The sequence below is a fragment of the Carcharodon carcharias genome, chromosome 13 (genome assembly GCF_017639515.1).
Source record: "Carcharodon carcharias isolate sCarCar2 chromosome 13, sCarCar2.pri, whole genome shotgun sequence".
NCBI classification, from domain to species: domain Eukaryota; kingdom Metazoa; phylum Chordata; class Chondrichthyes; order Lamniformes; family Lamnidae; genus Carcharodon; species Carcharodon carcharias.
Genome location: NC_054479.1, coordinates 67340041 through 67484219, shown reverse-complemented (window position 1 = coordinate 67484219; position 144179 = coordinate 67340041). Strand labels below are relative to the sequence as shown.

The 144179-nt window shown below is 45.9% G+C and overlaps 1 pseudogene; it reads left to right on the top strand.

The window, feature by feature from the left end:
• Nucleotides 1–53112: 53112 nt before the first annotated feature.
• On the top strand, nt 53113–136718 carry LOC121286189 (annotated as a pseudogene).
• Nucleotides 136719–144179: the final 7461 nt, after the last annotated feature.

Genomic DNA, 144179 nt, shown 5'->3' with positions numbered 1-144179 from the left:
TCACAGGACTGCTCTCCATTATTACCAATCGCAGGACTGTTCCCCAGTGTCGACAATCACAGGATGGTTCTCCAGTGTTGCCAATCACAGGACTGTTCTCCAGTGTTACCAATCACAAGACTGTTCTCCAGTGTTACCAGTCACAGCACGGTTCCCCAGTGTTACCAATCACAGGACTGCTCTCCAGCGTTACCAATCACAGGACTGTTCTCCAGTGTTACCAAGGACAGGACGGTTCCCAGGTGTTACCAATCGCAGGACTGCTCTCCAGTGTTACCAATCGCAGGACGGTTCTCCAGTGTTACCAATCACAAGACTGTTCTCCAGTGTTACTAATCACAGGACTGCTCTGCAGTGTTTCCGATCACAGGAATTTTCCCCAGTGTTAACAATCACTGGACTGCTCTCCATTATTACCAATCGCAGGACGGTTCCCCAGTGTCAACAATCACAGGATGGTTCTCCAGTGTTGCCAATCACAGGACTGTTCTCCAGTGTTACCAATCACAAGACTGTTCTCCAGTTTTATCAGTCACAGCACGGTTCCCCAGTGTTACCAATCACAGGACTGCTCTCCAGCGTTACCAATCACAGGACTGTTCTCCAGTGTTACCAAGGACAGGACGGTTCCCAGGTGTTACCAATCGCAGGACTGCTCTCCAGTGTTACCAATCGCAGGACGGTTCTCCAGTGTTACCAATCACAAGACTGTTCTCCAGTGTTACTAATCACAGGACTGCTCTGCAGTGTTTCCGATCACAGGAATTTTCCCCAGTGTTAACAATCACCGGACTGCTCTCCAGTGTTACCAATCACAGGACTGTTTTCCAGTGTTGCCAATCACAGGACTGTTCTCCAGTGTTAACAATCACAGGATGGTTCTTCAGTGTTACCAATCACAGGACTGTTCTCCAATGTTCCCTTTCACAGGACGTGACTCCAGTGTTACCAATCACTGGACTGTTCTCCTGTGTTACCAATCACAGTACTGTTCCCTGTTGTTACCAAGGACAGGACTGCTCTCCAGCATTACCAATCACAGGACTGTTCTCCAGTGTTACCAATCACAGGACTGTTCTCCAGCGTTACCACGGGCAGGACTGTTCCCCAGTGTTACCAATCTCAGGACTGGTCTCCAGTGTTACCAATCACAGGACTGTTCTCCAGTGTTACCAGACACAGGACTGTTCTCCAGTGTTACCAATCACAGGACGGTTCTCCAGTGTTATCAATCACAGCGCGCTTTCCCTGTGTTAACAAGGACTGGACTGTTCTCAAGTGTTAACAATCACAGGACTGTTCTCCAGTGTTACCAAGGGCAGGACTGTACCCCAGTGTTACCAATCACAGGACGGTTTCCCAGTGTTACCATTCACAGGACTGTACTCCATTGTTACCAGGGGCAGGACTGTTCCCCAGTGTTACCAATCAGAGGACTGTTCTCCACTGTTACCAATCACAGGACTGTTCTCCACTGTTACCAAGGGCAGGACTATTCCCCAGTGTTACCAATCACAGGACTATTCTCCAGTGTTACCAGTCACAGGACTGTTCTCCAGTGTTACCAAGGGCAGGACTTTTCGCCAGTGTTACCAATCACAGGACTGTTCTCCTGTGTTACCAATCATAGGACTGTTCTCCAGAGTTACCAATCTCAGGACTGTTCCCGGGTGTTACCAATCACAGGACTGTACTCCTTTGTTACCAATCACAGGACTGTTCTCCAGTGTTACCAATCACAGGACGGTTCCCCAGTGTTACCAAGGACTGTACTGTTCAACAGCGTTAACAATCACCGAACTGTTCTCCAGTGTTACCAATCACAGGACGGTTTCCCAGTGATACCAGGGACTGGACTGTTCTCCAGTGTTACCAATCGGAGGTCTGTCCTCCAGTGTTACCAAGGATAGGACTCTTCTCTAGTGTTACCAATCACAGGACTGTTCTCCATTGTTTCCATGGACAGAACTGTTCGCCAGTGTTAACAGTCACAGGAATGTTCTCCAGTGTTACCAATCACAGGACTGTTCTCCTTTGTTAACAAGGACCGGACTGTTCGCCAGAGTTACCAAGGAAAGGACTGTTCTCCAGCATTACCAAACACAGGACTGTTCTCCAGTGTTACCAATCACAGGATGTGCTCCAGTGTTACCAATCACAGGACTGTTCTCCAGTGTTACCAAGGATAGGACTGTTCCCCAGTGTTACCAATCACAGGACTGTTCTCCAGTGTTACCAATCACAGGACAGTCCTCCAGTGTTACCAATCACAGGACTGCTCTCCATTATTACCAATCGCAGGACTGTTCCCCAGTGTCGACAATCACAGGATGGTTCTCCAGTGTTGCCAATCACAGGACTGTTCTCCAGTGTTACCAATCACAAGACTGTTCTCCAGTGTTACCAGTCACAGCACGGTTCCCCAGTGTTACCAATCACAGGACTGCTCTCCAGCGTTACCAATCACAGGACTGTTCTCCAGTGTTACCAAGGACAGGACGGTTCCCAGGTGTTACCAATCGCAGGACTGCTCTCCAGTGTTACCAATCGCAGGACGGTTCTCCAGTGTTACCAATCACAAGACTGTTCTCCAGTGTTACTAATCACAGGACTGCTCTGCAGTGTTTCCGATCACAGGAATTTTCCCCAGTGTTAACAATCACTGGACTGCTCTCCATTATTACCAATCGCAGGACGGTTCCCCAGTGTCAACAATCACAGGATGGTTCTCCAGTGTTGCCAATCACAGGACTGTTCTCCAGTGTTACCAATCACAAGACTGTTCTCCAGTTTTATCAGTCACAGCACGGTTCCCCAGTGTTACCAATCACAGGACTGCTCTCCAGCGTTACCAATCACAGGACTGTTCTCCAGTGTTACCAAGGACAGGACGGTTCCCAGGTGTTACCAATCGCAGGACTGCTCTCCAGTGTTACCAATCGCAGGACGGTTCTCCAGTGTTACCAATCACAAGACTGTTCTCCAGTGTTACTAATCACAGGACTGCTCTGCAGTGTTTCCGATCACAGGAATTTTCCCCAGTGTTAACAATCACCGGACTGCTCTCCAGTGTTACCAATCACAGGACTGTTTTCCAGTGTTGCCAATCACAGGACTGTTCTCCAGTGTTAACAATCACAGGATGGTTCTTCAGTGTTACCAATCACAGGACTGTTCTCCAATGTTCCCTTTCACAGGACGTGACTCCAGTGTTACCAATCACTGGACTGTTCTCCTGTGTTACCAATCACAGTACTGTTCCCTGTTGTTACCAAGGACAGGACTGCTCTCCAGCATTACCAATCACAGGACTGTTCTCCAGTGTTACCAATCACAGGACTGTTCTCCAGCGTTACCACGGGCAGGACTGTTCCCCAGTGTTACCAATCTCAGGACTGGTCTCCAGTGTTACCAATCACAGGACTGTTCTCCAGTGTTACCAATCACAGGACTGTTCTCCAGTGTTACCAATCACAGGACGGTTCTCCAGTGTTACCAATCACAGAACTGTTCCCAAGTGTTACCAATCACAGGACGGTTCTCCAGTGTTACCAATCACAGAACTGTTCCCAAGTGTTACCAATCACAGGTCGGTTCTCCAGTGTTACCAATCAGAGGAATGTTCTCCAGTGTTACCAAGGACAGGACTGTTCTCCAGTGTTACCAATCACAGGACTGTTCTCCATTGTTTCCAAGGACAGAACTGTTCACCAGTGTTAACAGTCACAGGAATGTTCTCCAGTGTTACCAATCACAGGAATGTTCTCCTTTGTTAACAAGGACCGGACTGTTCGCCAGAGTTACCAAGGAAAGGACTGTTCTCCAGCATTACCAAACACAGGACTGTTCTCCAGCGTTACCAATCACAGGATGTGCTCCAGTGTTACCAATCACAGGACTGTTCTCCAGTGTTACCAAGGATAGGACTGTTCCCCAGTGTTACCAATCACAGGACTGTTCTCCAGTGTTACCAATCACAGGACGGTTCTCCAGTGTTACCAATCACAGGACAGTCCTCCAGTGTTACCAATCACAGGACTGCTCTCCATTATTACCAATCGCAGGACGGTTCCCCAGTGTCAACAATCACAGGATGGTTCTCCAGTGTTGCCAATCACAGGACTGTTCTCCAGTGTTACCAATCACAAGACTGTTCTCCAGTGTTACCAGTCACAGCACGGTTCCCCAGTGTTACCAATCACAGGACTGCTCTCCAGCGTTACCAATCACAGGACTGTTCTCCAGTGTTACCAAGGACAGGACGGTTCGCGGGTGTTACCAATCGCAGGACTGCTCTCCAGTGTTACCAATCGCAGGACGGTTCTCCAGTGTTACCAATCACAAGACTGTTCTCCAGTGTTACTAATCACAGGACTGCTCTGCAGTGTTTCCGATCACAGGAATTTTCCCCAGTGTTAACAATCACTGGACTGCTCTCCATTATTACCAATCGCAGGACGGTTCCCCAGTGTCAACAATCACAGGATGGTTCTCCAGTGTTGCCAATCACAGGACTGTTCTCCAGTGTTACCAATCACAGGACTGTTCCCCAGTGTTACCAAGGAGAGGACTGTTCTCCAGTGTTACCAATCACAGGACTGTTCTCCAGTGTTACCAATCACAGGACTGTTCTCCAGTGTTACCAAGGACAGGACGGTTTTCCAGTGTTAAAACTCACAGAACGGTTCTCCAGTTTTACCAGTGATAGGACGGTTCTCCAGTGTTAACAATCACAGGATGGTTCTTCAGTGTTACCAATCACAGGACAGTTCTCCAGTGTACCAATCACAGCACTGTTCTCCAGTGTTACCAATCACAGGACGGTTTCCCTGTGTTACCCAGGACTGGACTGTTCTCCAGTATTACCAATCACAGGACTGTTCTCCCCTGTTACCAAGGGCAGGACTGTTCCCCATTGTTACCAATCACAGGACGGTATCCCAGTGTTACCAATCACAGGACGGTTCTCCAAGGTTTCCAATCACAGGACTGTTCTCCAGTGTTACCAATCACAGGACTGTTCTCCAGTGTTACTAAGGACAGGACAGTTCTCCAGTGGTCCCAAGGGCAGGACTGTTCCCCAGTGTTACCAATAACAGGATTTTCTCCATTGTTACCAAGGACAGGATGGTTCTCCAGTGTTACCAATCACAGGACTGTTCTCCAGTGTTAACAATCACAGCATGGTTCCCCATTGTTACCAATCAAATTACTGTTCCCCAGTGTTACCAATCACTGGACTGTTCTCCTGTGTTACCAATCACAGGACTGTTCCCCATTGTTAACAAGGACTGGATTGTTCTCCAGCATTACCAATCACAGGACTGTTCTCCAGTGTTATCAATCACAGGGCGCTTTCCCTGTGTTACCAAGGACTGGACTGTTCTCAAGTGTTAACAATCACAGGACTGTTCTCCAGTGTTACCAAGGGCAGGACTGTACCCCAGTGTTACCAATCACAGGACGGTTTCCCAGTGTTACCATTCACAGGACTGTACTCCATTGTTACCAGGGGCAGGACTGTTCCCCAGTGTTACCAATCAGAGGACTGTTCTCCACTGTTACCAATCACAGGACTGTTCTCCACTGTTACCAAGGGCAGGACTATTCCCCAGTGTTACCAATCACAGGACTATTCTCCAGTGTTACCAGTCACAGGACTGTTCTCCAGTGTTACCAAGGGCAGGACTTTTCGCCAGTGTTACCAATCACAGGACTGTTCTCCTGTGTTACCAATCATAGGACTGTTCTCCAGAGTTACCAATCTCAGGACTGTTCCCGGGTGTTACCAATCACAGGACTGTACTCCTTTGTTACCAATCACAGGACTGTTCTCCAGTGTTACCAATCACAGGACGGTTCCCCAGTGTTACCAAGGACTGTACTGTTCAACAGCGTTAACAATCACCGAACTGTTCTCCAGTGTTACCAATCACAGGACGGTTTCCCAGTGATACCAGGGACTGGACTGTTCTCCAGTGTTACCAATCGGAGGTCTGTCCTCCAGTGTTACCAAGGATAGGACTCTTCTCTAGTGTTACCAATCACAGGACTGTTCTCCATTGTTTCCATGGACAGAACTGTTCGCCAGTGTTAACAGTCACAGGAATGTTCTCCAGTGTTACCAATCACAGGACTGTTCTCCTTTGTTAACAAGGACCGGACTGTTCGCCAGAGTTACCAAGGAAAGGACTGTTCTCCAGCATTACCAAACACAGGACTGTTCTCCAGTGTTACCAATCACAGGATGTGCTCCAGTGTTACCAATCACAGGACTGTTCTCCAGTGTTACCAAGGATAGGACTGTTCCCCAGTGTTACCAATCACAGGACTGTTCTCCAGTGTTACCAATCACAGGACAGTCCTCCAGTGTTACCAATCACAGGACTGCTCTCCATTATTACCAATCGCAGGACTGTTCCCCAGTGTCGACAATCACAGGATGGTTCTCCAGTGTTGCCAATCACAGGACTGTTCTCCAGTGTTACCAATCACAAGACTGTTCTCCAGTGTTACCAGTCACAGCACGGTTCCCCAGTGTTACCAATCACAGGACTGCTCTCCAGCGTTACCAATCACAGGACTGTTCTCCAGTGTTACCAAGGACAGGACGGTTCCCAGGTGTTACCAATCGCAGGACTGCTCTCCAGTGTTACCAATCGCAGGACGGTTCTCCAGTGTTACCAATCACAAGACTGTTCTCCAGTGTTACTAATCACAGGACTGCTCTGCAGTGTTTCCGATCACAGGAATTTTCCCCAGTGTTAACAATCACTGGACTGCTCTCCATTATTACCAATCGCAGGACGGTTCCCCAGTGTCAACAATCACAGGATGGTTCTCCAGTGTTGCCAATCACAGGACTGTTCTCCAGTGTTACCAATCACAAGACTGTTCTCCAGTTTTATCAGTCACAGCACGGTTCCCCAGTGTTACCAATCACAGGACTGCTCTCCAGCGTTACCAATCACAGGACTGTTCTCCAGTGTTACCAAGGACAGGACGGTTCCCAGGTGTTACCAATCGCAGGACTGCTCTCCAGTGTTACCAATCGCAGGACGGTTCTCCAGTGTTACCAATCACAAGACTGTTCTCCAGTGTTACTAATCACAGGACTGCTCTGCAGTGTTTCCGATCACAGGAATTTTCCCCAGTGTTAACAATCACCGGACTGCTCTCCAGTGTTACCAATCACAGGACTGTTTTCCAGTGTTGCCAATCACAGGACTGTTCTCCAGTGTTAACAATCACAGGAAGGTTCTTCAGTGTTACCAATCACAGGACTGTTCTCCAATGTTCCCTTTCACAGGACGTGACTCCAGTGTTACCAATCACTGGACTGTTCTCCTGTGTTACCAATCACAGTACTGTTCCCTGTTGTTACCAAGGACAGGACTGCTCTCCAGCATTACCAATCACAGGACTGTTCTCCAGTGTTACCAATCACAGGACTGTTCTCCAGCGTTACCACGGGCAGGACTGTTCCCCAGTGTTACCAATCTCAGGACTGGTCTCCAGTGTTACCAATCACAGGACTGTTCTCCAGTGTTACCAGTCACAGGACTGTTCTCCAGTGTTACCAATCACAGGACGGTTCTCCAGTGTTACCAATCACAGAACTGTTCCCAAGTGTTACCAATCACAGGTCGGTTCTCCAGTGTTACCAATCAGAAGAATGTTCTCCAGTGTTACCAAGGACAGGACTGTTCTCCAGTGTTACCAATCACAGGACTGTTCTCCATTGTTTCCAAGGACAGAACTGTTCACCAGTGTTAACAGTCACAGGAATGTTCTCCAGTGTTACCAATCACAGGACTGTTCTCCTTTGTTAACAAGGACCGGACTGTTCGCCAGAGTTACCAAGGAAAGGACTGTTCTCCAGCATTACCAAACACAGGACTGTTCTCCAGCGTTACCAATCACAGGATGTGCTCCAGTGTTACCAATCACAGGACTGTTCTCCAGTGTTACCAAGGATAGGACTGTTCCCCAGTGTTACCAATCACAGGACTGTTCTCCAGTGTTACCAATCACAGGACGGTTCTCCAGTGTTACCAATCACAGGACAGTCCTCCAGTGTTACCAATCACAGGACTGCTCTCCATTATTACCAATCGCAGGACGGTTCCCCAGTGTCAACAATCACAGGATGGTTCTCCAGTGTTGCCAATCACAGGACTGTTCTCCAGTGTTACCAATCACAAGACTGTTCTCCAGTGTTACCAGTCACAGCACGGTTCCCCAGTGTTACCAATCACAGGACTGCTCTCCAGCGTTACCAATCACAGGACTGTTCTCCAGTGTTACCAAGGACAGGACGGTTCCCGGGAGTTACCAATCGCAGGAATGCTCTCCAGTGTTACCAATCGCAGGACGGTTCTCCAGTGTTACCAATCACAAGACTGTTCTCCAGTGTTACTAATCACAGGACTGCTCTGCAGTGTTTCCGATCACAGGAATTTTCCCCAGTGTTAACAATCACTGGACTGCTCTCCATTATTACCAATCGCAGGACGGTTCCCCAGTGTCAACAATCACAGGATGGTTCTCCAGTGTTGCCAATCACAGGACTGTTCTCCAGTGTTACCAATCACAGGACTGTTCCCCAGTGTTACCAAGGAGAGGACTGTTCTCCAGTGTTACCAATCACAGGACTGTTCTCCAGTGTTACCAATCACAGGACTGTTCTCCAGTGTTACCAAGGACAGGACGGTTTTCCAGTGTTAAAACTCACAGAACGGTTCTCCAGTTTTAAGAGTGATAGGACGGTTCTCCAGTGTTAACAATCACAGGATGGTTCTTCAGTGTTACCAATCACAGGACAGTTCTCCAGTGTACCAATCACAGCACTGTTCTCCAGTGTTACCAATCACAGGACGGTTTCCCTGTGTTACCCAGGACTGGACTGTTCTCCAGTATTACCAATCACAGGACTGTTCTCCCCTGTTACCAAGGGCAGGACTGTTCCCCATTGTTACCAATCACAGGACGGTATCCCAGTGTTACCAATCACAGGACGGTTCTCCAAGGTTTCCAATCACAGGACTGTTCTCCAGTGTTACCAATCACAGGACTGTTCTCCAGTGTTACCAAGGACAGGACAGTTCTCCAGTGGTCCCAAGGGCAGGACTGTTCCCCAGTGTTACCAATAACAGGATTTTCTCCATTGTTACCAAGGACAGGACGGTTCTCCAGTGTTACCAATCACAGGACTGTTCTCCAGTGTTAACAATCACAGCATGGTTCCCCATTGTTACCAATCAAATTACTGTTCTCCAGTGTTACCAATCACTGGACTGTTCTCCTGTGTTACCAATCACAGGACTGTTCCCCATTGTTAACAAGGACTGGATTGTTCTCCAGCATTACCAATCACAGGACTGTTCTCCAGTGTTATCAATCACAGGGCGCTTTCCCTGTGTTACCAAGGACTGGACTGTTCTCAAGTGTTAACAATCACAGGACTGTTCTCCAGTGTTACCAAGGGCAGGACTGTACCCCAGTGTTACCAATCACAGGACGGTTTCCCAGTGTTACCATTCACAGGACTGTACTCCATTGTTACCAAGGGCAGGACTGTTCCCCAGTGTTACCAATCAGAGGACTGTTCTCCACTGTTACCAATCACAGGACTGTTCTCCACTGTTACCAAGGGCAGGACTATTCCCCAGTGTTACCAATCACAGGACTATTCTCCAGTGTTACCAGTCACAGGGCTGTTCTCCAGTGTTACCAAGGGCAGGACCTTTCGCCAGTGTTACCAATCACAGGACTGTTCTCCTGTGTTACCAATCATAGGACTGTTCTCCAGAGTTACCAATCTCAGGACTGTTCCCGGGTGTTACCAATCACAGGACTGTACTCCTTTGTTACCAATCACAGGACTGTTCTCCAGTGTTACCAATCACAGGACGGTTCCCCAGTGTTACCAAGGACTGTACTGTTCAACAGCGTTAACAATCACCGAACTGTTCTCCAGTGTTACCAATCACAGGACGGTTTCCCAGTGATACCAGGGACTGGACTGTTCTCCAGTGTTACCAATCGGAGGTCTGTCCTCCAGTGTTACCAAGGATAGGACTCTTCTCTAGTGTTACCAATCACAGGACTGTTCTCCATTGTTTCCATGGACAGAACTGTTCGCCAGTGTTAACAGTCACAGGAATGTTCTCCAGTGTTACCAATCACAGGACTGTTCTCCTTTGTTAACAAGGACCGGACTGTTCGCCAGAGTTACCAAGGAAAGGACTGTTCTCCAGCATTACCAAACACAGGACTGTTCTCCAGTGTTACCAATCACAGGATGTGCTCCAGTGTTACCAATCACAGGACTGTTCTCCAGTGTTACCAAGGATAGGACTGTTCCCCAGTGTTACCAATCACAGGACTGTTCTCCAGTGTTACCAATCACAGGACAGTCCTCCAGTGTTACCAATCACAGGACTGCTCTCCATTATTACCAATCGCAGGACTGTTCCCCAGTGTCGACAATCACAGGATGGTTCTCCAGTGTTGCCAATCACAGGACTGTTCTCCAGTGTTACCAATCACAAGACTGTTCTCCAGTGTTACCAGTCACAGCACGGTTCCCCAGTGTTACCAATCACAGGACTGCTCTCCAGCGTTACCAATCACAGGACTGTTCCCAGGTGTTACCAATCGCAGGACTGCTCTCCAGTGTTACCAATCGCAGGACGGTTCTCCAGTGTTACCAATCACAAGACTGTTCTCCAGTGTTACTAATCACAGGACTGCTCTGCAGTGTTTCCGATCACAGGAATTTTCCCCAGTGTTAACAATCACTGGACTGCTCTCCATTATTACCAATCGCAGGACGGTTCCCCAGTGTCAACAATCACAGGATGGTTCTCCAGTGTTGCCAATCACAGGACTGTTCTCCAGTGTTACCAATCACAAGACTGTTCTCCAGTTTTATCAGTCACAGCACGGTTCCCCAGTGTTACCAATCACAGGACTGCTCTCCAGCGTTACCAATCACAGGACTGTTCTCCAGTGTTACCAAGGACAGGACGGTTCCCAGGTGTTACCAATCGCAGGACTGCTCTCCAGTGTTACCAATCGCAGGACGGTTCTCCAGTGTTACCAATCACAAGACTGTTCTCCAGTGTTACTAATCACAGGACTGCTCTGCAGTGTTTCCGATCACAGGAATTTTCCCCAGTGTTAACAATCACCGGACTGCTCTCCAGTGTTACCAATCACAGGACTGTTTTCCAGTGTTGCCAATCACAGGACTGTTCTCCAGTGTTAACAATCACAGGATGGTTCTTCAGTGTTACCAATCACAGGACTGTTCTCCAATGTTCCCTTTCACAGGACGTGACTCCAGTGTTACCAATCACTGGACTGTTCTCCTGTGTTACCAATCACAGTACTGTTCCCTGTTGTTACCAAGGACAGGACTGCTCTCCAGCATTACCAATCACAGGACTGTTCTCCAGTGTTACCAATCACAGGACTGTTCTCCAGCGTTACCACGGGCAGGACTGTTCCCCAGTGTTACCAATCTCAGGACTGGTCTCCAGTGTTACCAATCACAGGACTGTTCTCCAGTGTTACCAATCACAGGACTGTTCTCCAGTGTTACCAATCACAGGACGGTTCTCCAGTGTTACCAATCACAGAACTGTTCCCAAGTGTTACCAATCACAGGTCGGTTCTCCAGTGTTACCAATCAGAGGAATGTTCTCCAGTGTTACCAAGGACAGGACTGTTCTCCAGTGTTACCAATCACAGGACTGTTCTCCATTGTTTCCAAGGACAGAACTGTTCACCAGTGTTAACAGTCACAGGAATGTTCTCCAGTGTTACCAATCACAGGACTGTTCTCCTTTGTTAACAAGGACCGGACTGTTCGCCAGAGTTACCAAGGAAAGGACTGTTCTCCAGCATTACCAAACACAGGACTGTTCTCCAGCGTTACCAATCACAGGATGTGCTCCAGTGTTACCAATCACAGGACTGTTCTCCAGTGTTACCAAGGATAGGACTGTTCCCCAGTGTTACCAATCACAGGACTGTTCTCCAGTGTTACCAATCACAGGACGGTTCTCCAGTGTTACCAATCACAGGACAGTCCTCCAGTGTTACCAATCACAGGACTGCTCTCCATTATTACCAATCGCAGGACGGTTCCCCAGTGTCAACAATCACAGGATGGTTCTCCAGTGTTGCCAATCACAGGACTGTTCTCCAGTGTTACCAATCACAAGACTGTTCTCCAGTGTTACCAGTCACAGCATGGTTCCCCAGTGTTACCAATCACAGGACTGCTCTCCAGCGTTACCAATCACAGGACTGTTCTCCAGTGTTACCAAGGACAGGACGGTTCCCGGGTGTTACCAATCGCAGGACTGCTCTCCAGTGTTACCAATCGCAGGACGGTTCTCCAGTGTTACCAATCACAAGACTGTTCTCCAGTGTTACTAATCACAGGACTGCTCTGCAGTGTTTCCGATCACAGGAATTTTCCCCAGTGTTAACAATCACTGGACTGCTCTCCATTATTACCAATCGCAGGACGGTTCCCCAGTGTCAACAATCACAGGATGGTTCTCCAGTGTTGCCAATCACAGGACTGTTCTCCAGTGTTACCAATCACAAGACTGTTCTCCAGTTTTATCAGTCACAGCACGGTTCCCCAGTGTTACCAATCACAGGACTGCTCTCCAGCGTTACCAATCACAGGACTGTTCTCCAGTGTTACCAAGGACAGGACGGTTCCCAGGTGTTACCAATCGCAGGACTGCTCTCCAGTGTTATCAATCGCAGGACGGTTCTCCAGTGTTACCAATCACAAGACTGTTCTCCAGTGTTACTAATCACAGGACTGCTCTGCAGTGTTTCCGATCACAGGAATTTTCCCCAGTGTTAACAATCACCGGACTGCTCTCCAGAGTTACCAATCACAGGACTGTTTTCCAGTGTTGCCAATCACAGGACTGTTCTCCAGTGTTAACAATCACAGGATGGTTCTTCAGTGTTACCAATCACAGGACTGTTCTCCAATGTTCCCTTTCACAGGACGTGACTCCAGTGTTACCAATCACTGGACTGTTCTCCTGTGTTACCAATCACAGTACTGTTCCCTGCTGTTACCAAGGACAGGACTGCTCTCCAGCATTACCAATCACAGGACTGTTCTCCAGTGTTACCAATCACAGGACTGTTCTCCAGCGTTACCACGGGCAGGACTGTTCCCCAGTGTTACCAATCTCAGGACTGGTCTCCAGTGTTACCAATCACAGGACTGTTCTCCAGTGTTACCAATCACAGGACTGTTCTCCAGTGTTACCAATCACAGGACGGTTCTCCAGTGTTACCAATCACAGAACTGTTCCCAAGTGTTACCAATCACAGGTCGGTTCTCCAGTGTTACCAATCAGAGGAATGTTCTCCAGTGTTACCAAGGACAGGACTGTTCTCCAGTGTTACCAATCACAGGACTGTTCTCCATTGTTTCCAAGGACAGAACTGTTCACCAGTGTTAACAGTCACAGGAATGTTCTCCAGTGTTACCAATCACAGGAATGTTCTCCTTTGTTAACAAGGACCGGACTGTTCGCCAGAGTTACCAAGGAAAGGACTGTTCTCCAGCATTACCAAACACAGGACTGTTCTCCAGCGTTACCAATCACAGGATGTGCTCCAGTGTTACCAATCACAGGACTGTTCTCCAGTGTTACCAAGGATAGGACTGTTCCCCAGTGTTACCAATCACAGGACTGTTCTCCAGTGTTACCAATCACAGGACGGTTCTCCAGTGTTACCAATCACAGGACAGTCCTCCAGTGTTACCAATCACAGGACTGCTCTCCATTATTACCAATCGCAGGACGGTTCCCCAGTGTCAACAATCACAGGATGGTTTTCCAGTGTTACCAATCACAGGACTGTTCTCCAGTGTTACCAATCACAGCACGGTTCCCCAGTGTTACCAATCACAGGACTGCTCTCCAGCGTTACCAATCACAGGACTGTTCTCCAGTGTTACCAAGGACAGGACGGTTCCCAGGTGTTACCAATCGCAGGACTGCTCTCCAGTGTTACCAATCGCAGGACGGTTCTCCAGTGTCACCAATCACAGGACTGTTCTCCAGTGTTACTAATCACAGGACTGCTCTCCAGTGTTACCAATCACAGGACTGTTTTCCAGTGTTACCAATCACAGGACGGTTCTCCATTGTTACCAATCACAGGACTATTCTCCAGTGTTACCAATCACAGGACGGTTCTCCAGTGTTACCAATCACAGGACTGTTCTCCAGTGTTACCAATCACAGGACGGTTCTCCAGGGTTACCAATCACAGGACTGTTCTCCAGTGTTACCAATCACAGGACGGTTCTCCAGGGTTACCAATCACAGGACTGTTCTCCAGTGTTAGCAAACACAGGACTGTTCTCCAGTGTTACCAAGGACAGGACAGTTCTCCAGTGTTCCCAAGGGCAGGACTGTTCCCCAGTGTTACCAATCACAGGATTTTCTCCATTGTTACCAAGGACAGGACGGTTCTCCAGTGTCACCAATCACCGAACTGTTCTCCAGTGTTAACAATCATAGGACAGTTCACTAGTGTTGCCAATCACAGGACTGTTCTCCAGTGTTAACAATCACAGGATGGTTCTTCAGTGTTACCAATCACAGGACTGTTCTCCAGTGTTACCTTTCACAGGACGTGTCTCCAGTGTTACCAATCACTGGACTGTTCTCCTGTGTTACCAATCACAGTACTGTTCCCTGTTGTTACCAAGGACAGGACTGTTCTCCAGCATTACCAATCACAGGACTGTTCTCCAGTGTTACCAATCACAGGACTGTTCTCCAGCATTACCACGGGCAGGACTGTTCCCCAGTGTTACCAATCACAGGACTGTTCTCCAGTGTTACCAATAACAGGACGGTTCTCCAGTGTCACCAAGGACAGGACTGTTCTCCAGTGTTACCAATCACAGGACTGTTCTCCAGTGTTACCAATCACAGGACGGTTCTCCAGTGTTACCAATCACAGAACTGTTCCCAAGCATTACCAATCACAGGTCAGTTCTCCAGTGTTACCAATCTGAGGAATGTTCTCCAGTGTTACCAAGGACAGGACTGTTCTCCAGTGTTACCAATCACAGGACTGTTCTCCATTGTTTCCAAGGACAGCACTGTTCGCCAGTGTTAACAGTCACAGGAATGTTCTCCAGTGTTACCAATCACAGGACTGTTCTACTCTGTTAACAAGGACCGGACTGTTCGCCAGAGTTACCAAGGAAAGGACTGTTCTCCAGCATTACCAAACACAGGACTGTTCTCCAGCGTTACCAATCACAGGAAATGCTCCAGTGTTACGAATCACAGGACTGTTCTCCAGTTTTACCAAGGATAGGACTGTTCCCCAGTGTAACCAATCACAGGACTGTTCTCCAGTGTTGCCAATCACAGGACGGTTCTCCAGTGTTACCAATCACAGGACAGTCCTCCAGTGTTACCAATCACAGGACTGCTCTCCACTAATACCAATCGCAGGACGGTTCCCCAGTGTCAACAATCACAGGATGGTTTTCCAGTGTTGCCAATCACAGGACTGTTCTCCAGTGTTACCAATCACAAGACTGTTCTCCAGTGTTACCAATCACAGCACGGTTCCCCAGTGTTACCAATCACAGGACTGCTCTCCAGCATTACCAATCACAGGACTGTTCTCCAGTGTTACCAAGGACAGGACGGTTCCCAGGTGTTACCAATCGCAGGAGTGCTCTCCAGTGTTACCAATCGCAAGACGGTTCTCCAGTGTTACCAATCACTGGTCTGCTCTCCAGTGTTACCAATCATAGGACTGTTTTCCAGTGTTACCAATCACAGGACGGTTCTCCATTGTTACCAATCACAGGACTATTCTCCAGTGTTACCAATCACAGGACGGTTCTCCAGTGTTACCAATCACAGGACAGTTCTCCAGGGTTACCAATCACAGGATTGTTCTCCAGTGTTAGCAAACACAGCACGGTTCCCCAGTGTTACCAATCACAGGACTGCTCTCCAGCATTACCAATCACAGGACTGTTCTCCAGTGTTACCAAGGACAGGACGGTTCCCAGGTGTTACCAATCGCAGGACTGCTCTCCAGTGTTACCAATCGCAGGACGGTTCTCCAGTGTTACCAATCACTGGTCTGCTCTCCAGTGTTACCAATCATAGGACTGTTTTCCAGTGTTACCAATCACAGGACGGTTCTCCATTGTTACCAATCACAGGACTATTCTCCAGTGTTACCAATCACAGGACGGTTCTCCAGTGTTACCAATCACAGGACAGTTCTCCAGGGTTACCAATCACAGGACTGTTCTCCAGTGTTAGCAAACACAGGACGGTTCTCCAGTGTTACCAAGGACAGGACAGTTCTCCAGTGTTCCCAATGGCAGGACTGTTCCCCAGTGTTACCAATCACAGGATTTTCTCCATTGTTACGAAGGACAGGACGGTTCCCCAGTGTCAACAATCACAGGATGGTTTTCCAGTGTTGCCAATCACAGGACTGTTCTCCAGTGTTACCAATCACAAGACTGTTCTCCAGTGTTACCAATCACAGCACGGTTCCCCAGTGTTACCAATCACAGGACTGCTCTCCAGCATTACCAATCACAGGACTGTTCTCCAGTGTTACCAAGGACAGGACGGTTCCCAGGTGTTACCAATCGCAGGACTGCTCTCCAGTGTTACCAATCGCAGGACGGTTCTCCAGTGTTACCAATCACTGGTCTGCTCTCCAGTGTTACCAATCATAGGACTGTTTTCCAGTGTTACCAATCACAGGACGGTTCTCCATTGTTACCAATCACAGGACTATTCTCCAGTGTTACCAATCACAGGACGGTTCTCCAGTGTTACCAATCACAGGACAGTTCTCCAGGGTTACCAATCACAGGATTGTTCTCCAGTGTTAGCAAACACAGCACGGTTCCCCAGTGTTACCAATCACAGGACTGCTCTCCAGCATTACCAATCACAGGACTGTTCTCCAGTGTTACCAAGGACAGGACGGTTCCCAGGTGTTACCAATCGCAGGACTGCTCTCCAGTGTTACCAATCGCAGGACGGTTCTCCAGTGTTACCAATCACTGGTCTGCTCTCCAGTGTTACCAATCATAGGACTGTTTTCCAGTGTTACCAATCACAGGACGGTTCTCCATTGTTACCAATCACAGGACTATTCTCCAGTGTTACCAATCACAGGACGGTTCTCCAGTGTTACCAATCACAGGACAGTTCTCCAGGGTTACCAATCACAAGACTGTTCTCCAGTGTTAGCAAACACAGGACGGTTCTCCAGTGTTACCAAGGACAGGACAGTTCTCCAGTGTTCCCAATGGCAGGACTGTTCCCCAGTGTTACCAATCACAGGATTTTCTCCATTGTTACCAAGGACAGGACGGTTCTCCAGTGTTACCAATCACCGAACTGTTCTCCAGTGTTAACAATCATAGGACGGTTCACCAATGTTGCCAATCACAGGAATGTTCTCCAGTGTTAACAATCACAGGATGGTTCTTAGTGTTACCAATCACAGGACTGTTCTCCAGTGTTACCTTTCACAGGACGTGTCTCCAGTGTTACCAATCACTGGACTGTTCTCCTGTGTTACCAATCACAGTACTGTTCCCTATTGTTACCAAGGACAGGACTGTTCTCCAGCATTACCAATCACAGGACTGTTCTCCAGTGTTACCAATCACAGGACTGTTCTCCAGAGTTACCACGGGCAGGACTGTTCCCCAGTGTTACCAATCACAGGACTGTTCTCCAGTGTTACCAATCACAGGACTGTTCTCCAGTGTTACCAATCACTGGACTGTTCTCCTGTGTTACCAAACACAGGACTGTTCTCCAGCGTTACCAATCACAGGACTGTACTCCATTGTTACCACGGGCAGGACTGTTCCCCAGTGTTACCAATCACAGGACTGTTCTCCAGTGTTACCAATCACAGGACTGTTCTCCAGTGTTACCAATCACAGGACAGTTCTCCACTGTCACCAAGGACAGGACTGTTCTCCAGTGTTACCAATCACAGGACTTTTCACCAGTGTTACCAATCACAGGACGGTTCTCCAGTGTTACCAATCACAGAACTGTTCCCAAGCGTTACCAATCACAGGTCGGTTCTCCAGTGTTACCAATCACAGGAATGTTCTCCAGTGTTACCAATGACAGGACTGTTCTCCAGTGTTACCAATCACAGGTCGGTTCTCCAGTTTTACCAATCACAGGATGGTTCTCCAGTGTTACCAAGGACAAGACTGTTCCCCACTGTTACCAAGGACAGGACTGTTCCCCAGTGTTACCAAGGAGAGGACTGTTCTCCAGTGTTACCAATCACAGGACTGTTCTCCAGTGTTACCAATCACAGGACTGTTCTCCAGTGTTACCAAGGACAGGACGGTTTTCCAGTGTTAAGACTCACAGAACGGTTGTCCAGTTTTACCAATGATAGGACGGTTCTCCAGTGTAACCAATCACAGGACTGTTCTCCAGTGTTACCAATCACAGGATGGTTCTCCAGTGTTACCAATCACAGGACGGTTCTCCAGTGTTACCAATCACAGCACTGTTCTCCAGTGTTACCAATCACAGGACGGTTTCCCTGTGTTACCCAGGACTGGACTGTTCTCCAGTGTTACCAATCACAGGACTATTCTCCCCTGTTACCAAGGGCAGGACTGTTCCCCATTGTTACCAATCACAGGACGGTATCCCAGTGTTACCAATCACAGGACTGATCTCCATTGTTACCAAGGGCAGGACTGTTCCCCAGTGTTACAAATTAGAGGACTGTGCCCCAGTGTTACCAATCACAGGACTGTTCTCCAGTGTCACCAGTCACAGGACTGTTCTCCAGTGTTACCAAGGGCAGGAATTTGCTGCAGTGTTACCAATCACAGTACTGTTCTCCAGTGTTACCAATCACAGGACTGTTCTCCTGTGTTACCAATCACAGGAATGTTCTCCAGTGTTACCAATCACAGGAGTGTTCTCCAGTGTTACCAATCACAGGATATTTCTCCAGTGTTACCAAGGACAGGACTGTTCTCCAGTGTTACCAATCACAAGACTGTTCTCCAGTGTTACCCATCACAGGACGGTTCTCCAGTGTTACCAATCACAGGACTGTTCCCCAGTGTTACCAATCACAGGACTATTCTGCAGTGTTAGCTGTCACAGGACTGTTCTCCAGTGTTACCCAGGACAGGACTGTTCTCCAGTGTTACCAATCACAGGACTGTTCTCCAATGTTACCAAGGACAGGACTGTTCCCCAGTGTTACCAAGGGCAGGACTGTTCCCCAGTGTTACCAAGGACAGGACTGTTCTCCAGTGTTACCAATCACAGGACTGTTCTCCAGTGTTTCCAATCACAGGACTGTTCTCCAGTGTTACCAATCACAGGACTGTTCTCCAGTGTTACCAAGGACAGGACTGTTCCCCAGAGTTACCAAGGACAGGACTGTTCCCCAGTGTTACCAAGAACAGGACTGTTCTCCAGTGTTACCAATCACAGGACTGCTTTCCAGTGTGACCATTGACAGGACTGTTCTCCAGTGTTACCAATCACAGGACTGTTCCCCAGTTTTACCAAGGACAGGACTCTTCCCCAGTGTTACCAAGGACAGGACTGTTACCCAGTGTTACCAATCACAGCACGGTTCCCCAGTGTTACCAATCACAGGACTGCTCTCCAGCATTACCAATCACAGGACTGTTCTCCAGTGTTACCAAGGACAGGACGGTTCCCAGGTGTTACCAATCGCAGGACTGCTCTCCAGTGTTACCAATCGCAGGACGGTTCTCCAGTGTTACCAATCACTGGACTGCTCTCCAGTGTTACCAATCATAGGACTGTTTTCCAGTGTTACCAATCACAGGACGGTTCTCCATTGTTACCAATCACAGGACTATTCTCCAGTGTTACCAATCACAGGACGGTTCTCCAGTGTTACCAATCACAGGACTATTCTCCAGTGTTACCAATCACAGGACGGTTCTCCAGTGTTACCAATCACAGGACTGTTCTCCAGTGTTACCAATCACAGGACGGTTCTCCAGGGTTATCAATCACAGGACTGTTCTCCAGTGTTACCAATCACAGGACGGTTCTCCAGGGTTACCAATCACAGGACTGTTCTCCAGTGTTAGCAAACACAGGACGGTTCTCCAGTGTTACCAAGGACAGGACAGTTCTCCAGTGTTCCCAAGGGCAGGACTGTTCCCCAGTGTTACCAATCACAGGATTTTCTCCATTGTTACCAAGGACAGGACGGTTCTCCAGTGTCACCAATCACCGAACTGTTCTCCAGTGTTAACAATCATAGGACAGTTCACTAGTGTTGCCAATCACAGGACTGTTCTCCAGTGTTAACAATCACAGGATGGTTCTTCAGTGTTACCAATCACAGGACTGTTCTCCAGTGTTACCTTTCACAGGACGTGTCTCCAGTGTTACCAATCACTGGACTGTTCTCCTGTGTTACCAATCACAGTACTGTTCCCTGTTGTTACCAAGGACAGGACTGTTCTCCAGCATTACCAATCACAGGACTGTTCTCCAGTGTTACCAATCACAGGACTGTTCTCCAGCATTACCACGGGCAGGACAGTTCCCCAGTGTTACCAATCACAGGACTGTTCTCCAGTGTTACCAATAACAGGATGGTTCTCCAGTGTCACCAAGGACAGGACTGTTCTCCAGTGTTACCAATCACAGGACTGTTCTCCAGTGTTACCAATCACAGGACGGTTCTCCAGTGTTACCAATCACAGAACTGTTCCCAAGCATTACCAATCACAGGTCAGTTCTCCAGTGTTACCAATCTGAGGAATGTTCTCCAGTGTTACCAAGGACAGGACTGTTCTCCAGTGTTACCAATCACAGGACTGTTCTCCATTGTTTCCAAGGACAGCACTGTTCGCCAGTGTTAACAGTCACAGGAATGTTCTCCAGTGTTACCAATCACAGGACTGTTCTACTCTGTTAACAAGGACCGGACTGTTCGCCAGAGTTACCAAGGAAAGGACTGTTCTCCAGCATTACCAAACACAGGACTGTTCTCCAGCGTTACCAATCACAGGAAATGCTCCAGTGTTACGAATCACAGGACTGTTCTCCAGTGTTACCAAGGATAGGACTGTTCCCCAGTGTTACCAATCACAGGACTGTTCTCCAGTGTTGCCAATCACAGGACGGTTCTCCAGTGTTACCAATCACAGGACAGTCCTCCAGTGTTACCAATCACAGGACTGCTCTCCATTAATACCAATCGCAGGACGGTTCCCCAGTGTCAACAATCACAGGATGGTTTTCCAGTGTTGCCAATCACAGGACTGTTCTCCAGTGTTACCAATCACAAGACTGTTCTCCAGTGTTACCAATCACAGCACGGTTCCCCAGTGTTACCAATCACAGGACTGCTCTCCAGCATTACCAATCACAGGACTGTTCTCCAGTGTTACCAAGGACAGGACGGTTCCCAGGTGTTACCAATCGCAGGACTGCTCTCCAGTGTTACCAATCGCAGGACGGTTCTCCAGTGTTACCAATCACTGGTCTGCTCTCCAGTGTTACCAATCATAGGACTGTTTTCCAGTGTTACCAATCACAGGACGGTTCTCCATTGTTACCAATCACAGGACTATTCTCCAGTGTTACCAATCACAGGACTATTCTCCAGTGTTACCAATCACAGGACGGTTCTCCAGTGTTACCAATCACAGGACAGTTCTCCAGGGTTACCAATCACAGGACTGTTCTCCAGTGTTAGCAAACACAGGACGGTTCTCCAGTGTTACCAAGGACAGGACAGTTCTCCAGTGTTCCCAATGGCAGGACTGTTCCCCAGTGTTACCAATCACAGGATTTTCTCCATTGTTACCAAGGACAGGACGGTTCTCCAGTGTTACCAATCACCGAACTGTTCTCCAGTGTTAACAATCATAGGACGGTTCACCAGTGTTGCCAATCACAGGAATGTTCTCCAGTGTTAAAAATCACAGGATGGTTCTTAGTGTTACCAATCACAGGACTGTTCTCCAGTGTTACCTTTCACAGGACGTGTCTCCAGTGTTACCAATCACTGGACTGTTCTCCTGTGTTACCAATCACAGTACTGTTCCCTATTGTTACCAAGGACAGGACTGTTCTCCAGCATTACCAATCACAGGACTGTTCTCCAGTGTTACCAATCACAGGACTGTTCTCCAGCGTTACCACGGGCAGGACTGTTCCCCAGTGTTACCAATCACAGGACTGTTCTCCAGTGTTACCAATCACAGGACTGTTCTCCAGTGTTACCAATCACTGGACTGTTCTCCTGTGTTACCAAACACAGGACTGTTCTCCAGCGTTACCAATCACAGGACTGTACTCCATTGTTACCAAGGGCAGGACTGTTCCCCAGTGTTACCAATCAGAGGACTGTTCTCCACTGTTACCAATCACAGGACTGTTCTCCACTGTTACCAAGGGCAGGACTATTCCCCAGTGTTACCAATCACAGGACTATTCTCCAGTGTTACCAGTCACAGGACTGTTCTCCAGTGTTACCAAGGGCAGGACTTTTCGCCAGTGTTACCAATCACAGGACTGTTCTCCTGTGTTACCAATCATAGGACTGTTCTCCAGAGTTACCAATCTCAGGACTGTTCCCGGGTGTTACCAATCACAGGACTGTACTCCTTTGTTACCAATCACAGGACTGTTCTCCAGTGTTACCAATCACAGGACGGTTCCCCAGTGTTACCAAGGACTGTACTGTTCAACAGCGTTAACAATCACCGAACTGTTCTCCAGTGTTACCAATCACAGGACGGTTTCCCAGTGATACCAGGGACTGGACTGTTCTCCAGTGTTACCAATCGGAGGTCTGTCCTCCAGTGTTACCAAGGATAGGACTCTTCTCTAGTGTTACCAATCACAGGACTGTTCTCCATTGTTTCCATGGACAGAACTGTTCGCCAGTGTTAACAGTCACAGGAATGTTCTCCAGTGTTACCAATCACAGGACTGTTCTCCTTTGTTAACAAGGACCGGACTGTTCGCCAGAGTTACCAAGGAAAGGACTGTTCTCCAGCATTACCAAACACAGGACTGTTCTCCAGTGTTACCAATCACAGGATGTGCTCCAGTGTTACCAATCACAGGACTGTTCTCCAGTGTTACCAAGGATAGGACTGTTCCCCAGTGTTACCAATCACAGGACAGTCCTCCAGTGTTACCAATCACAGGACTGCTCTCCATTATTACCAATCGCAGGACTATTCTCCAGTGTTACCAATCACAGGACGGTTCTCCAGTGTTGCCAATCACAGGACTGTTCTCCAGTGTTACCAATCACAAGACTGTTCTCCAGTGTTACCAGTCACAGCACGGTTCCCCAGTGTTACCAATCACAGGACTGCTCTCCAGCGTTACCAATCACAGGACTGTTCTCCAGTGTTACCAAGGACAGGACGGTTCCCAGGTGTTACCAATCGCAGGACTGCTCTCCAGTGTTACCAATCGCAGGACGGTTCTCCAGTGTTACCAATCACAAGACTGTTCTCCAGTGTTACTAATCACAGGACTGCTCTGCAGTGTTTCCGATCACAGGAATTTTCCCCAGTGTTAACAATCACTGGACTGCTCTCCATTATTACCAATCGCAGGACGGTTCCCCAGTGTCAACAATCACAGGATGGTTCTCCAGTGTTGCCAATCACAGGACTGTTCTCCAGTGTTACCAATCACAAGACTGTTCTCCAGTTTTATCAGTCACAGCACGGTTCCCCAGTGTTACCAATCACAGGACTGCTCTCCAGCGTTACCAATCACAGGACTGTTCTCCAGTGTTACCAAGGACAGGACGGTTCCCAGGTGTTACCAATCGCAGGACTGCTCTCCAGTGTTACCAATCGCAGGACGGTTCTCCAGTGTTACCAATCACAAGACTGTTCTCCAGTGTTACTAATCACAGGACTGCTCTGCAGTGTTTCCGATCACAGGAATTTTCCCCAGTGTTAACAATCACCGGACTGCTCTCCAGTGTTACCAATCACAGGACTGTTTTCCAGTGTTGCCAATCACAGGACTGTTCTCCAGTGTTAACAATCACAGGATGGTTCTTCAGTGTTACCAATCACAGGACTGTTCTCCAATGTTCCCTTTCACAGGACGTGACTCCAGTGTTACCAATCACTGGACTGTTCTCCTGTGTTACCAATCACAGTACTGTTCCCTGTTGTTACCAAGGACAGGACTGCTCTCCAGCATTACCAATCACAGGACTGTTCTCCAGTGTTACCAATCACAGGACTGTTCTCCAGCGTTACCACGGGCAGGACTGTTCCCCAGTGTTACCAATCTCAGGACTGTTCTCCAGTGTTACCAATCACAGGACTGTTCTCCAGTGTTACCAATCACAGGACTGTTCTCCAGTGTTACCAATCACAGGACGGTTCTCCAGTGTTACCAATCACAGAACTGTTCCCAAGTGTTACCAATCACAGGTCGGTTCTCCAGTGTTACCAATCAGAGGAATGTTCTCCAGTGTTACCAAGGACAGGACTGTTCTCCAGTGTTACCAATCACAGGACTGTTCTCCATTGTTTCCAAGGACAGAACTGTTCACCAGTGTTAACAGTCACAGGAATGTTCTCCAGTGTTACCAATCACAGGACTGTTCTCCTTTGTTAACAAGGACCGGACTGTTCGCCAGAGTTACCAAGGAAAGGACTGTTCTCCAGCATTACCAAACACAGGACTGTTCTCCAGCGTTACCAATCACAGGATGTGCTCCAGTGTTACCAATCACAGGACTGTTCTCCAGTGTTACCAAGGATAGGACTGTTCCCCAGTGTTACCAATCACAGGACTGTTCTCCAGTGTTACCAATCACAGGACGGTTCTCCAGTGTTACCAATCACAGGACAGTCCTCCAGTGTTACCAATCACAGGACTGCTCTCCATTATTACCAATCGCAGGACGGTTCCCCAGTGTCAACAATCACAGGATGGTTTTCCAGTGTTACCAATCACAGGACTGTTCTCCAGTGTTACCAATCACAGCACGGTTCCCCAGTGTTACCAATCACAGGACTGCTCTCCAGCGTTACCAATCACAGGACTGTTCTCCAGTGTTACCAAGGACAGGACGGTTCCCAGGTGTTACCAATCGCAGGACTGCTCTCCAGTGTTACCAATCGCAGGACGGTTCTCCAGTGTCACCAATCACAGGACTGTTCTCCAGTGTTACTAATCACAGGACTGCTCTCCAGTGTTACCAATCACAGGACTGTTTTCCAGTGTTACCAATCACAGGACGGTTCTCCATTGTTACCAATCACAGGACGGTTCTCCAGTGTTACCAATCACAGGACTGTTCTCCAGTGTTACCAATCACAGGACGGTTCTCCAGGGTTACCAATCACAGGACTGTTCTCCAGTGTTACCAATCACAGGACGGTTCTCCAGGGTTACCAATCACAGGACTGTTCTCCAGTGTTAGCAAACACAGGACGGTTCTCCAGTGTTACCAAGGACAGGACAGTTCTCCAGTGTTCCCAAGGGCAGGACTGTTCCCCAGTGTTACCAATCACAGGATTTTCTCCATTGTTACCAAGGACAGGACGGTTCTCCAGTGTCACCAATCACCGAACTGTTCTCCAGTGTTAACAATCATAGGACAGTTCACTAGTGTTGCCAATCACAGGACTGTTCTCCAGTGTTAACAATCACAGGATGGTTCTTCAGTGTTACCAATCACAGGACTGTTCTCCAGTGTTACCTTTCACAGGACGTGTCTCCAGTGTTACCAATCACTGGACTGTTCTCCTGTGTTACCAATCACAGTACTGTTCCCTGTTGTTACCAAGGACAGGACTGTTCTCCAGCATTACCAATCACAGGACTGTTCTCCAGTGTTACCAATCACAGGACTGTTCTCCAGCGTTACCACGGGCAGGACTGTTCCCCAGTGTTACCAATCACAGGACTGTTCTCCAGTGTTACCAATAACAGGACGGTTCTCCAGTGTTACCAATCACAGAACTGTTCCCAAGCATTACCAATCACAGGTCAGTTCTCCAGTGTTACCAATCTGAGGAATGTTCTCCAGTGTTACCAATCACAGGACTGTTCTCCAGTGTTACCAATCACAGGACTGTTCTCCATTGTTTCCAAGGACAGCACTGTTCTCCAGTGTTACCAATCACAGGACTGTTCTACTCTGTTAACAAGGACCGGACTGTTCGCCAGAGTTACCAAGGAAAGTACTGTTCTCCAGCATTACCAAACACAGGACTGTTCTCCAGCGTTACCAATCACAGGAAATGCTCCAGTGTTACGAATCACAGGACTGTTCTCCAGTTTTACCAAGGATAGGACTGTTCCCCAGTGTTACCAATCACAGGGCTGTTCTCCAGTGTTGCCAATCACAGGACGGTTCTCCAGTGTTACCAATCACAGGACAGTCCTCCAGTGTTACCAATCACAGGACTGCTCTCCATTAATACCAATCTCAGGACGGTTCCCCAGTGTCAACAATCACAGGATGGTTTTCCAGTGTTGCCAATCACAGGACTGTTCTCCAGTGTTACCAATCACAAGACTGTTCTCCAGTGTTACCAATCACAGCACGGTTCCCCAGTGTTACCAATCACAGGACTGCTCTCCAGCATTACCAATCACAGGACTGTTCTCCAGTGTTACCAAGGACAGGACGGTTCCCAGGTGTTACCAATCGCAGGACTGCTCTCCAGTGTTACCAATCGCAGGACGGTTCTCCAGTGTTACCAATCACTGGTCTGCTCTCCAGTGTTACCAATCATAGGACTGTTTTCCAGTGTTACCAATCACAGGACGGTTCTCCATTGTTACCAATCACAGGACTATTCTCCAGTGTTACCAATCACAGGACGGTTCTCCAGTGTTACCAATCACAGGACAGTTCTCCAGGGTTACCAATCACAGGATTGTTCTCCAGTGTTAGCAAACACAGCACGGTTCCCCAGTGTTACCAATCACAGGACTGCTCTCCAGCATTACCAATCACAGGACTGTTCTCCAGTGTTACCAAGGACAGGACGGTTCCCAGGTGTTACCAATCGCAGGACTGCTCTCCAGTGTTACCAATCGCAGGACGGTTCTCCAGTGTTACCAATCACTGGTCTGCTCTCCAGTGTTACCAATCATAGGACTGTTTTCCAGTGTTACCAATCACAGGACGGTTCTCCATTGTTACCAATCACAGGACTATTCTCCAGTGTTACCAATCACAGGACGGTTCTCCAGTGTTACCAATCACAGGACAGTTCTCCAGGGTTACCAATCACAGGACTGTTCTCCAGTGTTAGCAAACACAGGACGGTTCTCCAGTGTTACCAAGGACTGGACAGTTCTCCAGTGTTCCCAATGGCAGGACTGTTCCCCAGTGTTACCAATCACAGGATTTTCTCCATTGTTACCAAGGACAGGACGGTTCTCCAGTGTTACCAATCACCGAACTGTTCTCCAGTGTTAACAATCATAGGACGGTTCACCAGTGTTGCCAATCACAGGAATGTTCTCCAGTGTTAACAATCACAGGATGGTTCTTAGTGTTACCAATCACAGGACTGTTCTCCAGTGTTACCAATCACAGGACTGTTCTCCAGCGTTACCACGGGCAGGACAGTTCCCCAGTGTTACCAATCACAGGACTGTTCTCCAGTGTTACCAATAACAGGACGGTTCTCCAGTGTCACCAAGGACAGGACTGTTCTCCAGTGTTACCAATCACAGGACTGTTCTCCAGTGTTACCAATCACAGGACGGTTCTCCAGTGTTACCAATCACAGAACTGTTCCCAAGCATTACCAATCACAGGTCAGTTCTCCAGTGTTACCAATCTGAGGAATGTTCTCCAGTGTTACCAAGGACAGGACTGTTCTCCAGTGTTACCAATCACAGGACTGTTCTCCATTGTTTCCAAGGACAGCACTGTTCGCCAGTGTTAACAGTCACAGGAATGTTCTCCAGTGTTACCAATCACAGGACTGTTCTACTCTGTTAACAAGGACCGGACTGTTCGCCAGAGTTACCAAGGAAAGGACTGTTCTCCAGCATTACCAAACACAGGACTGTTCTCCAGCGTTACCAATCACAGGAAATGCTCCAGTGTTACGAATCACAGGACTGTTCTCCAGTGTTACCAAGGATAGGACTGTTCCCCAGTGTTACCAATCACAGGACTGTTCTCCAGTGTTGCCAATCACAGGACGGTTCTCCAGTGTTACCAATCACAGGACAGTCCTCCAGTGTTACCAATCACAGGACTGCTCTCCATTAATACCAATCGCAGGACGGTTCCCCAGTGTCAACAATCACAGGATGGTTTTCCAGTGTTGCCAATCACAGGACTGTTCTCCAGTGTTACCAATCACAAGACTGTTCTCCAGTGTTACCAATCACAGCACGGTTCCCCAGTGTTACCAATCACAGGACTGCTCTCCAGCATTACCAATCACAGGACTGTTCTCCAGTGTTACCAAGGACAGGACGGTTCCCAGGTGTTACCAATCGCAGGACTGCTCTCCAGTGTTACCAATCGCAGGACGGTTCTCCAGTGTTACCAATCACTGGTCTGCTCTCCAGTGTTACCAATCATAGGACTGTTTTCCAGTGTTACCAATCACAGGACGGTTCTCCATTGTTACCAATCACAGGACTATTCTCCAGTGTTACCAATCACAGGACTATTCTCCAGTGTTACCAATCACAGGACGGTTCTCCAGTGTTACCAATCACAGGACAGTTCTCCAGGGTTACCAATCACAGGACTGTTCTCCAGTGTTAGCAAACACAGGACGGTTCTCCAGTGTTACCAAGGACAGGACAGTTCTCCAGTGTTCCCAATGGCAGGACTGTTCCCCAGTGTTACCAATCACAGGATTTTCTCCATTGTTACCAAGGACAGGACGGTTCTCCAGTGTTACCAATCACCGAACTGTTCTCCAGTGTTAACAATCATAGGACGGTTCACCAGTGTTGCCAATCACAGGAATGTTCTCCAGTGTTAAAAATCACAGGATGGTTCTTAGTGTTACCAATCACAGGACTGTTCTCCAGTGTTACCTTTCACAGGACGTGTCTCCAGTGTTACCAATCACTGGACTGTTCTCCTGTGTTACCAATCACAGTACTGTTCCCTATTGTTACCAAGGACAGGACTGTTCTCCAGCATTACCAATCACAGGACTGTTCTCCAGTGTTACCAATCACAGGACTGTTCTCCAGCGTTACCACGGGCAGGACTGTTCCCCAGTGTTACCAATCACAGGACTGTTCTCCAGTGTTACCAATCACAGGACTGTTCTCCAGTGTTACCAATCACTGGACTGTTCTCCTGTGTTACCAAACACAGGACTGTTCTCCAGCGTTACCAATCACAGGACTGTACTCCATTGTTACCAAGGGCAGGACTGTTCCCCAGTGTTACCAATCAGAGGACTGTTCTCCACTGTTACCAATCACAGGACTGTTCTCCACTGTTACCAAGGGCAGGACTATTCCCCAGTGTTACCAATCACAGGACTATTCTCCAGTGTTACCAGTCACAGGACTGTTCTCCAGTGTTACCAAGGGCAGGACTTTTCGCCAGTGTTACCAATCACAGGACTGTTCTCCTGTGTTACCAATCATAGGACTGTTCTCCAGAGTTACCAATCTCAGGACTGTTCCCGGGTGTTACCAATCACAGGACTGTACTCCTTTGTTACCAATCACAGGACTGTTCTCCAGTGTTACCAATCACAGGACGGTTCCCCAGTGTTACCAAGGACTGTACTGTTCAACAGCGTTAACAATCACCGAACTGTTCTCCAGTGTTACCAATCACAGGACGGTTTCCCAGTGATACCAGGGACTGGACTGTTCTCCAGTGTTACCAATCGGAGGTCTGTCCTCCAGTGTTACCAAGGATAGGACTCTTCTCTAGTGTTACCAATCACAGGACTGTTCTCCATTGTTTCCATGGACAGAACTGTTCGCCAGTGTTAACAGTCACAGGAATGTTCTCCAGTGTTACCAATCACAGGACTGTTCTCCTTTGTTAACAAGGACCGGACTGTTCGCCAGAGTTACCAAGGAAAGGACTGTTCTCCAGCATTACCAAACACAGGACTGTTCTCCAGTGTTACCAATCACAGGATGTGCTCCAGTGTTACCAATCACAGGACTGTTCTCCAGTGTTACCAAGGATAGGACTGTTCCCCAGTGTTACCAATCACAGGACAGTCCTCCAGTGTTACCAATCACAGGACTGCTCTCCATTATTACCAATCGCAGGACTATTCTCCAGTGTTACCAATCACAGGACGGTTCTCCAGTGTTGCCAATCACAGGACTGTTCTCCAGTGTTACCAATCACAAGACTGTTCTCCAGTGTTACCAGTCACAGCACGGTTCCCCAGTGTTACCAATCACAGGACTGCTCTCCAGCGTTACCAATCACAGGACTGTTCTCCAGTGTTACCAAGGACAGGACGGTTCCCAGGTGTTACCAATCGCAGGACTGCTCTCCAGTGTTACCAATCGCAGGACGGTTCTCCAGTGTTACCAATCACAAGACTGTTCTCCAGTGTTACTAATCACAGGACTGCTCTGCAGTGTTTCCGATCACAGGAATTTTCCCCAGTGTTAACAATCACTGGACTGCTCTCCATTATTACCAATCGCAGGACGGTTCCCCAGTGTCAACAATCACAGGATGGTTCTCCAGTGTTGCCAATCACAGGACTGTTCTCCAGTGTTACCAATCACAAGACTGTTCTCCAGTTTTATCAGTCACAGCACGGTTCCCCAGTGTTACCAATCACAGGACTGCTCTCCAGCGTTACCAATCACAGGACTGTTCTCCAGTGTTACCAAGGACAGGACGGTTCCCAGGTGTTACCAATCGCAGGACTGCTCTCCAGTGTTACCAATCGCAGGACGGTTCTCCAGTGTTACCAATCACAAGACTGTTCTCCAGTGTTACTAATCACAGGACTGCTCTGCAGTGTTTCCGATCACAGGAATTTTCCCCAGTGTTAACAATCACCGGACTGCTCTCCAGTGTTACCAATCACAGGACTGTTTTCCAGTGTTGCCAATCACAGGACTGTTCTCCAGTGTTAACAATCACAGGATGGTTCTTCAGTGTTACCAATCACAGGACTGTTCTCCAATGTTCCCTTTCACAGGACGTGACTCCAGTGTTACCAATCACTGGACTGTTCTCCTGTGTTACCAATCACAGTACTGTTCCCTGTTGTTACCAAGGACAGGACTGCTCTCCAGCATTACCAATCACAGGACTGTTCTCCAGTGTTACCAATCACAGGACTGTTCTCCAGCGTTACCACGGGCAGGACTGTTCCCCAGTGTTACCAATCTCAGGACTGTTCTCCAGTGTTACCAATCACAGGACTGTTCTCCAGTGTTACCAATCACAGGACTGTTCTCCAGTGTTACCAATCACAGGACGGTTCTCCAGTGTTACCAATCACAGAACTGTTCCCAAGTGTTACCAATCACAGGTCGGTTCTCCAGTGTTACCAATCAGAGGAATGTTCTCCAGTGTTACCAAGGACAGGACTGTTCTCCAGTGTTACCAATCACAGGACTGTTCTCCATTGTTTCCAAGGACAGAACTGTTCACCAGTGTTAACAGTCACAGGAATGTTCTCCAGTGTTACCAATCACAGGACTGTTCTCCTTTGTTAACAAGGACCGGACTGTTCGCCAGAGTTACCAAGGAAAGGACTGTTCTCCAGCATTACCAAACACAGGACTGTTCTCCAGCGTTACCAATCACAGGATGTGCTCCAGTGTTACCAATCACAGGACTGTTCTCCAGTGTTACCAAGGATAGGACTGTTCCCCAGTGTTACCAATCACAGGACTGTTCTCCAGTGTTACCAATCACAGGACGGTTCTCCAGTGTTACCAATCACAGGACAGTCCTCCAGTGTTACCAATCACAGGACTGCTCTCCATTATTACCAATCGCAGGACGGTTCCCCAGTGTCAACAATCACAGGATGGTTTTCCAGTGTTACCAATCACAGGACTGTTCTCCAGTGTTACCAATCACAGCACGGTTCCCCAGTGTTACCAATCACAGGACTGCTCTCCAGCGTTACCAATCACAGGACTGTTCTCCAGTGTTACCAAGGACAGGACGGTTCCCAGGTGTTACCAATCGCAGGACTGCTCTCCAGTGTTACCAATCGCAGGACGGTTCTCCAGTGTCACCAATCACAGGACTGTTCTCCAGTGTTACTAATCACAGGACTGCTCTCCAGTGTTACCAATCACAGGACTGTTTTCCAGTGTTACCAATCACAGGACGGTTCTCCATTGTTACCAATCACAGGACGGTTCTCCAGTGTTACCAATCACAGGACTGTTCTCCAGTGTTACCAATCACAGGACGGTTCTCCAGGGTTACCAATCACAGGACTGTTCTCCAGTGTTACCAATCACAGGACGGTTCTCCAGGGTTACCAATCACAGGACTGTTCTCCAGTGTTAGCAAACACAGGACGGTTCTCCAGTGTTACCAAGGACAGGACAGTTCTCCAGTGTTCCCAAGGGCAGGACTGTTCCCCAGTGTTACCAATCACAGGATTTTCTCCATTGTTACCAAGGACAGGACGGTTCTCCAGTGTCACCAATCACCGAACTGTTCTCCAGTGTTAACAATCATAGGACAGTTCACTAGTGTTGCCAATCACAGGACTGTTCTCCAGTGTTAACAATCACAGGATGGTTCTTCAGTGTTACCAATCACAGGACTGTTCTCCAGTGTTACCTTTCACAGGACGTGTCTCCAGTGTTACCAATCACTGGACTGTTCTCCTGTGTTACCAATCACAGTACTGTTCCCTGTTGTTACCAAGGACAGGACTGTTCTCCAGCATTACCAATCACAGGACTGTTCTCCAGTGTTACCAATCACAGGACTGTTCTCCAGCGTTACCACGGGCAGGACTGTTCCCCAGTGTTACCAATCACAGGACTGTTCTCCAGTGTTACCAATAACAGGACGGTTCTCCAGTGTTACCAATCACAGAACTGTTCCCAAGCATTACCAATCACAGGTCAGTTCTCCAGTGTTACCAATCTGAGGAATGTTCTCCAGTGTTACCAATCACAGGACTGTTCTCCAGTGTTACCAATCACAGGACTGTTCTCCATTGTTTCCAAGGACAGCACTGTTCTCCAGTGTTACCAATCACAGGACTGTTCTACTCTGTTAACAAGGACCGGACTGTTCGCCAGAGTTACCAAGGAAAGTACTGTTCTCCAGCATTACCAAACACAGGACTGTTCTCCAGCGTTACCAATCACAGGAAATGCTCCAGTGTTACGAATCACAGGACTGTTCTCCAGTTTTACCAAGGATAGGACTGTTCCCCAGTGTTACCAATCACAGGGCTGTTCTCCAGTGTTGCCAATCACAGGACGGTTCTCCAGTGTTACCAATCACAGGACAGTCCTCCAGTGTTACCAATCACAGGACTGCTCTCCATTAATACCAATCTCAGGACGGTTCCCCAGTGTCAACAATCACAGGATGGTTTTCCAGTGTTGCCAATCACAGGACTGTTCTCCAGTGTTACCAATCACAAGACTGTTCTCCAGTGTTACCAATCACAGCACGGTTCCCCAGTGTTACCAATCACAGGACTGCTCTCCAGCATTACCAATCACAGGACTGTTCTCCAGTGTTACCAAGGACAGGACGGTTCCCAGGTGTTACCAATCGCAGGACTGCTCTCCAGTGTTACCAATCGCAGGACGGTTCTCCAGTGTTACCAATCACTGGTCTGCTCTCCAGTGTTACCAATCATAGGACTGTTTTCCAGTGTTACCAATCACAGGACGGTTCTCCATTGTTACCAATCACAGGACTATTCTCCAGTGTTACCAATCACAGGACGGTTCTCCAGTGTTACCAATCACAGGACAGTTCTCCAGGGTTACCAATCACAGGATTGTTCTCCAGTGTTAGCAAACACAGCACGGTTCCCCAGTGTTACCAATCACAGGACTGCTCTCCAGCATTACCAATCACAGGACTGTTCTCCAGTGTTACCAAGGACAGGACGGTTCCCAGGTGTTACCAATCGCAGGACTGCTCTCCAGTGTTACCAATCGCAGGACGGTTCTCCAGTGTTACCAATCACTGGTCTGCTCTCCAGTGTTACCAATCATAGGACTGTTTTCCAGTGTTACCAATCACAGGACGGTTCTCCATTGTTACCAATCACAGGACTATTCTCCAGTGTTACCAATCACAGGACGGTTCTCCAGTGTTACCAATCACAGGACAGTTCTCCAGGGTTACCAATCACAGGACTGTTCTCCAGTGTTAGCAAACACAGGACGGTTCTCCAGTGTTACCAAGGACTGGACAGTTCTCCAGTGTTCCCAATGGCAGGACTGTTCCCCAGTGTTACCAATCACAGGATTTTCTCCATTGTTACCAAGGACAGGACGGTTCTCCAGTGTTACCAATCACCGAACTGTTCTCCAGTGTTAACAATCATAGGACGGTTCACCAGTGTTGCCAATCACAGGAATGTTCTCCAGTGTTAACAATCACAGGATGGTTCTTAGTGTTACCAATCACAGGACTGTTCTCCAGTGTTACCAATCACAGGACTGTTCTCCAGCGTTACCACGGGCAGGACAGTTCCCCAGTGTTACCAATCACAGGACTGTTCTCCAGTGTTACCAATAACAGGACGGTTCTCCAGTGTCACCAAGGACAGGACTGTTCTCCAGTGTTACCAATCACAGGACTGTTCTCCAGTGTTACCAATCACAGGACGGTTCTCCAGTGTTACCAATCACAGAACTGTTCCCAAGCATTACCAATCACAGGTCAGTTCTCCAGTGTTACCAATCTGAGGAATGTTCTCCAGTGTTACCAAGGACAGGACTGTTCTCCAGTGTTACCAATCACAGGACTGTTCTCCATTGTTTCCAAGGACAGCACTGTTCGCCAGTGTTAACAGTCACAGGAATGTTCTCCAGTGTTACCAATCACAGGACTGTTCTACTCTGTTAACAAGGACCGGACTGTTCGCCAGAGTTACCAAGGAACGGACTGTTCTCCAGCATTACCAAACACAGGACTGTTCTCCAGTGTTACCAATCAGAGGAAATGCTCCAGTGTTACGAATCACAGGACTGTTCTCCAGTGTTACCAAGGATAGGACTGTTCCCCAGTGTTACCAATCACAGGACTGTTCTCCAGTGTTGCCAATCACAGGACGGTTCTCCAGTGTTACCAATCACAGGACAGTCCTCCAGTGTTACCAATCACAGGACTGCTCTCCATTAATACCAATCGCAGGACGGTTCCCCAGTGTCAACAATCACAGGATGGTTTTCCAGTGTTGCCAATCACAGGACTGTTCTCCAGTGTTACCAATCACAAGACTGTTCTCCAGTGTTACCAATCACAGCACGGTTCCCCAGTGTTACCAATCACAGGACTGCTCTCCAGCATTACCAATCACAGGACTGTTCTCCAGTGTTACCAAGGACAGGACGGTTCCCAGGTGTTACCAATCGCAGGACTGCTCTCCAGTGTTACCAATCGCAGGACGGTTCTCCAGTGTTACCAATCACTGGTCTGCTCTCCAGTGTTACCAATCATAGGACTGTTTTCCAGTGTTACCAATCACAGGACGGTTCTCCATTGTTACCAATCACAGGACTATTCTCCAGCGTTACCAATCACAGGACGGTTCTCCAGTGTTACCAATCACAGGACTATTCTCCAGTGTTACCAATCACAGGACAGTTCTCCAGGGTTACCAATCACAGGACTGTTCTCCAGTGTTAGCAAACACAGGACGGTTCTCCAGTGTTACCAAGGACAGGACAGTTCTCCAGTGTTCCCAATGGCAGGACTGTTACCCAGTGTTACCAATCACAGGATTTTCTCCATTGTTACCAAGGACAGGACGGTTCTCCAGTGTTACCAATCACCGAACTGTTCTCCAGTGTTAACAATCATAGGACGGTTCACCAGTGTTGCCAATCACAGGAATGTTCTCCAGTGTTAACAATCACAGGATGGTTCTTAGTGTTACCAATCACAGGACTGTTCTCCAGTGTTACCTTTCACAGGACGTGTCTCCAGTGTTACCAATCACTGGACTGTTCTCCTGTGTTACCAATCACAGTACTGTTCGCTATTGTTACCAAGGACAGGACTGTTCTCCAGCATTACCAATCACAGGACTGTTCTCCAGTGTTACCAATCACAGGACTGTTCTCCAGCGTTACCACGGGCAGGACTGTTCCCCAGTGTTACCAATCACAGGACTGTTCTCCAGTGTTACCAATCACAGGACTGTTCTCCAGTGTTACCAATCACTGGACTGTTCTCCTGTGTTACCAATCACAGTACTGTTCCCTATTGTTACCAAGGACAGGACTGTTCTCCAGCATTACCAATCACAGGACTGTTCTCCAGTGTTACCAATCACAGGACTGTTCTCCAGCGTTACCACGGGCAGGACTGTTCCCCAGTGTTACCAATCACAGGACTGTTCTCCAGTGTTACCAATCACAGGACTGTTCTCCAGTGTTACCAATCACAGGACAGTTCTCCAGTGTCACCAAGGACAGGACTGTTCTCCAGTGTTACCAATCACAGGACTTTTCACCAGTGTTACCAATCACAGGACGGTTCTCCAGCGTTACCAATCACAGAACTGTTCCCAAGCGTTACCAATCACAGGTCGGTTCTCCAGTGTTACCAATCACAGGAATGTTCTCCAGTGTTACCAATGACAGGACTGTTCTCCAGTGTTACCAATCACAGGTCGGTTCTCCAGTTTTACCAATCACAGGATGGTTCTCCAGTGTTACCAAGGACAAGACTGTTCCCCACTGTTACCAAGGACAGGACTGTTCCCCAGTGTTACCAAGGAGAGGACTGTTCTCCAGTGTTACCAATCACAGGACTGTTCTCCAGTGTTACCAATCACAGGACTGTTCTCCAGTGTTACCAAGGACAGGACGGTTTTCCAGTGTTAAGACTCACAGAACGGTTGTCCAGTTTTACCAATGATAGGACGGTTCTCCAGTGTAACCAATCACAGGACTGTTCTCCAGTGTTACCAATCACAGGATGGTTCTCCAGTGTTACCAATCACAGGACGGTTCTCCAGTGTTACCAATCACAGCACTGTTCTCCAGTGTTACCAATCACAGGACGGTTTCCCTGTGTTACCCAGGACTGGACTGTTCTCCAGTGTTACCAATCACAGGACTATTCTCCCCTGTTACCAAGGGCAGGACTGTTCCCCATTGTTACCAATCACAGGACGGTATCCCAGTGTTACCAATCACAGGACTGATCTCCATTGTTACCAAGGGCAGGACTGTTCCCCAGTGTTACAAATTAGAGGACTGTGCCCCAGTGTTACCAATCACAGGACTGTTCTCCAGTGTCACCAGTCACAGGACTGTTCTCCAGTGTTACCAAGGGCAGGAATTTGCTGCAGTGTTACCAATCACAGTACTGTTCTCCAGTGTTACCAATCACAGGACTGTTCTCCTGTGTTACCAATCACAGGAATGTTCTCCAGTGTTACCAAGGGCAAGACTGTTCTCCAGTGTTACCAATCACAGGAGTGTTCTCCAGTGTTACCAATCACAGGACATTTCTCCAGTGTTAGCAAGGACAGGACTGTTCTCCAGTGTTACCAATCACAAGACTGTTCTCCAGTGTTACCCATCACAGGACGGTTCTCCAGTGTTACCAATCACTGGACTGTTCTCCTGTGTTACCAATCACAGTACTGTTCCCTATTGTTACCAAGGACAGGACTGTTCTCCAGCATTACCAATCACAGGACTGTTCTCCAGTGTTACCAATCACAGGACTGTTCTCCAGCGTTACCACGGGCAGGACTGTTCCCCAGTGTTACCAATCACAGGACTGTTCTCCAGTGTTACCAATCACAGGACTGTTCTCCAGTGTTACCAATCACTGGACTGTTCTCCTGTGTTACCAATCACAGTACTGTTCCCTATTGTTACCAAGGACAGGACTGTTCTCCAGCATTACCAATCACAGGACTGTTCTCCAGTGTTACCAATCACAGGACTGTTCTCCAGCGTTACCACGGGCAGGACTGTTCCCCAGTGTTACCAATCACAGGACTGTTCTCCAGTGTTACCAATCACAGGACTGTTCTCCAGTGTTACCAATCACAGGACAGTTCTCCAGTGTCACCAAGGACAGGACTGTTCTCCAGTGTTACCAATCACAGGACTTTTCACCAGTGTTACCAATCACAGGACGGTTCTCCAGTGTTACCAATCACAGAACTGTTCCCAAGCGTTACCAATCACAGGTCGGTTCTCCAGTGTTACCAATCACAGGAATGTTCTCCAGTGTTACCAATGACAGGACTGTTCTCCAGTGTTACCAATCACAGGTCGGTTCTCCAGTTTTACCAATCACAGGATGGTTCTCCAGTGTTACCAAGGACAAGACTGTTCCCCACTGTTACCAAGGACAGGACTGTTCCCCAGTGTTACCAAGGAGAGGACTGTTCTCCAGTGTTACCAATCATAGGACTGTTCTCCAGTGTTACCAATCACAGGACTGTTCTCCAGTGTTACCAAGGACAGGACGGTTTTCCAGTGTTAAGACTCACAGAACGGTTGTCCAGTTTTACCAATGATAGGACGGTTCTCCAGTGTAACCAATCACAGGACTGTTCTCCAGTGTTACCAATCACAGGATGGTTCTCCAGTGTTACCAATCACAGGACGGTTCTCCAGTGTTACCAATCACAGCACTGTTCTCCAGTGTTACCAATCACAGGACGGTTTCCCTGTGTTACCCAGGACTGGACTGTTCTCCAGTGTTACCAATCACAGGACTATTCTCCCCTGTTACCAAGGGCAGGACTGTTCCCCATTGTTACCAATCACAGGACGGTATCCCAGTGTTACCAATCACAGGACTGATCTCCATTGATACCAAGGGCAGGACTGTTCCCCAGTGTTACAAATTAGAGGACTGTGCCCCAGTGTTACCAATCACAGGACTGTTCTCCAGTGTCACCAGTCACAGGACTGTTCTCCAGTGTTACCAAGGGCAGGAATTTGCTGCAGTGTTACCAATCATAGTACTGTTCTCCAGTGTTACCAATCACAGGACTGTTCTCCTGTGTTACCAATCACAGGAATGTTCTCCAGTGTTACCAAGGGCAAGACTGTTCTCCAGTGTTACCAATCACAGGAGTGTTCTCCAGTGTTACCAATCACAGGACATTTCTCCAGTGTTACCAAGGACAGGACTGTTCTCCAGTGTTACCAATCACAAGACTGTTCTCCAGTGTTACCCATCACAGGACGGTTCTCCAGTGTTACCAATCACAGGACTGTTCCCCAGTGTTACCAATCACAGGACTATTCTGCAGTGTTAGCTGACACAGGACTGTTCTCCAGTGTTACCCAGGACAGGACTGTTCTCCAGTGTTACCAATCACAGGACTGTTCTCCAATGTTACCAAGGACAGGACTGTTCCCCAGTGTTACCAAGGGCAGGACTGTTCCCCAGTGTTACCAAGGACAGGACTGTTCTCCAGTGTTACCAATCACAGGACTGTTCTCCAGTGTTTCCAATCACAGGACTGTTCTCCAGTGTTACCAATCACAGGACTGTTCTCCAGTGTTATCAAGGACAGGACTGTTCCCCAGTGTTATCAAGAACAGGACTGTTCTCCAGTGTTACCAATCACAGGACTGCTTTCCAGTGTGACCATTGACAGGACTGTTCTCCAGTGTTACCAATCACAGGACTGTTCTCCAGTGTTATCAAGGACAGGACTGTTCCCCAGTGTTACCAAGAACAGGACTGTTCTCCAGTGTTACCAATCACAGGACTGCTTTCCAGTGTGACCATTGACAGGACTGTTCTCCAGTGTTACCAATCACAGGACTGTTCCCCAGTGTTACCAAGGACAGGACTCTTCCCCAGTGTTACCAAGGACAGGACTGTTCCCCAGTGAAACCAATCACAGCACGGTTCCCCAGTGTTACCAATCACAGGACTGCTCTCCAGCATTACCAATCACAGGACTGTTCTCCAGTGTTACCAAGGACAGGACGGTTCCCAGGTGTTACCAATCGCAGGACTGCTCTCCAGTGTTACCAATCGCAGGACGGTTCTCCAGTGTTACCAATCACTGGACTGCTCTCCAGTGTTACCAATCATAGGACTGTTTTCCAGTGTTACCAATCACAGGACGGTTCTCCATTGTTACCAATCACAGGACTATTCTCCAGTGTTACCAATCACAGGACGGTTCTCCAGTGTTACCAATCACAGGACTATTCTCCAGTGTTACCAATCACAGGACGGTTCTCCAGGGTTACCAATCACAGGACTGTTCTGCAGTGTTAGCAAACACAGGACGGTTCTCCAGTGTTACCAAGGACAGGACAGTTCTCCAGTGTTCCCAATGGCAGGACTGTTCCCCAGTGTTACCAATCACAGGATTTTCTCCATTGTTACCAAGGACAGGACGGTTCTCCAGTGTTACCAATCACCGAACTGTTCTCCAGTGTTAACAATCATAGGACGGTTCACCAGTGTTGCCAATCACAGGAATGTTCTCCAGTGTTAACAATCACAGGATGGTTCTTCAGTGTTACCAATCACAGGACTGTTCTCCAGTGTTACCTTTCACAGGACGTGTCTCCAGTGTTACCAATCACTGGACTGTTCTCCTGTGTTACCAATCACAGTACTGTTCCCTATTGTTACCAAGGACAGGACTGTTCTCCAGCATTACCAATCACAGGACTGTTCTCCAGTGTTACCAATCACAGGACTGTTCTCCAGCGTTACCACGGGCAGGACTGTTCCCCAGTGTTACCAATCACAGGACTGTTCTCCAGTGTTACCAATCACAGGACTGTTCTCCAGTGTTACCAATCACTGGACTGTTCTCCTGTGTTACCAATCACAGTACTGTTCCCTATTGTTACCAAGGACAGGACTGTTCTCCAGCATTACCAATCACAGGACTGTTCTCCAGTGTTACCAATCACAGGACTGTTCTCCAGCGTTACCACGGGCAGGACTGTTCCCCAGTGTTACCAATCACAGGACTGTTCTCCAGTGTTACCAATCACAGGACTGTTCTCCAGTGTTACCAATCACAGGACAGTTCTCCAGTGTCACCAAGGACAGGACTGTTCTCCAGTGTTACCAATCACAGGACTTTTCTCCAGTGTTACCAATCACAGGACGGTTCTCCAGTGTTACCAATCACAGAACTGTTCCCAAGCGTTACCAATCACAGGTCGGTTCTCCAGTGTTACCAATCACAGGAATGTTCTCCAGTGTTACCAATGACAGGACTGTTCTCCAGTGTTACCAATCACAGGTCGGTTCTCCAGTTTTACCAATCACAGGATGGTTCTCCAGTGTTACCAAGGACAAGACTGTTCCCCACTGTTACCAAGGACAGGACTGTTCCCCAGTGTTACCAAGGAGAGGACTGTTCTCCAGTGTTACCAATCACAGGACTGTTCTCCAGTGTTACCAATCACAGGACTGTTCTCCAGTGTTACCAAGGACAGGACGGTTTTCCAGTGTTAAGACTCACAGAACGGTTGTCCAGTTTTACCAATGATAGGACGGTTCTCCAGTGTAACCAATCACAGGACTGTTCTCCAGTGTTACCAATCACAGGATGGTTCTCCAGTGTTACCAATCACAGGACTGTTCTCCAGTGTTACCAATCACAGCACTGTTCTCCAGTGTTACCAATCACAGGACGGTTTCCCTGTGTTACCCAGGACTGGACTGTTCTCCAGTGTTACCAATCACAGGACTGTTCTCCATTGTTACCAAGGGCAGGACTGTTCCCCAGTGTTACCAAGGGCAGGAATGTGCTGCAGTGTTACCAATTACAGTACTGTTCTCCAGTGTTACCAATCACAGGACTGTTCTCCTGTGTTACCAATCACAGGAATGTTCTCCAGTGTTACCAAGGGCAAGACTGTTCTCCAGTGTTACCAATCACAGGAGTGTTCTCCAGTGTTACCAATCACAGGACATTTCTCCAGTGTTACCAAGGACAGGACTGTTCTCCAGTGTTACCAATCACAAGACTGTTCTCCAGTGTTACCCATCACAGGACGGTTCTCCAGTGTTACCAATCACAGGACTGTTCCCCAGTGTTACCAATCACAGGACTATTCTGCAGTGTTAGCTGTCACAGGACTGTTCTCCAGTGTTACCCAGGACAGGACTGTTCTCCAGTGTTACCAATCACAGGACTGTTCTCCAATGTTACCAAGGACAGGACTGTTCTCCAGTGTTACCAATCACAGGACTGTTCTCCAGTGTTACCAATCACAGGACATTTCTCCAGTGTTACCAAGGACAGGACTGTTCTCCAGTGTTACCAATCACAAGACTGTTCTCCAGTGTTACCCATCACAGGACGGTTCTCCAGTGTTACCAATCACAGGACTGTTCCCCAGTGTTACCAATCACAGGACTATTCTGCAGTGTTAGCTGTCACAGGACTGTTCTCCAGTGTTACCCAGGACAGGACTGTTCTCCAGTGTTACCAATCACAGGACTGTTCTCCAATGTTACCAAGGACAGGACTGTTCCCCAGTGTTACCAAGGGCAGGACTGTTCCCCAGTGTTACCAAGGACAGGACTGTTCTCCAGTGTTACCAATCACAGGACTGTTCTCCAGTGTTTCCAATCACAGGACTGTTCTCCAGTGTTACCAATCACAGGACTGTTCTCCAGTGTTATCAAGGACAGGACTGTTCCCCAGTGTTACCAAGAACAGGACTGTTCTCCAGTGTTACCAATCACAGGACTGCTTTCCAGTGTGACCATTGACAGGACTGTTCTCCAGTGTTACCAATCACAGGACGGTTCTCCAGTGTTACCAATCACTGGACTGCTCTCCAGTGTTACCAATCATAGGACTGTTTTCCAGTGTTACCAATCACAGGACGGTTCTCCATTGTTACCAATCACAGGACTATTCTCCAGTGTTACCAATCACAGGACGGTTCTCCAGTGTTACCAATCACAGGACTATTCTCCAGTGTTACCAATCACAGGACGGTTCTCCAGGGTTACCAATCACAGGACTGTTCTCCAGTGTTAGCAAACACAGGACGGTTCTCCAGTGTTACCAAGGACAGGACAGTTCTCCAGTGTTCCCAATGGCAGGACTGTTACCCAGTGTTACCAATCACAGGATTTTCTCCATTGTTACCAAGGACAGGACGGTTCTCCAGTGTTACCAATCACCGAACTGTTCTACAGTGTTAACAATCATAGGACGGTCCACCAGTGTTGCCAATCACAGGAATGTTCTCCAGTGTTAACAATCACAGGATGGTTCTTCAGTGTTACCAATCACAGGACTGTTCTCCAGTGTTACCTGTCACAGGACGTGTCTCCAGTGTTACCAATCACTGGACTGTTCTCCTGTGTTACCAATCACAGTACTGTTCCCTATTGTTACCAAGGACAGGACTGTTCTCCAGCATTACCAATCACAGGACTGTTCTCCAGTGTTACCAATCACAGGACTGTTCTCCAGCGTTACCACGGGCAGGACTGTTCCCCAGTGTTACCAATCACAGGACTGTTCTCCAGTGTTACCAATCACAGGACTGTTCTCCAGTGTTACCAATCACTGGACTGTTCTCCTGTGTTACCAATCACAGTACTGTTCCCTATTGTTACCAAGGACAGGACTGTTCTCCAGCATTACCAATCACAGGACTGTTCTCCAGTGTTACCAATCACAGGACTGTTCTCCAGCGTTACCACGGGCAGGACTGTTCCCCAGTGTTACCAATCACAGGACTGTTCTCCAGTGTTACCAATCACAGGACTGTTCTCCAGTGTTACCAATCACAGGACAGTTCTCCAGTGTCACCAAGGACAGGACTGTTCTCCAGTGTTACCAATCACAGGACTTTTCTCCAGTGTTACCAATCACAGGACGGTTCTCCAGTGTTACCAATCACAGAACTGTTCCCAAGCGTTACCAATCACAGGTCGGTTCTCCAGTGTTACCAATCACAGGAATGTTCTCCAGTGTTACCAATGACAGGACTGTTCTCCAGTGTTACCAATCACAGGTCGGTTCTCCAGTTTTACCAATCACAGGATGGTTCTCCAGTGTTACCAAGGACAAGACTGTTCCCCACTGTTACCAAGGACAGGACTGTTCCCCAGTGTTACCAAGGAGAGGACTGTTCTCCAGTGTTACCAATCACAGGACTGTTCTCCAGTGTTACCAATCACAGGACTGTTCTCCAGTGTTACCAAGGACAGGACGGTTTTCCAGTGTTAAGACTCACAGAACGGTTGTCCAGTTTTACCAATGATAGGACGGTTCTCCAGTGTAACCAATCACAGGACTGTTCTCCAGTGTTACCAATCACAGGATGGTTCTCCAGTGTTACCAATCACAGGACGGTTCTCCAGTGTTACCAATCACAGCACTGTTCTCCAGTGTTACCAATCACAGGACGGTTTCCCTGTGTTACCCAGGACTGGACTGTTCTCCAGTGTTACCAATCACAGGACTGTTCTCCATTGTTACCAAGGGCAGGACTGTTCCCCAGTGTTACCAAGGGCAGGACTTTGCTGCAGTGTTACCAATTACAGTACTGTTCTCCAGTGTTACCAATCACAGGACTGTTCTCCTGTGTTACCAATCACAGGAATGTTCTCCAGTGTTACCAAGGGCAAGACTGTTCTCCAGTGTTACCAATCACAGGAGTGTTCTCCAGTGTTACCAATCACAGGACATTTCTCCAGTGTTACCAAGGACAGGACTGTTCTCCAGTGTTACCAATCACAAGACTGTTCTCCAGTGTTACCCATCACAGGACGGTTCTCCAGTGTTACCAATCACAGGACTGTTCCCCAGTGTTACCAATCACAGGACTATTCTGCAGTGTTAGCTGTCACAGGACTGTTCTCCAGTGTTACCCAGGACAGGACTGTTCTCCAGTGTTACCAATCACAGGACTGTTCTCCAAAGTTACCAAGGACAGGACTGTTCTCCAGTGTTACCAATCACAGGACTGTTCTCCAGTGTTACCAAGGACAGGACTGTTCCCCAGTGTTACCAAGGACAGGACTGTTCCCCAGTGTTACCAAGAACAGGACTGTTCTCCAGTGTTACCAATCACAGGACTGCTTTCCAGTGTGACCATTGACAGGACTGTTCTCCAGTGTTACCAATCACAGGACTGTTCCCCAGTGTTACCAAGGACAGGACTCTTCCCCAGTGTTACCAAGGACAGGACTGTTCCCCAGTGTTACCAAGGACAGGACTGTTCTCCAGTGTTACCAATCACAGGACCGTTCTCCAGCGTTACCAATCACATGACTATTCTCCAGCGTTACCAAGGACAGGACTGTTCTCCAGTGTTACCAATCACAGGACTGTTCTCCAGTGTTACCAATCACAGGACGGTTCTCCAGTGTCACCAAGGTCAGGACTGCTCCACAGTGTCACCAATCACAGGACTATTCTCCAGTGTTACCAATCACAGGACTGTTCTCCAGTGTTACCATTCACAGGACTGTTCTCCAGTGTTACCATGGACAGGACTGTTCCCCACTGTTACCAAGGACAGAACTGTTTTGCAGTGTTACCAAGGACAGGACTGTTCTCCAGTGTTACCAAGGACAGGACTGTTCCCAGGTGTTACCATGGACAGGACTGTTCCCCAGTGTTACCCATCACAGGACTGTTGTCCAGTGTTACCAATCACAGGACTATTCTCCAGTGTTACCAGTCACAGGACTGTTCTCCAGTGTTACCAAGGCCAGGAATTTTCCCCAGTGTTACCAATCACAGTACTGTTCTCCAGTGTTACCAATCACAGGACTGTTCTCCAGTGTTACCAATCACAGGACTGTTCTCCAGTGTTACCAAGGTCAGGACTGTTCTCCAGTGTTACCAATCACAGGAGTGTTCTCCAGTGTTACCAATCACTGGACGGTTCTCCAGTGTTACCAATCACAAGACGGTTCTCCTGTGTTACCAAGGACAGGACTGTTCTCCAGTGTTACCAATCACAGGACGGTTCTCCAGTGTTACCCATCACAGGACGGTTCTCCAGGGTTACCAATCACAGTACTGTTCCCCAGTGTTACCAATCACAGGACTATTCTGCAGTGTTAGCAATCACAGGACTGTTCTCCAGTGTTACCCAGGACAGGACTGTTCTCCAGTGTTACCAATCACAGGACTGTTCTCCAGTTTTACCAATCACAGGACTGTTCTCCAATGTTACCAAGGACAGGACTGTTCCCCAGTGTTACCAAGGGCAGGACTGTTCCCCAGTGTTACCAAGGACAGGACTGTTCTCCAGTGTTACCAATCACAGGACTGTTCTCCAGTGTTTCCAATCACAGGACTATTCTCCAGTGTTACCAATCACAGGACTGTTCTCCAGTGTTACCAAGGACAGGACTGTTCCCCAGTGTTACCAAGGACAGGACTGTTCCCCAGTGTTACCAAGAACAGGACTGTTCTCCAGTGTTACCAATCACAGGACTGCTTTCCAGTGTGACCATTGACAGGACTGTTCTCCAGTGTTACCAAGGACAGGACTCTTCCCCAGTGTTAGCAAGGACAGGACTGTTCCCCAGTGTTACCAAGGACAGGACTGTTCTCCAGTGTTACCAATCACAGGACGGTTCTCCAGTGTTACCAATCACATGACTATTCTCCAGCGTTACCAAGGACAGGACTGTTCTCCAGTGTTACCAATCACAGGACTGTTCTCCAGTGTTACCTAGGACAGGACTGTTCCCCACTGTTACCAAGGACAGGACTGTTCCCCAGTGTTACCAATCACCGGACTGTTCTCCATTGTTACCAAGGGCAGGACTGTTCCCCTGTGTTACCAATCACAGGACTGTTGTCCAGTGTTACCAATCACAGGACTGTTCTCCAGTGTTACCAAGGGCAGGACTGTTCCCCAGTGTTACCAATCACAGGACTCTTCTCCTGTTTTACCAGTCACAGGACTGTTCTCCAGTGTTAACAAGGGCACGACTTTTCCCCAGTGTTACCAATCACAGGACTGTTCTCCAGTGTTACCAGTCACAGGACTGTTCTCCAGTGTTACCAAGGGCAGGACTTTTCCCCAGTGTTACCAATCACAGGACTGTTCTCCAGTGTTACCAATCACAGGACTGTTCTCCTTTGTTACCAATCACAGGACTGTTCTCCAGTGTTACCAATCACAGGACGGTTCTCCAATGTTATCAAGGTCAGCACTGTTCTCCAGTGTTACCAATCACAGGAGTGTTCTCCAGTGTTACCAATCACAGGACGGTTCTCCAGTGTTACCAATCACAGGACGGTTCTCCAGTGTTACCAAGGACAGGACTGTTCTCCAGTGTTACCAATCACAGGACTGTTCTCCAGTGTTACCCATCACAGGATGGTTCTCCAGTGTTACCAATCACAGGACTGTTCCCAAGTTTTACCAATCACAGAACGATTCTCCAGTGTTAGCAATCACAGGACTGTTCTCCAGTGTTACCCAGGACAGGACTGTTCTCCAGTGTTACCAATCACAGGACTGTTCTCCAGTTTTACCATTCACAGGACTGTTCTCCTGTGTTACCAAGGACAGGACTGTTCCCAGGTGTTACCAAGGACAGGACTGTTCCCCAGTGTTACCAATCACAGGACTGTTGTCCAGTGTTACCAATCACAGGACTATTCTCCAGTGTTACCAGTCACAGGACTGTTCTCCAGTGTTACCAAGGCCAGGAATTTTCCCCAGTGTTACCAATCACAGTACTGTTCTCCAGTGTTACCAATCACAGGACTGTTCTCCAGTGTTACCAATCACAGGACTGTTCTCCAGTGTTACCAAGGTCAGGACTGTTCTCCAGTGTTACCAATCACAGGAGTGTTCTCCAGTGTTACCAATCACTGGACGGTTCTCCAGTGTTACCAATCACAAGACGGTTCTCCTGTGTTACCAAGGACAGGACTGTTCTCCAGTGTTACCAATCACAGGACGGTTCTCCAGTGTTACCCATCACAGGACGGTTCTCCAGTGTTACCAATCACAGGACTGTTCCCCAGTGTTACCAATCACAGGACTATTCTGCAGTGTTAGCAATCACAGGACTGTTCTCCAGTGTTACCCAGGACAGGACTGTTCTCCAGTGTTACCAATCACAGGACTGTTCTCCAGTTTTACCAATCACAGGACTGTTCTCCAATGTTACCAAGGACAGGACTGTTCCCCAGTGTTACCAAGGGCAGGACTGTTCCCCAGTGTTACCAAGGACAGGACTGTTCTCCAGTGTTACCAATCACAGGACTGTTCTCCAGTGTTTCCAATCACAGGACTATTCTCCAGTGTTACCAATCACAGGACTGTTCTCCAGTGTTACCAAGGACAGGACTGTTCCCCAGTGTTACCAAGGACAGGACTGTTCCCCAGTGTTACCAAGAACAGGACTGTTCTCCAGTGTTACAATCACAGGACTGCTTTCCAGTGTGACCATTGACAGGACTGTTCTCCAGTGTTACCAATCACAGGACTGTTCCCCAGTGTTACCAAGGACAGGACTCTTCCCCAGTGTTACCAAGGACAGGACTGTTCCCCAGTGTTACCAAGGACAGGACTGTTCTCCAGTGTTACCAATCACAGGACGGTTCTCCAGTGTTACCAATCACATGACTATTCTCCAGCGTTACCAAGGACAGGACTGTTCTCCAGTGTTACCAATCACAGGACTGTTCTCCAGTGTTACCTAGGACAGGACTGTTCCCCACTGTTACCAAGGACAGGACTGTTCCCCAGTGTTACCAATCACCGGACTGTTCTCCATTGTTACCAAGGGCAGGACTGTTCCCCTGTGTTACCAATCACAGGACTGTTGTCCAGTGTTACCAATCACAGGACTGTTCTCCAGTGTTACCAAGGGCAGGACTGTTCCCCAGTGTTACCAATCACAGGACTCTTCTCCTGTTTTACCAGTCACAGGACTGTTCTCCAGTGTTAACAAGGGCACGACTTTTCCCCAGTGTTACCAATCACAGGACTGTTCCCAAGTTTTACCAATCACAGAACGATTCTCCAGTGTTAGCAATCACAGGACTGTTCTCCAGTGTTACCCAGGACAGGACTGTTCTCCAGTGTTACCAATCACAGGACTGTTCTCCAGTTTTACCATTCACAGGACTGTTCTCCAGTGTTACCAAGGACAGGACTGTTCCCCACTGTTACCAAGGGCAGGACTGTTCCCCAGTGTTACCAAGGACCGGACTGTTCTCCAGTGTTACCAATCACAGGACTGTTCTCCAGTGTTTCCAATCACAGGACTGTTCTCCAGTGTTACCAATCACAGGACTCTTCCCCAGTGTTACCAAGGACAGGACTGTTCCCCAGTGTTACCAAGGACAGGTCTGTTCCCCAGTGTTACCAAGAACAGAACTGTTCTCCAGTGTTACCAATCACAGGACTGTTTTCCATTGTTACCATTGTCAGGACTGTTCTCCAGTGTTACCAATCACAGGACTGTTCCCCAGTGTTACCAAGGACAGGACTGTTCCCCAATGTTACCAAGGACAGGACTGTTCCCCAGTGTTACCCTTCACATGACTGTTCTCCAGTGTTAGCAATCAAAGGACGGTTCTCCAGTGTTACCAATCACAGGACTATTCTCCAGTGTTACCAAGGACAGGACTCATCTCCAGTGTTACCAATCACAGGACTGTTCTCCAGTGTTACCAATCACAGGATGGTTCTCCAGTGTTACCAATCACAGGACTGTTCTCCATTGTTACCAATCACAGGACTATTCTCAGTGTTACCAATCACAGGACTGTTCTCCAGTGTTACCAAGAACAGGACTGTTCTGCAGTGTTACCAATCACAGGACTGTTCTCCAGTGTTACCAAGGACAGGACTGTTCCCCACTGTTACCAAGGACAGGACTGTTCCCCAGTGTTACCAAGGACAGGACTGTTCTCCAGTGTTACCAATCACAGGACGGTTCTCCAGTGTTACCAAGGACAGGACTGTTCCCCAGTGTTACCAAGGACAGGACTGTTCCCCAGTGTTACCAATCACAGGACTGTTCTCCACTGTTACCAATCACAGGACTGTTCTCCAGTGTTACCATTGACAGGACTGTTCCCCAGTGTTACCAATCACAGGACTGTTCCCTAGTTTTACCAAGGACAAGACTGTTCCCCTGTGTTACCAATCACAGGACGGTTTCCCAGTGTTACCAAGGACAGTACTGTTCCCCTATGTTCAAAGGGCTTTTCAGCAACTCACAGCAGCCCAGTAGTCTGTCCTCCAACTTATTCCTGGGATTGCTGAGCCACCACCCTGGGGCAGTGCTCGTGGACAATCCTGTTGTCCCCTCTCAGAATGATAGCATTCATGTTCTCACCACTCACACTCCCAATGTCCTTGCTGTTGCCTGTCAGCTAGCCAGACCAGCCCGGGCCAAGTTGGTACAGCCTGAAGCCGGGCTTTATAAGGCTAGAGGTGCTTGAGGCCATCCTGCCAGGCCATCTGCAGTTTCCCCAGTGAAAGTCAGCAGCCTCTGGGTAGCACTGAGACAAGCAAAGGCACCCGAAAGGCAGCCCTTAAAGGAATGCATGTGCTTAGCTAGTTGAGTTTGCATGGAATATTGGACTTTTTTTATAAAGTTGTTAAGAAATCATTGTTTTGTGCTGCCTTTATTTCGGGAATGTAGCCAACTGGACACAGTGAGAGTCTGTAACTGAGGGATGGTAAGGTGTGGGATTTTTGTACAATGTAGATTTGGGGTTGTATTCACAGGAACCAAACTTGATTGAGGAGCTCACGGTTATCCACACAGAATATGAATGTACCAGCTGCCTCTTCCCTTCCTCCTCCTCAGCTTCTCCTATGGTGAATGCCGAATCTGATAAGGATTGTGCCCTCACAATGGTTGTGGATGATGTAGCAGACCACCGCGAATTGGGACACCCACTCCGACAGGTACTGCAGGGATCCTCCAGAATGACTGCGGCAGTGGAACCATTGTTTCAGCATCCCAATCATTTGTTGATGATGTTTCACATACCAGCCTGACTCTCAGTATACACATGCTGGCCACACGTGGGTCGCTTATGCAGAGAACAAGTGTAGAGTAGATAGCACATGTAGCACAGCAGTTTCCCGCTGGTTTGGCATGATGTGCTGAGCCTGGTCACACTCCAACTGCCCATTCAGTCAGTAGTAATCTTTACAGTTGCATTACATCTCAGCATTGAGATATGGTGCCTTATAAAGCAATAGGTGTGCATTTGATGGGAGCCTGCAAAGCCGCATGCCCAATCCACCTGTTACTCTGTGTTCAGAGGTGACACAATGAAGTCCTCGCTCCTGGTATGAAGAGTCTCTGTCACCCCTCTGAAGTAGCATTGTGGATGGTGAGCTGGGAGATGTTAGATATGTCATCTTATCCAGCCTGGAAGAATCCTAATGCAAATAAATTCAGGGTCAGGGCCACCGACACAGCTACTGGCAGTGCCATCAAGTGTTGGTTTCAAAAGTTGCTAGAGTTCTGTGAGTGTCTCCTTCGTGAATCACAGGTGATGAGCACACTGTTCCTGGCTTCAGTGTCCCAGAAGACTCGAGATGGATATGGCCTTCAGCTGAGAGCTCTTCTCCCCCTCCTTCACTTCCCTCTGTGAGCAATTTGTCTTCTTATTTGCTGCCTTTGCACTATCTCCTTCTAATGCTGCAGCCCAAGGGTGGCTGCAAATATAGCACCCATCATTGGAAGTGGGTGGTGTTCCCAGAGCCCTTGATATCACAAGAAATGAATTTCCTTGATGCAGCAGCACTCCCTATAGACTTCACCATTTATAACCAACTCCTCAAGACACTTCTCCAAAATCAGAGAGCCGGTACAGATTAATCAGCAACTAACCTGCAAGTTGACGAAGACCCCTTTAAAAACGGGGTCCTTCATACTGCGGAATGCATTCTCAGCTTTACATGTTTAAGAGAGGACAATAATGAGGGTGACAAGGCTCAAGGGGACAGGGCTTGCATCAAATCAGTATTAGACGCTGACTGACGTCACAACTTGCTATCCTGTAAAGTGCCAGCACACATTTGTAACGCTGGTGCTAACACCCATGCGACGGTGTTGTTGAGTGCGAGCTACTCCTGAAGTGAGCGGAATCAACATTGCGCTGTTTTGGCACTAAAACAACTTGCACAGTGGAACTAAATTTTGCAATCTATACCTGCTTATGTTGAGTCCAATTCTGGAGTAATATTAACACTAAAAACTCGCCATGCTGATTTCTATTACTCAGTTTAGAGGCATTCCACTTTCAGTAACTAGCCACAAGGACAGTGTGTGCAGCACTGAGTGACTCATCAGTTTCATTTTGTTGCAAATTTTCCCAGGTTGGGAAGTGCCAATGCCTACTCAATACATTGCTATAATGGCAGAGCCAAAAGCTATGGGTTAAAATCTGTTTTCCTACTGGACCAGTGTGCTCCACATCTTACCTACTGATTTAATAATACTTACTGGCTTCTAAACCAGAGGGTCATCACTGCTTTGTGTTGCAGGTCAGCTCATCACCCAAACTAGTTTGGCACCAAAAGGGTCAAACAAAATGCCATAATCAAATAAACTTCTTTAAAGCTTACAGAAGAAATTGAGAACAAAATATTAAACTTGCTAATTATCTGACTAATGTTTTTAAGCAGCTTTACTATGGGCAATAAATGTTGGCCTAGCTAGCGAAGCCCAATCCCCTAAATTAATATATTAAAAAATTACAAATGTGGGGCTTAGTAACAGAACCATAGTGGATTTTTATCTATCAAGTGTTCTAATCTAATTTGAAGGCTGCCTATGATAGCCATTTCTGATATCCTCTTGGAGCTCACATCCAGACCTGAACCTCATCTTTTCTTTCCTTTTAGAAAAATGGGTAATAGATCAAAAGGACTCATTGCTTTTGTAGTTATGATAATGGAGACCCTCATCTTCTTCTTAAGCCTGTACTTTGGGCTGAAGTCCAAAGAAGTGCCAGCTTATTCCTTTGAGAGAGCTGTTGTTGCAGCAGATGCAGAGAGATGTTCAGAGATTGGCAGGTGAGTGTCTGTTTAAGGGCCTTGGTCCACAATGTCTGTCAGAGGAATAACGCAAACATTTTGAGGGAATTACAAGGATACAGCTGTTCATCCCAACCAGCCCATATTGATGTTTAACCTTCAGGTGATCTGTATTCCTAATCCCATGTGTAAACTTGGTCCTGTATCCCTTTTCTCTTTTTTCTTCAATCAAACTATCTAACCTGTTCTTAAATAATGACATATGATCTCAGTTTTAGTTAATAACTGATAATCCATTCCACAGCCTCACAACCTATTGTGTAAAAAGATTTCTCCTGATCTCTTTCTTAAATTTCTCAAATTTATTCCTATATGTATGTCCCTTCATCATAGACTCTTCAATCACTGTTTATATCTATTCTGACACATCTCTTTGTAATTTTAAACATCTATCTACGAACCTTCAAAAGGGAACTAAATATATACCTGAAGGGGGAATATTGTAGTTTCTATGGAGAAGATCAGAGGAACTGAACTAACTGGACAACTTGTTCAAAGAGCCAGCACAGGCACAATGGCTGAATGGTTTCTTTGTGTGCTCTGTGATTTTCTCAAATCACCCAGTAAACTCCTGTATGCTAAAGAAACTAGCTCAATTTTTTCATATTCCATTCATTGAACGTTAAAACCAATTGCCCATTCTCTTGATATTTGTTGGATGTTAAGTCGGTGGTTTGGTTTGAAGGGTCTGGCATTGAGCAGCCTGAGTGAGCAGGCTGGTGAGTGGGGGAATGGATGGGAGACACAGTTGAGTCATGGAGCTCTGTTGACTTGAGATAAGGAAGAAGCCATTGAGAAAGGATCCTCCTAGTTTCAGGATTCGGCTATTGCTGTCCAGGAGACTCCTAACTGTATACAAATAGGTAGATGACCAGTTTACGATATGAAATAAAGGACCTTCACTTTGTGCACAAACACTGCAGTCTGAGTAAACATGGGGAAATTCATTATTTAAAAATAAAATGATTTGGAAAACAAGTTATAAGACCATAAGACCAGAAGACCATAGATTCACCACTCTCTGGCTAAAGAAGTTTCTTCTCATCTCTGTTCTAAAAGGTCTTCCCTTTACTCTGAGGCTGTGTCCTCGGGTCCAAGTCTCTCCTACTAATGAAAACATCTTCCCCACACACACTCTATCCAGGCCTTTCAGTATTCTGTAAGTTTCAATCAGATCCCCCCCTCATCCTTCTAAACTCCATCGACTATAGACCCAGAGTCCTCAAACATTCCTCATATGTTAAGCCTTTCATTCCTGGGATCATTCTCGTGCATCTCCTCTGGACCGTCTCCAGGGCCAGAACATCCTTCCTGAGAAACGGGGCTAAAAATTGCTCACAATATTCTAAATGTGGTCTGACCAGAGCCTTATGAAGCCTCAGCAGCACATCCCTGCTTTTATATTCTAGTCCTCTCGAAATAAATGCCAACATTGCATTTGCCTTCCTAACTACCGACTCAACCTGCAAGTTAACCTTAAGAGAATCCTGGACTAGGACTCCCAAGTGCCTTTGCACTCCAAATTTCTGAATTCTCTCCCCATTTAGAAAATAGTCCATGCCTCTATTTTTCCTACCAAAGTGCATGACCTCACACTTCCCCACGTTGTATTCCATCTACCACTTCTTTGCCCATTCTTCTAACCTGTCCAAATCCTTCTGTAGCCTCCCCGCCTCCTCAATACTACCTGTCCCTCCACCTACCTTTGTATCATCTGCAAACTTAGCCAGGATGCCCTCAGTTCCTTCATCTAGATCATTAATGTTTAAAGTGAAAAGTTGTGGTCCCAACACTGACCCCTGCGGAACTCCACTAGTCACCGGCTGCCATCCTGAGAAGGACCCCCTTATCCCCACTCTCCTGCCAGACAGCCAATCTTCTATATATGCCAGTACCTTGCCTCTAACACCATGGGCTCTTATCTTACTGAGCAGCCTCCTATGCGGCACCTTGTCAAAGGCCTTCTGGAAGTCCAAGTAGATAATATCCATTGGCTCTCCTTTGTCTAACCTACTCGTTACCTCCTCAAAGAATTCTAACAGATTTGTCAGGCATGACCTCCCCTTGATGAAACCATGTTGACTTTGCCCTATTTTACCATGCACTTCCAAGAATTCTGAAATTTCATCCTGAATAATGGACTCTAAAATCTTACCAATGACCGAGGTCAGGCTAATCGGCCTGTAATTTCCTGTCTTTTGCCTCACTCCTTTCTTAAACAGGGGGGTTACATTAGCGATTTTCCAGTCCTCTGGGACCTTCCCTGACACTAATGATTCCTGAAAGATCACCACTAACGCCTCCACTATCTCTTTAGCTATCACCTTCAGAACTCTGGGGTGTAATCCATCTGGTCCACCTTCAGACCTTTCAGTTTTCCTAACACCTTCTCCTTGGTAATGGCCAGCATACTCACCTCTGCCCTCTTGAACTTTGGGGATGTTACTCGTGTCATCCACCGTGAAGACTGACTCAAAGTACCTATTCAGTTCCTCCGCCATTTCTTTCTTCCCCACTACTTCTCCAGCGTCATTTTCCAGCGGCCCAATGTCCACTTTTTCCTCTCTCTTACTCTTTATATATCTAAAAAAAACTCTTGCAATCTTCTTTTATATTACTGGCTAGTTTACCCTCATATTTAATCTTCTCCCTCCTTATTTCCTTTTCAGTTGTCCTCTGTTGGTCTTTGTAGGCTTCCCAATCCCCTGGTTTCCCACTGCTCTTCGCCACATTGTATGCTTTCTCTTCAGCTTTTATGCTGTCCCTGCCTTCCCTTGTCAGCCATGGTTGCCTCGTCCTCCCTTTAGTATTCTTCTTCTTCCTAGGGATGAATTTTTGCTGTGTCTCCCAAGTTACTCCCAGAAACTCCTGCCATTGCTGTTCCACTGTCTTTCCTGCTAGGCTCATCTCCCAGTCAATTCTGGCCAGCTCCTCCCTCATGCCTCTGTAGTTGCCTTTATTCAACTGTAATACCGTTACTTCTGATTCCAGCTTTTTCCTCTCAAATTGCAGGGTAAATTCGATCATATTATGGTCACTTCCTCCAAAGGGTTCCTTCACCTTAAGCTCCCTTATCAAATCTGCCTCATTACACATCACTAAATCTAGAATTGCCTGTTCCCTAGTGGGCTCCACCACAAGCTGCTCCAAAAAGCCATCTCGTAGACATTCCACAAATTCCTTTTCTTGGGATCCACTACCAACCTGATTTTCCCAGTCTACCTGTATATTGAAATCCCCCATGATCACTGTAACCTTGCCTTTCTTACACGCCTTTTCTATCTCCTGGTGTATCTTGTGCCCCACATCCTGACTACTGTTCGAAGGCCTGTACATAACTCCCGTTACGGTCTTTTGACCTATGCGGTTCCTCAACTACCCACACAGATTCTACATTATCTGACCCTATGCCATTTCTTGCTATCGATTTAATTACATTTCTTACTAACAAAGCAACCCCAACCCCTTTGCCAACCTGCCTATCTTTTCGATAGGATGTATAACCTCGGATATTTACTCCCAGTCCTGATCCCCTTGCGTCTATGTCTCCGTGATGCCCACCACATCATACCTGCCAATTTCAATCTGCGCCACAAGCTCATTTACCTTATTTCATATACTGAGTGCATTCAGATACAACACCTTCAGCCCTGTATTTCCCATCCCCTTTCTCATTGTCGTCCCTTTATCTGATGTGCTTGTAGTTAGATTCCTAGCCCTTTCCAAACACTCTGTCCTATTTTGTGTTCTGGAGACTTTAAAAGCCTCTCCTGGGCTCTCCTTTCTTTTCTGTTTTAAGTTGAAGGACCAAGGCCTTCAAGTCACAATAAGTCTAAAAAACAGCTAAAGGAAGGATCAGGTAAATCAGTAAATTCTGATTGGGTGACATTGAGTGTTATAGCCAAGCGCTGAGCAAGTACCAAACTATAGGGAAAGGCAGATGGTGGGAATGTGTCCCTGGGATCTCCTGCATTGCACCAGTGACTGGGTAGAGGCCACTTCAAGTCCCCTAGAGGTGGACATGTGAAGCCCAGGTTGCTTTGAAGTCTTTTTATTTTCACTGATAACCACTGACCCTGAGTTCCTCTGATTCTGTCCTTGATGGAGCCAGAGTTCCTCAATTTCTTTTTCTTTGGTTTTCTGTCTGAAGGAAGGTCCTTGGTGATTGTTCACTGAAACATGACAAGGGGCTGTGATTTTTTTTACCCCAGATAAAGCCAAGAGGTAAGCCCCAAGTCTAGATCAGTTGGAACAGGGATCAAGGCCTGTGCTGTTGGCGTTAACCTGGTCCACATGCTAGCTGTCTAGCCAACTGAGCTAACGATGCTCCCGCCTCCCCAACCCCCCACCACACCACACCTCCCCAACCCCCCACCACACCACACCTCCCCAACCCCCCACCACACCACACCTCCCCAACACCCCACCACACCACACCTCCCCAACACACCCACCACCCCCGTACCTCCCCAACAACCCCACCACTCCCCCACCTCCCCAACACCCCCACCACACCACACCTCCCCAACCCCCCACCACACCAAACCTCCCCAACCCCCCACCACACCACACCTCCCCAACACCCCCAACACCCCCGTACCTCCCCAACAACCTCACCACTCCCCCACCTCCCCAACACCCCCACCACCGCCCCCCTACCTCTCCAACACCCCCACCACCCCCCTACCTCGTCAACCTCCCCCTCCACTCCCCCACCTCAATTTATCAGAAGATTATCAAGAAGGAATCCTCCAGAAGTGAGTAAATCAGCTATGAGAAATGTATCTTTATCAGACTGGATGAGCTGGGCTCTCTGTTTCCGTTCTCCATGTGTGAGAATAAGTGTTGGCAGCTGTTGGGCTGGGGAGGCATTTTCCAGCCAGGATCAGTGAATATCCAAGAGAAGCAGGAACCCAAAATGATTTCTCACGTCCCCAATACAGGGGACTGAATCCCCAACCAGGGTCCCAGTTGAAATCAACTAGGTACAGTTTGGAGATCAAACCTAATGGGACTTGTTGGTCTATATAGTTTAGTATTATACTTGCCCAAAGATCCTGTTATTGAAGGAGTGATTTATTTAGACCAATAAAGAACAGGAAACAACTTGTTAACCGATGGCTCTGTCAACAAATCAAACAGATTCTAATCTCACACTGATTTCATCACAGGGATAGTCTGAGGCAGAACTCCTCAGCTGCAGATGAAGCTATGATCAATCATGATCTTGTTAAATGGAGGAACAGACTCGAGGGTCTAAAGGTCTCCTCCTGTTCCTATATTCCTAAATCTCTCACTGATTTCATTGCAGGGATATTCTGAGGCAGAATGCCTCTGCTGTAGATGCTGCCATTGCTTCCTTGCTCTGTAATGGACTCATGAATGCACACAGCATGGGGATTGGAGGAGGCTTCTTCATGACTATTTACAATGCACACACAGGTCGGTACCTCGTTGCTCCATCTGTATCCTTGCTGTCATTCCACAAATTTGCTTGTTAGGTTGAGAGCAGAAAGCTTCAGCTATAGATGACACCATTGCTACCTTATTCTGAGGTGGACTCATGACTGCACACAGCATGGGGATCGGAATAAACAGGCTCATTTATTAAGCGGTTAAGGAATTGGTGGCAGCATCACAAAGTAGGAGAGCTTGTTCACACATCTAATCTGGTTGCTCCCTCACAGCAGACTGAAGTTGAATCTGAGTCACATGATGCATTACATCATTTCCCCTCCAAGGTATACAGAAAACATAAACACACTCACTTAAATGTGTAGCACAACACAGTTCACACCTACATAGTTTCCCAGTCAGCAATACCTTGAGTTTAAAATTCTCATGCTTATTTTCAAATCCCTCCATACTCCTGTAATATCCTTCAGACCTACAAGCCTCCAAAAACTCCACACTCCTTCAAATCTCAACTCTTGCATATCTCTGATTTCTTTCACTCTAGCACTGACAGCTGCTTTCAGCTGCCTAGTCCCCTTGAATTATCTTCTTAAACCACTCTGCCACACTTCCTTTAAGACTTCCATTAAAACCTATTTGATCAAATTTCTTGTAGTGTTTATAAGTAAAACCTTTCATACTGTTTTGGGGATCATGTGACTGTACGGACGAATTAGCCCTAAGCACGACTAATCTTAGGGGCGGAGCATTCTAGTTGTGGACCGTATTCAAGCAGGTAGCTCCATCAGGTGCTTTAACAAGAAACCTGGCCAGTACACCAAGTTTATTACAACTGGCTGTAAGCATAAATAGCTCTGATGCTGTACCTCACTTCGCGAATGTGAGTATTTCACTTTTTAAGGGAGGAAATAAAAGTATATTCACCAATCATGCCACTCTTTGGCAGAATCAACCTGTACAACTCGCCCATGGAAGACTGCAGGCAGTATATAGAGCGCCTAGGTTTCTACTTTGTGGCAAGCGAAATGACAGCAAAGGAAAAGCAGAAAGCAATTCTTCTAGGTGTCTGTGGGAAAAAGACATAAACCTCATCCATAATCTGATGGCCCCTAACGCGCCTAATTCCAGATCTGTTAATGAGCTAGTGGACCTCGTGAAGGCACATTTCCAGCCTAAGCCATCGGTGATCATGCAAGGATTCAAGCTCAACTCTAGAATAAGGGCCCGGGTGAATCGATCGCAACGTATATTGTGAACTCAAGGCTTTGCTGACTGAGCACTGCGACTTCGGAGGTACTCTCAATGACATGTTGCGAGATCGCTTGGTTTGCGACATTCACGATGCCATTCAGCACCGATTACTTGTAGAAGTTAATATTGACCTGAAGTGCGCCATGGAAATAGCGCTAGCTATGGAGAGTGCTGAGCCGGACTTGCAGGCATTTCAAAGTGTGCAAAATGGCGCCGTTCTTCAGTAGTGGTGGGAACCTACCACTGAGCATGGCACAAAAACCAGGGAGACAGCCACGAAATGGGGAACAGTCTCTACTGCTCGAAAAACTTAAAGGAATACTGGAAGCATATCACCAGCAATTCAGAAATTAAATTGTTACTGATGTGGGGGTAACAATGTACTGGAAACCTGCAGATTTAAAGAGGCAGAATGCCACTACTGTCACAAAAAAGAGCATGTTATAAAGCAATACAGGGAAATATCAAGACAGCCAATCAGACAGCAGACCAAGAGGACTGAAGCGCACAGTATAACTGAACCAGAAGCTGCTGATACTGATATTTATTCTGTAAACAATGTCAAAGCAGTAAAAACTGAACCAATCACCGTCACCCTTCAAGTGAATGGGAAGCCTCTAGTCATGGAGGTTGTTATGGGAGCATTGACCACACTGGTGGGAGAACACACATTTAAATACCTAAGTGAAGGTACCCAGCCACTGAATCTGGAGAAAACCACATCTCAGCTGAAGACATACACTGGAGAGTTAATATAGGTACAAGGCATCGCCACAGTACCTGTGTCCTATAGGCAACAAACAGCCCAGCTTCCTGTGATCATTGTAACAGGTGAAGGACCTAGTCTTCTGGGCCGCGATTAGTTAAAAGAAATTAAGCTCAACACGTCAGAAATTTTTGAAGCCAGGACAGGGCCATTCCTGAGATATTAAAAAAGTATGACAGCGGATTCCGAGATGAGTTGCGAAAGATCAAAGGCCCACAAGCAAAAATATACATAGGTTCGGAGGCAACACCCCAGTACTTTAAGGTCAGACCTGTGCCTTAAACCCGAAAGGAAAAGGTGGATGTAGAATTGTGCCGCTTAGAGAAGCTGGGCATCATCCAGCCAGACCAGCTTTCAGAATGGGCAGCGCCCATAGACCCTGTGATGAAACCTGATCAAACTATTCACATTTGTGGGGACTACAAATTAACCATGAACAGGGCTGCTAAATTAGACAAATATCCAATCCCAAGGATTGAAGATCTGTACGCTAAGCTTGCATAGTGATATTGTCACTGGACTAGTGTTCCATAGACCCAGGGTAATGCACTGGGGACCGGGTTCAAATCCCTCCATGGCAGATGGTAAAATTTGAATTCAATGAAAATCTGGAATTAAAAGTCTGATGATGACCATGAGACCATTGCCAATTGTCGTGAAAACCCATCTGGTTCACTAATGCCCGTTAGGGAAGGAAATCTGCTGTCCTTACCTGGTCTAGCCTCCATGTGACTCCAGGCCCAATAAAAAGGAGGAAGATCCTGCACCAAGCTGGACTTGAGTGAAGCATACCAACAACTAGAGCTAGACAGCACATTTAGTGGGTATGTAACCATCAACACGCGCAAGGGCCTGTATCAATATACATGCCTACCTTTTGGTGCCTTTACAATTTTTCAAAGAACTATACAAAGTCTACTACAAGGACTTCCCCCAGGTGTAGTGTACCTACCTGGATGATCACAGAATTGACAGAATCCAAACAGATGGCCAACCGAGCAGAGATTTTAAGGAGTTTTTTAGAGGTTGGTGTATGTTTGAAAAAAGAGAATTGTATTTTCCAAGCTGAAGTCATATATTTGGGTCATTGAGTGGATGCTCAAGTCTTTTTTGGGCATGATAAATAATTACAGTCACTTCTTGCCAAATTTGTCTATAGCATTAGCTCTTTACACTTATTATTGAAGAAGAACCACAGGTGGTCATGGGAGGCACAACAAGCAGCCTTCATAAAAGTCAAGAATCTTTTACACTCATCATGTCTACTAGTACCTTATGACCCGTCAAAGGAATTAATATTAACCTGTGATGCATCTCCTTGTGGTTTGGGAGCGGTGTTGTCACACAGGATGGAAGATGGTTCCAAAGGGCCAATAGGATATATCTCCAGAACCCTCTCTGCACCCGAGAAGAGTAACTCGCAACTTGAAAAGGAAGGTTTATCTGTAATATTTGGAGTAAAGAAATTCCATCAATATTTGCATGGTTGACATTTCACCATAGTATCAGATCATAAGCCACTGTTGGGTTTATTTAGTGAAGATAAAGCAATTCCACTGAAAGCCTCTGCCAGAATTCAACAATGGGCTTTGATTTTGTCGGCATATGAGTAGACCTTTATGCACCGTCTGGTATGCATATAGCAAATGCAGATGCCTTCATTTGTCTTCCTTTGCCAGATAGTGTTATACATGCCCCAGTGCCACAAGAAGTTGTACTTGTGTTGAATTTCCTGGATGCCTTGCTGGTCTGTGCGAAGCAGATAAAACATTGGACAAACCGAGATCTAATTTTATCAAGAGTCTGAGAAAGGGTATTGCAAGGATGGTCAAATCTCTGAAGAGTTAAAACCATTCTATGCTCATAAAACTGAATTAAGTTGTCAAGATGGAATCCTGCAGTGGGGATCAAGAGTCATCATCCCTTCACAAGGAAGAGAACCACATTTGACAGAGCTCCAAGTGTGCATCCAGCCATTTCGAAAATGAAGATGCTTGCGTGAAGCTATATAAGTGTGGGCAGTGATATAGAAAAAATGATTAAACACTGTCTCCAGTGTCAGCAACAGCAGATGTTGCCCATTTCAGCTCCACTGCTGTGGGAGTGGCCTGGTCAACCCTGGGTTAAACTACATATTGGTTATGTTGGTCCATTTTTAGGTACCATGTTTTTAGTGATCATTGACGCTCAAAGTGGATGGGTGTGTATGAAATTAGACACCGACATCATGTGCAACTATTGAAAAGCTGTGCCAATGTTCTTGCATACATGGTCTATCAGAAGTCATTGTGCAGCATTTTCCCCCCGTTGGGGAGGGTTGTGCGGGAGCGGGCCTGAGCATGCGGGTTCCTGATCGGCAGCCATTTTACGTGGGCAGACCAATTAAGGCCCGCCCAGCGTGTCATGCACCAGGGAGTGCTATGCGCTCCCTGAGCGGGTGGGGGGGGATTCCCTGGGCCAGGAGTGTGCTCTTTTGCGCATGCGCACGATAGAGTGCACAGATCTCCCTGAGGCAAAGTGCTGCCTCAGGGAGATCAGCTCAAGAGTCAAAAATTCATCAAGGACAGAAACAAATATTCCTCACATGTCCCCTGACACGGTCACACAAGCTTAAGGTTGGACAGGCAGGTCCATTAATCATTTTAAAAACTTTCTTAATGTCCTTAATCAGCCGTTGAGCGGTTGGTTGGCACACAGCCAACTCAGCTCCGTGCCCACAAAACTGAGAATCTAAATGATGTGGGGTGACATCGGGATGCACGCCCAATGTCACCGCGTGTCATTTTACGTGTCAGCGAGCGGGCCCCGACCCCTGCTCATCAACCAGAGGATGCAGCCCATTGTCTCGGAAAATGGCACTGACTTCACTGGTATGGAATTCCAGGGATTCAGGAACCTAAATGGGATTAAGCATATTGGGAAGAAATTTCGGGTCAGCGAGCGGGGGCACGCACAGATCCCCTTTTGCATTCCACATTGATCCCACTCCTCCTCTCGTTAGCCTTTTACTATTTATATGCCTGTAGAAGACTTTTGGATTTAATTTTATGTTAGCTGCTAGTCTCTTATCCTACTCTCCCTAAATGATCTCCCGCTGACACTTGATCCACTTAGACCACCTCATTCTAAGAATCAGATCGAGCAATGATTCTTTCTTCATTGGACTGGAAACATACTGCGTTAGGAAATTCTCATGAACACACTTTAGAAACTTTATCCCCACCCTGCCCTTTACACTAGTACTATCCCAGTATATATTTGGATAAAGTTCCCCATTTGCCCCTCTCTATAATTTCTCTTCAAATTTTCTCCTCTATATCTTTCTTCACTATTTGGTGGTGTGTAGAATACACCCGTTAGTGTAATGGTATCTCTCATGGTTCTGATCTCTAACCAAATAGACTTTGTCCGTGACCCCTGTGGTGGGCACTTTTGGGAATGTAACAGTACAGACCAGTGACCCTGGAGCAGACCCAGAGTCCAGATGAGTGGGGTTGGAGGCCTTGAGGGTCCATCAGGCAAGCCCTGGTGAGGGGGGGAGGCCATCCTGTAGGGGCAACCCATGTAGCAGGTGGGAGGGGAGGGGCCTCCATGGAGTACAAGGTACCCAAACAAGAGGGATCCCACTCCCTGAGCCCACAGGCAGGACTCCAGGGTATAAGTGTCAACCTCAGCATATGGCATGGGCTACACCTACCACCGATAGAATATTAGCAGTGGTAGGAAGAGTCCCTTAAGTGGCTAGTAATTGGCCACTTAAAGGCCTCCATTGGTCTAAGAGAGGGTACGCTGGCCACCACATCCCATGTCTCTGATGAAATACAATGGTAGCAGGAAGGTAAGGGGCACAGCAACACCTGCCATCCCACCCGATTTTATGCTCCCGCCATCTGCCAACTTGTTTCCAGAATGAACAAAAAGATCCTGGCCTTTGTGTCTCTCCTCCTTTTGCCTTCTGATTGAAGTCCTCCAGTATAGCGTCAGAGAGCCTGGAAGACCTCTCTCTGGCTGGTTTCAGCTCAACTGGCAATCTTCTTCCTTCCATCAAAGCCTTTCTGACACAGGTCAGGTCAACAAGCTGCTGCAGGTTGATGCAGTTCCCCTTTAAGAAAGACAAGCTGCCATTGCAAGCACAGGCTAGCGAGAAGTAATTCTAGATATGAACACATCTGGGCCCCCTGCTGAATATGCAGACAGTCAACAGCATGTTCCTCGATGGGTTGCATGCCACAGTCATGTTGGTAAGCAAGGCAGCATGAAGTTTGCTTGCTGCCTACCTCACTATGCCTGAAATGGGACTTAAACAAATGTTTGCTGCTTTATCTTCCCATGCTGCACTCCAACTCTTGCTGTGAATGTTTGATACAGAACTCCCACTCTGTGATCCTAATTGTTTGGAACAATACCTTTTTTTCTTATTTTTCAGGAAAAGTAGAAACTATTCATTCCAGAGAAGTGGCCCCTGACAATGCATCAAAGGATATGTTTGTCAATAAGACAGATGATATGTCTCGTAAAGGTAAACACTAGGATTGTAATCAATACATTATTGCTTGGCCTAAATAGCCAAGTGTTTATGGTCCTGGGTTTTTAACCCCAAGATCAAGAGTTCATTCTCACAATGGCAAACTATGAAATAATGTCACTTCATCTGAATAGGAACAGATGGAAACGTGTTTGTACTCGAAAGAGTTACTCCAATTGCATTCAGCTTGTGTGTGGCCACATGTTAAGGATGCTACAGGTGAAAAAATGCTTCCTCAGCAGCCATGATGCATTAACCCTACAGTAATGCCCACAATGCTTGTATCATTTCTGGGGCTTGGCCTAAATAGCCAAGTGGTTATGGTACTGGGCTTGTAATCCCAAGATCAAGAGTTCAAATCGCACAATGCAAACTATGAAACAATGTCACTTCATCTGAATAGGAACAGATGGAAACGTGTTTGTACTCAAAAGAGTTACATTATTGTTGATCCCTGGCCCACCCACCCCCACATAGTGAAGTTTGAATTCAAAAGCACAAGCTTCTGACTAAAATGCTTTGGGATTCCAAAAACTGACCGAATATATACTGCTTTCTCCCTGTTTCCCATTTCTCATTAAACCTTTGATTACTTTCTCCAGTTCAGCCCCACAGATACCTTCTGATAACTTGGCAAAGAGGGGCATTATTGGTGTGTTAGCCTTGACAATGCATGTCAGCATCTTATTTAACTATGAGGGATTGCTGGATGACAATCAATAGTGGGTACCCTGGATGTGTATCTTTTCCAAACCCAGGGTACTTAGGCCAATTACAGCAATGCTATTACTGCATCAGCTGAGATTTGACTCGCCCTGTGCAGACCATGGATCAAAGCTGAGAGCTTCTGGTTGATTTGATTCAGCTCTCAATAGATAAACTTTCTACTTCACCGTGGGAGCCTCCAGGTTTCTGAAAATAAGCTGTAATTCTGTGGAGCGGTGGACTCTATACAGCTTGGTGAGTGTAAATGGGTTTAGTGAGTCTGATATCAATGCTGTTCACAGGTGGTGTATGTCCATCACTGCCGTATTTTTGGCCTTTTCCTGGTCCCTCATACAGAATCATAGAATGGTTACAGCTAATTGGCCCGTCATGTCTGTGCTGGCTCTCTGCAAGAACAATTTATCAAATCCTACCTCCCCACCTTCTCCCTGTAATCCTGAAAATTGTTTCTCTTTAGGTAATTACCCAATTCTTTTTTCAGGGCCTTGACCCTGCCTCCGCCACACTGTCAGACAGTGCATTCCGGATACTAATCACTCCCTGTCAAAGTCGGCTTTTCATGTCGCCGTTGCTTCTTTTACTAATCACCTTAAACCTGTGCCCTCTGGTCCTGAAACCTTCCACCAATGGAACAGTTTCTCCCTATCTACTCCATCCAGACCCCTCATGGTTTTGAACACCTCTATCAAATCTTCTCTTAACCTTCTCTTCTCTAAGAACAGCCTCAGCTTCTCCAATCTATCCATGTAACTGAAGACCCTCATTACTGGAGCCATTCCAGTAAATCTTTTCTGCACCCTCTCTAATGCTTTCACATCCTTCTTAAACTGTGTTACTCAAGGCTGGGCAGATGGTATTTAATGGACCAATGGGGCTCACCTGTTGGCTGGAGGCCAATAAGAGCTCTGCGTTTCTCAGTTTTGGGAAACCTTACTGAATTAAGTGTCAATCAGGCACTTAACTGGGCAATGGTGGGCCTTCCTGGGGTTCCAGGGCTCTATGGGGGGAGGATGGGGGTGGGGGGCAACCCTGCTCACCAAGAGCTATTGGCCAGTCAGAATCTGGAAGCTCTTCATTGCTCATCAGTGCCACTGGGAAGGGCTGCTGTTATGATAATAGCTGATTGTGGTTGTGGACTCCAGTATTAGGTACTATACAATACTCTGTACTATATATGGGGTCACCTGACCTGGGGGTTGAAGGTTAAATAGCACATTTTGGAGCCTGTCTTGATAGAGTTCAGATACTGCAGATATGAGTTTATGTTAGGAAAATGTGTTATCAATAAAGTTAGCTCAGCTACAATGGCCTGTGTGCATCATTGAAACAAAAAACAAGACAGCTGGTACTGTATCCACCTGAGGTTCGGATTGCCAATGGACCCAGGCACAGGTGAGTGATAGCTGCAGAGGGATCGTGGGGTAGGGATCATAGGCAAGGGGGAAGGGGGTTGGCAGCAAGGGCAGGGTGTGGCTCTCAGCTCCCTCTACCAGATGCTAGGTTCCTTGATCAGCTACTGGGTGCCTTTGAATTCTACCCGACCCCACCAATCCACCTGGAAGCCCACAAGCAACCTTAACAGGGTTTACTTTTTGGGCTTCCCGCATAGCGATTTCCCCGCCTGCCATTGGGTTAGTACCAGCGGTGAGGGGTTAAGGCCTTTAAGGGATATTCATTGTGAGGCAGTAAGGTTGTCCACAGGCCTTACTGCCACAGGCCTTGTAGTAACTGAAGGTATAGCCTGTCCTGCTGTCTTATCAGAGGTCACGTGATGTTCTTGGAGGCTCCGACAAATGAGCCCTAAGTGCGGGCAGTTAGGGGGTGGGGTTTCCTGACGAGAGTCCTGATCAAGCATGTAGCACCTGAAAAGCTCTCTGTAATAAAGTTTATTTGTTTCTTGTTAAAACCTGTCCAGACTGTCAAGTCATTACAGACTTAATCAGGGCTGAGGTGGGAAGGCAGTGGATTCCCCATCCACCGTCTCCCACTTGACTAAATGCTCCTGCCACCAAACTTGTCCTGGGGGAGCAATTAAATTCCATTCAGTACTCCAGTTGAGGCTGAACCAGTGTTTTGTACAGGTTTATCATAGCTTCCTTGCTTTTGTGCTCTATACCCTTGTTTATAAAGCCCAGGATGCCATACACTTTATTAACTCCTCTCTCAATCTGTCCTCCCACCTTCAATGATTTATGTACATATACACCCAAGTCTCTCTACTCCTGCACCCAGTTTAGAAACGTATCTTTTATTTTAAATTGTCTCTCCACATTCTTCCTAACTCACATTTCTCTGCATTAAATTTCATCTACTACCTGTCCACCCATTCTACTAACTTGTCCATGTCCTTTTGAAGTTCTACATTATCCTACTCACAGCTCACAATAATTCCAAGCTTTAAAGCTTTGAATCATCCACAGATTTTGAAACTGTGCCCTGTAAACCAAGGTCTAGGTCATTATTGTAGATTGAGAAAAGCAGGGTTCCAAAGACAAACCCCTGGGGAACCCCACTATACACCTCCCTCCAGTCTGAAAAACAACTGTCCATCATTACTCTCTGTTTCTTGTCAGTCAAGCAATTTTGTATCCATGCTGCTACTGACCCTTTTATTCCATGCGGTCTTTCAGAGAACCAGCATGAACATAATGGGATGAATGGCCTCCTTCTGTGTTGTAACCATCCTATGATTCTATGGCCTGAATTTTTAGGATGGTGGGGGTTCAAATACATCCCCACCAACTCCAACAGCTCCACTGCCATTTTACACTCCTACCAGCATTGATTGGCATAAGGTGGGACTTCTCCCCCTCCTTCATTCAGGAGGAAGTTCAGCCTTCAAGAGCTGCTAACCAATCAGATTGATCAGTAACTCTCCAGTCCCTCCAGCAACAGTGCTGCAGTTGCTGGAAGAGGCACTGCACGGAGCTCCTGAGACTACGTCCCGGGAACTGGAGAGAAAGGTAAGTGTCCACCAGTTCCCACCATAACTAGGGGGCACTGTTATAAAATGAGGGGTCGCCCTTTTAGGACAGAGTTGAGGAGAATTTTTCTCTCTGAGGGCTGTGCGACTTTGGAACTCTCTGCCTCAGAAGATGGTGGAGGCGGGGTCATTGAGTATTTTTAAGACAGAGGTAGATAGATTCGTGTTAGGCAGGGGAATCAAAGGTTATCAGGGAATGTGGAATTAGTAACACAGACAGGTCAGCCATGATCTTATTGATCATCAACTGATCACAGTCCACGGTCTCAACAGCTCAGATAAATATGCAAAAGTTCATGACAAATGGTAAAGGGAGAAAACTGTAAGGAAGATCATCTCAGTGCACATTGTTTGGCAGAAGCAGCAAGAGTTGATGTCAGGGTGGAAATTGTGATTCATTTGAGGCATCTTAGCTATGTATAATAAGCAAGTTCTTCCTTCAGTCTAATCATTACTTAGTGAGGTAAACAGGACCAGATAACTCTTGTAAACGAGCGCACTGAAAAGGAAGGGTTTTAATTTTCGAAACTAGTTTGTTACTTATTTTTGTATCTACCCACAGGAGGATTGTCCATAGTAGTTCCTGGTGAAATCCGAGGATACCAACTGGCACATCAACGGCATGGACGGTTACCATGGAAACGGTTGTTTGAGCCAAGCATCAAACTTGCCAAAGAGGGATTCCCCATTAGCCAGGCCCTTGCAGATGCTGTAAAGAAATATAAGGAAGACATTGAGAAAGACCAATCTTTATGGTAAGATAGAGAAACGTGGCTCTCAGCTGAGAATAACACCCCTTGCTTACTGGCACTTGACATGAATTGTAAAACTGGACTTTTCACTCTTGAGATTGTCTGCTGAATATTTTTAGGCAAAACTGTATTTCATAACCCATGAGATTCTTTTACATTGAATTCATATAATATACAGGCCATTCAGCCCAACCAGTCCAATCAAATATTATGTTCCACTAATGCCTCCTCCCATCCTTCCTTGTCTAACTATCAGCATCATTCTCTATTCCCTTCTCCAGTATATGCTTGTCTAGCCTCCCCCTAGATGCTATAATTTTTGCCTCAACCACTCCAAAGATGCAAACCAAAGATGCAGAGAGCCAGCTCTCCTGCTCCCTGATGTTTGTAGCTTCCAGCTGAATGGAAGCTGAAAGCAGTTCTGTAAAACTTGAGTTTTTTTTTGTGGAGCCAGGGAGTCTGGAGAGAGGGACATAACATCCATTAGAAATATAAATTATTCATAAGGGTTACAGAGCGGAAGACTTGAATTGAAGGTAAAATAATTAATTTACATTTCTGTTTGAAGACATCCCAAAGCATGCTGCATTGTCATAGAGATGGGCTGTGGGGGGTAGAAGATTATTTTGTTTAATTTAGCTGGGTGCTTTCTCACAGAAGCCAATTGCACTTTTTATTTGCCGTAGATTGTGGATCACTAAGTTGAGGGAGGTCCTAAGGCGATGATTGTTAGTCAGGCCTGCAGTTAAGCAAGGAAAATAATAACTTTATCATTCACCTCGTGGAATGTGAGTGCAGCTCAAGCTCAGTTTGGATTTCATGAGGGGAAAGCAACTAGAAGATTGTCCCAGCTTTCAGCTAGGGGAAGAAATCTACAGTGGTCCTCACTCAATCTTGTGGCTGAAAGCAGTCAGCAAAGTTAATTGGAAGGTTGTGAGAAGGCAGTTGGGTATCTGTTGGCAACCAGAACATGGAACCAAGGCATATTTAGTTGTGAGGTATTTAAAGGAAAGCTAGAGGTTTGTTTAGGAAGGATTCCCATAAAATCTTAGACCTCGGAGAATAGCTGGAATTCTGAGGAGAATTAAAGTGAATTCTGGAGGGCTGTGATGAAACTTTGGGTGGGTCTGTGAAGAAATGAATGAACTTTCAAGACTCTTGTAATGTATGGGGGGAAGTGAAAAGTGGAACTGAGTTCATAGCATAAGTAATTATAAACTACAGTGTCAATAGTTCTTGCTTTGTTTAATTTGTTTTATGTAGAATTAATTTTGTTTTCATTTAAAAATATGAAATCTTATGGCGTAGGTCTACCGGTTAATCACTGAGTGTTCAGATTTACCTTTAAATCATAACGGTCCCTAACAGGATTGTAACACCCACAATTTGTTATGATCCTCATAGAGACTGATAGCTTTTTAAAAGAGACGACTTTCTCAGAGAATGCTGGAAATTATGAAAAGATAAGATTTCATGTCTTAAGACCATTACTCCATCAAAAAAATCAAAATCAACATAGATTAAACATTAATTAACAAGCAAACAATACATGCAACTAAAGAAAGAGTATTTGTATTAACTAACTAACTAATGCAACTAAAATATGCCTTAGGAAACCCCATCACAGTGCACTGCACTATTGGTAGGTACATATCCTCACAGGAACAGTTCCATAGTAGCTCATAGATCTCCAGCAGGATCACTTCTCCCTGCCAAGCTAGATCAAAATTTCCAGTGTCTTTTGAAAATTGTTCCATTCAACCCAGGTTTTCAGGATCTAATTTTCACCAGTGAGGTCACCTTGTTGACATCCCATTCCTTAAATCTCTAACATCCCCATCTGCTATGAGATAGTGTGTAAAGGTCTTAAAACTGTCACCCCATTTCAAAGGGTTTCTGTTTGAATTTCTCTCCACTTGGAAACCAGATCACATGGGCATATCTCCAAGTTGGGTTGCTTCTGGAATTGACTGCCCTATCTTAAGTTAAAAGGGACATTTTAAAACCAAGCAGTCTTGTAAAGCCTAGCATTTGTAACACTATGATGTGACAATGAACATATTTGGAAGTACTGTTACAAATAGAGCTACTGAACATCTTGTATTTCTCTCAACAGTGAAATACTCTGTAATTCTGATGGTAAAATACTCCAGGAAAATGAAATCATCAGATTTCCAAAATTAGCTGCAACCTATCAGGTTCTGGCAGATGAAGGACTTGATGCATTTTATAATGGATCTCTCTCCCAACAGATAGTGAACGATATCAAGAATGCAGGTAAGGGAAGGACTTTTTATCATCATTTATCAATGTGGGCATTGCTTGCATTTACCGTCCATCCCTAATTGCACTTGAGAGGAAGTATGAAAAAACTTGCAAGGGATATCAAAATCAATACAGAAACATTTTACAATTCGACTAGGAAAAAGAGGACAGGAGTGATGTGGGCCCTTGAAGATTGACAACAGTGACACTATCAGTAAAAATAAGAAAATAGCAGGCATGCTAAATAATTACTTTGCATCAGTATCTACAGAAGAGCAATGGTTATCAAATGAGTCCATAGAGACCTTCAATGTGCTCTGTGAAATAATCTCTAGTGGGCAAGAGAGAGGGAGAAAAGCACAAGGGAAAAATGAAGGAAAAAGGGAAGCTGCCCACTTTGGATAAGTTAACAGTTCTTTGTATTAACCCTGCACACGTAGCTGAAAAGGTTTTTTTAAAATTCATTTATGGGACACCAGCATCATTGGAAAGACCAGCATTTGTTGCCTATTCCTTAATGCCCTTGAGAAGGTGGTGGTGAGCTGCCTTCCTGAACTGCTACTGTCCATGTGGTGTAGGTATACCCACAGTGCTGTTAGGGAGGGAGTTCCAGGATTTTAACCCAGCAACAACAAAGGAACAACAGTAATAAAACTGAAATACAGTGGATAGGAGATCTGAAATAAAAACAGAAAGTGCTTTTGCACTTCCATGTTCATCAATCCGCTATACACTGTACAGAACCAATGAACCCTATGGTGATAATAATACCCATAAAAAACTTCTTAAAGTCATTCACTCTTTCCCTCCACAATGTGAAGAAGTCCTTTCACTACAGCCCAATAAGCGTATCAATCATCCAGAGACTTTAAAGTATCAATAGCAGAAATTGTAAGCACTTGTAACCTCTTTATCTTGTGTAAATAAACATTGTGAAAATTACATATGAGATTAGACAGAGCTGTCAGCCAAGCAATATTTTCCCTGGGGCTCAAGTGTTTCAACAGGCTAATGAATTTCTGGGCTCTCAGTCAAGCCTCTATGTATTCTTGGGTGAGATCCCAGGCATCCATTACTCTGATGAAACACCTGAACCCCAGGGAAAACATTCTCTGGTCCGACTCAATGAAAATTGTGGAGAAGTAGAATATGCCTATCTCCTCAATGGAGCTGGCCGGTTCAGGAGTTCCAGCTGTGGGTTTTTGATCGGAACCAGCTGGCAGTCCTGAAAATCGCACAGCCTGGGAATGGGGTTGGGAATCCTGGAATCGGGACCTGCCTGCCATTTTAAAGGGTTCCTGAGTAATCCCAACTTGGTGAAAATCCGGGCTTGTGCCTTTATTTCTAGAGCCCAGAATCTCATGGTCAGGATTTTTAGGATGGTGAGGTTTCCTCCCCTGCCATCTGAAGAGTTGATGGGGAACATACCCTTCCATTAGTGTCCGCTCTGCAGTGATTTCATGCCCCAATGAGTGTTAATTGACTGCAGCCCCTCATTAGGGAGGAAATCCTGCCTAAGACAGCTATTGGCCAATCTGAATGGCTGGCAATTCTCTATTCCCTGCAGTGCCAGAAGCTGTAGTGAACAGAACTGGGACTGCATTCAGTCCTTGGAGCCCAAGTTCCAGGATTCCAGGAAGAGGTAGGTTTTGGGGGTCTCAGGGCGGGGAGGGTAGGGGAGGGCTGGGGGGATGGACCGTGGGGGTTGGAGTGGGGGAGGAGAGGCTGGGGGACGGGGGCCAAGTGGTGAAAAAGGTCCTGAGCTTACCAGACCTTTAGGGTGGCCTGGGGTGGGCAGTGGGTCCCCTATATTAAAAGGGTGCTTTTGATGCAGGTCCCCATCCCCCCTTCCCGCCCGGGGCCTGAATCAGGTTAATTTCAGACTTCCCCCATATCTGGGAACTCCTCCCACCAACCTACAAATTGAGGCTGGGTGGGAAATGGCCCTTAAGCAGTCAGTAATTGGCCACTTGAGGGCTTCAACTGGGGCAGGGCAGACAATCCATCCGAGGACTCACCTGCTCCAATGCAAAATTGCAGAGAGATCGGGGTGAAGAGGAACCCAGCAGGAAGCCTGTCCAAGGAGCCTCTGCTCACCCCACACCTACAAACCCGCCTGTAGGGGAGCGGAAAATTCATGTCTATATACATTTTTAATCATTTCCTCAATCTGCCATATCCAGTTAAAGAAATTGTGCACATTTACCCCATTCCTCCCTGTTCCCATAACCCCTTTAGAATTGTACCCTTTACTTTATATTACTCTCCTATTTTTCCTAATAAAATATATCACTTCCCATTTCTCTGCTAGGTGTCTGCCCATTCCACCAGCCAGCCTGTCTATGCTATTTTGAAGACTATTTTCACAGTTCACAATATTTCAAAATGTTGTGTCATCTGGAAATTTTGAAAGTGTCCGCTGCAAACCCAAGTCTAGGTCATCAATATCATCCAAGAAAGTGGCCGTCCTTGTACCAAGCTCTGGGGGAACACCATTGTATACCTTGTTGCGGCCCAAAAGACAACCGGTGCTGAATTTTTAGCTTGGCGGTAGTGGGCGGGCACATGCCCACCTGATCGAGCGTAAAATGATGCGCGATAATGTTGGGTTAATGTCCTGACGTCAACGCAATATTTCGGTTGGCGGGCGTGCGCCTGAGTGAGCGACGTGCCTGCCGATAATTAAAAGGCCTGTTAAGGCCACTAAAGAGGTAATGAAAAGAAATTTTTTGCTGTCCATCCAACCTTACGGTTGTGCAGGAGAAAAGGCCAAACGGCCTTTGCATTTTTTGGAAACCTCATCCATGGGCGGGGTGAGATTTCCAACAGCAAATAAAAATCAAATTAAAATTTTAAAATTTATTTAATAACATGTCCCTGCTCATGTGACAGAGTCACATCAGGGGACATGCTTTATAACATTTTTACGATCTTTTTTTTTATTTTGAAAATTGTTCATCTCCCTGAGGCCGCTCTGTGCACCCACACGCAGGTGGGATGTTCACACTTGCCCTCCTCCCCCCACCTCCCCCCCCCCAACATAGGCAGCGCTGAGCGTTGCTGCTCACGTTTCACGCTGGACAGGCCTAAATTGGCTCACCAGCGTGAAATCGCAGTGCGGCCCTGTTTGCGGTCAGCTTCCTGACCACCCCCACCCAACCCCGCCGAGCCCGCCTGACAAGGGCAAATTTCTGCCCCCATTCACCACTACTTTCTATTTTCTATCACTTCACATCCATTCTGTCACTGTCATTTTCACTGCATGACTTCAACTTAGCTGACAAGCTAATTATTTGGCACTTTATCAAATACCTTTTGGAAGTTTATGTGCTTCACATCAACCACATTAGCCTCATCTACGTTCTCTGTTATCTCATCAAAAAGCTTAATTGTAAGTTAAACATGATTAGCTTTTAACCAATCCATGCTGGCTTTCCTTAAATAAATCCACTCTTTTCCAAGAGACAGTTAATTTTGTCCTGGATCATTGTTTTTAAATGCTTTCCCACCAATGAAGATAAGCTGACCAGCCTGCAGTTGCTGAGTTTATCCTTAGGCTGCTTTTCAAACAAGGGTAATATTTGCAATTCTCCAATCCTCTGGCATCACCCCTGCATCTAAGGAGGATTGGAAGATCCTCTGAGCCAGTACCTCTGCAATTTCCTCCATTACTTTCCTTGTTACCCTTGGATGCATCCTGTCTGGTCCTGATGACATATCAACTTTAAGTGCAGCCACCCTCTCCAATACCTCCTCTTTATCAATTTTAGGCCATCCCATGTCCCAACCATCTCCTCTTTCCCTATGGTTTGGGCAGCATATTTTTCCTTGGTAAAGACTGATGCAAAGAATTAATTTAGTACCTCAGTCATGTCCTCTGGCTCCATGTGTAGATCCTCTTTTTGGTCCTTAATCAGCCCCAAATCTCCCCTTACAATCTTTTTATATTTTTTCCCAGAAGAATACTTGTGAATTCCTTTCTATGTTACCTGACGGCCTCTTCTTATCGTCTTTCTTTCCCTCTCTTATTTCCTTTTTCACTTGCCCCCTGAACCTTCCAAATTCTTTCTGTATTGAGCTTGGTAGGAGATCTGGTAAAATATTACAATATTTCCTGCCCTTGCCACAATCTTTCCTGTATGATTATCAGATAGATCACAGAATTGGCCTATTCTATCTTTGCACTGATAACAGCAATGATAAGTGATCACAGGTATTAAGGGGATGAATTATGAGAAAAGCTGAAGAAACTTGAGTTCTATAGTCTAGAGATGGTGATTAAATTATGAAATGGTGTAGACAAGGTAAACACAGGTTACTATTTCACAGTAATGCAGGAACATACGAAAGAGGGTATAAATTAAAAATAGTGGTAACAAACTGCAGCTGGATTAATGGAGACAAAAACATTAGGCACATTCAAAATATGGTTGTTTACAAATGAATCTGTGGTGTTAGAACAATGAGATTCACTGGGCTGGATGTCTTTTTCTTATCCTGAACTTTTCTCCAATTTTGATGAGTATCATTAGTTTGAATTGAGATCTATTGTCCCTTAATAATTCTCACATGGAAACCAAATTTTGAAGTTTTCAATAATTACATTGAGACACCTGGCCAGCTGCCACCAGAAAATTTCCACCACTTAGAAAGACAACAGCAGCAGGTACAAAGGAACACCATCACCTCCAAGTTTCCCTTCCAAGTCACACACAAGTGGGAGAATTTTCTCCCTGTTGGGCGGGTGGGTCTGGAGTGGGTGCGAGTGCTGGAGTGGGCGGGTGGGGAGCCGATTGCCGCCTGCGATTGGCAGTGCGCCGTCAGTTTACATGAGTGGGCCAATTACGGTCCGCTCCAAGATATGCGCACCCGGTAGTGCTCAGCGCTACCTGTGCAGACGGGGGGAGGAGGGAGCATGGATGCGAAAGAGCGCAGAAGTCTCCCTGAGGCACAGAGCTGTCTCAAGGAGATTAACTTCAGTTTTAAAGGTTAAAGTAAAGAAAGTTGAAAATCATTTACATATCTCCCCTTATGTGACAGCGTCACATGAGCTGGGACATGTTTATGAAATGTTTGAAAATTTTTTATTAAAAATGTAATAAACCCTTCATGAAATCTCATCCCGCCCGTGGATGAGGTTTCATGAAAAATGCGAAGGCCGCCTGGGCTCTTCGCCTGCCCATCAACCTTAAGGTTGGACAGGCAGCACTGTCCAGTTGGTTAAATAGTTTTTTCATGGCCTTAACAGGCCTTTGACAGTTTGGCGGGCGCGCACCTGACTCCAGTGCATGCCCACCTAACGAAAGATCGGAATGATGCGCGGTGACATCGGGACGCACAACCTATGTCACCGCGCATCACTTTATGCATCAGCGAGCAGGGCCCACCCCCACCCCCCACACACCGAACAGGAAATTCTGATCAATATTAAATTGGACATATTTCTTAATCACTGGGTCAAAATCCTGAACTTCCTACCTCACAGCACTGTGAGCAACTTCAATACAGAGACTGCAGCAGTTCAAGAGGGTCTACCAACGTCTTGTCAAGGACAATAAGAGACGGACAAGAGATTCTAGTGCTGCCTGCATGCCAAGAATGATATTTTAAAATATCCTCAGGCATGCAGGCAAATGTATATAACTGTTTTTGCAGTTCTGTCACATTGGATAGAACTTTCCCAGGTTGACGGAAGAGAGTTTGGGGATGGGAAAACCACAGAAAATGAAGTTGTCAGGATCCTGATGTGATTCTGACTGCATTGGGGAACCACTGCGCCTGAGGGGGAATTATGACTGAAGTATTTGAAAAGGTAATAAGGAGAATTTCTGCTTGGGTTCCCTCTTTCTCAACAGTGGAACAGCCCCACACTGAGCCTGAGGTGGGGAAGGTGAGTGTAGAGTGGGAAGAGCTTCCTCAGTGAAAGTAACAGCTGGGAAGGTTTTGTCAGTTACGCTGAGGAGCTGCAGAAATGGCTGGTTGAGGCCATTTTGTTCAAAGCATTCCTCCCAGAGCCTGCTATCACTGCTTGACAGACAAATGCCAACTGCTTGGAAGGCACACCATCTGATCAGCACTTTACGCACCCTCAGCACTTCCCTGCTGTCAGCCCTCAGAGCTTATGCAGATATACTGTCCCCCTCTTCTGAGGGCTTAGGATAGGAGGCTTTCCCCTGCAAAATGCTGCAGCTGCAACACTAACAGAAGCACCAGCTGCCTTCTCCGCAGCTACATCCCTTCTCTAGGACAGAGGGGGTGGTCATTGAGGTACAACTGGATGGAGGCGAGGCCCCCAACAGAGGGTCTACGGGAACCAGCTATCCCTACATGTTTGAACACCCATGTCTCAGGAGGTTCACGTTCTCAGGGCGGGTCGCTACTGCATCCTGCAGCCTGTGGAAAATAGTGCAGAGCTAATGATCAGCTATAATTTGTTTGAATGGCAGAGCAGGCTCGATAGGCCAAATGGCCTACTCCTGCTCCTAGTTCCTATGTTCCTGGAATGAAGACATCCTTCCCTGTGCTGGAGAGGAGGGTTGGCTGCTATTGTAATAATGAGTTCACATTCACTCTTCTGTATGTTTGAAACATTTATTTGGCATAATTGTATTAAATTCCGTTCCTGCTCCACAGGTGGGATTATAACTCTTGAGGACCTGAAAAACTACATACCTCAATTATCTGAAGATGTGATAAACATCTCAATTGGAGATGACACATTGTTCGTGCCCAGCGCTCCCTCCAGTGGGCTTGCGCTTGGATTGATACTGAACATCCTGAAGGGTGAGATATCACAGCAGTGGAATTCTGTCCAGCACCGTTGTGGGAGCAGGAATAGAGGCACTGTTTGCTTCTTCACTGTTCTTACTGTAAATATGATCCACAGCAACCCTGTGCCTTTACTCCCTGGTTATACACTTAGGATCCAAAAAATCATAGAATTGTTACAGCACAGACTGAGGCCATATGGCCCGTTGTGTCTGTGCCGGCTCTCTGCTGGAGCAATTTACCTAGTGCCACCCTACACATGTACCCTGCACATTCTTCCTTTTCAGATAATAATCCAATTCTCTCTTGAATGCCTCAATTGACCCTGCCTCCACTACACTCTCAGGGAATGCATTCCAGATCCCTGCCACTCACTGCATGAAAAGGTTTATCCCCATGTTGCCATTGCTTCAGTTGGTAATTATCTTAAATCTGTGACCTCCAGCTCTCAATCCTTCCATCAATAGAAACAGTTTCTCCCCATCTACTCCATCCAGACCCCTCATAATTTCGAATACCTCCATCAAATCTCCTCTCAACCTTCTCTTCTCTAAGGAAAACAATCCCAACGTCTCCAATCTATCGATGTAACTGAAGTTCTTCATCTCTATTCTTGTTCAAGCTTCCAATGTGTGGGATGCAGTCCTGCCCTGAGGATTTCCTTGAATCATTTAGTGTGTTGACGTCATTATTTTTGCCAATGATTATATTTTGCATTTTCTCCCTTGTGTTTCCTGGATTACACATTGGAAGGAATATTTATGTAATGAGATGCAACAGAGTCTCTGTTCTAATATGGTTGAGAACTTGACTATTATACATAGAAACTCTAATACAAGAGCAAACCAGTTCCCATCCACAATAACCCTCCTCCGTCTGGCTGAGCTTGGTTCTCGCAGTGAACAACTTCTCCTTGAACAAAAACAGAATTACCTGGAAAAACTCAGCAGGTCTGGCAGCATCAACGGAGAAGAAAAGAGTTGACGTTTCGAGTCCTCGTGACCCTTCAACAGAATTAGGTGAATCCAAGGAAGGGATGAAATATAAGCTGGTTTAAGGTGGGGGGAGGGGGGGGAGAAGTGGAGGTGGGGTGTGGTGTTGTTGTAGGGACAAACAAACAGTGAAAGAAGCAGATCATCAAAAAATGTCACAGACAACAGAACAAAAGAACACAGAGATGTTGAAGTTGGTGATATTATCTAAACGAATGTGCTAATTAAGAATGGATGGTAGGGCACTCAAGGTATAGCTCTAGTGGGGGTGGGGGGAGCATAAAAGATTTAAAAATATTTTAAAATAATAGAAATAAGTGGGAAAAGAAAAATCTATATAATTTATTGGAAAAAACAAAAGGAAAGAGGAAGAAACAGAAAGGGGGTGGGGATGGAGGAGGGAGCTCAAGACCTAAAGTTGTTGAATTCAATATTCAGTCCAGAAGGCTGTAAAGTGCCTAGTCGGAAGATGAGGTGTTGTTCCTCCAGTTTGCGTTGGGCTTCACTGGAACAATGCAGCAAGCCAAGGACAGACATGTGGGCAAGAGAGCAGAAAATATTCAGTCCCCCCGCCACCTTAAACCAGCATATATTTCACCCCTTCCTTGGATTCACCTAGTTCTGTTGAAGGGTCATGAGGACTCGAAACGTCAACTCTTTTCTTCTCCGCCGATGCTGCCAGACCTGCTGAGTTTTTCCAGGTAATTCTGTTTTTGTTTTGGATTTCCAGCATCCGCAGTTTTTTGTTTTTAACTTCTCCTTGAATGCCACTCTCTTCCTCCAAATAAAAGGTGTTGCCATGGGTGCTCACATGGGACCTAGCTATGCTTATCTTTATGTGGGATATGTGGAACATTTCTTGTTCCAACCCAACTCAGGTCCCTCCCTCACCTCTTTTCCCCATACATTGATGACTGTATCAGTGCAGTTTCCTGCTCTTCTCCCTGAAATGGGAAACTCCATCAATGTTGCTTCTAATTTCTACTCTTTTCTGCACTTTCACCTGTTACCTCTCCGACTCTTCCCTTCCCTTCCCTGACTTCTCTGTTTCCATTTCTGGGAATAGGCTATCTATGAACATTCATTATAAGGCCACTGATTCCCATAGCTACCTTGACTACACCCTACTTCCTCTAAGGACTCCATTCCATTCTCCCAGTTTCTCCATCTCCGTTGCATCAGTACTGATGATGCTAGCTTTCATACTAGTGCTTCTAATATGTCTTCCTTGATCCTCAACCGAAGATTCCCTCCGCTGTGGTTGACAGGGCCCTTGACTATGTCAGTTCTATTTCCTGAATTTCTGCCATGACCCCTTTCCCTCCCTCAGAACCACGATAGGTTACCCCTTGTACCTTCCATCCCATGAGCTTCCACATTCAAAAGGTCTTTCTCCACCATTCCTGCCAGCTCCAGCATGACACGACCACCCAAACACATCTCCCCTGACCTCCCCATTCTGCATTCCAAAGGGACCATCCACTCTGCAACAAGCTGGTCTATACCTCAAATCATCTTATACACTGCTTCCAAAAACAACTTTCCATGTACGTGCAGGGGATGCAGCACCTGCCCTTTTATCTCCTCTTTCCTCACTATCCAAGGCCCCAAGCTCTCCCTCCTTGTGAAACAATGATTTACGTGTATTTTTTCAATTTAGTATAATATATTCTCTGCTCACAATGTGATTTGCTCTACACTGGGAAAACTAAAAGCGGATTGGGTGACCGCTTTGTGGAATACCTCCATTCAGACCACAAATATGACCGTGAACAACAGGTCACCTGTCATTTTAACGCTCCACCTTGCTGTCATGCTGACCTCTCTGTCCTTGGCCGCCTGCAGTGTTCCAATGAAACACAATGTTAGCTCAAGGAACAGCACCTCATCTTTCGATTAGGCACTTTACAGCTTCTGTAAAGACGTCAACATTTTCAGACTGTAATCCCTACCCTCACTTTGTTTCCTCTTCTTTGTATATTTTGGTCTCCCCCTTGTTTTCTCTTGACTTGCTTCTGGGTGGCAGCTGTTCATCATTCTGTTATCCGCACCTGATCTAGGCAGAACTTTTTGATTCTTTACTTGTCTCATTATCACTCCCTTTGGCCCTGTACTGCCAACTGTCTTATCATTTAATCCCTTCTGTCTTCCACCCTATCACTGACTTTCCCTTTTCTTCTTTTTCCCATTTCACCTGCTCAAAACCTATTACGTTTTGAATGTTTCCCAGTTTTGATGAAAGGTCATTAACCTGAAACATTGGATGGTATTTCATGGAGGCGTTAGGCAATCAGCCACTTAGTTTGACAGTGGGTGGACCTTCCCTGAGACCAAGGACCCCAGGGGCAGAAGTCCCACCCACCATGAGCTGTCAGCTAATCAGAGGCTGGCAGCTTTTCAATGCTCGGCAGCACCAACAATGAGACGATAGCTGCTGCTGGCACTACATCCGCACAAAGTCCAGGAATGCCAAGGGACTCAGGGACAGGTGAATGATGGTGGGGTAGGGTGGGGTGGTGGTTGTGGTATGGGGTTCATGGGGGAGGGGTTGGTGTGGGTGTTGGCAGCAAGAACAGGGTCTGGCTCTCAGTGCCCCCTCTCCCCAAACCGCCTCCCAGTGCCAGCTCCCTTGATCAGGTACCTAATTCCTGACAATGAGGGCACCCCTACCTCCCACAACCCCAATCTGCCAGAAGCCTGCAAGCAACCCTGACAGGGTTTATGTTTCGGGCTTCACTCATGGTGAGCCCCCTACATACAGCAGTGGTGGGTTGAGACCATTATATGGACATTAATTGTCCGTTTACTGGTGTCAGTTGGCAGGAGGGAAGGCCATCCATGAGCCCTTCCCATCACAGACTTAACTGGGCAGAGCAGGAAGGTGGCAGAGTCCCCACCTGTCACCCTCCCACCTGATTAAATGCCCCTGCCACCAAACTTGCCAAGAGGAGGGCATTAAATTCCACCCATTAACTCTGTTCCTCTCGCCACACATGCTGCTAGACCTCATAAGGCTTTCCAGCATTTTCTGTATTTATTACATAGGACCTCTGTCAAGAATATGTTATTTGAGGGCAGTGCACAGGGAGTTTCCTGCACCAATTCCAATGTTATTATTTTGATGGTAAAATGCTCCATTATCCGAGTCTGAAATGTGTGCAAAGGGAAGGCAGTGTGCGGGGTAGGGTGCATGGATGGACAATCAATGAGCCAGAAGATTTTTGTCAATTCAGTTGTGGAAGAGCATTCATGTGCCTGCTTGTCCCACAAAATCAATACCCTTGGTTCTTTGCAAATCTCTTTTTGGTGAACTGGTAAGGTTGCTCCACTCATTTGTCTCTAAAAATTGTGTTGGGATTCCACAGCCAGTGTAGGGCCCAATTTAAATATTTTAATAGGGCTCCTGCCTGTTTTGGGTTAGTGTGTTGACAACATCTTCTTGAACAACAAGATGGGTGAGCAACAGCTGGTAGATTTATTTTAAAATTATAAATGTTTGTATGCCATCCAGCCCTTTCTCAGTGTAAATGGGCAGCAAATGGAAGGAAATTACCCTTCTTGTTCCTCTCTGTAGTTATGTTGCTGACCTCATCCATTGCTTCAACTCCCAGATCCATCTATAGTGATCTACAATATTCACAAGTTCAACCTCTGCTTGAGCATGGTCCATCTCTGGTCTGAACACTGACATTAACATCTCTAAATAATTGCAGAAGTCCCTGATTTTCAGCACATTCATTAGCAGCATTCTTTCCATACCAGAGGACACACTCTGCACCTCCCCTCATTGTAATAAACGGTTACAGCAGCTGGGGGTGTTCTGTGCTTCAGAAACATCATCACTGGCAGCAGGATCTCAGCCTCAAGTTCCTTCTGCACTGCTTTTACAGATCAGATGTTTGCCTTCAGCCTGATTAGTAAAGCGGGCACAGGGCTTGAGGTGGATCCTAGCTGATCCAGATAAGAACAGTTAAAACAGCATAAAGCAGGGATTGAACTTGAGATCTCCTGATTCCTATGGTTTAGGACCTATCTTTCCTATTATTGAACATTAGTCAGATAATGACGTTCCCATACAAAAGCAAGAGTACTGAAAGAAACACAAGAAATGCTGATAGTGTTCAGCAGATCTGGTGGCATCGAGAGAAAAACGGAGGTAACATTTCAGGTCTGTGAATTTTTATTTGGGAAAAGTTAGAAATGTAATAGCTTTTGAAGTGAAAGGGGGGAGAGTGGGGAGAGGAACAAAAAGGAAGGTTATGATAGGATGGAGTTTTCCTGGCACAAAGTCAAAGGGAGTACTTCTGGGACAAGAAACAAAAGATGTGTCTAGATGAGGTGTGAATGGCAGGATAGCTATTCTAGCTGAGCGAGTGCAAAGTAAAATTATTAAGAAAGAATCAAAAGGAAAACCAACCAAAATAAAAGGAAAACAAAACAAAATGAAGGCAGAGGTTAGGATCTAAAATTGTTAAACTCAGCATTGAGTCCAGAAGACTGTAAAGTGTGAAGTCAAAAAATTATGTGCTGTTCCACAACTCACATCGAGCTTCATTGGAACCCTGGAGCAGGCCAAGGACAGAAAGTCAGAGTGTCAGGGTGCAAGGTAGAGAATTGCAATGACAGGTGACAGGAAACTCAGAGTCATGTTTGTGGCCTGAACAAAATTGTTCCGCAAAGCAGTCACCCAGTTTACGTTTGGTCTCCCCAGTATAGAGGAGATCACATCATAAGCATCAAACTCAGTATAATATTTTGTCTTAATTTTCTTTCTATTTGCAGGCTATAATTTTACTCCAGACAGTGTTTCCTCTCCAGAACAGAAGGCCCTGACATATCACAGAATAGTTGAAGCCTTTAAATTTGCAAATGCAAAGAGAAGTATGTTGGGAGATCCACGATTTGTCAACCTGACTGAGGTAAACTACCAATTCAAATATTGTTCAGTCAATCAAAAGTTGTTCTCCTTGCTGGTACCTGTACTGTCACACTGCTTGCTGAACCAGTTGTCATTAGAGACAGTTCCACCTTGCATATAACTCTTTCGAGTACAAACCCGTTTCCATCTGTTTCAGATGAAGTTACATAGTTTCATAGTTTGCCATTGTGAGATTTGAACTCTTGATTTTGGGGTTACAAACCCAGTACCATAACCACTTGGCTATTTAGGCCAAGCTCCACCTTGCATGTACATGAATGCTTGTTAGGGCATGTCCAGGTGTTTGTGTGCATGTGGCACTGGACAAGCACCTAGGTTCCTGCTGTAATCTCCTGTCAGTGAGGCTTCCTGGAGTTTGGCTAGGCTATGGGTTTGGAATACTGATTGGCGATACTAAGTTCATCGATAATAAGTTGTTTGTTGTAGGCATGAGTGTTTGTGGTTGCGAAATAAGCATTGGGAACCAATATGACCGTAGTCAGCTCTCTAATAGTAATTTTAATCTTCCATAAAAGGAATAGAGTACTGTCTGGAAATAAAGGATGAATTTATTGCTGACAAGGAATGCATGACATGGAATCCCCACAGGCCACTAATAAATCATAATTACTGTTTCCATTAATTTGTAAATGTCACAATCTTACTCGATTTTATAGTTCAGATTTTGGATTTATCCACCAGCGAGGCAGCAAAGCTTGGACTAGATCGTATCAAGGTTCTAAACTTGTGAAATTCAAACAGAAAAAAACTGGTGGGTGTGTGAAAAATTGGTGCAAATAGGGATGAAAGACCTCAGCTGAATGGAGAGAAAAGAGAAACTGGGATTATACTCTTTAAAGCAGAGAAGGTTAAGGTGTGATTTAGTAGACGCCTTCAAAATTAGGAAGGATTTTAATAGAGTGAATAAGGAGAGACTGCTTCCACTGGCAGGAGGGTCAATAATCAGGGAGCATAGATTTAGAATGATGTTCAAAAAAATGGAAGATGAGGAGAATATTTTTTACACATCGAGTTGTTAGAATCTGAAATGCACTGCCTGACTGCGGAAGCAGGTTCAAAACTAACTTTCAAAAGGGACATACGAACATATGAACATACAAACTTGGAGCAGGAGTAGACCACTCAGCCCTTCAAGCCTGCTCCGCCATTCAGTAAGATCATGGCTAATCTGATTGTAACCTCCTGCCTACGCCTAATAACCTTCCAACCCCTTGTTAATCAAGAATCTATCTAGCTCTGCCTTAAAAACATTCAAAGACCCTGCTTTCACTATCTTTTTAGGAAGAGAGTCCCAAAGAATCACGACCCTCTGAGAGAAAAAACATATCCTAATCTCTGTCTTAAATGATTTATTTTTGTGAAAGGAAAATTTGCAGGTCAATGGGGAAAGAGAAGGCAAGTGGTACAAATTGGATAGATAATGAGCCAGCATCGACATGATGGGCTGAAAGGCCTTTTCCTGTGCCTTATAATTAGAATGAATCACAGAATTGTACCCTCCATGATTCTCTGAAATAGAAGCTGAGTTGCTGGAATTTTGTGTGTCAGTTGCTGGAATTTGCCAGGCTGGCTGGTCATTGTCCTAATGATATGTTTCAGGTCCACTGTCAGAAGAGCAGTTCCTACTATCCACAGTGTTTCGTCCCTCCCATATCCAACACCATCTATCTTGCGCCCTGTTTGACACCTGAGACTGATAATCTAGTGTTGACTTGAGTACTTCCGTGCTTTAGGCTGAGACTGTACAAACTCAGTTCATGAAAGACCTGAACAGTCAGCAGATAGAGGGACTTTCATCCATTCAGTTGGGCTGCACTTGAACCCTGTTCTCAGAGGTGAAAAGTCAATTACTCATCCACTGCATTATCCTAATCATTTTATTCTTTGGATCTTTTTCATTAACAGCTCATTTCCAATATGACCTCAAACTATTTTGCAACACAGCTTTGGAGTAAAATCACAGACAATACAACGCATTCTATAAGATAATATGAGCCTGATTTCTACACGACCGATGATCACAGGACTGCCCACTTGTCCCTTGTAGCAGAGGATGGCAGTGCAATGTCAGTAACCAGCACCATTAATTTCTACTAAAAGTTTCTGGTCTTAAATTATTCATTCTTGATGATAACATCTCCTTTTACATCTTTCTCCTTAACAGTTCTTCTTGGTTTTCCTCTAGTTGAGTGTCAGAGGGTCATAGGGTGGAGGGGCTGCTATGTGAACTTTTCCACAGCTCCTTCCAGCTACAATAGGTGCTGCACTGCAGGGAATGGACGATGTGGAGCAGGGAAATAACTCCATAAGAATAAATGAAAGACAGAAGATTCCTGACACATCAGTCACCGTAACTTTACCTTTCATCATCTACATTACAACAATGACTGTACTTCTGTACTTCAGCAGTTTTTAATTGGATGTAAAATGCATTTGGGACATCCTGAGATTGCAAAAGGTGAATGAAAAAATGAATAAATGAAAGTACTTTCATATCATAATTCTCACAGGACCTCATCTAGCTCTCTCCTGTCCGAAGCTCCCATAACTGTCTACCCAATATCACTCTTCCATTCATACCTTTGAGTACATGATCCAAAATTTTCAGATTTGGCCTTTCCATATAGTCTCCCTTTCTAGTTTGCATTGCCTCTTCTTACAGCACCTACTTAATCCTTCTGAACATGAGCAGCAGTAGGTAGCAATAACAATAAAATGTTAAAACTGGTGTCACTGTGTTACTGAGGAGCTGAGAAGCTGCAGAAAAGGAGCATTGGGTAGTACTACAGCTAGGCTAATGTGGGAGGATTATTGGGTGTCGAGGGATTGCATTACTGCAAAGAATGACACCATATAATCCACATATAGAGCATGTAAATATTTCTGGTCTCTATATTACAGAAATAATATAGAGGCACAGGCCAACATGCAGAGAAAATTTACAAGAATTATGCCAGAGCTGTGAGGTTATAGTTATCAGGAAAGACTGAAGAGGCAGAGGCTCTTTTCTCCACGAATGAGAAGGTGTGACTTAATAGAGGCCTTCAAAATTCTGAGAGGGCTCAATATGGTAGACAAGGAGAAACCGTTTCCATTCATATGTGGAATTCAATAAATAAAAGATAGTCACTAGTAAATATAAGGAATTTGGGAGAATCCATTTTATCTAGATAATTGGAATGTGAAACTTGTCACCACATGGAGTATCTGAGGCGAATAGCATAGATGCCTTTAAGTGGAAGCTAGAAAAGTACCTGAGAGAGAAAGGGAGAAGGATATGCTGATGGGTGAGATCGAAGGAGGCTTGTGTGGAGCACAAACACCGGAATAACCTTGTCAGCCAGAACACTTGTCACTAGTTTGGCTGCACATTTTTATGATTGTTCATAGGAATAAATGGTTAGAAAACCACAGGCAATTATAAACTGAACTTTAAGTACATACAGCTGCCCACTGAGGCTGCTGCTGAGGAAGCACGTAAGAACATACAAATTAGGAACAAGAATAGGCTATTCGGCCCCTCGACCCTGCTCTGCCATTCAATAAAATCATGGCTGATCAGATTGTGGCCTCTACTCCATATTCCTGCCTACCCCTGTTAACCTTTGTTAACCTTGTTAGTCAAGAATCTACCTCTGCCTTAAAAATATCCAATGACCCTGCCTCCGCTATTTTTTGGGAAGAGAGTTCCAAAGACTAATGACCCTTGAGTTTCTTCCTCGATTTCTTGATTTTCTTGATTTAAATAAGTTTGGAAAATCAACTATGAAACTATGCATTGTTGATCAGAATTTGTTGTCATTTGTGGATTTTAAAGGATCTGAATTGCGTGAAAGGCACGAAAGGCATTTGATACCAATCTGTCTCTGGGCTGGGTCTTAAATACCCACAAGCCAATGAATGGCCATTTCTTCTCCATAAAGGCTACGTGGAATCAGGAATGTTTGCGGTTAACATTTTTTTTTGCAGCTTTGGGTCACACGTGAGGTCCAGCACTAATGGAATCATTTTCAACAATGAAATGCATGACTTTTCATGGCCAGGCAAAAAGAGCATGTTCGATGTTCCACATTCTGCAGCCAATTTCATCAAACCAGGTGAGTTATGTGGGGCTGCTTTCTGTCCAGTTCAGTGGGGATTGTGCTATCTTTTCAAAAGAAAGACCTATTTACATTTCTATACCACCTTTCACAACTTTGGGATATCCCACATCGCTTTACAGGGAATTAAATACTTTTGATTTGAAATCACTATAGTAATGTAGGAAACATGGCAGCTGTTTTACACACAGTTAGTTCCCAGAAAAATCAATGTGATAATGACAAGGTAATCTGCTTTAGCGATGTTAGTTGAGATGTAAATATTGGCCAGGACACCAAAGAGAACTCCCTTTCTCCTCTTCAAATAGTGTCATGCAATCTTTTATATCCACCTCTCATCTCAAAGACTATACAGTATGTCCTCAGCCTGGATTTTTAGCCTCAGGTTTCTGATGTAGGTCTTGAATCCATAACCTACCGACTCAGAGGCAAAAACTGCTATCACTGATTCATGGCTGCCATCCTTGAAACTGAGAAACTATAGTTAAGACTGGTGCATCATTATATGACAAATGGGGAAAAAGAAGGTAACACAGAATCATAGAATCACACAGTGAAGAAGAGGCCCTTCGGCCCATCGAGTCTGTACCAACACATGAGAAACAACTGACCTACCTACCTAATCCCATTTATCAGCACTTGGCCCATAGCCTTAAATGTTATGATGTGCCAAGTGCTCATCCAGGTACTTTTTAAAGGATGTGAGGCAACCCGCCTCCACCACCTTCCCAGGCAGCGCATTCCAGACCGTCACCATCCTCTGGGTAAAAAACAGAATCAGAGAGGTGATGAATGAAATCCAGCTTAAGGTTTAAAAACTTGAAGTGAGTATCTGGGTGAAAAGACTGAGGAGGTAAGGCATTATTGAGGTCTTGGAAATGAAAGAGTAAGACTATTGGGATAGGGACGGATAGTGAAGCAGAGGTCGAAGATCAGCTATGATCGTATTGAATAGTGGAGCAGGTACAAGAGCACCAGAACGCCTCTTATTTCTTAAATATTGATGTAGTTTCTTGAGTTAAACAATTAGGTGTCTTTCCTGATCAGCACTGCCACTCAAATACTTTGTATGCTTGAAAATTGCTGAACAAACAGCTGGAGCTGTGGCTGACAAGCCTCTGGGTCCAGATGGACTTCAATCTAGGGTCTTAAAAGATGTGTCTAACAAGGTAGTGGATGCGTTAGTGTTAATTTTCCAAAATGTCCTAGATTCTGGAAAGGTTCCATCAGACTGGAAAGTAGCAAATATAACCCTTCTATTCAAGAAGGGAGGGAGGTAGAAAACAGCAAATTATAGGCCACTTAGCTTAATGTCTGTCATGGGGAAGGTGTTATAGGTGGGCACTTAGAAAAACTCAAGGTAATCAAGAAGAGTCAGCATGGTTTTGTGAAAGAGAAGTCAAGTTTTAACCAATTTATTGGAGTTCTTTGAAGGAGTAACATACACCGTGCATAAAGGGGAGCCTGTAGACATACTGTACTTGGATTTCCAGAAGGCATTTGATAAGGTGCCACATTAAAGGTTATTGCGGAAAATAAAAGCTCATGGTGGAAGGGGTAACATATTAGCCTGGATAGGAAATCGGCTGGCTGGCAGGAAGCAGACAGTATGCACAAATGGATATTTGTCTGATTAGCAGGATGTGATGAATGGAGTGCCATGCACCGCCATATGAACACACTCGACCTCTCCCTCCAGCAGCACCGCCGTACCCTTTTTCAAAGCTGCGCGTGCCCCCAGTTTCATTTTATTCTTCGTCTCATCCGACGCCTCAACAAGAAACTTTTTCTCTTTCTCTCAAGTGCTAAGGAACGCAAGCTCCAACAATTCATCGACACCAACACCCATCTAGGACCCTCCACCCCTGCCTGTCCCTCCGTCCCCACCCCATCTTCCAATCCCAGCCCCAGCCATGTATTCACTATACCCCCTGACCTGACCCTCTCCGATGCTGAACGTTCAGTGCTCAGCAAAGGACTTAGTTTCATACCCTTACGCCCTCACCTCAATGAATTTCGGGCTCGGCATGATGCTGAACTCTTCTTCCGCCGTCTTCGTCTCCGGGCTCACTTCTTTGGGCAGGAGTCCTCTCCCCGTTCAACGGATCCTTTCACCCACCACCAATATTCTCCCTCCACCTGGACCCCTCCCTCTGGATTCTTAACTTCTCTTGATCTTTTCATTGAGAACTGTCGGCGTGACATTAGTCATCTCAATTGCTCTGCTCCTCTCACCCATTCTAATCTCTCTCTCTCTGAACTTACGGCACTCCATTCTCTCAGGTCCAACCCTGACATTGTCATCAAACCCGCTGACAAGGGTGGTGCTGTTGTTGTCTGGTGCACTGACCTCTACCTCACGGAGGCTGAGCGTCAACTCGCAGACACTTCCTCCTACCTCTCCCTGGACCCTGACCCCATCACTGAACATCAAGCCATTGTTTCCAGGACTGTCACTGACCTCATCTCCTCTGGGGATCTTCCTCCCACAGCTTCCAACCTGATAATCGCCCAACTTCGTACGGCCGGCTTCTATCTCCTACCCAAAATCCACAAACAGAACTGTCCCGGTAGATCGATCGTCTCAGCTTGCTCCTGCTCCACAGAACTCATTTCTCGTTATCTTGACTCCCTTCTCTCTCCCCTTGTCCAGTCCCTTCCCACCTACATCCGTGATTCCTCTGACACCTTACGTCGCATCAACAATTTCCAGTTCCCTGGTCCCAACCACTTCCTCTTCACCATGGACGTCCAATCCCTCTACACCTCCATCCCCCACCAGGATGGTCTGAGGGCCCTTGGCTTCTTCCTCGAACAGAGGCCCGAACAATCCCCATCCACCACTACTCTCCTCCGTCTGGCTGAACTTGTTCTCACACTGAACAATTTCTACTTCAACTCCTCTCACTTCCTCCAAATAAAAGGTGTGGCTATGGGTACCCGCATGGGCCCAGCTACGCTGGTCTCTTTATGGGGTATGTGGAACATTCCTTGTTCCAGTCCTACTCCGGCCCCCTTCCACAACTCTTTCTCCGGTACATCGATGATTACTTCGGTGCTGCTTCATGCTCTCGTCGGGACTTGGAAAAATTTATTAATTTTGCTTCCAATCTCCACCCCTCCATCATTTTCACGTGGTCCATCTCTGACACTTCCCTTCCCTTCCTTGACCTCTCTGTCTCAATCTCTGGTAATAGACTGTCCACCAATATCCATTACAAGCCCACCAACTCCCACAGCTACCTTGACTACAGCTCCTCACACCCTGCTTCCTGTAAGGACTCCATCCCATTCTCTCAGTTCCTTCGCCTCTGTCGCATCTGTTCCGATGATGCTACCTTCAAAAACAGTTCCTCTGACATGTCCTCCTTCTTGCTTAACCGAGGTTTTCCACCCACGGTCGTTGACAGGGCCCTCAACCGTGTCCGGCCCATCTCCCGCGCATCCGCCCTCACGCCTTCTCCTCCCTCCCAGAAACATGATAGGGTCCCCCTTGTCCTCACTTATCACCCCACCAGCCTCCGCGTTCAAAGGATCATCCTCTGCCATTTCCGCTAACTCCAGCATGATGCCACCACCAAACACATCTTCCCTTCAACCCCCCTATCGGCATTCCATAGGGATCGTTCCCTCCGGGACACCCTGGTCCACTCCTCCATCACCCCCTACTCCTCAACCCCCTCCTGTGGCACCACCCCATGCCCACGCAAAAGATGTAACACCTGCCCCTTCACTTCCTCTCTCCTCATCGTCCAAGGGCCTAAACACTCCTTTCAAGTGAAGCAGCATTTCACTTGCATTTCCCCCAACTTAGTCTACTGCATTCGTTGCTCCCAATGCGATCTCCTCTACATTGGAGAGACCAAACATAAACTGGGCGACCGCATTGCAGAACACCTGCGGTCTGTCCGCAAGAATGACCCAAACCTCCCTGTCTATTGCCATTTTAACACTCCACCCTGCTCTCTTGCCCACATGTCTGTCCTTGGCTTGCTGCATTGTTCCAGTGAAGCCCAACGCAAACTGGAGGAACAACACCTCATCTTCCGACTAGGCACTTTACAGCCTTCTGGACTGAATATTGAATTCAACAACTTTAGGTCTTGAGCTCCCTCCTCCATCCCCACCCCCTTTCTGTTTCTTCCCCCTTCCTTTTGTTTTTTCCAATAAATTATATAGATTTTTCTTTTCCCACCTATTTCCATTATTTTTAAATATTTTTAAATCTTTTATGCTCCCCCCACCCCCACTAGAGCTATACCTTGAGTGCCCTACCATCCATTCTTAATTAGCACATTCGTTTAGATAATATCACCAACTTTAACACCTCTATGTTCTTTTGTTCTGCTGTCTGTGACATCTTTTGATGATCTGCTTCTATCACTGCTTGTTTGTCCCTACAACCACACCAACCCCCTCCACTTCTCTCACCCCCCCAAACCCCCCCCCAAACACACACCTTAAACCAGCTTATATTTCATCCCTTTCTTGGATTCACTCAGTTCTGTCGAAGGGTCATGAGGACTCGAAACATCAATTCTTTTCTTCTCCGCCGATGCTGCCAGACCTGCTGAGTTTTTCCAGGTAATTCTGTTTTTGTTTTATGATGAATGGAGTCCCGCTGGGGTCTGTACTGGGGCCTCAACTTTTAACAATTTACATCAATGACTTAGATGAGACGAGCAAAGGCACGGTAGCTAAATTTGCAGATGACACAAGAGTGGGTAGGAAAGTATGTTGCAGACAGATATAACTAGTGAGTAGGCAAAAATCTGATAGATAAAGTATAATGTGGGAAAATGTGAAGTTGTTCGCTTTGGCAGAAAGGTTAAAAAAGCAGAGTATTACTTAAATGGAGAATGGCTGCAGAATTCTGAGCTGCAGAGGGACCTAGGTGTTCTAGTCACAAAGTCACAAAGGCATGAGTCACAAAATGTTAGTATACAGGCACAGCAAATAATCAAGAATGTGAATGAAATGCTATCCTTTATTACGACATGAATTAGACATAAAAATAAGGATGTTATGCTTCAGTTATACAAGGCATTGGTGAGACCACATCTCAAATATTTTGTGCAGTTTTGGTCCCCTTATTTAAGCAAGGATGTAAATGCATTGGAGGTGGTTCAAAGGAGGTTTACTAGACTGTTACCTGGAATGAGTGGATTGTCTTATGAGAAAAGGTTGGACAGACTGGGCTTGTTTCCACTGGAGTTTCGAAGAATAAGGGGTGATTTGATTGAAGTATGTAAGATCCTGAAAGGTCTTGACAAGGTGAACATGGAAAGGATGTTCCTCTTGTGAGTGAGTCCAGCACTAGGGGACACTTTTTAAAAATTAGGTGTCGTCCTTTTAGGACAGAGGTGAGTGAGAGCCAGAACTTATGGTACACATTGGGCAGAATTTTGCCCTTATATAAAAACAAAAAACTGCGGATGCTGGAAATCCAAAACAAAAACAGAAATACCTGGAAAAACTCAGCAGGTCTGGCAGCATCGGTGGAGAAGAGCAAAGTTGATGATTCGAGTCCTCATGAGCCTTCAACGGAACTAAGTAGAAATAGGAAAGGGGTGAAATATAAGCTGGTTTAAGGGGGGGGCGGGAGCTTGTTGGGACAAGCAAGCAGTGATAGGAGCAGATAACCAAAAAATGACACAGACAAAAGAACAAAGATATGTTAAAGGTGGTGATATTTTCTAAAAGAATGTGCTAATTAAGAGTGGAGAGCAGGACAAGCAAGGTAGCTCTAGTGGGGGTGGGGTGAAATAAGCAATGGGTGGAATACATTTAAAAATAATGGAAATAGGTGGCAAAAGAAAAATCTATATAAATTATTGGAAAAAACAAAAGAGAGGGGGAAGAAACGGAAAGGGGGTGGGGATGGAGGAGTGAGTTCAAGATCTAAAGTTGTTGAACTCAATATTAAGTCCGGAAGGCTGTAAAGTGCCTAGTTGGAAGATGAGGTGCTGTTCCTCCAGTTTGCATTGAGCTTCACTGGAACAATGCAGCAAGCCAAGGACAGACATGTGGGCAAGAGATGGTGGAGTGTTAAAATGGCAAGCGACAGGGAGGTCTGGGTAATGCTTACAGACAGACCAAAGGTGTTCTGCAAAGCGGTCACCCAGTCTGCGTTTGGTCTCTCCAATGTAGAGGAAACCGCATTGGGAGCAATGAATGTAGTAGACTAAGTTGGGAGAAATGCAAGTGAAATGCTGCTTCACTTGAAAGGAGATTATGGGCCCTTGGACAGTGAGAAGTGAGGAAGAGAAGGTCCTGCTCTCCACTCTTAATTAGCACATTCTTTTAGATAATATCACCACCTTCAACAGCTCTTTGTTCTTTTGTCTGTGACATCTTTTGGTTATCTCCTCCTATCACTGCTTGCTTGTCCCAACAACACCCCCACCTTCTCCCCCACCACCCCCCTCAAACCAGCTTATATTTCACCCCTTTCCTGTTTCTACTCAGTTCCGTTGAAGGCTCATGAGGACTTGAAACATCAACTTTGCCCTTCTCCGCCGATGCTGCCAGACCTGCTGAGTTTTTCCAGCTACTTTTGTTTTTGTTTTGGATTTCCAGCATCCACAGTTTTTTGTTTTTACCCCTGTGTTTAATTGACTGCCACTTCTCTTCAAGAAATGCCTACCTTGAAGAAGTTTTGTGCTACTCTCCGTCAGGATTTTCGAATCTCCCTTTTGCCTTGTTCACCTTCATTGCTTTCCATTTCTCTCCTGGTATTTGACTTACCCCACGTGGATTTCAACTGAAATTCCATCCCTCATGTTTCGAACCCATCCAGGATTATAGTTATCTTTGGGACATAAAACGTTTCTCGGACTGCTGTTCCCGTCGCATTCTGAGATCCACACTCAGTGCCATACGCCGTCATATGAACACACTCGACCTCTCCCTCCAGCAGGAATGCCGCACCCTTTTTCAAAGCTGCGAGTGCCCCCAGTTTCATTTTATTCTTCGTCTCATTTGATGCCTCAACAAGAAACTTTTTCTCCTTCTCTCAAGTGCTAAGGAACGCAAGCTCCAACAACTCATCGACACCAACACTCATCTAGGACCCTCCATCCCTGCCTGTCCCTCCGTCCCCACCCCATCTTCCAATCCCAGCCCAGCCGTGTATTTACCAAACCCCTGACCTGACCCTCTCCGACGCTGAACATTCAGTGTTCAGCAAAGGACTTAGTTTCATACCCTTACACCCTCACCTCAATGAATTTCGGGCTCGGCATGATGCTGAACTCTTCTTCTGCCGCCTTCGTCTCCGGGCTCACTTCTTTAGGCAGGAGTCCTCTCCCCATTCAACGGATCCTTTTACCCACATCCAATATTCTCCCTCCACCTGGACCCCTCCCTCTGGTCTCTTACCTTCTCTTGATCTTTTCATTGAGAACTGTCGGCGTGACGTTAGTCATCTCAATTTCTCTGCTTCTCTCACCCATTCTAACCTGTCTCTCTCTGAATTTATTGCACTCCGTTTTCTCAAGTCCAATCCTAACATTGTCATCAAACCCGCTGACAAGGGTGGTGCTGTTGTTGTCTGGTGCACTGACCTCTACCTCGCCGAGGCTGAGCATCAACTCGCAGACACTTCCTCCTACCTCTCCCTGAACCATGACCCCACAACTGAACATCAAGCCATTGTTTCCAGGACTGTCACTGACCTCATGTCCTCTGGAGATCTTCCTTCCACAGCTTCCAACCTGATAGTCTCCCGACCTCGGATGGCCCGCTTCTACCTCCTACCCAAAATCCACAAACAGAACTGTCCCGGCCTGACCCTCTCCGACGCTGAACATTCAGTGTTCAGCAAAGGACTTAGTTTCATACCCTTACACCCTCACCTCAATGAATTTCGGGCTCGGCATGATGCTGAACTCTTCTTCTGCCGCCTTCGTCTCCGGGCTCACTTCTTTAGGCAGGAGTCCTCTCCCCATTCAACGGATCCTTTTACCCACATCCAATATTCTCCCTCCACCTGGACCCCTCCCTCTGGTCTCTTACCTTCTCTTGATCTTTTCATTGAGAACTGTCGGCGTGACGTTAGTCATCTCAATTTCTCTGCTTCTCTCACCCATTCTAACCTGTCTCTCTCTGAATTTATTGCACTCCGTTTTCTCAAGTCCAATCCTAACATTGTCATCAAACCCGCTGACAAGGGTGGTGCTGTTGTTGTCTGGTGCACTGACCTCTACCTCGCCGAGGCTGAGCATCAACTCGCAGACACTTCCTCCTACCTCTCCCTGAACCATGACCCCACAACTGAACATCAAGCCATTGTTTCCAGGACTGTCACTGACCTCATGTCCTCTGGAGATCTTCCTTCCACAGCTTCCAACCTGATAGTCTCCCGACCTCGGATGGCCCGCTTCTACCTCCTACCCAAAATCCACAAACAGAACTGTCCCGGCAGACCGATCGTGTCAGCCAGTTCCTGCCCCATGGAACTTATTTCTCGCAATCTTGACTCCCTTTTCTCTCCCCTTGTCCAGTCCCTTCCCACCTACATCCGTGATTCGTCTGACACCTTACGTCACATCAACAATTTCCGGTTCCCTGGCCCCAACCGCTTCCTCTTCACCATGGACGTCCAATCTTTCTACACTTCCATCCCCCACCGGGATGGTCTGAGGGCCCTTAGCTCCTTCCTCGAACAGAGGCCCAAACAATCCCCATCCACCACTACTCTCCTCCGTCTGGCTGAACTTGTTCTCACACTGAACAAATTCTCCTTTAACTCCTCTCACTTCCTCCAAATAAAAGGTGTGGCTATGGGTACCCGCATGGGCCCCAGCTATGCCTGTCTCTTTATGGGGTATGTGGAACATTCCTTGTTCCAGTCCTACTCCTGCCCCCTCCCACAACTCTTTCTCCAGTACATCGATGATTACTTCGGTGCTGCTTCATGCTTTCATCGGGACCTGGAAAAATTTATTAATTTTGCTTCCAATCTCCACCTCTCCATCATTTTCACATGCTCCATCTCTGACACTTCCCTTCCCTTCCTTGACCTCTCTGTCTCAATTTCTGGTGATAGACTGTCCACCAATATCCATTACAAGCCCACCAACTCCCACAGCTACCTTGACTACAACTCCTCACACCCTGCTTCCTGTAAGGACTCCATCCCATTCTCTCAGTTCCTTCGCCTCCATCGCATCTGTTCTGATGATGCGACCTTCAAAAACAGTTCCTCTGACATGTCCTCCTTCTTCCTTAACCAAGGTTTTCCACCCACGGTCGTTGACAGGACCCTCAACCATGTCCGGCCCATCTCCCACGCATCCACACTAATGCCTTCTCCTCCCTCCCAGAAACATGATAGGGTCCCCCTTGTCCTCACTCATCACCCCACCAGCCTCCGCATTCAAAGGATCATCCTCCGCCATTTCCACCAACTCCAGCATGATGCCACCACCAAACACATCTTCCCTTCAACCCCCCTATCGGCATTCCATGGGGATCGTTTCCTCCGGGACACCCTGGTCCATTCCTCCATCACCCCCTGCTCCTCAACCCCCACCTACGGCACCTCCCCATGCAAACGCAAAATATGCAATACCTGTCCCTTCATTTCCTCTCTTCTCACCGTCCAAGGGCCCAAACACTCCTTTCAAGTGAAGCAGCACTTCACTTGCATTTCCCCCAACTTAGTCAACTGCATTCGTTGCTCCCAATGCGGTTTCCTCTACATTGGAGAGACCAAACACAGACTGGGTGATCGCTTTGCAGAACACCTGTCTGTCCGCAAGCATTACCCAGACATCCCTGTCGCTTGCCATTTTAACACTCCACCCTGCTCTCTTGCCCACATGTCTGTCTTTGGCTTGCTGCATTGTTCCAGTGAAGCTCAATGCAAACTGGAGGAACAGCACCTCATCTTCCGACTAGGCACTTTACAGAATTCCGGACTTAATATTGAGTTCAACAACTTTAGATCTTGAACTCCCTCCTCCATCCCCACCCCCTTTCTATTTCTTCCCCTCCCTCCCTTTTGTCTTTACCAATAATTTATATAGATTTTTCTTTTCCTACCTATATCCATTATTTTTAAATGTATTCCACCCATCGCTTATTTCACCCCACCTCCACTAGAGCTACCTTGCTTGTCCTGCTCTCCATTCTTAATTAGCACATTCTTTTAGAAAATATCACCACCTTCAACACCTCTTTGTTCTTTTGTCTGTCACTTCTTTTGGTTATCTCCTCCTATCACTGCTTGCTTGTCCCAACAACCCCCTGACCTTCTTCCCCCCCCCCACCACCCCCCCTTAAACCAGCTTATATTTCACCCCTTTCCTATTTCTACTTAGTTCTGTTGAAGGGTCATGAGGACTTGAAACGTCAACTTTGCTCTTCTCCGCCGATGCTGCCAGACCTGCTGAGTTTTTCCAGGTATTTTTGTTTTTGTTTAGAGTTTTGCCCTTGGTGGGTATACGGGCCCCACCAGCTCAGCGGCGGGTGGACAGCTGAACCCTGTCGCCAAAACGGGGCCCGCCACCATTTTGAGTGGACAGGCCAATTAAGACCCACCCAGCGGCCTGCCCAACAGGAAGCAAGCGCTATGCACTTCCTATTCTCGGTGGTGGGGGCGGGGGGGATTCCCCAGCTGTTAAAGTGCACTCATTCGCGCATGTGCATGAAAAAGCGTACTGCTCCCTGAGACCAAGTGCTGTCTCAGGGAGATCGGTGACAGTCTAACAAACTTAAAAAATAGAAAAATAAAAATATTATTAACATGCCCCCCTCATGTGACAATGTCACACGAGGTGGGGAATGTTAATAAATATAACATTACATTTATTCAAGTTTTTAAAAAGGAATTTGAAACCTCAGGCCGCCGGTGGATGAGGTTTCATGTTTTGTCAGAAGCCCGCTGGGGCTCTTGGCCTGCCCGCCAGCCTTAATGTTGGACGGACAGGGCCTTTAATTACTTTAATTATCCCGTCAATGGCTTCAGTTGACCATTGACAGGTCAGCGGGTGGACAGCGAAATCAGCTGTCCGCCCACCTTCCTGAAGATTTAAAGAGACCGGGGTTGGGGGTTCCTCCCGACATCATCCCGCATCATTTTCCCGTCGGCGAGTGGGCCCCGCCCCCAAATCCCCAACGGGAAAATTTTGGCCATTGATACCAATGTGTCGTACAAATGCCATATAGAGGGGTCCTACAGTCAGATTTTCAAGAATTAGGCTGCAAGTTAAAAAGTAGGTCCTTAAAGGTAGTAATCTGTGGATTAGCCCTCATGCCAAGTGTTACTGAGAGTAGAAATAGGAAGATAAGGAGGAACAGTGCATGGCTTGAGGCATAGTGCAGGAGGGAGGGCTTCAGATTCTGGGAGCATTAGGACCATTTCTGGAACAGGAGGTGCCTTTTCAAGAGGGATGAGTTGTATCTCAACAGCACTGGACCAATATCTCACAGGGTGGCTGGGAAAGGTTTAAACTCAATTGCGAGGGCAGTGGGAACCAGCTAACAAAAGTAGAAAAGAGGAATAAGGTGCATGAAGTGAGAGTATTGGATAATACTGATGAAGGAAGTAGTACCATATTAGATAAGAACAGACTGAGAAGGACAATGTCGAATACAAAGCCAGGTTTAGAATGTATGTGTATAAATGCACAAAGTGTGGTGAATAAGGTTAGTGAGCCAGAAGCACAAATATGGGAATATGATATATTGGCAATAATGGAAATGTGGCTTTAAAATGGTGAGAGCTGGCACTTAAAATGAACATACAAACATTTGAAATAGGAGCAGAAGTAGGCTATTCGGCACTTCAATCCTGCTGCGCCATTTAATAAGATCATGGCTGATCTGTTTGTGTTTTGAATTCCACAATCCAACCTATCCCCAATAACTTTTGATTTCCTTGCCTAACAAGAACCTATCTCCCTCCACCTTAAAAATATTCAATGACCCCGCCTCCATCGCCTTCTGAAGCAGAGAGTTCCAAGTCGCACAACCCTCAGAGAAAGTATAATTGCAGCAAGACATCCCTGTTCCTGTACTCGAATCCTCTTGCTATGAAGGTCAGCATACCATTTGCCTTCTTTACCATCTGCTGCACCTACATGCTTACCTTCAGTGACTGGTGTACAGGACACCCAGGTCTCATTGCACATTCCCCTGTCTCAATTTATAGCCATTCAGATAATAATTTGCATTCCTGTTTTTGCTACCAAAGCAGATAAGCTCACATTTATCCACATTATACTGCATCTGCCATGCATTTGCCCACTCACTCAACTTGTCCAAATCACACTGAAGCATCTCTGCATCCTCCTCATAGCTCACCCTCCCACCCAGCTTTGTGTCATCTGCAAATTTGGAGATATTATATTTCATTCCCTCATCTAAATCATTAATATATATTGTGAATAACTGGGGTCCCAGCACCAATCCCTGCAGTTCGCCACCAGTCACTGCCTGCCATTCAAAAAAAGACCTGTTTATTCCTATTCTTTGTTTCCTGCCTGCCAACCAGTTTTCTATCCATCTCAATACAGTACCCCCAATCCCATGCACTTTAATTTTACACGCCAATCTCTTAAGTGGGACTTTGTCAATTGCCTTCTGAAAGTCCAAATAAACCACATCTACTGGCTCCCCCTCATCAACTCTACTAGTTACATTCTCGCAAAACTCCCTTTCGTAAATCCATGCTGACTCTGTCCTCTTCTGCCACTGTTTTCCAAGCGCTCAGCTATTAAATCTTTTATCATGGACTCTAGAATTTTCCCCACTACCAACATCAGGTTCACTGGTCTATAATTCCCTGTTTTCTCTCTACCACCCTTTTTAAATAGTGGGGTTACATTAGCTACCCTCCAACCTGGAGGAACTGTTCCAGAGTCTATAGAATCTCGGAAGATGACCACCAATCCATCCACTATTTCTAGGGCCTCTTCCTTATGTACTCTGGGATGTAGATTATCAGGCCCTGGGGATTTATTGGTCTTCAATCCCATCAATTTCTCCAACACCATTTCCCTACTAATACTGATTTCTTTCAGTTCCTCGATCTCACTAAACCCTGTGTTCCCCAGCATTTCTGGTATGTTATTAGTGTCCTCCTTTGTGAAGACAGAACCAAAGTATGCATTTAGCTGGTCAGCCATTTCTTTGTTCCCCATTATAAATTGCCCTGTTTCAGACTAATCTTTTTCTCTTCACATACCTATAGAAACTTTTACAGTCAGTTTTTATGTTCCCAGTAAGCTTACTCTCATACTCTATTTTCCCCTTCTTAATCAATCCCTTGGTCCTCCTTTGCTGAAGTCTAAAGTGCTCCCGATCCTCAGGTCTGTTGTTTTTTCATGCCAATTTGTATGCCACTTCCTTGGATCTAACACTATCTCTAATTTCCTTTGTAAGCCATGGTTTGGCTACCTTTCCTATTTTACTTTTGCGCCAGACAGGAATAAACAATTGTTGCAGTTCACCCATGCGTTCTTTGAATGTTTGCCATTGCCTATCCACTGTCATCCCTTTAAGTAACATTTCCCAATCCATCATAGCCAACTCACGTCTCATACCATTGTAGTTTCCTTTATTAAGATTCAGGACCCTAGTCTCAGAATCAACTACATCACTCTCCATCTTGATGAAGAATTCTATCGTATTATTGTTACTCTTCCCCAATGGGCCTCGCACAACTAGATTGCCAATTATTCTTTTCTCATTACACAATACCCATTCTAAGATGGCCTGTTCTCTTGTTGGTTCCTCAACGTATTGGTCCAGAAAACCATCCCGTATTCACTCCAGGAATTCCTCCTCTACGGTATTGTTACTAATTTGATTTGCCCAATCTATATGCATATAGTCACCCATAATTACAGATGTTCCTTTACTAAATGCATCTCTAATATATTGTTTAATGCCATTCCCAACATCACCACTACAGTTTGGGGGTCTATATACAATCCCCACTAATGTTTTTTGCCCCTTAGTGTTTCTGAGCTCTACCCATACAGATTCCACATTGCCGGAGCTAATATCTTTCTTCGCTATTGCGTTAATTTCCTCATTAACCAGCAATGCAATTCCACCCACTTTCCTTTTTGTCTGTCCTTCCTAAATACTGAATACCCCTGGATGTTCAGTTCCCATCCATGGTCACCCTGCAGCCATGTCTCCATAATCCCGACTATATCATACCTGTTTACACCTATTTGCACAGTTAATTCATCCACTTTATTGCGAATGCTCCTCACGTTAAGGTACAAAGCCTTAAGGCTTGTCTTTTTAACATTACTTGTCCCATTCCCACTATTTTTCACTGAGGCCCTGTTTGATTCTTGCCCTTGATTTCTCTGCCTATCACTTTTCTTATTCCGCTTTCTGTCTTTTGTTCTTTTGTTCCCCCTCCTCTGACTCCTTGCATAGGTTCCCATCCCCCTGCCATTTTAGCCTAAACCGTCTCCAGCCACTCTAGCAAATATTCCCCCTAGGACATCAGTCCCGGTCCTGCCCAGGTGTAACCCGTCCAGTTTGTACTGGTCCCACCTCCCCAGAAAGGGTCCCAATGTCCCAGGAATCTGAAACCCTCCCCCATACACCATCTCTTCAGCCACGTATTCATCTGATATATCCAACTACTTCTACTCTGACTAGCATGTGGCACTGGTAGTAATCCTGAGATCATTACTTTTCAACTTACTTCCTAACTCCCTATATTCTGCTTTTAGGACCTCATCCCTTTTTTTCCCTATGTCGTTTGTACCAATGTGTACCATGAACCATTGGATGTTCACCCTCCCCCTTCAGAATGTCCTGTAGCCGCTCTGAGATATCCTTGACCCTAGCACCAGGGAGGCAACATACCATCCTGGAGTCTCGTTTGCTGCCACAGAAACACCTATTTATTCCCCTTACAATTGAATCCTCTATAACTATTGCATTCCCACACTTTTTACTCCTCCCCTGTGCAGCAGAGCCAACCGCGATGCAATGAATTTGGCTGTTGCTGCTTTCCCCTGAGAGGCCATTCCCCCCAACAGTATCCAAAGCGATATATCTGTTTTGCAGGGAAATAGCCACAGTAGATTGCTGTACTGCCTGCCTAGTCTTCTTGCTCTGCCTGGTGGTCACCCATTCCCTTCCTGCCTGTGGACTCTTAGCGTGCAGCGTGACCACCTCTCTATGAGTGCTATCCACAATACTCTCCACCTCGTGAATGCTCCACAGTGTCCCCAGCCGCCGCTCCAGCTCCAAAACCTGGGCTTCCAGGAGCTGGAGTTTCCAAGAGCAGATGCATCTGTCCATGACAGTAATGGTAAGAGTCACTGTGGAGACGAAGTCCCGCCTTCACATTGAGGATCCCCTCCATCGCATTGTGTTTCACTACCACCGTGCTAAATGTGATAGATTTCGAACAGATCTAGCAACTCAAGACTGAGCATCCACGAGGCACTCTCGGCCATCAGCAGCAGCAGCTGAATTGTACTTGAACACAATCTGTAACCTAATGGCCGGGCATATCCCCCACTCTACCATTACCATCAAACCAGGGGATCAACTCTGGTTCAATGAAGAGTGCAGGAGGGTGTGCCAGGAGCAGTACCAGGCATACCTAAAAATGAGATGTCAACCTGGTGAAGCTATAATGCAGGACTACATGTGTGCCAAACAGAATAAGCAGCAAATGATAGTCAGAGCTAAGTGATCCCACATCCAACAGATCAGATCTAAACTTTGCAGTCCTGCCACATCCAGTCGTGAATGGTGGTGGACAATTAAACAACTCACTGGAGGAGGAGGCTCCTCAAATATCCCCATCCTCAATGATGGAGGAGCCCAGCACATCAGTGCAAAAGATAAGGCTGAAGCATTTGCAACAATCCTCAGCCAGAAGTGCCAAGTGTATGATCCATCTCGGCATCCGCCAGAGGTCCAGCGTCACAGATGCCAGTCTTCAGACAATTCGATTCACTCCATGTGATGTCAAAAAACAGCTGAAGGCACAGGATACAGCAAAGGCTATGGACCTTGACAATATTCGGCAATAGTACTGAAGACTTGTGCTCCAGAACTTGCCGCATCCATAGCCAAGCTGGTCCAGTACAGTTACAACACTGGCATCTACCCAGCTATGTGGAAAATTTCCCAGGTATGTCCTGTACACAAAAAGCAGGACAAATCCAACCCAGTCAATTACCATCCCATCAGTCTACTCTCCATCATCAGTAAAGTAATGGAAGGGGTCATTAACAGTGCTATCGAGAGGCACTAGCTTAGCAATAACCTGCTCATTGATGCCCAGTTTGGGTTCCACCAGGGCCACTCAGCTCCTGACCTCATTACAGCCTTGGTTCAAACATTGTCAAAAGAGCTGAACTCCCAAAATGTGGTGTGAGTGGCTGCCCTTGACATCAAGGCTGCATTTGACTGAGTGTGCATCAAGGAACCCTAGCAAAACCGAAGTCAATTGGAATCAAGGAAAAAACTCTCCACTGGTTGGAGTCATACCTAGCACAAAGGAAGATGATTGTGGTTGTTGGAGGTCAGTCATCTCATCTCTAGGACATCACTGCAGGAATTCCTCAGGGTAGTAACCTAGGCCCAACCATCTTCAGCTGCTTCATCAATGACTTCCTTCCATCATAAGGTTAGAACTGGGGATGTTCGCTGATGATTGCACAATGTTCAGCACCATTCGTGACTCCTCAGATACTGAAGCAGACCATGTCCAAATGCATTAAGACCTGGACAATATCTAGTATTGGGCTGACAAGTGGCAAGTAACATTCGTCAAGTGTCAGGCAATGATCATCTCCAACAAGAGAGAATCCAACCATCGCCCCTTGATGTTCAATGCCATTACCATCACTGAATCCCCCACTATCAATATCCTGGGTGTCACATTGAGCAGAAACAGAACTGGACTAGCCATAGAAAAACAGTGGCTACAAGAGCAGGTAAGAGGCTAGGAATCGTGCAATGAGTAACTCACCCCCTGACTCCCCAAAGCCACCATCTACAAGGCATAAGTCAGGAGTGTGATAGAATACTCCCCACTTGCCTGGATGAGTGCAGCTCTCACAACACTCACAAAGATTGACACCACCCAGCACAAAGCAGCCCGCTTGATTGGCATCACATCCACAAACATTCAATCCCTTCACCACCGACACAGAGTAGTAGCAGTGTGTACCATCTACAAGATGCACTATAGGAATTCACCAAGGCTCCTTCGACAGAATCTTCCAAAGCCACGACCACTACCATCTAGAAGGACAAGGGCAGCAGATACATGGGAACACCACCAGCTGGAAGTTCCCCTCCAAGTCACTCGCCATCCTGACTTGGGAATATATCGCCATTCCTTCACTGTCGCAGGGTCAAAATCCTGGAACTCCCTTCCTAACAACACTGTGGGTGTACCTACACCACATGAACTGTAGTGGTTCAAGAAGGCAGCTCACCACCACCTTCTAAAGGGATGGGCAATAAATGCTGGCCCAGCCAGCGAAGCCCACATTCCATGAATGAATAAAAAAAAAAGATGGGGAGCCTCTGGACTCGGTGATTCCTCTGTTGCTGGAGATGCAAAGGCAAGCTCGGGAACATCAGGAAGGGATGTCTGCTGCACTCAGTTGCAAGGCACAATGGAGGAGTCCGGCCGCCTTCAGGCTGAATTGATAGCGCTGGCATGTCAATGCACTGAGGTCAACATGGTAGGATGGCAGCCACCATGGAGACCTTGGTCCAGGACATCGGTCTTGAAATGTGGGATCAACTCCATCTCTGCTGCCATAGCTCGGATGGGCCAAATGTTCCCGGGGTCACCTGGTGGATGACCCTGTTGGAGACAGTGTGTATGCGAGAGGGGTGCAGGGCAGCTCGATCTCACTCCAACTACCCCTGATCCTCAAGGAGTCAGCCAGGGGCCCCCCGGAACCCATAGGGAGGAGGATCAGCAGGTGCACACCCCGGGGTCATCCACCAGGTGACCCCGGGAATGTCTGGCCCATCCGAGCTCTCTCTCCCTGTGACCTCAACAGCTCCAGCTCCACAGGCCAAAGAGGGTGCCACTGCCACACAGCAGGGCCCCAAAAGCAGGCCGGGGCTCTCCAAGCCTCGGCCCTTAAGAGGACATCTGCCAAAGTCATCACAGACAGGGTGTCACAGTCAGCAGGCTGCCTGCACCTTCACTATGTCCTGGGAGCAACAAGACATAGCGGCAGGGTTAGGAAAGTTCAGTGGAAATAGGTGCACAGCCTGGGCAGGGATGCTGATCACTTGTACATACTGTTCACTATTATCAATAAACTCCCAAGAATGCCTTTTTGCCTGTGGCTCCTTGTCCTGATGAACAGTGTCCTTGTCGCTCAGATGTGAAACCTTTCTGCACAAGATAAAAGGCAGGTATCTCGGTGCAGGACCTCTTCCCTGTGCTTTATGCAGCCTTCATAACAAAATGATGGTCCAGCCTCACACTCGCCGGACACATTCCTGATGCCTGCACCTCAGCAGTGCTGGTCATTGCTCCCAGAATGTAGAGGGCAGGCGCCACAGAATTCTCTCATTCTCTTTGTGTGCTCTCAGCACATTTAAGGAGGGGCTGGCCTCCATCTCAACAACATCTGTGACCACTGAAGGGCTCAGGTGCTGAAGCCAGACAAAGGATCAGATGCTTCTAAAGTTGCATGGCTGCGTCTCTATGATATGACCCTGATCACAGAGCGCAAGTGAACTGCCCCGGCCAGACAGGAGTCCAATATTCTAAGAGGCTATGTGAAGATCTACGGAGTGTCCTCAGTGCATGTTAACATCATCCTCCTGCAATCGAGTGAGTGTTAGGCCCTCCACCGTGCCTCCATGACAGGAGCATTCTCACAGAGGGTATTGGCGCTGCCATCAGCCAGACTGGAGTCAAACATTCACAGATGTGATGTGAGGATTTATGGGGACACCTCACTACATGTTGTCATCATCCTCCACAAATTTAACAGCTATGTGGGCCTCGCGAGCATGCCTGCCTTGTTTGGTCAATATGAGGGCTTCATCCCCATCATCGTCGCCTCCGAGGACCTCCTCACCCTCATCCCTGTCGGCGTCCTCCTCATAGGAGGAGAGGTGCAGTTCCTCCAGCTCCTCCTCAGACAGCTCATCTCCCCGTGCCAGTGCCAGGTTGTAAAGGGCACAGCAGATGATGACAATGTGTGACACCCTCTGTGGACTGTATTGCAGGGCTCCACCAGACCAGTCCGGGCACCAGAACCTCATCTTCAGCATCCCGATGGTCTGCTCCACCAAGTTGCGAGCTGCAGCATGAGCCTGGTTATAGCGTCGCTCTGCTGCAGTCTGAGGTCACTGCACGGGTGTCATCAGCCACTGCGGGTAGCCCTTGTCCCCGAGGAGCCAACCCTGTAGCTTCTGTGGACCCCGGAAGTCTCCAGGGATCTGTGACCGTCTGAGGGTGTAGGAGTCGTGCACATTCCCTGGAAACTGTGCGCACACCTGCAAGATGTGTTTCTGGTGGTCCCGCACCAGCTACACATAGAGCAAATGGAAGTCCTTGTTGGTTGTTGTAGTTCAGTGTGTATTGAGACGGAGATCTGAGTGCCACATGAGTGTAGTTGATTACACCCTGCACCTGTGGGGAACCCGATATCTGGGCAAATCCAATCTCTCTTGCATTCTGGCTGTCCTGGTCCTGGGCGAAAGGGACAAAATTTTGTGCCCTCACAAAGATGGCATCCGTGACCTCATGGATGCATTTGTGGGTGGAGGCTTGTGATATCCCACAGAGATCCTCTGTAGTGCCCTGAAAGGAGCCAGCGGCCTAGAAACTGAGCGCCATGGTCACTTTCAGAGCCACTGGCAGTGGATACCCTCCATGTCCCCATGGCACCAACTCCTGCAGCAACTGGCAGAGGTGACCGTCCAGGGCCCTAGGCATGTACAATCTTCGGCGACACTGGTTCTCTCTCACCTGGATTGAAAGGCGGCATCTATAGATCCTGGGTGTTGCTAGGCGCCAGCCAGAGATGGCTCACTGTGGTTCTTGGGCAGTGTGTCGGGGAGGCCCAGCCACCCCCTTCTTCCTGAGGGTGCTGCTCCTCTCTCTGCCCAGCCAGGAGTCTCAGTCCCTCTCTCCTCCATTGTCTTTACTCTCTGTAGGCCATCAGGCATACAGCTAGTTCACCAGCTCCATGATTCTGGTGTACTCCTCCTGCAGGATGAAAGAGAGAAATATGTGGCTAGCATGGATGTACTAAGAACCTGTCCTGGTTAAGTGTGACAGCCCCTTAACGCATCCTGGAGGGTGCTCACCATCACTTGGATGGCCAGAGTTTAGTGCGCTGCTTGGCTGCCTGAAATCCCACCCACCTCTGCCCCACTCCACCTGACTGATTGGCAGCAGCTTTGCCCACTGGACTGCATGCTGTGCTCTCAGCTCAAGCACAGGCATTCTCCTAACCTGCACTGCAAGGCTGCACTGTTAGCTTGAACCATGGGGGAGACTGGTCCAAACTCGGATGATGAAATTGCAAGGGGCTCTGAGCGCCTCCACCAGTGACTGCTCCATGACCAACTTTAGTGAGGAAATTGTACAATGTGTGCAATCGTCCAGTTGTTCTGCAGTCCACTAAAATGATCATTACTTTGCAGTCTGTGCCCGAGGGGTGAAAAGCTCTGGAGAACTCGGTGGCGCTTTGATACCTCTGTGTTGCTTGAGTGGGCAGATAAGCTAGAGGCCCAACTCCAAGCATGTCAATGTGGCTGTGCCTGAACTGTCTGAGTTGTAGAGGAATGGTCACTTTATATAGGTTTCCCTAATGTGTGGCTACTTCCCTCCCCACTCTACCCCCGACCCTGAATGCCTGTGGCTATGTTCAACGGCAGGCCCTTGCCCCCCAGACAAGTCACCTCAATGACAGGGCTACCCTTAATACCCCCACCGCCCCCCAAGCCCGAAGTCCAACAGTGACCCTGGTGAGCGCTGCACAACGTTACTGTGTACTCACCTCCGAGTTCCCCTAAAAGTGCAACCGCCAAGTGCACACCTTTTATGTTCTGTTATGAAACACGTTGGTGTGCTTTCCCGCCAATGTGGACAGGTGATCCAGGCGGGGGGGGGGCCGGATGACTCCAGCAGGCTGGCCTGATAATGATATGCTGATGTATTACAATGAGGTTCCTGACGTCCATTAGTGGGAAACACATCGGCGGGCTGATCAGACGGTTGCGAACTGGCGTCCCTCTCTTGTAAAACCAATCGCGCCATATTATCCGTTCACATCCACTCCACTGAGGGGTGAAAGTCCCACTGACAGTGAGTTTAGCCCGTCTCCAGTCTGTTATGGTTGTGGGGTGGGACCTCTTTGCGGTGTGTCAGCTGCCAGCTGAATTCCCTCCAGGGGGTGGGGGATGCTCACGCTCTCTCCACTTTGCTGCTCTGTCCATAAATTCCTGCAGTTCTGCACCTTTATCTCCAGGTTCTCCAAACTACCAGTCAGCTACCTGCTCGCCTATGATTTTTTGTTTATTCATATAGGCAGTGCTCTCTCTCTTTCTCTCTCTCTCTATTTCTATTTCTCTCTCTCACTCCCACTCCTGCTGATTTCCCGCCACCTCTTTTATCTTTCTGTCAGTGGCGCTCCATCCCAGCAGGCTCGCTCTGTTTCTGACTCCATAGGATAGATCCTTGGAGGATAATGAGAGTAGAAACATTGAAACATAAAAAATAGAAGCAGGAGTAGGTCATTCGGCCCTTCCAGCCTGCTCCACCATTCAATATGATCATGGCTGATCCTTTAACTCAATGCCATACTCCCGCTCTCTCCCCATTACCCTTGATGTCTTTAGAGTGCAAAAATCTATCTACTTCCTTCTTAAATATATTCAGTGACTTGGCCTTCACAGCCTCTGAGGTAGAGAATTCCACAGATTCAGCACTCTCTGAGTGAAGAAGTTTCTCCTCATCTCAGTCCTAAATGGTCTACCCCGTATCCTGAGATTGTGACCCCTGTTCTAGACCCCCCAGCCAGAGGAAACATTAGCCCTGCATCCAGTATGCCCAGCCCTGTTAATGGAAGATAAATGAGACAGTGAGCCATCAGCTGCAGCCAAGGCAATGCTTGAGAACATATTCATGAGCACTGCTCTGGTGGGAGAAAATATGATGCTTATTAAAAAGGGCACGGCGCCTGTAGGGACTTGTGGATCCCAATTGCACATTTGTTGTGGGTCGGATGAGTTGATACTATAGATAGAGTTGATCAGCAGACACTTCTTAGGTGAAACACATTCTGTTTATTTACAAAGGTACTCAGCAGCTACTCACGTGTGCTTTCACATCAAACCCTATCTCCATACTACTGACTACTGCAGGCTACTGACTACATAGGTAGCCCACGCTACTCTTCTATTGGTTACACAAGATCATGTGACCTTCCTTTATAACATTCTTCTTAAAGATATACTACACATTTAGATAAAACCATAATTACCACATCCCTCTCCCTTTACTCAGAAATACATTTTACTTTTACAATTACAATTCTCTCAAAATAGCAAATTATTTACACTGGTAAGTAATTTACAAATACAGCCTTTCGGGGGATTTCCTGATGTGTGTAGAGTGTTTCAGCTCTACAACTTCAGATGCTTTATCAGGAACCTCCTTTTCTGGAGTTGTCTGAACATCAGGTGTTTCTGCAGATACCTACAAATCTGTTTCCTCAACTCTTGTAGGTACAACAGACACATCTGACACATCTGTACTAGGTTGAGTTACTCAACAGGAAACATTGACCCGGTTGTCAATGCTGGCGGAATCATTTCTTGATGATGTTTCTCTCTTCCTTATATGATCCACATGTCTCCGTATGACTCGGCCTTCCACCTCCATGTGGTAAGATAGAGGTCCAGTCACTGCACTTATTTCACCCGATAACCACTTTGGTACTTCTTCAAAGTTCTACACGTATACCAGCTCTCCCACAGTAAACTTCCTCTCACGACTATGCCAATCATATCTAGTTTTCTGACTTCCCTGACTCCTTTCCAACATCCCCCCCTTAATTTTGCATTATTAAGCTCAATCTTGTTCTGAGATGGCATTTCATCAATAACTCCACAGGTGTGACACCTGTTGTTGTGTGAGGGGTGATCCTATAATGAAAAAGAAAGCGTGCTAGCTTGGTTACTAAGGAATCTCCAATTAACTTCTTCATGCCTGCCTTGAATGTTTGAACCATTTTCAATGAATGTTTTCAGCCAGTCTGTTTGAGGAAGGGTGGTATGGTGAAAGTTTTGCATGAGTGATACTGTTAAGGCTGATAAACCGCTGAAACTCAGCACTTGTAAATGCCGAGCCGTTACAGAAAAAACCACATCTGGTAGTCCGTTAATGGTAAGACTTTGACGTAGCTTCTCAATTGTAGCAGATGTTGGTGACTTCTTATATATGTCCATCCCTTTTGAGTGGGCACAAACAATGAGCAGAAACATTGTTCCCATGAAAGGTCCCACATAGTCAATGTGTAACTGCACCCATGGTCTTCCTGACTACCCCCAAGGGTGTAACAGAGCTGTTGAAGGTAACTTTTGCAGTTACTGACATTGCACACAATTCTTCACTAAACTCTCTATTTCTCCATCCATCCCAGGCCACCTTAGATAGCTGCGTGCTATGGTCTTCATTCGGGAAATTCCTGGATGTGCGCTGTGTAGTTCAATTAGCAATGGCTCCCTTCCCTTTGGAGGAACTATCACTCGTGCTCCCCACAATAAGATGCCATCCTGGCTGGTTATTTCATGTCTTCTGTCGAAGTACAGTTTCATTTCATCAGATATGGTCTCTTGAGACCAACTATGTAGCATTTGTTCTCATACTTGAGATAGGACTGGGTCCTGACTTGCCCAGTCTCTGATCTGTTGAGCACATATCGGGAGGAATCTAAGAAATTTAACAATAAAACTAGTACCTGTGGAATTGGGACATGCTCATCATTTTTTTGTAAAGGCAAATGAGTAAGTACATCGGTGTTTCAATTTGATTTCCAGGCCTCTGTACAAAAGTATACTCGTATGCTGCCCATCATTGTATTCTTGCCGAGGCTATGGGTGGTATAGCCTTGTCTTCCCTGAGCAATCCTAGCAATGGCTTGTGGTTTGAAACAATTGTAAAATGGTGGCTGTGTACGAATTGGTGAAATTTCTTGACACCGAAGTTGATGGAGAGGCCTTCATTTTCTATCTGCGAGTTTCGCTTTTCTGCTATGGTGAGAGTTCTTGATATGTATCCTTTAGGCTGTGCCTTCGTCCATCCTGTGGGAGAGCACAAGGGGATACTTTACATGTCAACACCAATTCCTTCCTCTGGTCATAATGCACTAATAGGTTGGATGAGTGCAACAATTGTTTCATCTTTATGAAAGCTTCTTTCTAGGGTCCTCCTAAGACCAATGTTAGTTCTTCTTGAATGCAGGGGGGCCAGCACTGGAGACATCATAGTTGATCATTCCTAGGAATGATTTGGTTTGAGCTCTGAGGTGTTCTTTGGCGCAGGTGCTTCTCTTATGGCTCTGACTTCTTCCTCAACCAGGTGGAGGCCCTGTGAATCTACCCAGTGACCCAAATAGATTACCTCCCTCACTTGGAACATGCACTTTCCTTTTTTTAAACGCACTCCAGCCTGCAAGAAATGTTTTAAGACTTCTAAGTTCACTAAATTCTCTTTTTAATGAATCCTGCCGCCAGAACATTGTCTAAATAAACTATAATGTGGGCTAGTCCCTGCAGTAAGCTTTTCATTATTCTCTGGAAGATGGCACAAGTGAGGAGACACCGAAAGGCAATCGAGTGTATTGGTACAACCCTTTGTGGGTATTAATTGTGACAAATTCCCAGGAGGCATTATCTAACTCTAATTGTTGATAAACATTACTCATATCAAGCTTCATGTAGGTGGTTCCACCTGCCAACTTAGCATACTGGTCTTCGATTTTTGGTATGGGATGTCTGTCCAGCTTAGCCACTTTATTAGCCGTCAATTTGTAGTCACCACAAGTTCGGACACTTTGGTCGGGTTTAAGGATGTTAGTTTCTCTAATTTGTCCAGTTCGGTGTCAACATTTTCCTGCAATTTCTAAGGTACTGGTCTCGCCTTCATGAATCGGGAGGTTGCCTCTGGATCCACATGAATTTTTGCCTGCAGCCCCTGAATCTTCCCATTATGTGTCCATTTTGATGACAATAAAAACATTCTATTTTTTTAAACTGCCAATCGTCATAAAACAGCTTGTTTCCACCTCTGTTGCAATTATTCCTGTTTTCGTTGCTAAGTCACTTCTTTTTATTTTTCTGCTAGCGGTGGCTATATCCTGCTTCTCGGCAGAGTCTTGCATTTTTGCACCCTTTTTGGCCAGGGCTTCCTGCCTGATGTGGAGGATGGTGTCATGTTATGCTCCCTGTATGGCTTTTAAATCCCTGGCCAGTGAAATCTTTAGCGCCTTCTTAAAATCCAAATTTGTTTCAGGCAGTAATCTCTTCTGAATCGTGTCCTTGTTCACACCGCACACTAAATGATCTCTGAACATGTCGCTTAGAGATGTACCAAACTCACAATGTTCCGTTAACTGCTTCAAACTTGCCACATAACAAGCAACTGTCCTCCCCGGGGCTCTACTTCTCGAGTTAAACTTGAACATGCATTGTTACTGAGGGCTTTGGCTTGTAATGACCCTTCACAAGGTCCACCAGTTCATTAAGCTTTGTCGAGTCTGGGGCACTGGGTACCATCAAACTTCGAATAAAGCCGTAGCCGTCATTCCCACATGTAGATAAGAGAATTGCTTGCCTCTTCTCTTCCCCTGTAATCTCATTCGCTTGGAAAAAAAAAGTGAGGCGTTCAATATAATGAAACCAATTGTCCATGGCTGGATTGAAAGGATCAATTCTTCTGAATTGTAGCATTTTGTGAGGGGGTTGCTTTGATGATTTGATCAGACTTCTACTTAAATTACTGTGTGAGGTACAGCCCAATTTTGTTTCTCTTGATTTCTTCTGTTAACTTATTTTACTCTGGGCACCAGTTTGTTGTATCTTTGCTTTATCATTGCTTTATCCTACCTTTATCCTCATCAACAGTTTGGGACTTGTGAATCCCAGTTGCACGTTTGTTGTGGGTCGGATGAGTTGGTACTATAGATAGAGTTGATCAGCAAACACTTCTTAGGTGGAACACATTCTGTTGATTCACAAAGTTACTCAGCAGCTACTCACATGCGCTTTCACATCAAACTCTATCTCCATACTACTGACTACAAACTACAAACTACTGACTACAAAGGTAGCCCACGCTACTCTACTATTAGTTACACAAGATCATGTGATCTTCCTTTATAACATCCTTCTTAAAGGTATAGCACACATTTAAATAAAACCATAATTACCACAGTGCCAGATATCCATAAATAATTCAGTAAAGTGTTCAAGAACATAGGAATAGAGTCATACACAGGACTGGAAGGAGCCATTACAATCCATCTGGCCAGGCCCAAAGTTCAAAACTGATCAAACATTATTCTTTTGCTTGTACCCCAATGTCCCTTTCCCTGCCAAATAACATCCTGCTTGAACGTTCTGACACCACACACTCCCACTGCCTCCCTAGACAGCACAGTACATATGTTCTCCAACACTTTGTAAAATAGTTGTATTTGAACTAAATATCTTTTCCTTTTCATCCTGAGTTTTGAATCAATTCTGCAGCTCCAGAGATGCATAACATGGGAATAGGATTAGAGGTAGAATGGCATACAGAACACTGGACTGTTATTGAATAGGTAGATCTTTAATCGCAGGGTTGTAATCTGGGGATAGACCACTAAAAACATCAGTGCTGTGTGTAACAACGGTAACAACAGAAATCAAGGTCTCCAGATGATGGAGGGCATCGCAGTCAAACTGAATCCTATTGAATTTTACAGCAAATGAATTGGAGCATAACATAGGAACATTAAAAGCAAGATGAGGGCATTCAGCCTCTCAGACCTGCTCTGCCATTCCATTGTATCATAGCTGATTTGCATTAACTCCAATAACACTCCTTTGCTCCATATCTCTTCATACACAAACCTGACAAAAATCTACTGAACTCAATTTAGAAAGTTCAATTGTCCTCCAGAATTCATAGCCTTCAGAGGGACAGAATTCCAGATTTCCAATACTTATTGTATGAAAAAGTGCTCCCTGGTTTCACACCTGAACAATCCAGTTCTAAATTGTGGAAAACCTGCCTGATTTTCTTGTGCCTGATCCAGGGATGCTGAGGCTTGTTGTAACAAAATTTCTCTATTGTTTCCGAATGATGACGAGGATAATATCACAGTCAACAATGGAGAAATGGCAGAAATGTTAAATAATTATGTTGCTTCAGCATTTATCAGGGAAAGAGAGAGACGGGCATGACATTGGATGATAAGATTAGAAATGGGATAACTTGCATATAAAATAAAAAAATACCTGAAATATCAAATAATCAAGTGTAAAAAGGATAAAATCCCTTATCTACAAGAATCCAGGAAAGAGATAGCAGAGGCATTACTACACAATTTAAATAATTCCTTGGAGTGCCAGATAGCCTAGGTAGCTAGCCTAATACCTATATTTAAAAAGGGAGATTGAATATGTCCAGGGAACGATAGACCAGTTAGCTTAACAATGGGGCAAGAAAAATAATGAAATTCCTAGTAAAGGAGAGAATAGAAAGCATTTGAAAACTAGAAATATAATAATGAGTAATCAACATGGATTTAAAAAGGGCAAGCTCTGCTTGACCAACCTTGCTGATTTTTTTTGAAGAGTATTGTTGTAAATGTAACTTATCTAGGTTTTCAAAAGGCCTTGGATAAGGTGCCACAAAATAGACTAATAAATCAGGTTAGAGATTGCAGAGTAAGGTGACAAGTAGCAAAAAGGATTGCTGGACAGAAAGCAGAGATATATGTAGAGGGTAATTATTCATAGCAGAAGCTGGGAAACAATGTTCCATAAGTATCACTATTAGGATCCTGTTGTTCACAATTTATATTAACAATTTACATTTTGGAATCAAAACACAATGAGGAGAATTTTTCCCTCGTCAGGTGGGCTTGGCGGGGGTGGGCAGGGATGGTCCGTGATCGGGGCTGGACTGCGATTTCATGCTGGCAGGCCAATTAAGGCTCACCCAGTGTGAAAAGCATGCTTCAGAGCTCGGCACTGCCTGTGTGGGGTGTTGGGGGAGGAGGGTGAGAGCACAAATTCACAGATGTGCACTGGAAAAGCTCCCTGAGGCACAGAGCTGTCTCAGGGAGGTGAAGAGATTAGAACATTAAAAATAAAGATTTCTAAAATGTTATAAACGTGTCCCCTCACATGAGCAGGGACATATTATTATTAAAATGTTTTAATTTTTATTTAATTTTTAATAGCTGTAGGAAACATCATCCCGCCCTTGGATGAGGTTTCCTAAAAAGTGCAAAGGCTGCTTGGTCTTTTCATCATAAGGTTGGACGGGCAGTGAAAAATTTTAATGGCCTTAATAGGCCTTTTAATTCCAACTCCTGTGTGGCACCTGCCGATCAAAATATCGCCCGAGTGCATGATGACATTGGGACGCTCACCTGACATCATCGTGTGTCACTTTACGTTCGGTCGGGTTGGGCATGCGCTATATTCTGGCCAATGTAATAAACTTGGAGTGCAGGATGGGTTTCTTGTAAGAAACAGTAAACTTTATTTACAGACTCCAGGCGAGGCTACATGCTTGTTCCAAGATTCAGGCTAAAAGGCTCCACCCCCACAATTCCTCGTGCTTAGGGCTGATTTGTCTGATCTCCATAACAGTGAGAAATGGTTTAACTTACAATTACTACACACAATTTCTAGATTTGCAAATGATACCAAATTTTGTGTGTTGAATGACTTTGGAATTGCATCAGTGCTGGATCGAACTGGTCTTGTATGCCTTAAAATGGAACTCATTTCTAAGTTATACTGGTTTTTCCTTCTGGGCAGAAGGTGGGTGGGGGCCTGGTGGTTACTCAATACTGAGAAAAACCCAAGTTATTGGAAGATTTTAACAAACTTGCAGAATGGGCATATAAGTGGCAAATTAATTTCAACACAGATAAATGTGAGACAATACATTATAGGAAGAAAAATAAGGAGGTTGCATATTATTTAGAAAATAACAATCTAAATTGGGTAGAGGGGATCTGGGCACTGGTGAGACCACATCTCAAATACTGTGTACAGTTTTGGTCTCCTTATTTAAGGAAGGATGTAAATGCATTGGAGATGGTTCAGAGGAGCTTTACTAGATTGATACCTGGAATGAGTGAGTTGTCTTACGATGAAAGGTTACACAGACTGGGCTTGATTCCGCTGGAGTTGAGAAGAGAGAGGGATGACGACTGAAGTATACAAGATCCTCAATGGCCTTGACAAGGTGTACGTAGAAAGAATGTTTCCTCTTGTGGATGAGTCCAGGACTAGGAGCCACTGTTTTAAAATTAGGAGTCGTCCTTTTAGGGCAGAGTTGAGGAGAATATTTTTCTCAGAGGGTTGTGCAACTTTGGAACTCTCTGCTTCAGAAGGTGATAGAGGCGGGGTCATTGAATATTAAGGCAGAGTTAGATAGATTCTTGTTAGGCAGGGGAATCAAAGGTTATCAGGGGTAGATGGGAATGTGGAATTTGAAACACAAACAGGTCAGCCATAATCTTATTGAATGGCGGAGCAGGCCCATGGGGCTGAATAGTCTACTTCTGCTCCTGTTTTCTATGTTCATATGGAATTCGAGGGGAGGTGGTGGTGCAGTGGTATTGTCACTGGACTGGTAATCTAGAGACCCAGGGTAATGCTTTGGAGATCCTGGTTTGAATCCCACCACAGCAGACGGTGAAATTTGAACTCAATAAAAAAATATCTGGAACTAAAAGTCTGATGATGACCACGAGACCATTGCCGATCTTCATTAAAAACCCATCTGGTTCACTAATGTCCTTTAGGGAAGGAAATCTGCCGTCCTTACCAGGTCTGGCCTACATGTGACTCCAGGCCCACAGCAATGTGGTTGACTCATAAATGGCCTCTGAACAAGGGCAATTAGGGATGGGCAATAAATGCAGGCTAGCAATGCCCACAACCCATGAACAAATAAATACAAATACACAAATCACTAAAAGTTGCGACACAGGTTAACAAGACCATGGGAAAAATTTTCACCCCATCAGGGGTGAAGTTCAGGAGCGGGTGCAGGCCGACATGCTTCCGATGAGCGCCCCCAATTGGGGATGCGCCACCATTTTATGCAGCAGGCCAATTAAGGCCCGCGCAGCGTGACGTCGACGAGGAAGCACTATGCACTCCCTGTGCGGGCGGGATTGGGGGGGGGGTGGAATTCTCTCAGCTGAGAGTGCGCTCTTTTGCACATTTGCATGAAAAAGCGCATTGATCTCCCTAAGGCTAAGTGCTGCCTCAGGGAGATTGGCTCAGAATTAAAACTTTTAAGACAAATGTTTAAAGATTTTCCTAACATGTCCCCTCATGTGACACTGTCAAATGAGTTGGGACATGTCCATCACTTTAACTCAAACCTTAATGGCCTCAATAGGCTATTGACAGGTTGGCGGGCGCACAGCTGACTCAGCTGCGCCCCCGCTGACCTGAAAATTGAAATGACGCGGGAGGACATCGGGAGTTTCTCCCAACACCGGACCCTTCGGTCGGTGAGCAGGCCCCGCCCCCAGTCACTGACTGAAAGATCCTCCCCCCATAAAAAAGCAAACCAAGCACTTGGCTTATTTCTAGAAGGGTAGAATTGAACAGTAAAAATGTTATTTTAAGCTTATGTCTGACCTCACCTGGAGTACTGCAGTCAATTCTGGTCGCCATTTTATTAAAAAAATAATAACAATGGAGAGGCTGGAAAGAAGATGCAAAGAAGAATGATATGAGAAATTTGCAGGTATACCTATCAAAAGAGGCTAAACAAGGTTGGATCACTTTCCTCTTGAAAAGAAAAAGGCTGAAGGCTGACCCAATAGAGGATTTTAAAATGATGAAAGGTTTTGAGATATAGAGACTTATGTTTCCTTTTGTGGGGCAGAGCAAAACTGGAGACCATCAATATCAGATCGTCACCAAGAAATTCAATAAGGAATTCAGAAGAAACTTCTTTACCAGAACATGGCGAGAATGTAGACCGTGCTACAACAGGGAGTGCTTGAAGTGAATATCAAAGGGGGAGTCAGATAAGTATATGAGGGAAAAGGGAATAGAGGGTTATGCTGATAATGTTAGATGAGGAGGCTCAAGTGGAGGGTAAATGCCAGCATGAACTGTTTGGGCCGAATTGCCTATTTCTGTGCTGCATATCGTATGTAATCCAATTGCTTTCCTGGGTAACAACACTGAACTAACCAGGATATGAACTAGGGAATTAAGGAATTCATCATTTAGTGCCAATAATCCATGCATGGCAATTAAAGTGGGACTACATACAGCAGAAACAGCATTCTATAGACAGAACTAAACAATCCCACAACCAAAGGATCAGATCTAAGCTCTGTAGTCCTGCCACACCCAGTCATGAATGGTGGTGGACAATTAAATAACTCACCAGAGGAGGAGACCCTACAAATATCCCCATCCTCAATGATGGGGGTGCCCAGCACATCAGTGCAAAAGACAAGACTGAAGCATTTGCGACTATCTTCAGCTGGAAGTGTCAAGTGTATGATCCTTCTTGGCCTCCTCCTGAGCTCCCTAACATCCCAGATGCTAGTCTTCAGCCAATTTAATATACCCCACATTGTACCAAGAAATAGCTGAGTACATTGACTACAGTAAAGACTATGAGGCCACAACAAGTTCTGAGTGGTAGCACTGAAGACATGTATTCCAGAACTTGCCGTGCATCTAGCCAAGCTGTTCCAGTACAGCTACAACACTGGCATCTCCCTGGCTATGTGGAAAATTGCCCAGGTATCTCCTGTACACAAAAAGCCGGACAAATCCAATTGGTCCAATCACTCCCCCATTAGTCTACTCTCAATTACCAACAAAGTGATGCAAGGTGTTGGTTTTTTTAATATTCATTTACAGGATGTGGGCTTTGCTAGCTGGGCTAGCAATTATTGCCCATCCCTAGTTACCCTTGAGAAGGTGATGGTGAGTTGACAGTGCTCTGAAGCAGTACTTACACAGCAATAGCCTACCGATAACCTACTCACTGTTGCTCAGTTTGGGTTCTGCCAGGATCACTCAGCTCCTGACCTCATTACAGCCTTAGTCCAAACATGGACAAGAGAGTTGAATTACAGAGCTGAATGTGAAAGTGACTGCCCTTGATTGACATTAAGAAAGCATTTGACTGAGTGTGACATCAAGGAACCTTAGCAAAATTAAACTCAGTGGAAATCAGTGAAAACTCTCCACTGGTAAGAGTCATATCTAGTATAAAGGAAAATGTTTTATTTTATTGGAGGCCAATCATCTGAGCCCTAGGATATGTTGCAGGTGCTCCTCAGGCAGTGTGCTAGGTTCAACCATCGGGTCAGAAGCTGGGAACTCTGTGGCAAGTAACTCACCTCCTGACTCCCCAAAGCCTGTCCACTGTCTACAAGGCACAGGTCAAGAGTGTGATGGAATACTCTCCACTTGCCTGGATGAGTGCAGCTCCAACAATACTCAAGAAGCTTGACACCATCCAGGCAAAGTAGCCCGCTTAATCAGTGCCCCATCCACCATGTTAAACATTCACTCCCTCCACCACCAGCACACAGTGGCAGCAGTGTGCACCATCCACAAGATGCTCTTCAGCAACTCATCAAGGTTCCTTCAACAGCACATTGAAACTTTGGGATCTCTATTGCTTGGCAGAACAAGGCAGCATGGGAACAGCACAACTGCAGGTTCCTCTCCAAGTCACACACCACCCTGACCTGGAAACCAATCACCATTCCTCCATTGTCACTGGGTCAAAAATCCTAGAATTCCCTTTCTAACAGCATGGTGGGTGTACCACATGGACTGCAGCAGTTGAAGAAGGCAGCTCACCACTACCTTCTCGAGGAACTAGGGACCAGCATGAAATGTTGGCCTTGCCAGTGATGCCTGCATCCCATGAACAAATGGATAAAAGAAACCTCTGCTCACAATTAAAGTGGAATTCACCTAACTAATGTTCCAGTATTCCATATCACACTTAATCAATGAATTCCTATACTGTATCTGGATACGAGTCTTCTAAAAGTATGTTTTTCTGAATAGGTAAGACACCCCTTTCTTCAATGTGCCCTGCCATTATACTTGATAAAAACAAGTCAGTGAAGATGGTGGTGGGAGCTTCAGGAGGATCAAAGATCGCCATGGCAAATGCTTGGGTATGTACTGATGGGAATATAAGGATCAACACAGAATAATAGGGAACTAGAGAGGATAGAAATACCAGGTGACTATTTTATTGAGAAGCCTTACTTCTTGTCTGATTCATTCACTGTTCCTCTTGTATTTCTAGATGATAATGAACGTGTTGTGGTTTAATTACAATGTTAAGAGAGCTGTAACTGAACCCAGAGTTCACAATCAACTATTCCCCAACGTGACTTATTTTGAGAAAACAATGGAAAAGGTTGGTGTATATATGTTGTGTGCATGACTATGGGCTGTATATTGCTTAATGTTTCTATAGGTTCTATCAGTTGTGTTTCTCCCTTCCCCCCACCGCACATCCCCCCACCTTCCCCCCACCCCTACTCCTGCTCACAAGCCCCCACCACCTCCCCATTTCAATGTAGTGAAGCATAGGAATTTTTAGAACTGTAAGGGACAATCAATCTGGCTGTTAACTTCAAGAATCTCTAATAGACACTGTCTATTAATATAGAACCACACAAGCTTACAGTTCAGCAGGTGGTCATTCAGCCTATCATGTCTGTGATAGCTCTTTGCTATAGCAACTAAAAACTAATAACATTACATCATACACAGCCTTTTATCCCTGTATCTTCCTTTGTTTCAAATAATAACCCAACTTTCCATCAAAAGATGTAGTGGTCTCTGCCTCAACCACTCTGAACCTCTTAACTTCCAGACGACGAGACCATTTCCATATTCAGTCTATTAAAGCCTTCTATAATATTAAAAGACTCTGCTAAATCTCCTCTCAGAATCAAAGAATGATTACAGCACAGAAAGAACCCATTTGGGTTGCTGTGTCTCTGTTCGCTCTATGCAAAAGCATGTCACCTGGAGCCACCTCCCTGCCTTTTCCCTGTAGCCCTGCAAATCCTTCATTTTCAGATCCAATTCTCTTTTGAAAGCCACAATTGAATCTGCCTCCACCAGACCCTCAGGCAGTGCATTCCAGATCCTAACCACTCATGTAAAAATGCTGAGTGTGCTACCATCTGAGCCATGGCTAACACCACAAAAGCTGACTGGATAATTCTTCATAATCAATCGAACCAAACTCCCCGAATTCCAATATTCTTGGAATTAAAATTAAAGAGTTCAAAGGAAAAGAAAAAATACTGCATCATTTTTTACACACCTATGATGTTCCTCCTGGAATGCTCACAGAACAGCAGAACTGTCTAGATTAATCTTTAATTCCCAAAACCTTGGCAACCCTAATGGAAGGGTTCCTCTGTTTCCGTTGCTTCTTTTGCCAATTACATTAAAACTGAACCCCCTGGCTTTCAAACCTTCCACCAAGAACAGTTTGCCTCTACCTACTTCATGATTTTGATTACCTCTACCAAATCTTCACTTCTCCAAGGAGAACAGTCCCAACTTCTCCAATCTATCTGTGCAATTGTAGCTCCTCATCCCTGGAACCATTCTTATGAATCTTTTCTGTACCCTCTCTAATGCCTTTGCATCCTTCCTAAAGCGTGGTGCGCAGAACCGGGACACAATATTCCAGTTGGGGCCGATCCAGTATTTTATAAAGATTTATCATAACCTCCCTGCTTTTGTACTCAATGCCCCTATTTATAAAGCCCAGAATCCCATATGCTTTATTAACCGCTCTCAACATGTCCTGCCACCTTCAATGATTTGTGCACATATATTTCCAGGTTGCTGTCCTCCTGCACCCCCTTTAGAATTGTACACTTTACTTTATATTGGATACAATCGTCCCACATTTGCACAAAGTGCAGTAGTGGGTGGGAAAAAAGAATTTTATCAGCCAGCCGCAATGGCATGTTTTTGGGCTATATCGTCCCATTCCCAGTGCGTCCCATTAATAATGCATTCACAGGAAACACTCTGGATCACAGGTGCCCGTGCTCAGATTTGTCTGACCGTCTGTGACCTCAGCGCTTCCTCGCTCCGGATGCCATGTTTAAAGTGCACCAGAACACAGCCTACATCATGTCTACAGACCAGGACTGCTCCAGGTGACAGGTGGCCCCAAAAGCAAAGAAAATGGCAGCCCCCAAATTTAGTGACGCCTCCCTGGGGCACCTCTGGACACATTTGAATGTAACCGTAATGTCCTGTACCCACGCTCTGGCCACGGGAGGTCCACCAATCTGGCCCAGGAGGAGGTGGCAGCAGCAGTCAGCGCCACCGGAGCACAGAGCAGATATTACCCTGGATCTCTGGATTACTAGTCCAGTGACAATACCACAATGCCACTGCCTCCCATGTCAATCTCAGAGGCTGACCGCTCTCTCCGAGTCCCCTTTGCCTGTGACTCCCTCAATCCCATCCTCTGTCACTGCAGAGGAAGCAGCCGGCCCACAGGAGGACAGCCAAAGCCAACCGGGACCCCCAAAGCCTCGGCTCTCCAGAGGACACACGCCGAAGTCATCAGAGCCAACAGGGCCAACATTGTACAGGCTGTCTCCACCCCTGCTGTGGATGTCAGGGCAGCACCTAGAAGTAGTGGTAGGCCTAGAAAAGTTAAGAAATTCTGATCATAGTTGGCTGTACAGGTGAATACATTTTGTCATTTTATGATCTGAAAATATATTCACTTTCACTGAATAACATGTAACGGTATCTTTCAGCTTCAATGACAGGCTTTGCGAGTCCTCACACTGCATTACCCCCCGACTAGCAGTTCAGCTGCACACAGCCAGCCCATGAGTGATTCTGGAGGGAGAGGTGTGTGTGTGGCAGGGCCTTATGGAGCCCTGTGCAAGCACTCTCCCACACACGCGGAGCCTTCCTCCATCATGCTCATCTCACTGTCCCGAGCATTTTCAATGCTGCCTACTGGGGTTCACTTTCAGTTGTCCATCTGAGCTGAGCTGCATCTCTGCCCACTCACTGATCTCACTCCCGTGCAGCACCTGTGCCTGTCCAACACGAGGCTCCGCTCACTTTTGATTTTGACAACGATGGTAGGAGTCAGATCTTTACTTAGCTCCCCTGTCCTTTCCCCTTCCCCAGTCACCCATGGCCTTTCCCCCATCACTATCAACTCCCCCAGCATTACCTTCCACCTGCGAATATTGAAATTGTGCCCTGTTCATCAAGGTCGAACATTAATGTATATCAAGAAGAGCAGAGGTTCTAACAGCCTGGGGAACTCCATTATAAACCTTCATCTAGTCCAAAAAGCAATCGAATTTTGTATCCATGTTGCTACTGTCCCTTTCATTCCATGAACTCTAACTTTGTTCACAAGTCTGTTGTGTGGCACTTTATTAAATGCCTTTTGGAAATCCATGTCCACCACATCAACAGCATAGCCCTTGTCAACCCTCGCTGTTACCTCAACAAAGCTCAAGCAAGTTGGTCAAACATGATGTGCCCTTAACAAATCCATGCTGGCTTTCCTTAATTAACCCATATTTGTCCAAGTGACTTAATTTTGTCTTGAATCACTTCTAGAAACTTCCCTACCATCTGGTTAAACTGATGGGTCTATAGTTGCTGGGCTTATCTTTACACCCTCTTTTGAACAAAAGTGTGATGTTTGCAGTTCTCCAGTCCTCTGGCACTGTGTCTGTATCTAAAAAGGATTGGAAAATTATGGCCAGTGTCTCTGCAATTTCTAATCTCACTTCCCTCAGTATCTTTGGATACATCTCATCTGGTCTTTATTTCCTTATCAAATTTAAGCTCAGTCATTACCACCTTCATTGTACAAGTTACGTCCTCATGCATCGTTGTCCTCAGCGTATATATTACATGTCATTGTCATATCAGCCCCTTTAATATACATCTGACATTGGCTACTGTGACACCGGTCATCATCATTGTGACAGAAGGTGTTTACACTCGAGGGAACTTGGATTTTTAATAAAAAAGCGGAGGCAAAGTGCTGATGAAAGAACATCCAAAGCCAAAGTTTTTTTGCAAGCAAAAAGTTGAAGCCTGGGCTGCTCATCTGTGTGAAAAAGGCCCATTTCTTGACTCAAGCGGATTTCAATTTTGGAGCTTCAGGAGTGCCTGCTGTGGGTGAGCCACACAAGCCACTGAAGTTTGTGAGAGAGAGGAATTTGCCACTATACACAGGTACAGAAAAATTACTTTCTCTCTCAGGGCTTGTTTGGGTCAAAAATACAGAGCGTACCCCTCAGGGCTCTCTTTTTCAAGTCTGCGGTAGGTGAGGCAGAGGAGCCATTTTAAAGTCCCTTCAGGCTCGTGATTTAGAACTGCAATCCTTTGGACTCACTTTTAAATAGGAGCCAGAAGCACCCAGCAAATGGTGGCTGAGCATGCAAAAAAAACAAGTAAAACTATCAGCTTAGCAGTGAAATTGGATGTTTTAAAAAGTCTTGAGGCTGGAGAATGAGCAGTTGATATTGCTAGTGATTGGGCCACACCCTACCTCAGTGAGAACAATCCATAGTAATGCTGACAAAATTGAACGAAGTGTGCAAAGTGTTACACCTTTAAATGCCAGCAGGGTGAGTCAGAATAAAAGCACCGTAATGTAGAACTTGGAAAGACACTTGGCAGCGCAGTCTGGATCAACCTAAGCCATCGCCAGGTGCCTTTGAGTTTGATGGTCATCCAAGAAAAAGCCAAAACCCTGTATGAAGCCTTACAGAGCAGGGTGAGAATTCTCAGTCCAAAAGTTTCAATGCTAGTCATGGATGGTTCGAGCGTTTCAAGAGGCATTCCTATCTACCCAAAATTAAAATATCCAGCATAGCAGCTGGTACTGATACAGAAGCGGCTGATGAATTCCCTACCCATTTGAAGAGAATCAGTGAAGAGGGTGACTCCTCACCAAACCGAGTTTTTAATGTTGATGAGACAGGGCTGTTTTGGGAACATATGCTACAGGGAACAGACATTTTGAAAGAGGAGAAGATGATGCCAGGATTTGAAGTTGCAAAAGGTTGCTTGTCTGTTCTGCTGGGTGGAAACGCTGCAGGAGATTTAAAGTTTAAGCCCTTAGTGATGTACCAGCCCAAGACACCATGGACATTGAAAGGTTATTGCAAGGAACATCATTTGGTCTTCAAGTAAGAAAGTCCAGATGACGGGGGCACTCTTTCAAGAATGGTCTCTCTGTATGCCAACCCTGGCTGGAGGGCATATCGCGCCAGAGAAAATCTCACCTTATTGCCAGCCTTGATGAATTGCCTGAAAACATGAAGGTGATTTTCCTGCCACCCAACACAGCTTCCTTGCCAAAGCCCATGGATCAGGGAGCAATAGCAGCATGCAGACTTACTACCTACTCCATACCTTCTCTCACTCAGCCAGGCAACAGATGGTGAGAAAGCGCCATCAGTCAGGGAATTTTGGCGTGGCTGCAAACTGCCAATATGGCTGATTTATGGGATGAAGTTGTGTTGTCTAACAGTGTGTGGCAGAAATTGTGGCCCGAGTATGTCAGTGGCCATGGAGAATCTCATAACACTGTCCCTGAAGTCTGAAGTTCAGTGTGAAATCATCACCTTGGTGAGAAAAGCTAGCTTTGATGAAGTGGATGAGGCTGACATGGGTGGAATCGCTTGCATCCCACAGAGAGGAATTATCCAATGAAGACTTAATGCATTAAGAATGCTCTAAAGAAGAGTCATACAGACTCAAAATGTTAACTCTGTTTCTCTCTCCACAGATACTGTCAGACCTGCTGAGTTTTTCCAGCATTTTCTGTTTTTACTTTATGATTGAAGACTTAACACAGCTAAAGAGTCAACAAGCTGAAGAGGAAGACCACATTGAAACACCACCCCCTTGAGTTTTGGAAACAAAATATCTTGTCAAGAGCTTTCCAGCTTATGGAAGAGGCAATGAAAATCTTCACAGAGGACGACCCAAACAGAGAGCACAGTGCCAAAGTGAGCAGGGGGATCAATGATTTAATTAGCTACTACAGAGACATCTACCGGGAGAAGATAAAGAAAACCTTCGAAGGGTCCTTAGATAAATTTTTCAAAGTTGATGATGATTCTGGCCCTTCATCCTGTTAACTTCACCAGGACCCTTGCTGCTTTGATTGAAACCAAATCACTCCAACTTCAGTCACTGAGCTTCTCAGAAGAGGAGGACCAGGATCGCACACCCTAAGGTCATGGTATCATGCAGGCAACTCAAAGCACCACCAGCAGTGCCTTTGAAAAGTGCCTTTTGTAAGAAAGGCCGTGCAACAGCCAGGTCTTCCCCCAAGCCAACATGCCCAGCATCGAGACTCTAAATTATTCAAAGCCATCTCCACTAAAACACTTCAGGGGTGTCAAACATTTCCACTAAACCAGGTGACTGACCAAAATGGGAGAAGAATCATATGGGAAGGCATGAAACACCAGGGAGACGTTGTCAGGAACATGCAGAGGCTAAGTCTAACCTGGCAGCATCCATGATATAGTCGTCTTGCCCATTCAGCCATATCTGGTATCTTCATGCCACCACCATGATGAACCTGACGCTGGCTGATCATGACAAGGATTACCCTCCCTACAGCTGACTCATGACTCCCCTCCCCCCTCCGACCATGCATGGCTAACAGGTCTACAACAAGAGACAGGCTGCCACCAGGAATAATCATGCAGCAAACCATCGGTGTCCTGAAACAGTGGGCAGGATTTTAACCATGGTGCACCATCCCTGACGGCAAAACTGGAAGCGGCTGCTACTTTGGTTCTCTGCCAGTTCCCATGCAATTCTAATTAAATTTTAAAATGCAAGTGGTGTGCATGGGAGACGTGCGATTCTGTGGTGGGGGAAGCTTTACATTGGTGAAACCCGGCATCAGTCAACAATGCAGCAAGTATGGCAGCCAATAAAGGAGCCCCTTGGGCAAACAGGGAGACTACATCATGGCCACAATTTTCCTGTCCATCTGCATTCTTTCAGTACCTTGTTCCATTTCTTGTTGCATCCCTTCATTACCCTAAGTTGAGCTTCTCCCCCCATCATTCACCACCTCACTATTCTTTCTCATCCTGAGACCCCCACCTTGTGACCTCTTGCACTCAAGGGATACAAGTGATGGCCCCAACCCCACCATCTGTCAGCCCTTGGATCCCTCTTCACTCCTTGATTCCCCTGCTCCCCTCCTCACCACACCCCCCGCCCCTTCACCATTGCTGGTCGTGAACCTCTATTCAAGCTGCCACTCTCCTGCTCCTCTCCCTAGTGCCATGGAGTTCAAAACAGGAAAACCGCTGACCTCAGAAACAACTGCACAAAGCCAAAACCTTTAAACAAATGTGAACCAGGTGCCATGAGGTTCTCATGAACCACTGAATTAATCTTGAATGTTGGGTATATTTACAAGAAATTTTAATATAATGAGTATTCATTAAATTCAAATATAAGTAGGAACCCATCCCAGGACAGCAGTAGGCCTGATACACCACAAACATGCTGCTGACTTAATCTCTAGATTTGAACCCTCAGTTAAGAACAGGGTTTGCTTGGCCCCTTCCAGTCCGTAATCAGAAAGTTTGTGTGTAAGGTGTGTATATTTCCTTACCCTCAGAATGATTTTTCCTAATTTAAGATAAATTTCAGCAACCGCCTTTTTTGGTGATTTTAAAATAAAGAAGATTATTTATTTTCACACTTTTGCCTCGGGTGTTTGAAACGCAACATCTCAATCACTTGTCTCACTCATACTATCAAACATGCAAAGCTTAGATAGAGATGCAGTTAAAGCCGTAATTATAAAAATTGTAGGCCAGATGTCTTCTTAGATGAGTTGCTCCTTTAGTTAGAGTGAAGGTCTTTTAGAAACAAAGGATTGCCATGAAGCTGTGAAGCCACTTGAAGATGAATAGCCAGGATATTGGTTCTCAGGTAGACTTGAAAGCTGAAACAAGTTCAGTATTTTGGCTGTGTTAGAAGACTTTCAGCTATGATTGTTCAGCTTTTTCAGATCTTTCAGTTGTTTTTGGTTTTTCAGATGTTTCTCTGCCTGATTTGCTTAGTTCAGGATATTTTAAACTGCAATCCTTGAAAGTTAATTTCAGTCACATGACTGAAGAGTTAACACTTCTGGGGTCCAGGCCACCACAATACAAAAGCAGTTGGTCATTCACTCTGTCCCAACTTGAGCTCAAGTATTTTCCTTTGTTCAATATGGCACTCAGAGACTAGCAGTCTAGAGATCCCATATTCCTCAAACACTGGTTCATCTTTAAACAATGTGATGCGTAAGGTTCACAGGGTGAATATTCCTTATTCATGTTCATGTTTAACCAAATATTGACCACAGAATTGAATACTGTCCACAGTTTAAATGTCCATGGTCACATGTTAAGTTGCAGCCATCTTAACAGAACTTGTGGCCACTTTCACAAAATATGATGTTATTAGGAAATCAAAATTTTGGCTCCTGCCTAATTAAGTCCACCATGTTTCCCACTTTTGCAGGCCCCATTAAATTTCCCCCCAATATTTCTGATGCCTGAACTGCTTAGGGATCCTCCAGTACACATTGGGGCATGTCTCCAGATTTGTGGAGGTCTGCTGCATCCTCCAAAACCTCGTCCGCATGAGGACACAGGCTTTTTCATCAGGCGTTCAGAGGGCACCTTGGGATGAGGAATAGGAGAAGGAGGAGGAGCAGCAGTGAAGGAGGAGGCATCCGGAATGCCAGTCTGCAGACAGGCTGTCTGTGAGTGCCTAATCAGACTCCAGATCACCTGAAATCTCATCCCCAGATCACTACAATTCACCACCCTCCCATCACTCTGGGACATTATTGTGAAATAAAAGACACCACAAAAAAAATTACATAATGTCTACACCCGAAATTTCCAATAATACATACAAAACTGAACAATTCACCCTTGTGATTTGCCTTTGTCTTCCCTCTACCTTTGCCTGTCCTAGTTAATAAATGGATCCCAAGGCAGGTAGTGAAGTATGAATTGATATACAAATCCTTTGTCTTGATAGTTTATTTATTTCGAGTGCAGGAAAAGAATTTTCTGGTCGGCGAGCGGGGGTGGGGCCCACTTGCCAATATGTAAAATAATGCACAGTGGCATCGGGCAGGCATCTCAACATCACCACACGTCATTTAGATTTTCAGTTCAGCAGGCTGCACGTGCGCCAAACTGTCAAAGGCCTATTAAGACCTGTTAAAAACTAATTGATATAATTTAATGAGCTGCCTGTCCAAGCTTAAGGTTGGTGGGCAGGCGAAGAGCCCAAGCAGCCTTCGCATTTTTCATGGAACCTCAGCCACGGGTGGGATGAGGTTTCATGAATGGTTTAAAAATTCAATAAAAATAATTTTAAAAATTCATTGACATGTCCCAGCTCATGTGACACTATTGCATGAGGGGACATGTTTTAAAAGTTTTTAATTACTTTATTCAGACATTTAAAAGTTAAACAAATCTCTCTGAGGCACCTTTGTGCCTCAGGGAAATTTCTGCACTATTTCACACGCAAACATGAAAGAGCACAGGCACGGACTCAAGGAATCGCCCCCTCAGCACTTCCAGGTGAGCGTCACACTGGGCGGGCCTTAATTGGCCCACCCATGTAAAATGACAGCACGATTGGGGGTGCCAATCAGGTTTGCGCTCGATCCCACCTGTCCTCGCACAACCCCCCCAGTGGAGGGAAAATTCAGCCCCAGCATTACAAGTGTCTGCCTTCTACTTACTTACTCCCCCAGTGCCCAAACAGTCCTCCTTTATACTCTCTTGATTAAGTCAGTAAGCCAATGAAATAAAACAATTAACAACCCATGTTAAAGGGGCACTTCCACATTATTGCAACTAAATCAGAAAATTTAACAGAAACTTATTAAATTAAAATAACATTCCTCTGGATGATGACACACTTCAGCCACTGGTAGTCGAAGGCCTCAAGTGTGCTGGCGAATGCCTCATGCTCCCTTCCCAAGAACACCCTGGCATGGATGTAACCACAGAAGAGAGCCGGGTTGAATGACCCCTCAGCCGGCTGATTCTGGGACCGGTTAATAGCCATCTTAGCCAAGCCCAGGAGCAGGCTAACAACGAGGTTCTCTGCCCTGCCCCCCCTCCCTCCACGCCAGATGGCCAAAGATCAGGAGCGTGGGCTGAAGTGCAAACAGAATTTGGGAGCAGCCCCGTCAAAAAGTGGAACAGAGGCTGCAATGTATATAAACGTGGAATAAGGACTCCTCAAGGCTGCAGAAAATACAGGCATCCTGGGAATCCATCAACCATCTTAATCCATTCAACAGAACTGTTGTGTGCAACACCCTCCATGTCAAGTCACTGATGGAGAAGGGAAGGAGCCCCATGTAGAGAGCCTCCCACTGGGGCCCAGTCTTTGTGCAGATGGTTGATGAGTGTGAGGAAGTGGATGTGCAGTAGCAGCCCATACAAGAAACCCCTTCATGCAGAGCGGTAGTCCCTCTTTAAGCATATCTTCATGCACACCTTATTCCCTTTAGGGATAAATGGGGTGGAGGTGGAAGGATTTCATATCTTATATGCCATGCTGGCTATGAATGTACCTGAGCTCCTTGCTGATTAGTGGGTGTTCGATGCCACAATCATGTTGACGAGCAGGCAGTACAAAGCTTGTGTGCTGCCTGCTTCAACTCAACCAGGCAAGGAGTACATGTTATCACGAACCCCACACCTACTAATGGACCTAATCAAATTTTTAGGCCTGGTTATCATTCTAGTAAATTAGTCCTGCACTCTCTCCAATAATATATCCTTCCTAAAGTTTGGTGTCTGGAACTGCTCACAGGTGTGGTCTAACCAAGGCTTTGTTTAGAAGCATGAATTCTACCTCTTTTTCTTCTAGTGAGGAAAGATATTAGCTCCGGTGATGTGGAATCTTTATAGGTAGAGCTGGGAAACACTAAGGGGCAAAAAACGTTAATGGGGTTGTATATAGACCCCCAAACTGTAGTGGTGATGTTGGGAATGGCATTAAGCCAGAAATTAGAGATGCATGTAATAAAGGAACATCTGTAATTATGGGTGACTTTGATCTGCATATAGATTGGGCAAATCAAATTAGTAACAATACCATAGTGAAGGAATTCCTGGAATGCATATGGGATGTTTTTCTGGACCAATACATTATGGAACTAACAAGAGAATGGGCCAAAACAAAAACAGAATTACCTGGAAAAACTCAGCAGGTCTGGCAGCATCGGCGGAGAAGAAAAGAGTTGACGTTTCGAGTCCTCAAACTGAGGACTCGAAACGTCAACTCTTTTCTTCTCCGCCGATGCTGCCAGACCTGCTGAGTTTTTCCAGGTAATTCTGTTTTTGTTTTGGATTTCCAGCGTCTGCAGTTTTTTTGTTATTATATAAGAGAATGGGCCATCCTTGAGTGGGTATTGTGTAATGAGAAAGGAATAATTGGCAATCTAGTTGTGTGAGGCCCCTTGGGGATAAGCGACCATAACATGTTAGAATTCTTCATGGAGAGTGACGGAGTTGATTCTGAGACTTGGGTCCTGAATCTTAATAAAGGAAACTACGGTGGTATGAGGCGTGAGTTGGCTATGATGGATTGGGAAACATTACTCAAAGTGATGACAGTGGATAGGCAATGGCAAACATTCAAAGAGCACATAGGTGAACTGCAACAATTGTTTATTCCTGTCTGGCGCAAAAGTAAAACAGGAAAGGTGGCCAAACCATAGCTTACAAGGGAAATTAGAGATAGTATTAGGTACAAGGAAGAGGCATAGAAATTGGCCAGAGAAAACAACAGACCTGAAGATTGGGAGCAGTTTAGAATTCAGCTGAGGACCAAGGGATTGATTAAGAAGGGGAAAATAGAGTACGTGAGTAAGCTTACTGGGAACATAAAAACTGACTGTAAAAGTTTCTATAGGTATGTGAAGAGAAAAAGATTGGTGAAGACAAATGTAGGTCCCTTACAGTCAGAAACAGGGGAATTTATAATGGGGAACAAAGAAATGGCTGACCAATTAAATTCATACTTTGGTTCTGTCTTCACAAAGGAGAAGATTAATAACATACCAGAAATGTTGGGGAACACAGGGTTTAGTGAGATGGAGGAACTGAAAGAAATCAGTATTAGTGGGGAAATGGTGTTGGGGAAACTGATGGGATTGAAAGGCAATAAATCCCCGGTGCCTGATAATCTATATCCCAGAGTACTTAAGGAAGTGGCCCTAGAAATAGTGGATGGATTGGTGGTCATCTTCAGAGATTCTATAGACTCTGGAACAGTTCCTACAGATTGGAGGGTAGCTAATGTAACCCCACTATTTAAAAAGGGAGGCAGAGAGAAAACAGGGAATTATAGACCAGTCAGCCTGACATCGGTAGTGGGGAAAATTCTAGAGTCCATCATAAAAGATTTAACAGCTGAGTACGTGGAAAACAGTGGCAGAATCGGACAGAGTCAGCATGGATTTATGAAAGGAAATCATGCTTGACAAATCTACTGGAATTTTTCGAGGATCTAACTAGTAGAGTTGATGAGGGAGAGCCAGTGGATGTGGTTTATTTGGACTTTCAGAAGGCTTTCGACAAAGTCCCACATAAGAGATTGGCATGTAAAATTAAAGTGCATGGGATTGGGGGTAGTGTATTGAGATGGATAGAAAACTGGTTGGCAGACAGGAAACAAAGAGTAGGAATAAATGGTCTTTTTCCAAATGCAAGCAGTGACTAGTGGGGTACTGCAGGGATTGGTGCTGGGACCTCAGTTATTCACAATATATATTAATGATTTAGGTGAGGGAACTAAATGTAATATCTCCAAATTTGCAGATGACACAAAGCTGGGTGGGAGGGTGAGCTGTGAGGAGGATGCAGAGATGCTTCGGTGTGATTTGGACAAGCTGAGTGAGTGGGCAAATGCATGGCAGATGCAGTATAATGTGGATAAATATGAGGTTATCCATTTTGGTAGCAAAAACAGGAAGACAGATTATTATCTGAATGGCTAAAAATTGAGAGAGGGTGATGTGCAATTAGCTGGGTGTCCTTGTACACCAGTCACTGAAGGTAAGCATGCAGGTGCAGCAGGTGGTAAAGAAGGCAAATGGTATGTTGGTCTTCGTAGCCAGAGGATTCAAGTACAGGAACAGGGATGTCTTGCTGCAATTGTACAGGGCCTTGGTGAGACCACATCTGGAATATTGTGTGCAGTTTTGGTCTCCTTATCTGAGGAAGGATGTACTTACTATAGAGGGAGTGCAGCGAAGGTTTACCCGACTGATTCCTGGGATGGTGGGACTGACATATGAGGAGAGATTGAGTCAATTAGGATTATATTCATTGGAGTTCAGAAGAATGAGGGGGGATCTCATAGAAACCTATAAAATTCTAACAGGACTAGACAGGGTAGATGCAGGAAGGATGTTCCCGATGGTGGGAGAGTCCAGAACCAGAGGTTACAATCTAAGGAGATGGGGTAGACCATTTTGGACTGAGATGAGGAGAAATTTCTTCACCCAGAGAGTGGTGAGCCTGTGGAATTCGTTACCACAGAAAGTAGCTGAGACCAAAGCATTGTATGCTTTCAAGATGGAGTTAGATATACTTCTTGGGGTGAAAGGGATCAAAGGGTATGGGGAGAAAGTGGGAGCAGTCTATTGAGTTGGATGATCAGCTATGATCATAATGAATGGTAGAGCAGGCTTGAAGGGCTGAATGGCCTACTCTTGCTCCCAGTTTCCATGTTTCTATGTTTCTAGTCCTTTAGAAATAAAGGCTAGCATTCCATTATTTGATTATTTTCCTGTTCACAACATTTTAATAATTTATGTACCTATGCTCCCAAGCCTCTTTGGACCTCCACTGTTTCTATCTTTTCATTATTTAGAAAGTACACTGTTTACCCTGTTCTATCCTTTATAGATCCAAAGTGGGTGACCTCACATGTGTTGACACTGAAATCCAGTTGTCACAGATTTGCCCACTCACTTAGTCAACAAATATCTCTTTGTAATTTTATGCTTCCATCTACATAACCTTAAGATTAGAGCTAAGGCATTCAAGAATGAAATCCAGAAGTAATTTTTCACATAAAGGGAAGTAGAATTATGAAATTCCATTCCTCCAAAAAGCTGTGAATGCGGAGGAATAATTGGATCTTTTAAGACTGGTGTTGATAGACTTATGTTAAGTAAGGGTGAGGGATATGGATCAAAGGCTGGTAAATGAGTTGAGTTATAGATCAACCATGATTTAATTGAATGGTGGAGAGGACACCAGTGCCTAAATGGGCTCTTGCTGTTGCTATGTGTTGACTCTTTGCGAGGCCTCACTAGTAGCACAGAAACTCCCACATGTTTCCACTCCACGTCTACATCATTCCGATATCAATAATTACAGGAAAAACCTGGAATAAATGTATTTTAATTACTAAATCCCAGCTTTGGCAATAGGTACTGACTTTTTTGTATTGTTTTTCAGGCTGTACTAGAGGGCTTGCAAGAGAGGCACCATACATTGAAGATGATATCCAGGCTTCCAACTGGGGGTGTGGTCCAGGCCATTGTCAGAGATGAAGGAAAGTGGTTTGCTGAATCAGACTATCAAAAAGGTGGCAAACCTGCAGGTTACTGAGAGCCTGTGTAATTGATAACCGTAATTGTGTTGAAGTCCACACTTACAGCAGTATATATGTTTATGAAAAAGTAACTCAGTGAGACACACTGTGTGAATATAGCCATTAAACAAATCCTTTAATCAGCCTCAACAATTTCCTGATGCAGATTCATCATTTACATTTTTTGAATGCAATGATTTGAAAAGCAACTATAGATTGCGGGTGAGTGGGGAGAAATGGGTGCAAAAGATTTAAATAGTTTACTTTCAGCTCTCAGATCCAGGGACAAATCTAACCAGGCTAAGCTGATGGAATAAAAATCTCTCTTTGCTGGCTGTAAGAATTTGATATGAATTGTTCTGAACAGTTCCCAATCCAGTGCTAAACTAGACAGAGCGAGAGAATGCATTGATCTTGAGGCTGTGCTTCACTGTCAGTGATCAATTATTAATCTTATTTTTATAAAACAAATCAGTCAAGTTACTGGAAAACCTTTCTATTTTCTCTATCTGATTATCAGTTTAGAAATTTCCAGACCATGAATTGAAAGATGGACTGTCCAGATCCAGTGGTAACAAGATTGAAACTCAAGTTCGAAGTGAGAAGCTGCACACCTCGCAATGCCTTACCTGGCCTTACACCTCAATCAGTAGATATACAAGGTGAATATCTGCACTCTCCTTCCACTGGTTCACTGTCAACGGAAGATGTTGTAATATGCCTTTAAGAGATAGCAGCATGCCATCACTTTAAGGGAAGTGTGTCATGTAAGCCAGCCTCAGTTTCACTTTGGCCTGGAAGTCTTCAAGCTTTCTATCTATTTATATCTGTTCACATGAGCCTATTCTTAATAAATGAACCCACAATGTGTTTGTACAATCTCTTATGAGTGATTGGTATTTTTATATCATTATAATAACATGACAGAAGAAACACCTGACCATGGGCACTAACACCATTTAGACATTTTTCTTGAGTTTCTACCAGCTCTTCTGTCAAAATTACAGAGTACAGGCAGAATAACCTCTGGAGATGTTCTGCCCCATTGTCTTGCTGCTGTTCTATCCAATGGGTGCAATATTTTCTATTCATTGAGATCAATTCCATCTGGTCCATTATCTGGCCGATGATATTTGATCGCACTTGTGCTGATTGTCCTCAGAGTTCTTGAGCAATCCTGGATTTTATTTGTTCTCTTTTGGTTTATTTTTCATTCGTTTTTACAGGATGTGGGCTTCGTTGGCTGGGCCAGCATTTACTGCCCATCCCTAATTGCCCTTGAGAAGGTGGTAGTGAGCTGCCTTCTTGAACTGTTGAAGTCCATGTGTCCCTTTTGTTCTCTGAAAATACTATAATTCTTACAATTATTTTCATGTCTTGCTGTTTGTCAATTTATTAACTTTATTTTGCTGCTATATTGTGAAAATATCAATAAATTATGAAACCAAATGCCTCTTTGTTTATCTGTGAGTTCTCTACTTGAACCTATTCTAGGGTACAGAGTGCTGCAGCATGCTGGATGTTGTCCTTGAACCTCTCATCTTTGGGTTTCAATCCAGCCCAGAAGAAATCTTTTTTCTTTCTCCAATCCAAACACTTTTTATAACCACAATCATGTCAATATTAGAGAAACAGGATTTTTTTAAAACCACCTACTGGATAGGGACACACAGGTGTATACAAGACCTTTTATTTCATGCTATATATCCAGAGCCACTGACTCACTTGGTTATCAGTTCTACACATTTACCAAGTACAAGCATTTATTTTGTACCTTTCTTAGACTCACCAGGCAGAATTTTTTACTAACTTTAACCACTTGTACTTAAGACCCTGCTTCCAGGTTTCCTGCCCAATCACAGAGTGTGGCTGTGATGACAACCTGCATCTATCAATGGAGAGGTTTCTTGTTGAAGGGGCTCCAATGGGGATCAGAGCGGCTGCACTCTACGTAGGTTCCAGAGGCTTCAGAAAAGCAAATAAATGGGAACAAGCTGTGGGAAGGCTGTCCCCTGGGGGTCTCTTAGCTGGAAGTCCTGCAGACTCACAGAGAAGTGTTTTTTCATGGGGGCAGGGGGGCCTGAGTGTAAGAGTCCAGTCTCTCAGATCAAACAGGCATGGCTGCAAATGACTGAGAAGTCAGAAGAGGATTGTGGCCCCTCACAAATGGACTCAGTGCAAGGAAACCGACCTCCTTCAGTTGATGAGTCAGTGCTCCTCCATGTTGAATATCACTTGGAGGAAGCACTGAGGGTGGCAAGGGCACAGAATGTATACTGGGCGGGGGACTTCAATCTCCATCACCAAGAGTGATTCCGAAGCACCACCATGGACTGAATTGGCCAAGTCTTAAATGACTTCGCTGCCAGACTGGGCCTGCAGCAGGTGGTGAGGGAACAAACAAGAGAGAGACATACTTGACCTCATCCTCACCAACCTGCCTGCCGCAGATGCATCTGTCCATGACAGTATTGGTAGGAGTGACCACCGCACTGTCATTGTGGAGGCGAAGTCCCGCCTTCACATTGAGGATACCCTCCATCGTGTTGTGTGGCACTACCATCGCACTAAATGGGACAGATTTCGAATAGATATAGAAACTTAAGAATGAGCATCCATGAGGTGCTGTGAGCCATCAGCAGCAGCAGAATTGTACTCGAACATAATCTGTAACCTCATGGCCTGGCATATCCCCCACTATAACATTACCATCAAGCCAGAGATCGATCCTCGTTCAATGAAGATTGCAGGAGGGCATGCCAGGAGCAGCAGCAAGTAGACCTAAACATGAGTTGTCAACTTGGTGAAGCTACAACACAGGACTACTTGCATGCCAAACAACATAAGTAGTAAGTGGTAGATATGTTGTTGATTAGGTGACAGTGACTGCCCTTGATATCAAGGCAGCATCAAGGAACCCTAGCAAAACTGGAGTCAATGGGAATCAGAGGGGAAACTCTCCACTAGTTGGAGTCATACCTAGCACAAAGGAAGATGGTTGCAGCTGTTGGAGGTCAATCATCTCAGCTTCAGTACATCACTGCAGGAGTTCCTCAGGGTGGTGTCCTAGGCCCAACCATCTTCAGCTGCTTCATCAATGACCTTCCTTCCATCATAAGGTCAGAATTGGGGATATTCGCTGATGATTGCACAATGTTCAGCACCATTCGCAACTCCTCAAATACTGAAGCAGTCCATAACCAAATGCAGCAAGACCTGGACAAAATCCAGGCCTGGGCTGACAAGTGGCAAGTAATATTCGCACCACATAAGTGCCAGACAATGACCACCTCCAACAAAAGAGAATCTAACCTTCATCCCTTGACATTCGATAGCAAAACTGTCACTTAATCCCCCACTATTAACATCCTGGGGGTTACCATTGACCAGAAAATGAACTGAACTAGCCATATAAATACTTTGGCGACAAGAACAGGTCAGATGCTAGGAATCCTGTGGAGAGTAACTCACCGCCTGTCTCCCCAAAGCCTGTCCACCTTCTGCAAGGCATAAGTCAGGAGTGCAATGGAATACTCCCCACTTTCCTGGATGAGTGCAGCTCCAACAACACTCAAGAATCTTGACACCATCCAGGACAAAGCAGTCAGCTTGATTGGCACCCCTTCCACAAACACTCCCTCCCTCTACAAACCAATGCACAGTAGCAGCAGTGTGTACCATCTACAAGATGCACTGCAGGAACTCACCAAGGCTCCTTAGGCAGCACCTTCCAAGCCCATGGCCATTACCATCTAGAAGGACAAGGGTAGCAGATAGATGGGAACACCACCACCTGGAAGTTCTCCTCCAAGCCACTCACCATCCTGACTTGGAATTATATTGCCATTCCTTCACTGTCACTGGATCAAAATCCTGGAATTCTCTTTCTAAGCACTGTATGTGTATCTGCACTACATGCACTGCAGCGGTTCAAGAAGACAGCTCACCACCACCTTCTCAAGGAGCAATTAGAAATGCGCAATAATGCTGGCCCAGCCAGCGATGCCCTCATCCCGTAAATGAATAAAAAAAACATACCTTGCAGCTCCACCCATTCTTCACTCTCGAGGCATCTCCTCATATCCCCATCTGAGCAGCCAACACTGGCACTCACCCTAATTTTTGTGCCACCTCACACATTTCCTTCCCAATCAAGCTCCACAAATGTTGATGTTTCATCATCTCCACAAAATCCATTTCTCACTTTCATATCGCTCTGTGTTCTCCCCTTGTAGGAGAAGAGAATGCCGAACTCAGGGGAGACACAGAGAATGGCCTCCAGTGCTGACCACCCTGATCGCTACAGACTGGGCTGCACTGGAGATTGGCAGGGTGGAGGAGTGCATAGCCATTGATGATGGAGGGATGTGGGTCTTACTGGAAATCACCCTGCCACATGACACATAACAATCACCAATGTCGATTTATCACATCCATTCTGGACACCCTGGCTGCTTCATATTGAAGGGCCCTCAGATCTGTCCAAGCACCTGAAATACTTTTTCAGTAAACCAATGGGTTGTTCAGAGAGCACTCCTGTTCTCAATGTGGCTCCAGTTGTATCTTTTCTCTGTATTAGTAGTCGGCCTCCTCACGGCTTCATTAGCCATGTCCTTACATTCAAGGAGCTGCAGCTGCCTCTGCTTGGAGGATTAAAGACCTGTGGGAAATGTGGCTGACACAGAATAAAGGTTTCATGGCAGTGTCATGGAAGTGTTTAGATTCTCTATTGTTGGAGATGGTCATGCCTGATGCTTGCGTGTGGTATAAATGTTACTTGCCACTTATCAGCCCAAAGCTGAATGTTGTCTAGGTCTTGCTGCATGCAGGCACAGGCGGCTTCATTATTTGATAAATTGTAAATGAAAATGAATACTGTGCAATCATCAGCAAATATCCCCATTTCTGACATTGTGATGGAGGAGAGATGATGGATGAAGCAGTTGAAGATGGTTGAGGCCACTACCCTGATGAACTATAGCAAACTGTCTCACAGGGACATTGGTCCAGCTTTGTTCTGGTACAATCCATCCACCATGTCCCATCTCCCCAAGAACCACTCCCAACGTCCTAGTAATCTAAAGCTGTCTCTCGTGAATAACCTCCCCAGCCATGCGTCCATCTGTTCTCTCCTACTGTTTCAACACTCACTTGTACATGGTGGTTGATGTATAGAGTACAAAAGTAAGGAAGTTATAAACTTTATAAAACACTGGTGCAACCTCAACTGGAACATTACATCTGATTCTGGGCATGTCTTTTCTGTAAGGATGTAAAGGCATTAGAGAGGGTGCAGAAAAGATTTATGAGAATGGTTCTAGGGATGAGGGACTTCAGTTACATGATAGATTGGAGAAGCTGGGGTTGATCTCTTTGGAGGAAAGAAGGGTGAGAGGAGATTTTAAGAGGTTTAAAATCATGAAGGGTCTGGACAAAGCAGATAGAGAGAAACTATCCAGAACCAGAGGACACAGATTTAGGGTGAATGGCAAATAAGCCAGAGGTGACATAAGAACATAAGAAATAGGAACACGAGTAAACCATTTGGCCCCTCGAGCCTGCTCCACCATTCAATAAGATGGTGGCTGATCTTCTTGTGTTTCACTTTCCACATTCCCATCTAACCTGACAACCTTTGATTCCTTTGCCTAACAAGTCTCTATCTACCTCTGCCTTTAAAATATTCAATGACCCCCGTCTCCACCATCTTCTTGAGGCAGAAAGTTCTAGAGTTGCACAACCCTCAGAGAAAATATTTCCCCTCATCTCTGTCCTAAAAGGGTCATCCCTAATTATAAAACAGTGCCCTCTAGTTTAGGACTCACCCACAAGAGGAAACATCCTTTCGACGTCCACCTTGTCAAGGTCGTTCAGGATCTTGTTTACTTCAATCAAATCACCCCTCACTCTTCTAAACTCCAGTGGAAACAAGCCCAGTCTTTTCAACTCTTCCTCATAAGACAACTCACTCATTCCAGGTATCAATCTAGTAAACCTCCTCTGAACCATCTCCAATGCATTTACATGCTTCCTTAAACAAGGAGACCACAGTTACACACAGTATTTGAGATGTAGTCTCACCAATGCCCTGTATAACTGAAGCATAACATCCTTACTTTTATGTTCAATCCTTCTCATAATAAAGGCTAGCATTCCATTAGCCTCCTTAATTACTTGCTGTACCTGCACACTAACTTTTTATGACTCATGTACTAGAACACTTAGATCCCTCTGCACCTCAGAATTATGCAGCTGTTCTCCATTTAAGTAATACTCTGCCTTTTTCTTCTTCCTGCCAAAGTGAATATTTCACATTTTCCCATATTAACCTCCATTTGCCAGATCTTTGCCCACTCACTCCACCTATCTATATCCATCTGCAACCTCATGTCTTCTTCACAGTGAAGAACACCATTGGAAGCCTTTGAAATTCATAAAATTGAAGTTAAATTATTGATCTGGTTAGGAAATTGGCTGAGTGGCAGGAGATGGAGAATAAAGAATAACAGGCAGGTACTCTAACTGACAGGATGTGGTGAGTGGTGTCCCACAGGGATCTGAGTTGGATCCTCAACATTTTACTGTATTTATTCACAACTTTGATAATGGAATAGAAAGCCACATATCTAAATTTGCTGATGACACAAAGAAAGCATTGTAAACAATGTAGATGGAAGCATAAAATTACAAGGGGATTGATAGATAAAGCAAATGGGCAAAAACATTTTGACAAATAGATTTCAATATAGGCAAATTTGAGTTTATTCACTTTAGGAACAAAAAGAACAGAACATGGGCCTTTCTAAAGAGTGGAAAGCTAGAAGTATTGGAGGTCCGAAGACACTTGGGGATTCATGTATTCTTTTTTATTCTTTCACGGGATTTGGCCTTCACTGGCTAGGCCAGCATTTATTGTCCATCCCTAATTGCCCTTGAGAAGGTGGTGGTGAGCTGCCTTCTTGAACCACTGCAGTCCACATGGTGTAAGTACACTAACAGTGCTGTTAGGGAGGTAGTTCCAGGATTTTGACCCAGCGATAGTGCACGAATGGTGATATATTTCCAACTCAGGCTGGTATGTGACTTGAAGGGGAACTTCCAGGTGGTGGTGTTCCCATGCAACTGCAGCCCTTGTCCTTCTAGATGGTAGTGGTTGTGGGTTTGGAAGGTGCTGTTGAAGGAGCCTCAGTGAATTGCTGCAGTGCATCTCGCAGATGGTACATACTGCTGCTACTGTGCATGGTGGAAGGAGAGGATGTTGAAAGTGGTGGATGGGGTGCCAATCAAGTGGACTGCTTTGTCCTGGAAGGTGTCAAGCTTCTTGTGTGTTGTTGGAGCTGCACTCATTCAGTCAAGTGGTGTGTACCTTGTAGGTGGTCGGCAGGCTTTGGGGGGGTCAGGATGTGAGTTACTCATTGCAGGATTCCAAGCCTCTGACCTGCACTTGTAGTCACAGTATTTATATGACTGGTACAGTT